Here is a 122398-nt window from a genome sequence, read left to right on the forward strand (position 1 = left end):
GTTAAGACAAACAAATTAGAAATCCAGGAACTCCATCTACTGGACACTAAAAGTAATGGTTACAAGGGAGAAAAATAAGTAATGTGTTAAAATCTGATGCCCAAACTGACTAAATAAAATAAATTACGGCAATATCAACATTTCCATAAGATATTTAAATTTATCATGGGAACTATAATACAATACATACAAATAAAATACACAACAGCAGGAAGCACAATAGTCTACAGCTGCCTGGTCATCAGATATTTGCTTTACATTATAGTAAGAAAAAGCCCTCAACATCCAGATTTCCCTTTCATTTCCGCTTAAATCAGGCCTTAAACATTACTACTACTTTTTCTCTTTTCCTTTCTTCATTTATCTTACTTTAAAAAAAAACGAGATTGAATCTGTAGAGGATGTTTATGTTTTGGCACGTTCTCGTGAACTTGCAGCACAATGAACAATGTGCTAAGATGAAATATGAATATGAATAAATGGCATTTAAAAAACATTATTTACTGAGGCTTTCCTTGGAAGTAAATGCATAACTTAATTTTACCATATTCTCTATATCTTTTTTATTTTTGTTGCATATTATTTAAAATGATCAGAATCAACATTTTATTTTTAGCTATTTTATTTTTTTATCAGAGTAAACCACTGCATATCTGATATATTTTAATACATTTTTCAAGTGTTGTTCTTTTACATCACTAAGTAGAAAGTGTAAAAGAAATAAATTACATCTAATCATGGGACTTACATAGGTGGGTCTCCTGTGTATTCCCCTCTTTGGATGAAAAAAAAAAAAAGAACCACAGTAAAGCACTTTAAAGTACCTTGTATCTGAACTCACCTTGCTGTAAATAAAATCTTATTCCACTGTCAGTAAATAGTGTGTCAGTTTAATCCTTCCCTTCATTAAAGATGCAATGTATGATGTTTACATTGCATAAAATATTAAACCAGGCTCACATTTTTATTAAAAGACAATATTCTATATGCCCTTTGCCTCATTTTATAATAAGCCCAAATTCAGCATGATTTATTTCCTGTCTTTGTAACTTTTTGTATATCTACTAGGATTGAGAATCTAGTTGTGTAGCTGCACAGTGTGAGTTTTTAATGACTGACCCCCTCAGTGGGACGGTGGGGTTTATGAGGATAAATGAAATCCTCCTGTACTGAAATGGAAGCTCACAGAGACAGAGAGACAAAGAGACAGAGACAAACTGGAACAAATTAAACTGAACCATGTGTAAGTGCAGCAAAGAGACAACGACTCCACTAATCCCCAGAATGAAATCACAAAGTGTCCACTGTGCTGATGTTAACTGATACTCATCAACTTACAGCCTTACCTGTTTGGATCAGGGAAGAAAGTCAGACGGTCTTCATCTCAAACTTGACCGAGAGTCTTGAAAAATGTCCATGAATTAATGTTTTTTTTTTTTTTTTTACGTCCTCCACTGCAGCCATGTGTCTCAGCGTTGGCTGCCTCTAAGAATGGATAATGCGTAATTTCTCCTCGTAAGCAGACACAAATGAGCTTTATCATCTGTTAGTGGCTTTGCATGTATCAGTGCAGGAGATTATTTGTCTCCAGGAGGTGGTGGAAGACTGAATGGAGCAGAAGAGCGGAGGAATATCGATGTGAAAGTGTGGTGAGACAGAAAAACAAACATGACTGGGAAAAAAAAACCCATCTCACTGAAAGTTTGAATTAAGCTGGGCATTAATCAACAAGTGTTTCAGGAAGCTCAACTGCAGTTAACTGAATTTTAAATCGATTTTTCAGATGATAATTTAGTTTCTTTGATTTGTTTCTTTGATTAGTGCAGACACACTGAACACTCCTTTAATAATTTTATATTAAAGTGATACTCTACACATACAGCATGCTACTTTGATGAAATGGAAGAAGCAAAATAACTGGATGACTCGAGTCACTGCAAAACAACAAGTGTGTTAAAAAAAATATATTTTCTAGGATCAGCAATAGATTAAATTGCATGTATAAATTAATCCATTGGCTGTATTGTTGAATGTATAAATGCTGGCTTTTCTAAAAAAGGCACCATAAGTAGTAAGTAAGTATATCTTATCTTTTCTTCTTTTAATTCAAGGAGCTTCACTTGCTTATTAAGTACATTATATTGTTGCAAATGTGGTTTGTATTTTTGATTTTTATTATGTTGGTTTTAATACAGCTGCAGAAGATGAGTAGAAAACAACATGTACACAGTTTGCTCGGGGTCTTTGTGTGGTGCAGGGAATCAGAGCCGCCCCCAAATCCCCCAAAAATCTGTGTTCACTATCACCTCTGCATAGATTTATTAAAAGATAATAATAATAAATCCATGCAGAGGTGATGAGTGTGTGCAGGAATTGACTTTTCCCTTTGTTTTTTATTCAGCTGACATTGGCAGATTTTGTTGCAGAGTTCACTGTTGACACACTTTGGCAATTTGTAACACAGAGCCGGAAATATTGGACCCCACAAAAATTACAATAGGATGTCGACATGATTACTTTTCAGAGGCAGCAAGTAATATTCAAAGTAAACCCAACAACAGGCTCCTGCTGAGGGAGAGGGTGATTGCCTTGCATGCAGTGGTCAGAAAAAAGATCTCCTTGTGAACAAATTATGCCTTATAAAATTAATTTTACAGCAATTAGTTCAAATAATAAGCATGCTTGTAATTCATTAGTCAGAATTGATGTGACAGCTGTTGTAATTTAAGTACAGTCTCTGCTGGGATGAATCTAACTGCAGCAGTACACAATGTTCTACACACCTTTGAGTACTTAAAAGAACCCTCTGTGGACACAGGTGACCTCAGAACAGAGAGTTTCCCATCTCTGGCCACAAGAGGGCGCTCTGACCTCTTGTATGGCTACTTTGTGCATATCTCTGAGCACGGGGTCACATGAGAAACACTGTGCTTCAACTCTGTCAGGTTGTTTCAGAGGTTATCTGTATGTCATTTCCGTCAGTACATTCAGAACCGTGAGCAGAAATCTGCAGACTCCACACAAACAGAGGGAAGCTGCTCGGTTCTCTGTTACTTCACATGTTTATTTGAGAGTTCTGCTCTGCATCAAGCTCAATTTACCTTCAGCTGTTTTTACCTGTTAATTTGTAAATGTCTTGTGTGACTAATGCCGTCAGTTGAGCCAGATGGGATGAGGCCAGCAGCTGGAGAGCAGGTTAGGGCTGAAACGACTTCCACATGCGATACTGTGCACTCTGAGAAAGAAAGGTGGTAACTGGAACCATAAAGGGTTCTTTGGCTTGTCCCCATGTTTGCCGGTAGAGCTTTTTTTTTTTTTCTAATTTTGAACCCTTCTGAGTATTTCAACCAAAAATGAATTTGTCCAGAATCTGAAAAGTCGATTGCAAGCTAGAACCAAAAAATAACAGGTTTTCTTTTAGAACCAAAGTGGGCATGTCATGTTCTACAGGTCATTGCTTATTGTGTAGCGCCTACAGGCTTAATGTGAGGTTCTAAAAGAGAACCCCTTTACAGTGTAATGGATCCACACAGGTCTGGGGGTTTTATTTAGAACGTTTCACCTTCAATGGTGCTAACAAGAACCCACGCAGGTGGCTCTAACTAGAACCTTTTTATATTCCAAGGGTTTTGTGAAGAACTCACTCAGAGTGAGTCTAGGAGACACCAAGAACCTTTTTATATTCCAAGGGTTTTATCTGGAACTAGAGGATTCTACTGAGAACCCTCACATATTCCAAGGGTTTTATCTAGAGCACAGTGGGGAGGTTCTTCCAAGAACCTCTATGTTCTATTGCACTCAGGGGGTTCTACTTCTACTAAGAACCTTTTTATTTTTCAAGTGTTTGTCTAGAACTCACCAAAGGGACTCTACTGAGATCCTTTTTATATTCCAGTGGTTTTATCTAGAACATACTCAGTGGGTTACACAGAGAACCTTTTTATATTGCAAGGGTTTGCGAGGGTACACCCAGGAGGTTCTACCAAGTTCCCCTTTACATCATGGTACAAAGTACCTTTGATGATAATATTCAAGGATTTCGATAATCCTTGAAGAGGTCTTTCTTTCAAGAAGGGTTCTTTGGATTAAAAGGGTTCACAAAGGACCCTTGAGAAACTCTTTCTTCAAAAAAGGGTTCTTCAGGAGCAAATGGTTTGGGGTAGAACTGCAGCCCTTCAGAAGGAACCCTTTTGGAACCCTTTTGGAACCCTTCTTTCTAAGAGTGTGTAGAGAGGAGACACCATTGAAGGAAGAGGTTTCACTCTGTCTACTCCACTGTGGAAGCCTGTCTTTGTTCCAGTAATGTGGTTGGAAGCACCACCCCTGGCAAGGAAACCCAAACATTTAAATGTACGGAACACGAGTACTGCAAAAACCTGCGGGTGAAAGATGCCAAACAAAGGCGTCTACGTGTGCTTTTGTTTGTGTGTGTGCTGTTTTTTTTTATTTTTTTTTTATCAAGGTTATCTGCAGTGACCCAAAACAAAAAAAGGTTGCGTGTTTTTAACTCAGCCAGTGTTTCTGCCGGTTGCTAAGGAAATGAGGCTACACCCTCACCTGAGACCTTGGTGCTCCAGGTGTGTTAAGTCCCTCAGTACTGCAGACAGAGGAGGACAAACACACTCTGCTGATAATAACATGCACACGGTTGGACAAAAAGCTCCACATTACACGTGTATCGGGAGATAAGATGACACAAAGATGATGTCTCAGTGCTGACATTTCATCTCTCTCAGCAGACTAAAAACACACTGGCTGAACTTGAGGGCAGGAAATGGTCTTTTGTGGTTTCTTCTGAGTGCTTCATGTTCAGACATGTTCCTGCTACATGTCCATGGAAGCACCTCCAGCACCCCACATAATAACCGCTTATTAGGTGTGACAGTAAAAACTTGATTTGTCTGTCATAAATGCAACAAAAGGATATATTAAAGAGTCGTGAGAGTCAAAAACAGTCTAATTTTGTAACCGAGTTATAAGCTGCTGATGTTTGTAAGTCACCATTTAGCTGTGGTTACTGCAAATATATGAAAGAATGAAAACAAATGTTGTTAATCATCACTCTCTCCTTGTACTTGGTTGGACACATGAATTCAGTTTAACAAAAAGGGACTTATGTTAATCTTTTTAGTTACACTGCCTATAAATTATCCACATTTCTGCATTCTTACATCTTAACTGAGGATCTTGTTTTTGATTGAACATAATATCTCATATTATTTCTTTGTATCTTTTTAAAATGTTTTTTTTAAAATTATTTGTGACCATTTTCAACTATGCATATGGTGAATGGTGAAATGTAACATTTATGCAGGTAATTGTACTTTACTTATAATAAGACCATTTTATGCCACTTTGAATTTGTCATCAACCACATTTCAGAGGAAATATTGCACTTTTTACTCACACCTATAGTTACAAGTTACTTTTCAGATTAAGAGTTAATATAAAAAACATAAAACACCAGTAAAGTAGCTGAAATTAGGTTGAGCTTGATCAGCTAAAATGGTTCAATATACTTACACACTAATGCATCTGTATTTACAATCTATTTTACCATTACAAATAATTAACAAATAAAGTCATAATTAACCGTACTTTTATTTTTGATACCTAAAGTACAACCTGCTCATAATACTGCTTTACTTTTCAAGTTTGTAAGTTTTAAGTGGCTCTATTGGCAGACTGTGGGAGAAATTAAATGCAATATCGATGCTTTCATTAGTGTAGAATCACCTGAAAATAACAATCGCTGTGTTTTTGGTATTTTAGAAAGGCATTTATAGCTACAGAGGGACAGGCCTCTATGTTGAACTGCCCTATTTCTAAAGTAGCTGAGAACATACAAACAAAGCAACTGGTATTATACTTAAGTACAGGATGAGAACACTCATTCCACCACTGAATATTGTTTTGTACATAACTAGACTCATTCTCCAATATATACTATTGTATTTACTGATATATTGTATATATAACAGTCACATCCCACCCTTCCTTATTATCACCACCCACGATGGATTTATTGTTCATTCTCTACATTTATTTATCTTCTGTCTGTATGTACTTTTTCTTATGTTTGCACTATCTGGTCAGTTGCCAAGCTCCAACCGTAAAATTTAATAATCCAGTCATGTAGTTAAAGTATATGACAGCTGTAAAATGGTCTAACCCTGCTGTTGAAGATGTAAAGATAAAAGCTGATATGTGATTCTGGAAATACCCAACAGCAGAAAACTTTTGCTGAGCTCTTAACTCTTCTAAGGGTCAAAATGATATGGGTTCTTTCTGTCAAAATAATAATTTTCTCTTCAAACCTGTTGTAATGAGTAGGCAATGTCAGAAATATATGTATATGGATGAAGAAGCCCCCTGTAGGAGGCGGAGTCTCAGTGGAGTCAGAAAAAGGATGTTTACAATATCTGGGGCTGAAGAATGTGGTGATGGATAAAATTGCATAAGCAGCAGTGTTTAGCCATATGTCTTCCTGAGGGTTATGCTAACAGTGATGCTAACATTCGCTCTGTGTTTATAGGAGTGGTCCCTCTTGTACTCTGTTGTCAGCACAAAATGGATTTTAAGGAAGTAGACGGCGGGAAGAGGGCGTGGCGGACTCACAGGTCTGCTTGTAGCTAACGACTTCACTGTTGAACACCAGGGCAGGCGTGTGCACACCCAGCTGCCTGCTTCTGCTGGCCGACTGGCTCATTGCACACCACTAGAGCAAGACTGTTCCTGGAAACCCATCCCCAGGGAGCAACGCATTCCATGAATATCCTGCTCGGTGCAGCTAAACGGCTGACCGTGTATATATCTCTATTCTGCTCCTCGTTAGCGCATGCTGGCGTAAGTCATTTTCAAGATTGACCTGGGGCCCACACAAGGGTTAACAGGGAATCCATATGCTGCAGTGGGGCTGTAAAACAGCAGCTCTGTTGACCTGCAGGAAGTTCCTCCAACCGCTGACTCCATTTCACAATATGTTAAACTGAAGTGAACAGTGGCTCCTTCCTTTGATCAGAGGAGTTTCATAAACCTCGATGTTTGTGGCTGCAGTGTCTGTGCTGTCAGGAGGGGAAGCACATAAGCCTTTTCCCAGGGAGCACTGAGGCAGATCTTTCTCACTGGAGGAAGAGGAGGAGGGGGGGCGTTGAGTCCTGTGCTCAGCTGCATAAACTTCCAGAATCAACTCATCGTCCAACGGCCAAACAACCAGATGTGGGATTCACACTCAAAAGCCTTATTTCCCCCCACACTTTGCCTGACCTTGTGCGGGACTTCCATGCATCGGATTAAAGAGAGATCTGAGTTGCCCTGCAGTAGCACTCTGGAGACGGGAACAGACAGCCAGACAGACAAAAATCAGAGAAACTGCTGATCCACACTTTTGCACCAGGAACCGAAGCCACATGATACAGTCGTTTTTGTGTCAGACCATGACCACAGTTTAATAGATGCAAATGAATGTCAGATTCAGATGTAAACAAGCAAAATCAATAGTCATTGCTGTGCTTGTGTGATTACCTCTGCAGCCAAAGAGCTGCTGTGAGCGGGATTACTGAACATTATGAGCCAAAAACAGTCAATATTTTCAGTGTTTTCTCTGAGCCACAGGCTGCTGTTAATGCACGCCTGCTCTGTATAATCCAGAGAGATGTTTCTATGACCGGGTCATACATAAAACACATTATTATCTGGCATAAGAATGCCATGAGCTGTGACTATTTTGCTCCAGTCTCAACTGACTGAAACATAAGGATCTATACATTTTTATGCTAAATAGTGTCACCAGCACACATGGATGTGGGTTATTGTGCCGAGTCAGTGTTAAAGTATATAGTACAATCAATCTTTTTATCCAAATTATTCATCTGCAAAAAATATTACATAAACTTTATCTGCAGTTAATAAAAGTCTTTGGATGTGTCCAAACCAAAAGCTCTTGATAACCATTCATTACACGACCACAAATGAATGTGGTTTAAGGCTGCAGTTGAACACTCATAAGAAGAATAATTAAAAGTCTAAAGCTCCATGAGTCATCATGTCATAAGAATTATAGCCCACAATACAAAGCATAGGATGAAATGAACATCACATTATTAGTTTAGTTCTTCGTAGAGTCTTATTAATGACTGGAATAAACATTTAAAGTGGCACAAGGTCAGAGGGGTAAAAACTCAGACTCAGCATTAGTTTTATATCCCACCTGTACTATTAAAGGTGCAGTGTGATTTTTGTATGCTAACCAGTTAGCCCCAGCTATTTGCCCTAAGAAGCAACTTCTGAATTCAAATTTCTTTCCTTTACAGAACTAAGTGAAAACAAAGTAAATGTGTTTGGTTGAAATATGTCCTTAATCCACTGTGTTAGATGTGAAAACATTTTCTCTGGTGCCCAGTGTCTGTCTCGCTCTTCTCCACTTATTGCCTCTTCTGCCCCTGCTCGCTGTCTTCATTGTCCCTAGAGTCAGAGTCCTGGTCAGAGCCACTGTAAATCACCTTGGTACAGTGTCATCAAGCTAGCTGAGGCTAGCTATGTTCACTACAAGGCTGTGGAGCTTTGTTCTGTTGCCAAAAAGAACACAAACACTACCCCAGTGCTTCAAGCTGCAGGTACGGCCAAACTCTAGTCAGCAAAGTGCCACATTGCTAACTATGAGCTAACAACAACAGTTAGCTACAGCTAAGTTATCATTATAAAGTAAATGTTGATTGGACAGTGTAATGACTATAGAACAGTGACACCATCCATGTTTAGATTGGTTTCCTATGAGCCTCGCTCTGACAATTCAATCCTGTCTGCCACGATACACGACATTTCTCAGCAAAATGATAATTAAATCACGAAATGAATGAACAAACTCATGCTTTTTCTCCTAATGTTTCCTTCTAACATTACTCATCCCTCCATCCTGATGCCAACCCCTACTGAAACAATAGCATTATTACAGAAGAATGCACAGAATTTCAATAGCTTTTGTCTGTTTGCAAAGTCAAAATAAAATTGTGACAATTTCAGTTTACTTCTTCAGTGAACATGCTTTTTTTTATGTTTTATTTTCAAAGTGGTGTTGATCATTTCTTCACGGAGCTCGGCTCTAAGGAAACAGAAAGCAATCCATTTGTCTTTGCGACGGCGGCACAAACAATAACACTACTTGGATGTGAAAGGGGTGAGTGGAAAAGTTCTGTTCCCACTTTAAGTGTTTGTCAAAAGAGGAAGTTTTAACTTTGAGTTTGTAGGGTCACTAAAAACATTTGGAACCATCCTCTTGAATTTGACCATTAGTCAAGATATCTCGCTCTAAACCGGAGTGTTGCACAGACTGACAATATCCCATCTCTCTAAGACATCAGCCACAGACACAACAAGGAAAGAAAACTTCCATCTTATTGACACAAAACTTTATGTTTTTTTTTGAAATACTAAGATAGAATTTTGCTTTTCAATCAATATGAGAAAAATGATCGGTTGTGTAAATGCCCCATGCTGAGATAAAGTGTTCAACAGCTGAAAATGGTCTCATTTATTTGGCGAATAATTACAATTAAATATTGACAAATCGAACACTCTGCAATGTTTACAGACCACTTTCATTGAAGACTTGTGTGAAGTGTGCAAATAAATAAACAGGCAATTTCAAAACCATTATCACCAAATATAATTATAATTGCTACACTTATTGTGTTAATGTGTCTGTGACAAAACAAAGCTTTATAAGCGTGACATGGAAAAGAAACAGCTCTTTATTAGAGGAAATTGCATTGTTTGTGGATCTGAGCAGGAGACAAAGAGTCAGTGAGGTTCTCATCTCCTCATTGATTGTCCGGGGCGTGTTACAGACCATAAAAGCCCAAGTTGACAAGCACCTGTCTAATCCTGCTGATCAAAGCAGCATTGTCATTATCTATGGGTTCTTGGCTGTGACTGTAATTACAACTGCCTTGGATGATCTGAAACACAGATGGCGGTGGGAGACTAAGCAAACGGCAGTAAGGTAATCGGTTGGGGCTGCAGGAGCAGACAAATCTTTAAAGACCTGAGCTGACTGAGGCTAAACACTCGAATCATTGGATCTATTCAGGACCAGACGTACTGTAGATTCTTCTTTCTAGACACGTACTGTCGAGGAAACATCTTCAGCTGAATTACAGTTATAGATACGAGTACTCTGATGGACCCGAAATGAAATTCAAGGATGTGAAATGCAGTTAATCAAATAAGGCCACTGAGTCATTGAATCACATGACGTCATGTCGTCTGGGTGTTCATTAACCTTTCCAACCTCGTTGGACTCAGCCGTCGTGTTGTGCATCCCGGCATCATTCACTCTTTGAAATAAAGGTCCTAACTAGAACCATAAAATGTTCCTCAGTTTGTCCCATAGGAGAGCCCTTGATGGTTCCTGGTTGAACCTTTTGTAAATCTTACACTTGGAACTCTTTTAGAGAGCCCAACATAAAGAACCACCTGTGGGTATCACCCAGAAACCCCTATAAACGGTGCTACAGAGAAACTTTCTATGTTGTAATGGTTCCATCCAGAACCCTTTCTGGGGATTCTATTCAGAATCTTTACATCTTTTTAGGGTGGTAACAAGAACCCACCCAGGCAGTTCTACCAAGAACCCTTTTATACTAGATTATATACAATTATTATAACCTTTTATATTCCATGGGTTTTATTCGGAACAGCCTCAGCGGTTCTACTTAGAAACATCAGAAGCAAATGGTTCTGGGTGGAACCCTCTTGGAACCCTTATTTCTACAAGTGTTTAAAAGTCAAGGAATTTTATCAGGATCCCAAAATTATTCTGGGTTTTAAAGGGAAAATTCACCACTTTTCATGTGTCTGTCCAATCAGTGTTGATGGTAAATTTAGTCATTTGAAGCAACAAATTCCTCAGTGCATAATATATTATATATGTATACATACCAAGAAAACTGAGTTCTCCTGCTCACAGAGCTGTGCTGTAGTGCCTGCATGTACCAGGGTGCATTGCAGGCAAGCTTCTAATCCCTGCACCCATGTTGTTATGTTCTCACCATCTCATCTATAGCTATTACTTTGTTGGTCAAAACATAGTGTTAGGTGACAAATGTACTCATATAGCACGCTCCCTGGCTGCCTGGGAGTGGAGACTAGAAGTCCAAGCTGAAATGGTTTGTAGTTCTTCCTGCATCCAGTGACATCCTGTTATGCAGGAAGAACGATATATTTTGCAGCAGGAGAACTCAGCTTTCTTGGTCAGTTTAGCATGCACTGAGGAATTTATTGCTTCAATTGGCTACATTTACCATCTGCACTGACTGGACATCCACATTAAAACTGCCGAAGTTTCCCTTTAAGCACAAGCACCAATCTGATAACTCCCATCTTAAGCTGCATGTACACGTGTCTCATCCAAGAGGTTTCATTTGAGCCTTTTGGTCTGTATGTTTCTGCTGAGGTTTTGTTGTCAAATCATTTCCCTTAAAGACAAACTGTTTCCTCACACTCGCAGGAAGTAGGGTTTGGCCGCGGTGAAGCTGACGTAATACAGAAACTCCCTGCAGCAATGCGTGTACCTTGATGATTCTGCGTGAAGAAACTAATACTTCATAACAGGGATCACAAAAGAGATTTATGATAGTCGCGCTAAATCAGCAGTTCCCTGTTTTGAAGTTTAAACTAGTAGGTTGCATGAAGCTGAGGACACAATCAGTTCTTTACTTCTTCAACCTCAGTTGAGTCTTGACCTTGGAAACATCATACGACAAAACAGTCAGAATCAAGGTCGGTTTACCTTCAACTTTAACACATGGTCTTTATCAGCAGATTGAGTTTGTTTTTTTGCCTGAGGTCAGAAATAAATTGTCAAGGTCAAATTTTAAGTCAGCATAGAAAAACATTACGCAGAGTTTCCACATTTTAAAGTGACAGTCTGGATTATTTTATGTGGAGTCGTATGAGGTTTATTACTTATAGTAGATGCCACAAGTTTGGAGAGGTAGGGAGGAGTACTCTTGTCAGAGTGGACAGGGTCGACAACAAAATGTTTTTAGCCCCCTAAAAAAATCAATGTTAATTTAATTGTACACTATATTGAGAGTATTTTTGCCGCTTTACTTTGCAGTCACAGTCTTTTCTGACAGCAAACTGACATTATTTAAGCCAAATATTGCCCTCTTTTGTTCAGACAGACTTCAATGGTGAAATCAGTCATTTTACCTTACAGAACATGAGAGTTGCTGATCTACTGCTGCCATTATCGGTTAGTTTGTTTACGTTGTTGTGTGAATCTAAAAGATCAAGGCAGCAATAGACCAGCAACCTCTGTGTTCTGTGAGGTAAAATAACTGATTCTTTCCCATGGAGTTTGGTTGGTTTGGAGAGAGTGATATTTGGTTTATATAATGACGGTTTGCTGTATTCTAAATATAGAGCACACTTAAACTAGCATTTACTTATTTAGGTGCACCCTTTTTAAGTGTTTCAGATTCATTTTGACGCTGATCCTGTCTCTCCAAACTGACAAATACACTGATAAATACACTGACTATTGATGATTACCTCATACAACCCCACTTTAAATAATCTGAACTATCCCTTTAATGGCAATCGAGGAAACTCATACCACTGATGAGAACCATGTGACAGTTGAAACGAAGTTCCAGAAAAAGCAAGTAGATGGATCTTGAGTTGCGAATGTTTATTTGAACTTTATTTTTTTCTTTACACAGAGCAACTCTACGTCTTCACACATGGACATAATTTCAGAGATTCCACAGGATGTTGTGTTTGGCAGCTGAAAACATGCATCATCCAAGGGTGAATGTTAAAACTGTTGTACTTGTGGATGCAGGTGTGGAGGAGCTCTGCAGTCACAGGAGTACGGAAAGGATGAAATAATAAAATGTCAGGTTGGTTAAACACTGGCACCGCCTGTGTGACTGGGTGAGAAACAGTGTCCAGGGATTCTGCAGGTTTCAACAAGTTACACTTAAGACTTCTTAAGACCGTTTAAAGACCATTATGAATTCAATTCAAGACTTATTTCACAAGCATCTGGCAACAAAAGAAGGAATATGAAGGAAAATCAGAGTCAAAGATTTACAAGGTTCAACTGAACATGACTACACAAAACTGTATGTATTCAGTGGTAATAGTCGTAGTAGTAATGGGCTCCATGTTGGTTGGTTTTTGTAGTTGTTACAGCAGGATCAATGCATTTTTTTTTATTTTTTTTTTTACAAAAATACAATTAAAAGTGTAACACTAACTTCATGATGCAAGTAAGGACCCCTGTAAACCCTGAGTGTGAGTCAGTTTCCTTTTCTTTTATTAGCATAGAAGTACCATAATAGAAATAAAGCCCAGTGTACTTTACAAAGAAATTACATGTGAAATAAAATAGTAATACTAGCAAAAGTAAGATTTAAAAAATATGATTGATAATAATACAATTTAAGTTTTTAAAATAAAGTTCATGGACTGAATAAAATCAAGGAAAATACACATTTAAAAGAAGTGGAGCAGTGCATAAGTGGAACGCAATTGCAAAACACAGTCCTAGGCCTTTATCAGCAAGGTCAATGTTGTCTTCTGATATCTCCAAGTAGTTTGTTCCAGTGGTTTGGGCTGTTCACCAACAAAGGCTGCATCCCTGATTTTCTTCCAACTATTTCTGGGAACCTCCAAGTAGCAGACAATCGCATTGTTGAAATCAAATAGGGACAGAGGAGTGCATAAATAAAGTTCACTACAGTGATATGTATAGATTTACAGTACAGTATTGACTTTGCACAAAAACCTCTTTTCCTCCAGTGTGTTTCTGGGGCTGTCGGAGCTGTTTTTACTGTTGCTGACCTACATACAACATTGCCATGTCAGCCCTCAGAATCAGCCTGCCCATAGATCCTCCAGACAGGAGACTCCCAGAGAACATAGCAACAGAAACTCTCCTCCCACCTCTCTCCCCTCCCTCCCTCCCTCTGGAGCTATGCAGGCCAGGCTCTGTAGCCTCACTTGGCTCCAGGACTGGGGGAAGGGACAGAGTTAACATATGGCTTATTGTGCATTGTAGGCTACGCTTTCAGCTCATCAACAACAAGGCTCTCCTCCTGGCTGGTGCAAAACTGCGTCGGACTGTCAGGCTGGAAAAACTGCACTGTAGTCATCTCATGCATGTTTTTGTATTCTGAATTAGAACCACTGACTCATATATTCTGTTTATGCACATAAATCGCCCTTCAGTTTGACACTAAACTCCCCAAATGTGCGTCGGCTGAGTTATTGTCATCAGTCTCAGCTCTCAGCACCTTAATAACAACGTGTGTAACACTTACAGGTGGTGATCACACTGGCTGTAACACCCGCAGACAGCTGCTAGAGAATGATGATGACTACCTGTTTTGTAACCATGTTTGCTTTGGATGAAAATGTGTTGCTGGCACACTTTGTGGCTCCGTTGCGTGTCTAGCAAAGCGGTCGGCCACAGTTTGGTGACGCAAGGGGAGCTATTAATATCTCAGGAACGGGATGTTCTCGCCTCGGCATCGGGGTCATTCGAGGATAAACAACTTGCGTCCCCTTGTAGACGTTCAGTTATGGCGAAAACGACGCACGCCGGGAAGTTTTAAAGGAGACACTGCAACTTCTCACATTTCATCTCGTATGCACCCCTCTGCACCGGGCGCATTCCCCGCTGCTGCTGCTGGCGCGGTCAGCCTGGTTCATGCCTCATGCATGCAGTCTGGAGCCTCGCCCACTGGTGAACCCTGTGACTTCAGAGCGCACTCTGGTCGCGAGGCGGTGAAAACAGCCATGTGATGTAACCGAGCCTCTGTGCAAATCGTATGTTTTGAAATTCAACCTCGACATTTTCCCTTTGAACTCTCTCCGCGCCGCATATACTTTAATAAGCAGTATATGTGATCCGCGCTGTCCAAATTACAGGCCGATTATAATGCCTCATAACTATGCGCAACTGCCAGCGAGTGTGTTAAAATCTAAAGAAAAATTAAAGCAAAAGATGTGGGAAGTGTCAGAATTTGCTTCTAACAGTAGGGGAATACACAAGTCTGACATAAAATAACTTTTCAAAGGTGGAGTGAGGACAACCCAGACGCATAAAGTCACATGTTTATTTATGTGAGCCATGCAGTGGTCTAATTGGTAGTCTGTCTTTAAGTACAGAGAGACGCATAGTAAAACGTTCTCCCTGCAGACCTATAAGACCAAGCGGTTGTTTCAGGATAACTGAGGTTGCTTTAGGTTCTGTATATCTTTGGAGAGTCCTTTTATTGTGCTTGAGTAGTTTTCAGAATTTCTTTTGTGGTGCAAAAAGCAAAGGAGGTCAGACTGTCTGTATAGATGGGTATACAATAGAATGAACATATACCACTTTATGCCAAAGGCTGTTTTAAGGAGCAGTAACTCAATCAACACTCAGTTATTTGGCAGCTGTAAATGATTTTTAATTGCTTCAATCATTTTACAAGCAGAAAAAATTAAGTACTTAAAAAATATTTATGTATTTCTAGACATGTACAGTAGGGGAGACCTGGGATGGTAGTAAAAAATTTTGTTTGGACATCAGTTACTCAGTTAATGTTTGCGTCAGAGCTCTTAAACTTTGTTATACAGCACCCATATGTGACCAGTACAAATAAAGCTCAGCTGGACATCAACTACACAATCACAGATCATATGAGCTCATGTCAAATACAAAGAACTGCATCATGACAACCTACCCCACGACTGGGGTGAGTTGTAACCTTAGCTGGGGATAGGTGCATCAGTGAGAGGTAATTAGGTTAGTTAGGATCTGCACTATCCAATTGATTAAAAAAAAAAATGCTACTTTCTTACCTGAAAATTAGTTTTTTGGTGATAAAATCCACAATGATGCTCACAGAGACATGCTGCTTCTCATATGAGCTCAAAAGGGGAATGCAAAATATTGATGTAGCTCTTCTCTGATTGGTCAAACTGACAGCATTACATCTAACCCAGTGTTACAAAACTCCCCAGTCTTCCCTATGCAGTGGATTTGAACTGATAATGAATGTGAGCATAAACCACTTTATTATGATACTAAATGCCAAAGACATGTTTTATGGATCCATAATAATTCACTGTTCCATCAACAAACAAGTCAACACAAAATTAATTGGCAACTATTACTTTCTCCATTGTGAGAGTTTGCTGCTTTTCTCTGTTTTATATTAATACTGATGAATATTGTTGAGTTTTGTTCTGTTTGTCACATAAAATAAACGATTTGATGACATTAGATTGTGCTCTGGGGAATGATAATGGGCATTTGTCGCTATTTTCTGACATTTTATTTATTGCACGATTAATCTAGAATAATAGTAAGAAGAATAAACAATTAGCCCAAATATTTTACACCAAGTTAAAGGGACAGTGTTGATTATGAGGCATGTATTATGCCAGTTGACACACCCACATTCTGGAGAGGAAGAGACGTGCACTAGCACAGAAGCTAAGTAATGTATTGCCGTGCACAAGGTCAGTAGCAAAATGTATGTTAGCAACTTGAAAAAGGCCCACTGAATGAAATCGACATCAGTTCAAGTCTACATTTACAATGGTAGATCAGCAACTCCTGTGTTCTGTAAGGTAAAATTAGTGATTTTGCCAGTGGAGTTTGGTTGGTTTCGAGAGGGTGATATTTGGATTATATAATGGAAGTTTCCCGTTGGAAACAAACAGTGAAAATACACATTAGTATTTCTATATTCTAGTATTTTTTCTTTTCATGGGCCTTTTTATGCGGCTAAAACATGTTTCATTGTGAGCCCATCCACAGCAGATCACTGGTCAGCTTCCACGCTGGCACTCCTCTCTGCTTCTCCAAACTTGAGCTGTGCCAATCAGCATCTACCGTAGCGAATACACTGAATAACCTCTTGTAACCCCAGTTCATAAAATCTGAATTATCTCTTAATATAGACTATGCCTGAGTGTATTTTCAGTGTATTGTTGCAGAGCTCTGTGCAGTAGACCCGAGCATGCTGTAGGTTTATTCCTCGTAGATGACCTGCCATTTAAGTGCTTCTATTGAATGGCCTTAGAAAAGAGATCCTCAGCTCTTTAGCATCAGCACAGCAAGTTAATGCAGCGCCTGCGGACTCACCACCCAGCTGAATGGTGTATTTCATAGTCAGGTCCCCTCACCAGTGCCTGCGAGGCACATCCCTCTTCAGCCACTGCACTGATCAATGCATTCTGAATGGGGCCACTACTGACCAGCAAATGGGTGCGAAAACAAAACTGTGTCCGCTTCACTTTGCTCTTTTGAGCTGTATTGTGTGCAGCGGACAAAGCCACCATGCTGTGATGTGAAGGAACAATGATGGCAGTACATAGTCGTGGCTCAGCGTCAGCCTGGGGTCAAGTCAGTGACGTCAGGTTCAGCTTGTCATTATGGACACAACTCTACATGCATGACAGTCGTCACGTTCACGTCATAGGAGAGAGTAGTTGTCTTGAAAAAGCTCTCTCAAATTATGCAACAGACCAAAATTCTCCATCAATGAGTGCTGAGCAGCACTCTGTTCTGTGGTGGTGTGCCTGGGAGGCAGCACCAAGGCGGGGGAGGCAGGCAGGATTAACATACTGGTGAGAAAGGCTGCCTCTGTTGTGTGGCACAACATGGAGAGCCTGGAGGCACAGGCAGAGGGAGGATGACGACCAAACTGAATTCCATCTTAAACAACACCTCCCACCCTTCTGTGACGTAGAGACCCCCCTTTCAACTTCCACCCACTTCCTGCAAGGTGCCTCGTGGAGCACCTTTGAGGGCAATTTACAATGCTCCTCCATCCTCCTTCAGTCTCAACTTACTTCTTGCTGAGGAACCTGCATGGCCCCCAAAACTGTCCTGGTCTGCATTTGTGGGTCAATATGCATGTTATCATAACTGCACATACTGTATTCATGCGGATCACTGCTGCCTCATTGACTTTTTTATTAAAGGCATAGTTTAGATTTAATGTGGGGTTATGTGAGGTATTGCAAAAGCTTTGTGTAAACAGCTTGTATGTTAATGTATGTGCATGCCTGTACAAGCTGTTCATGTGGAGGAGTCTTAAAGGGATAGTTTGGATTATGTGATGTAGGGTTGTATGAGGTACTTATATTGCTGTTATTTGTTAAAGCAAATATCGCCCTCTCCAAACCAACTAAACCCCACAGGAAAAATGACAAATTTTATCTTGCAGAAGTTGCTGGTGTATCACCACCACCATGTTATTGTGTGATTTGTGTGGTTAAAAGAACAGTTCAGATTCACCAAAGTTACACAATAACACAAACAAACAGATCAAAGCAGCAGTAGACAAGCAGCTCCAGTGTTCTGCAAGGTAAAATGGCGCTTATGGAGTTAGGAGAGAGCGATATTTGGCTTATATAAAGGTGGTTTACACTGGAAAAAAGGCTGTCTGACTGGACTGCAAAGTAAAGTGGTGGAAATATTCTAAATATAACACACATTTAAACTGATACACTATATTATACTGATTTTTGTGAACTTGGCATACATACTTTATTGCTACTGAAGGCAATACAAGATTTACTTATAGCTAATCAACAGTCCAGTGTGTAAGATTTCTGGGCATAATATAAAAAAATGGAACATAATATTTATAAAAATGTTTTCATTAGTGAATAATCAGAAATACAGTCACAGGTGATATGATCAGGACGCCGCCATGTTGCACCTCTGTGCACCACCATGTCTCTCTTGTAGCCCAAAGCGGACAGACCAAACACAGTGTCTATACATGGTCTTTCACATCGTCTCAGAGTTTCACAGCCACCGTATGTTCTCCTACACCAGGCCTGTTCAACTAGGGACCTTATCATATCACACACAAGCCAACCTGATTTGCAGGCAGGCTCTTGTGTGCCATATAAGTAACATATCTTTGAGCTACTCTGAGACATCTGAACCATAGACTGTTGATCTGAACCAGCAAGGCATTGGCTACATCTCTTTCAACCACTTATGTGCTGTGATTTGCTACAATCTCTGGACTGGTGGGCCACAGAGAAACACACATTAGCTAAACTTAGAATAAGTTCCACAATGTCTTGCTCAAAGCTAAAGAGACGTAAATTTGATTGTGTCAAACACCAGTTCCAGAGCGAATGGACTGACAAGTATTTATGTACTTTGCCAGCTGCAACAAGTAATAAACTGGTTTGTTTAGTGAGCAATGAGTTCTGTTCTGTGATGAAAGACAACAAAGTTAATAAGCAATAAAAGTCAAGTCATAGCTAGTTTCCTGCCAGTTTTCCCGAGACTTCTTAAGAATGGATCTTCTAACATTATACTGTAAGAACTGTTTGTAGCTATTCATTGAAAAAGTATTCTGTATGGCCCACAATCCCCCAGTAATTTTCCTTTTTAGCCCACTTGCAACTGAAGTTGAACAGTCCTGTCCTGTTGTACACACTTGAAAAAGCAGAGTGGCACAAGTTCTTTGCAATCTACAAATTCACCACCAAATCCCAGACACTGGTCCTTTACCGGAACATTTGGGGAAATTGGCATATGCTTATCCGCTGAGAGTTAGATCAGAAGCTCAGTGCCACTCTCATATTTGTGTGTTATATGTGCATACAACTAGGAGACAGTTAGGTTAGCTTAGCATAAATACTTGCAGCATTGGGAAACAGCTAGCCTAGCTTAGTCTTGCGATGCAGGATAATTGAGAATCCTGCTACCTGTGAAATTCTAAATGCAAAATAGCTGCTTGGATGGCAGGAAGAATGGCTGTTAACAAACCTACGCCCCTTACATTTATTAAGGACATGCCTTATTAGAAATGACACTCTCCCCGTCCTCCTCAGTGCCGACCTAGGGACCTTGGACTGGTTTGACAATGGAGTATTTAAAAAAAAAAACTCTTTCTTTCCACCCAGTTTTAGCAACGAAAGCTGTGAGAACGTCCACGGTCTACCAAACTACGCATTTAGAGACTGATTTGTGAGTCCTATTCAACCAACACCTCTAACGCTCACTAATTAACACATTATATTGTCTGTTTAATATTTGGAAACATGACAATTTGTGGTTTTATGGGAAGTTGTGTGCCAGACTATTTCTTGGCTGAGCGTGACTGGAAATCACAGAGACTGATTAAGATATATAATTTGTGAGCTTTAAGGTGGATTTTGTTGTTGCTGAACTGAGACACGCTACCTGTTTCTCATCTTTATGATAAACTAAGCTAACTGCCTGCTCGCTGTAGCCTTACATTTCCCATTCAGATAGTGTATTTCTCAAACTGTAAAACTTTTCTTTTTACTCCACTCAACATATCCCTGATAGACTCTACAAAATCAAAACCTGATCAGCAAATAGCATGTTTAGGATGGCAGGAATCACACTAAAATTAGAAAGACAGGTCCATAGCACCTTTTTTTTCTAAAAAAAGGAACACCTTGTCCTTTTTGGGCTAAAACCAAAAGTAAAACAAACAACTTTTATAACAAGATAAGCCTAATTTAAAAAACTCCTGGCTTGTTGAAACTGGATGATTTTTTAGAATGGTATGGAACAGGACATGTGATGTTATTTGTACACGTGTCAAGTCATTATTTGACTTTCACTTTGTTCAGTCTCATGTTTACACTCTGTGGGTACTGTTATGACACTAGAGTCTCTGTGATAAGGACCCAATAACATGGTAACAAGTATATCCTGCTAGACAGCTGCCGGGTCACACTTTGTTAAAATAATATGTAGTTTGGACTTGTTTACTCAGTGTAAGGTACACCTGACTGACTCATTCGACCTCCTGTGATTAGTGCATTCATTCCTGCTGTACCTGATCTGGTGTTCTTATCCGTCTTCAGTCAAAAGAACCAGCAACAACACCTGCAGCCTGAAACGCCAGCACGTGAATCACATTGTTTCAGTGAGGGTAGGAAGGTGGGCGTTCGCTGTTGACTTAGGCCTACATGAACATGTTTACTCTTTGTACAGTGTCTTCTGTCTGACTAATCCTCTGTTCTTTTTTACAGGTGAAACGGCAGCCTGTTTTTGTCATCATTAGTCATAGGGCCCAACTGTTGTCTCACTTAGGATGAGTAATATGCAGAATAACAACAAAGACGAGAGACAGCATAGTAGCTAATCATAAGTAACCACTCTGTAGCACTTTATATTCTGTACCAGCTCATACTACTAAAAAAACTGACATGTTTATGTTAATCAATAACAATAAATTCAATAACAGATAAGACACATGACATGTCTAGAAAGACAGGCTCCATACTAAAACACTGGTTAAGCGTTTTATTACTTCTTCTGTTCTGATAAGAGCTGTTTTATTTTCATTTCAGGGAAGTTTCAATGCTGTAATGCCCTTGCAACTTCAGCACTAGATTAACAGAAGCCCAGAAGGAAGTTCATAGCTAATAAATTAACTGGGTTTGTGAGTGAAGAAAGAAAGAACAACAACATAAGAATGCAATTTATTGTCATGCTAAAAACTATGATCATCAAATATCTGCAAAACTAAAATGCTGCTTTCAAACTTAGTTGTACTTCATCTTTATTACTAATTGGCAAATATTAGCATGCTACCACGCTAAAGTAAGATCATGAACATGGTAAACATTATAGCTGTTAAACATCAGCCTGTTACCATTCTTATTGTGAGCATGCTAGAATGCTGATATCAGCATTTAGCTCAAGGCAAGCTGTACTTAAGCACAAGTCTCACAAAACTGCTATCATGGCTGTGGTTGTGTGTGTGTGTGTTAAAATAAATGTTTTAGTTATAGCTCCTTGAATTAGTAGTTCCACATTTTTGGAGAAAGCCTACCATACACCATGCACTTTCTTGCTAAGAATAAGATGAAAGGTTTGATGCCACTCTCATGTCTGCATGGTAAATATGAACTGCAAGCCCAGTGACTGGAAACAATAACTCCCTGATTCAACTGCAAGTACATTTCACACTTGCATATCACACAACTTTAAATATCAGCTCTGTATCATGAGCGTAACTGCTACTACATTTATTTGTGCTTTCAGTCTATTTTTTCAACATGCACCCTTAAACATGAGGTTAATTCCCAATATGTAACCATTACTGTACATTTACTGCCACTAGACAACCTCAGTGGTAAACTTTGCTCTGATTACAATACCTGTTGGCTCTGAGTGCAACCACCGATACTTTCTCTGTCTTTTGCTCAGTCATACTCAATACACACAGACACACACATTGCTGTACATATGCTACAATCTTATGCATTGTGTTGATGTAAAAATAGATCTGGAATATTCACACATATTGAAGGAAAACTGCACAGAGAGTTTGGCTGCTCATTTGCTGTTGACACTTTGAAGATGGAACCTATATAGAGAGATGCTGCAATGTGGTGTGAATGCTGTTGTCATGTGACTGTAATGCTGATGTGATGTTTGTAACCATAGGATTAGCCTGGTTAATCCAAAGGTATATGAAATCTGCCTTGCAGAATCTCTAAAGATCACTAATTCACATCATATCTCACTTGACCAAATACCTGCAAAACTTATGAGATATTACTTTGTGTTTGGTGCCAATTTTCAAATGTTAGCATGCTAACATGCTAAACTAACATGATGAACATGGTAAATATTATTCTTGTTAAACATCAGCATGGTAGCATTTTAGCATAAGCAAAATGTTACCATTTTGTGAGCATGATATCATGGTTATGTTATTAATTGCCAGCAGGTTCCTGGCTGCTGTTCAGTTTGTGTGTGTGTGTGTGTGTGTGTGTGTGTGTGTGTGTGTGTGTGTGTGTGTGTGTTCGTGTGTGTGTGTGTGTGTGTACATGGTGTCTGTTTAATATGATGTCTGTGTTAATTGTTGGTTGTTGTTTTTGTTTTGTTTTTTATCTTTGTATGATTCAAACAAAGATTTTGTTTTGAATAAGAAAGGAAGTCTAGTCCTGGAAATATGTGTGGGCCTATTCTTCTGGTGACAGTATGAAAAACAATACACTGCTCTGCCTTTACAGTTAACAACAACTTGTTGTCTAACTTGATGTTTAATCCAAAATGTGGGGATCAAACTCGGGTCATAAGCCAGAGGTCTGCGGCTTCCACTGAACATCATCGCCTGCTGTGGAGAAGAGAAAACTGCCAAATCCACTTGTGGTGGCTCAGCTTTTATAGTTCTTTGTTGTTGTTTTTTTTAAAATCTGCCTTGAGAGCCTGGCCTTGACACGACAGCCCAGCCTGATTGTTACAGTGGTCAGGCTGTCCTGTGCTTAAAGAGGATCTCTCCCGTTACAAACAGAAGTGAAGAGGCCAATCAAATGGCTGTTCCTGCCTGAGAACTTTATGTAAGTGCCAGACAGTGTGCTGTTTGGACACAGCGCACTGGGGGTTGGTGCTGGGATTTGGGAACGTACAAAAGGTCTCTTGAATCATCACATTGCTGCAGCTACAGAGCGAGAGACGTTTCACTGTTTCCCTCTGAAATGATCACTTCTACAGCTGCTTATTACCTTTGGAGAGGTTCAGTTGTATAAGCTGCAGCTGATTTCCTCACTGTCTCTTTTGGCCTCCTCGTGCTTGACACCCAGTGGGAGTTGATAAACACTTGCAGTTTCTACACAGCTCTGGGAAATAACCCTGTGAAAGAGGAACCATGCCCTCTTGTCGTGCTCTTGACAGAAAAGATCGCCAGAGCACCACATGAAACACAAGAACACCACGTTTTTGTGGTGAAAGAATATGTAAAATAATACAGCCAGATGGCCTTCTGAATGCACGTCGCCTTGCTCACACTGAACACTGGGAACTTTCTAGTGTGGGGCTTTTGTGCACAGTGCTGAAAGTGTGCATTCATTCTCACAGGAGAGCATCAGCTGCCACAGGAAAGCAGGTCTTATTCTGTATCGGTGCAAGTGCAAGTTTATTCTTATTCTTAACAAAATTGCTAAAAAAGGATGTTAATTGGATAAAAAAGAGATGAAAGGCTGTAAAAATAATCACAGAGAACATTATGTACAAAGAAACATTTAGTTATGCTTCTATTTTCTGATAAATGCATCCAAAAATCTTATTTGAACTTAACAGTAGGGTTCATTTGGGTAAACAGGGTCAACAGGGGCATTGAAATGAGACCTTGCTATGGATCAATAGCATCAGCTGGTCTGTTTTCTGTCAGGACTTTGGAGCTGGTGACATGCTATTTTCCACTGTTCTTGAAATTTTGTCATTAAGAATTAATGAAAAGTTGACTTTTTATGGATTTGATCCCACGTGTCTGGAAACATGTTCATACCGACCAGTTGTAAAACCAGCACCATGAAATAAATAACTGCCTAATAATGAAATTGCACAGCTTTGACTCTTTCCTCTCCACAATGGTGTCACTTGTGTCTCCCTGGAGGATAAATTGAAGAAGACATTGCCTGTGGTGGCTGGCTGGATGTCAACTGGCAGAGACCACAGAGTTGCTCAGAGGGAAGGTTTGAGGTGAATTGTAAGTTTGCTGAAGCTACCACCTTCTAAAAAATCTACACACTCTTGGTGTTACATTGAGAATATTTCACTTGAAAATAGTTCACAATCATTAAGTGTATCCACTCCTGAAGGCCTTTTTGAGTCGACAAGGACACACTGCAAAAAGGATGAAAGATCTCAGTTTCTGTCCTTTTTTTTACACATTCAAAATAATTGTATATTTAAAAAAATAAATTGCAATACAGTAAAAGTAGAAGATTTAACAAACAAGCTAGAAAGGATATTTGAATAAGTGTATCAGTTATAACAACTGTCATTTCTACACCACTATCCCTTCTTTAACTAGAGTGTAATTAAAGCCTTTGACAGGCTGTGAAGAAGAATTATTTTGCCTCTGTGGAATCTCAGCAGGCTAAGCCAATGATTTGGCAGTTTGAAACGTTCGAGCTCTCTGCTGGTGCACAGTCTCATTGGCCAGAGCTCCCAGAGTGCGCTGCTCGCTCCAAGAAGGTGACACAATAATATTCCAAGTATCAGGGACATCCTGTTGATGATGAACTGCGACCCACTTTGCAGAATAGACAACTCACTCGCCTCAGACAAGTTATTTTGTGACTTGTCTGCTTTTTCTCTATCATTTCCTCATTTGTTATTGGATTATACGTAACTGGGGAAGTAAATATGGCACAAGGGCTTTTATTGAGATTCCCTTCATCACAGTGGTGGAGTCCGGCTGTCTGAGGGGTGAAAAGAATAAAAGGGCACCTGCATGCGGTGGTGCATCAGTGTGCATAAAGTGGTGATGCATTCAACTACTACATGCACCTTCTTCACCTCTGTAATAACAACACACTGAGAACTACTAAAGCTCCAGCAGACAACAATTTACTCTTCCTAAGTCCCGCCCCTTTCCACTCCATGCTCCAATGATAATTGAGCAAGCTTGGTACACAGCAGATCCTCAGTTAACTCCTTTCCTGTAGTTAGATATACTATGCGCTGGGCTATGTTAAAAAGAAAACCAAATTTTAAAGCTAGTTAGCATTTTGCAGATGTAACTTGCTAGCTAATTATTGGTGCAGATTAGCTAGCTAGTTAGTTTGCATCTGGCAAACATTAGCTTAACTTATGATGTGACTATATACTGTGTATATGTTGCTTTTACAGGTCCCCAAGCAACATCTTCAAAATGTTTTTCTTTCCAACATAGAAGAGCTGAGCACTTAGCATATCTAAGTACATGTAACAGGAAAGGAAGAAGTTAATTGGGGTTCTGTTTTGTACCAAGCTCAACTGTCATTGGAGCTCAGAGCAAAAAGGGGCAGGACTGAGGAAGGTCAATTGAACATCCTCTCTCTCTGCTGCATATAGCTCAGCTAAGTCCCTCCCACCAAACTCACAAGCTCGGAGGACTTGCAGAAAGAGTTGGGTGCCCCATGAAACCTAATGTGGTGTAGGGCTCACTCTTCACTGCGTCAGCCTCACCAAGAGTCTGGTCCCTCTCACTGTGAATCGTTTTCTTGTGGATGCTCCTCCAACACTTTGCAGCCCCAGGGCAGAACTCCCCAGGCTTCAAAGACACTGTGACGCCATTTAACAGTGGGATGAGAGGCTAGTACACCACACACACACACACACATACACACACAAAACTCTTCTATCCCACTCAGAAGTTATTCCCTACTGTTCATCATCATGCCTCTTACCACACATCAATACAAGCGCCGTGGCATTGAACAAAACGAGCCATGTGGCGCAGGGACGCATTCACACAAGTGTTTTGTACTTTGTACTATACGCCATGGTAGGGAAAGGAGTTACTGGAAATTCATGACAAGTTTTCTGCATGATTTTTTGCCACTGAATGTGGCTTTTATCATCTGAAGAGACGCTTGTGCATCACCATTTGTAGAACAGCCAATAGGAAATGACCCAGCTTTGGCCAAAGTCTCCCGTCACAGATGAGATTTTCTAAAGCCTGAAAACAGAGCCAAGAGGAGGTGCAGAAGTCTAGTTTTCTTTCAGACCACTTGAATTACAGTATTAAGTGACACTAAAAATGAACTGCCCAAAGCTTTAACTGTTTAACCATTTAGAGGTAGGGATGTGAATTACTAAGATTTTATCGACACCAGCAGGTCAGTCTTGAGTTTGATGTCAAGGTTTTGCAAGGGTCAACTTTCAGAAAAACATGGCGGTGCCAGTGAAATAACTGATAAGCTCAAAGGCAGGCAATTCAGATTTGGATTCGGTTCTCAATTGGAACTGGTTCTCGAGTCCCATCCCTACTTAGAGCTGGAATAATCTCCTAGCATGTAGCCTATGTGGCACTGCCTTGCATTTTCTCCAGTGGAAGAACTCAATACTCAATGTTCAATGTTAGACACGTACGGATACAGAGGGAGCTTTCTATTTGTACTCTGCCACCTCCAGTGTTGCCATGAGTGTTGTTGTCTTAAACTTTTGACTCTTCTTCTTCTTCGGGCTAACTTTTGACTCTGAGCGATGCCCTCTAGAGGATGTATTGATTAATATCTTTTCTAATGAAAGAAACACATGGAAGTATATGGGCAGCAACGTTACATCTTTTGAAATGAACGTCAACTATTTTTGTCTGTAAACGAGGCATAAATGAGCCATTAATCTGGACATCAACTGTATAAAGACAGTTGCTCTAATTGAGTAGCACCGATTTCCTATCAACTATATCCTTGCCCGTATTTTCTTAATTTTTAGCAAATGTTGGACTGAAACTATCAGTCGATTCATCAGTCAGTGGATGTCAGAAGAACTGGAGGTTTTGGACTGGTGGTGCTATGAAACAAGCAATTTGTAGACATTGATTTGGACTATGGGAAATAACATTTTTCTTTCAACATTTTTATGATGATTAATGAAAGGGCTGGACATTATGGTTCATAAATGCTATTAATATTTTAGACTTTTCCTTAATATACAATATATATCTTGACATACAAATAGTGCAAACATTTGATGATCTTATATTAGGGCTGGGCAATATGGACAAAATCACAATATTTCTGTCCCCTGTTGTTATTGCAACAATATTATAGGGATGACTATTGGTGCTTTCACAAAATGTTAAAACAATTAGATTTTTTGATAAATAATTATATAATAACAGCTAGAATGGTCTGGTCAATTCAGAAAATTACATCACTCTACCACAATGCACTGCAGCCTTTAAAGCAAGGACAAGACATCTGTGTCATATAAAGACATCCAAATATAAGACGATCAGGTCTCATATCATGATATTGATATAATATCGATATGTTGCCCAGGTGTAATAGCATCCAACACATTTTTAACAGATGTTACAACAGATCTAGGTGTACATGCATGCAGCCTCACACAGGATGCTGCAGCACCGTCCGCCCTCCACCCACCATATAAAATATCTGTGTTTTGATGCAAGTGTTCTTCCTAAAGGGTTCTGCAGTGCATAACTGTGTCACACGTGAGATCCATCATCTGAATGCATGGAGGCAACCTGAGGTGAAACTCGTGTTGTTCGGAGCATTTGGGGACACGCAGCACCCAATGAATGAGCGGCTGCGCTGACGATGCTTGCCGAGCGCTGCCGGTCGACACGCCCCCAGCATGGATACAACCAGCAGGAACAGGCGCTCAGGAGACACACTCACTATGCTGGAGAGTGTTTGTGGCCGCGATGGGAGTTAACACATCTAAGTTTGTTGTGGAGGTCCTGTTTCCAGCGTCGTTGCACTAAAACAAAGACATTGGGTTGCTTGTTTTTTCTCTGAGGGGGCTTGTCTGCGTTTTTTTTTTCTGTCCGAGGCGTTTCTCTCACAGGATGTTGATGATATTGGAAAGCCGGGTAAGATCATAAAGTCAGTTCTCTCTGATGAGAACGACCTCCTCTTCCTCACCACCACCACACAAAGGGAACCACGGAAGGAACAAGTACTTTTTTCTCTCTCACACACGCCATCATTTTATTTTTCTGAATGTCATTAAGAAGCAGAGGGGGCTGTTTCAAAGACAAAATGGATCACTTTGCAGCAGAGTGCCTTGTTTCAATGTCCAGTCGTGCAATTGTCCACGCTCCTAAAGGGAATAGGGAGATTAAACCAGAAATCCCGTCCTCCTCCAGGAACGGGGAGGAAATTAAAGAGCCTTTGGTGAAAGACAACTCCTCTCTTTTCGTGGTGGCGCGGATTCTGGCGGATTTTAACCAGCAGCAGACTCCCAACAATGTTGCCGAGCAGGCAAATAAAATAAAGGATGAGAGCAGCATGCCGAACCTCATAGATGATGGAAACTCTGCCACACCTACCACCATCTCCGATCCTGCGCTCAAACAAAGAGGCAAAAGATCGCGGGGTCGAACTGAGCAAGAATCACCTCAGAAAAAGCACAAATGCCACTATTCAGGTTGTGAAAAAGTTTATGGCAAATCATCCCACCTCAAAGCCCACCTAAGGACACACACAGGTCAGTTTCACTGGATGCAAATGTTTGTTGCTGCTGTATTGTAGTTCCCTTGCATTTATGAGAACGGATGGGATGATTAAAACTGAGAATACTGATAAGAAGTGTGGTTTCTCTTACATTCAAACCGATATTTGTACAGAGGAGTGTGATTCTGCTGTGTTTCATCGAGTCATATGTGTAAATATTCACGGATCCCCACCCTAAATGGAAGTAATCTGCATTTACAGTACAACAAAAGCCAGAACTGGCGCATAGTTGAATAATTGCATTGTTCCTGTAAGTTGTATCAACTTTGCGAAATGTCCTTTTAATTTCGGGGGAGGGAGGGAGTCGAAAATAGTGCCACTCCCACTCAAGCTTTGTCACCGCTTTCCTCTTGCATTGCACCCCCCCCCCCCCCCCCCCCCCTCCCCTGCATTGGACGGTGTGTACAAAGCGAAACTGCAGTGCAAACGCAGAAATTACACAGATCCGATTTCCAGCCTTCCTTCTTCTAATTAAAGCCAACTTTGGTTTGTTTCATGGCAACATCAGCATCATCACAGAGTATGCCAAGTGCATGCACAAAAAAGTTTCCGAGATCAACCCCCTGTACCCGTCACACTGCAGAATGGACGGCTCCAGATAAGCAGCAGCAGCAGTATGATAGGTTTGACTTTCCTGAAGGACCATACCTCCATATTTGCTCTTTGCATTCCGCAGGATAGTCTACTGCGAGAGGGAGGGGGGATAAAAAGATGTAGATCGACTCAAATTGGGGGGTTGATAAGAGCTGTGCAGTCGCCTGTCTGCCTAAAGCCCTTTGTTGTGATGTGCCACACCCCCGCTAGACAGACCGCCAGCTGATCTGGCCAGCAACAGACTCAGCTAGCTGAGCCTCGACTGAGCAGCAGCAGCAGCAGCAGCAGCCTCTCCGCCTCTCCTTCCCTCACTCTGCTGCACCCCCACCGCAGCACACAGCACAAACAAAATAAATCACATAAGAAACGCCTTGTGTGAACTTGACCCATATTTGAGTCATATGGAAATGTCATTCTGCAGAGATAATGTGCGAGAAAAAAATTGCAGTTCTGCTCATAAGTCAAAATATGTGGAATACCTTTGTGCCATTTCTGCACAAATCGCTCCTCGTTTGTCTCAATATAATAATCTGTGAGCCTTGCAGAGGTAAATTCCTGTATTGCTGCCTGCCTTTTCTCTGCCTTTGCATGAGGATACACTGACCCCCCCTGTCTGGCTTTGGGACTGGTGTCCTTATATCACCTCTGTTAGATGAATTTCATATGGATGCCTCTGGAGCTGCAAGGATTAGTCAGTTATTTGCTAGATGTCAACTCTTAAATTAATCCACAACTATTCTGACAGCTGATTGATCATTGAGTCATATAGAAGTTAAATTCCACAGAGATAATGGAAAAACTGCAACTCTGCCCAGAATTCAAAATATGTGGGCCACCTTAACATTTCAGCATAATTCCTCCCTCATTTGTCTCAATATTAAAATGTCATTCTTACAGGGATAAATTCCTGTATTGTTGCCTGTTAAGCTTGTCTTTTCCCTGCTGTTGCCTCTGTATGAGGATACAGTGACTACCCTGTCTGGCTTTGGGATTGGTTAATGTCCTCACATCACCCCCTTCAGATGAATTTCATATGGATGCCATATGTTGTATATCAAAGCACATACATAGCCTAAGTCTGTATGTACACATTATGAGACCATAGGCCTGTTATATGGTAATTTTCCTTTTTCATGTGCTGGTATAGTTGTATTTTATTCTGAGGCTGCAATTAAAGATCACATCTGTCAATCATTTTCTTGATTATTTGATTAGTTGTTTGGTCCGCAAAATGTCAGAAAACTGAAATCAGAGATTTTTTTTTTTCTGAAATAAATGACTCAAAATAATTATCAAAATATTTGGTGATTGATTTACTAACTAATGAAGTAATCAACTAATTGTTGCAGCTCTACAATTAAACAGATCTTTTCCATGCCTTTGCCTTTGTATGTTGATACATTCCCATGTCTGGCTTTGTGATGGTTTGTGCCCCTTTTCCCCTCCTTTAGATGAGTTTCATATGGATGCCATATGTTGTTCAACAAAGCATAAGTATAAATCTTTAAGTGCACACTGTAAGACATGAAAGGTTTGATATATGGTTATTTCCCCTGTAGGTGGTGGCTACTCCTGTACTGCTATTGTTGTAATTTATTTCTTGCATATATCAGCTGCAGCTGGGTGCTGACTGCAGTGATGTACAGTATAATCAGTGTGTGCCATACTACACATACTCAACATACTCCAGTATCATTATTTAAATGACTTCCTAAAGGGAACATCTTGTGCAGTTTTTATTTCTGACTATCAGCCCTGCCCTCATCTCTTTGCCTATTAAGCCTTTCCCTTCTTTTGGGATGCGCTCCCGTGTCTGGCTTTGTGATTGGTTTTTGTCCTGTAATTTTTGATAATGAGGACGGTTTCTGCTCATTTCATTGGTTAGTCACAGAACGTGAGTCATCTCAGTTCAGCTGCCTTGCCTCAGCCAAACTTGCAGCAGCGAGCAGTGAGCCAGGCTCCAGCCCTGTGTGTGCTTCCCCTCAGCCCCGACCATGTGTTTTTAGTGCAGTTTTATTGCTCCGTATTAGCCCTGCCCTTGTCTCTATGCCTATTGAGCGCTTCCTTTCGCCTGCCTTTCTGTTCAGCTGTGCTCCGGCGTCTGGCTTCACGATTGGTTTGTGTCCCATAAATTCTGAAAATAATGACTCTTCCTGCTTATTTGATTGGATAGTCCCAGAATGTGGGTCATCTAAGTTCAGGCGGGCTGCCTCAGCCAACCTTGCAGTGCTTTCACAGAGTCAGACTCTGGCAGTGTGCTTCCCCCTCAGCCCCTACTAGCAGAGTCAGGAGAGAATGGATTCCAGCCCAGCCATCAGTCCCGGCCAAACACCGCTTTCTAATTGAGGGGGGAAACACTGCTGTAGACACAAAGAGTCAGGGAGAAGGCATCCTTAGTTGACTTCTGTAACGCCCAAAGCCTCATCATCCCAGCTTTTGCAGTCCTTCTGTGTGTGTGTGTGTGTGTGTGTGTGTGTGTGTGTGTGTGTGTGATTTGTCAGTGTGAAAGGAGCTGAAACCTGAGCTACAATGTATTCCTTATGCAATGTCTAAAGCACATAAAAAAAAATCAATCCCATTACAAGCTCAAAATGAACTTCAGCCAGTCGTCATGTCTTACGAGAGGCAGTATAATTTTTAGTTTAAGTCACAGAAGAATTATCACAGTTAAGCAACTTTGAAAGGCAAAATTAAATCCAGTTTCAGCATATTGTAGTATATTGAAGCATTGTTAAATGTCAGTCACCCTAATTTACATATTATTGCAGCCATGAAAGTAGTTTGAACTCTTTTTTTGTCAAGGTTTTGATTAGTCTTTTGATGAGACTTTCACTGCTGATTTAGTACAATAGTGGTGAATAGAAGTTTCAGTTTTCAGTGTTTAAAGCATTAAAAATTAGAGCTGGGATGATATGTTGTTGGTAAGTGGTGCAATGCAAATTATTGTGACTTTTGTTTGCTTTTTTTAACATTAGGCCCAAATGTGAGTATATGGATCCATTTGTTAAGATAATACTACTGTGGACACAGTGCTAATTTCAGTTAGCGTGTTGATAGTAATTCCTGTATTATGTATTAGCATCAAGTTCCCAGACTATGTACTTGTTATGTATACATACAGAAAATTTAAACCAAAACATAAAACCTAACGCTACTAAAATGAGTTTCTATCTGGTTATGAAATCAATTTAATACTGATGCCTCTGTACATGAAGTTAACAAGATCATCCAGGAGACAATTGGTTATTTCAGTATAGTCATTCTTAATGCCCAGACAAAGTTACAGTGAGTATTATGTTAGCCAGTTAAAAAGAACCATGAGATTTTAATTTAGCTAATTTTATTTTGCATTATATTTTGTCATTAGTATGATTAAAGCGCTACCACTTTTGTCTCCAAAATCAACACAATATGAAACTTTCTTTCAGAAGTTTTTTCTTCCATCCCTATTGAAAATGTATCCTTTTGTGGAAAAAATATGTGTTTTTCAAGACACAATGTACTCAAGATTGTGCTATGAACAGTACACACTGGGAACTACATAGAAAAACTGTGCAGAGCAAGCTAGTGGATTATCCAGAGTAACTTGGAACCTTATTTTTTTTTTTTTACAGGTATTAAAAAGTTTTTGGTTCTGTTAGTGGAGACAGAATGGTTTCGTTTTAGGTTTCTTTTCAAACCACAATGATCTTCTCCGACACAGTGTTACGTGAACACCAGGATATTGCAGACACGAGAGTGCACGCTGAATTTAAATTGCTCATTATACTGCATTGAGTTTGATGGCGAGGAATCCACCGCAGTTAAGGGGTCTAAGGTTACCAGACAGCTTTTGTCTGATCTCCTGGGGTGGGAGGTGGGGCTTTTCTCTGGCACATACACTTGCAGTCAGAAAATGCAGTCATATAACTCAGTTTTAAATGGAAGTAATTGAAAGCTGTACAAATGATAGTGCTTCTGATTCTTCAAAGGACTTTCATCAGCACCAGCTGGTTTCTTTTCATGTTTTTTGGACTCTTTGTCTTAAGATGCATAACCAAACTCTAACAATGAATGCCCACTTTCCCAAGAGGTGTCTTATGGTCATGGAGTACATGGTGTTCTCTGTGAAGCCTCATTACTCTGCTCTGGTCGTGTCAATGCAGACTGCCATCTCCAAAGGAGAGATGGCCCCTGACAAGCTCATTACAAGTCATGTCTTCTTCAGAAAGAACAGCCTGGGCCTCCTGTGCCCCCCACAGCTGGGCCTCACAAAAGGCCATCTTGTCACTGTACAGGACCTATTCGAAAACGATTCAAACCACCGGGAGGAACAGGGTCAATGTTTCTCAAAGACAAAGAGCCTAATGACATATTTTACAGTTGGTTTGATGTTTTGTCCAGACCTCTTTTGTGTTCTGTTGGGGGTACCTCTAATACTGCGAGATGGCCGTAAATCCCTGTCCTAAAAATTAAGTGGCACCACCTGGCAGCACAGCTCCACTGCCATATAGACCCAGTTATTCATGCATGCTTTCTATTTTCAGCCGAATAACTGTGGTTAATGACACTTTTTTAAACGTGAAATTATCCCAAATTCCACTTGGAAAAAAGAAGCAGGAGTCTCTGATTATATATACAGCATCCCTGCCAGTGGGTTTATATTTGGCTGCACTGCTACACAGAGTGCACTGTGTTCCTGTGTGGCTGGTGGCAGTGATGAGGTAGCAGGGTGGAGATGGGGTTTTCCTGCTCTTGCTTGAGCCTGACCTTGGCACAGTAATGGGTAAAAAAAATCTACTGGGGCACAAGAGGTCAGTCTGTCTACCTGCCACACGGCAGGATTTCCAGCATCCCACCCAGTTGAGCTTTATTTCTCTTGACGTGTAATAAAACGATGACTCCTCAGTCAGGAGATGCTCAACAGTTTCCATTTGTCCCCATTCTGGTGACATTACACATGTTATGTTTTTAGCCATGCCAGGGCTGTGTTGGTTGGCCCACCACTACAGACTGAAATGTCTCAACGACTATGTGATGGATTGCCATGGATTTTTATACAGACATTCATGATTCCCAGATGATGAGTCCTAATGACGCTGGCTCTGACTGAGGTTGAAATTTATGGTTTTGAGTGACTGTCATAAAATTTGTTTCATGTTCCCTTCTGGATAAGTTGTAATAACTTTGGTAATCTCCTTACTTTTCATCTAGTGCCAACATCATAATGTGTCCAGTGCTTTGGTGTATGGCCAAACACCTTCAAAACTTATGTCATCAAGCTCCACTGTACATTTTAGTTTAGTCATAATTGGAAATATTGGTATGCTAACACACTAAATTAAGATGGTGAACATGGGAAATGTAGGGCCATTCTTACATTCCAAGGCTCTTATAATGAAAGGGTCCTGTGTTTCCCAGCTCTATATAGTAGATAACAGAGTGCTGCAGGAATGAGGCCTAAAGCCTGGAGATGAGTTAACATATAAGCACTTCCAGTTCCCTTGTCTTGAAGTTATTGTGTTTCTGAATGAGTTTTTGGTAAGAAATAAGATTTGTGGTTAATACAAGCTTAAGAGATGTTAATGTTTTGATCAGAACATAAAATGTGTCAGTAAATACCCCACTCATGAATTTTAAAGCTTTTACGTGTCTTATAAAAGGTGGTTGGTAACAAGTGGCTGATCAAGACTGCAGTGGTTTTTGTAGACATTAAACAGCATTACACCGAACATTGGTCACTTGGTTGTTTATAGCCTAACATTAGTGGCAAATGTATATACGCTTGAAGAATCATCACAGTGGTGTCTGTTAAGGTTATCTTGCTTAACGAAATGGTTAAATATTATAACCCTTTGTTCACCACAGAGCTTAATTCCAACACTAATCCTACACTCAATGGAAAAATCCCATTGTTTTTTTTGTGGAGATAACCAGGGTGATGCTAACTTCCAGGTCTTCCAGGTTGGTCTAAGAAAATATGTCCTCCCTGCAGCACGCTATTGTGAAGCTCAGTGTGGTGCACCAGTCATCGCCATCTTGGCAGTGCCTGACTTTTCCAACTCCAGGCTAAGTGAGTTATATACCCCTGAACAGTTGTCTTATCTACTAAAGACCAAAACATTTTTTGTTCCAGACTGTCAGTATGTTCATTTCTGCTATAAAGTAGGGTATTTTAATATGGGGATTGACTCGCTTTTGGAGCTGGTCTCAAGTGACCATTTGAGGAACTGTAGTTTTTGGCACCTCTGCGTTGGCTTAATTCTTCAGCAGTGGAGGTTGCCGCTTGGTCAAGTTTAGGGGTTAGCATAGAACATAGGATGCTGGGAACAAAGATGACCTCCCATCAGTATTACCAGCTAGACATCAGCATGTTTTTATAAGCATGTTATCATGCTGACATGAGCATTCAAAGCACCACTGAGCCTAAGTACAGGCTCACTGAGCTGCTAGCATGGCTGCAGACTCTTAGTCTTGTTAGAAATTTACTGATGCACAAATTCTAGTGTTTCTTCTGTTGTAAGATAAGACTTTTTTTTTTTAAGCAGCTCGTGAATGAAATCTGGTTCGCTGTGTTGCCGTGCAGTATGTGTCCTATGGAAACAAGGTATTAGTTAAATCTACTTGATCCTCAGGATGTAAATAAAACCAAAGAGGAGCCACCATCTTGCCTCTTCTAATCCTCTGCTACAGTGTTGCTGCTCAATGAAAGATATCTGAGGCGTGTGCCATGTTGTCCATATGCTCTCCTATATGTGCACATGTAAAGCTCTCAGCAGGATAGTTCCTCACTAATGTTGGAATCTAAAACTGATTTAACTGTGATTAAGCAGCCAAGCATGCATGGTGGACATTGAAAGGCCCCTGTCAGGCAGTTCCATGGCTGCTTTCAGTGGCCCACAGGGCTCATGTATTCTTCAGTTAGCTCTGGAGTACTTCTATAAAAGCTGCTCTGTCTATTCCCCCACCAGCCCCTCCCACCCTTCTCAGGCTTGCAAAGCGAAATAGGTGTTCGAGCGTGTTGTGTTGCAAGGCCGAGCCTGGGCCACGACTTGTGGTGTGGTGTTGATTACCAGTGGCAGGAAGAGAGGGATACAGACCTGTGGAACACTGTGGAAAAACCGCCAACCGCATCTCGCATGCAAGGGAGGGATCTGCAGTACAAAGACGGAGAATATACAGTGCAGCAGGGTGGGGGTGGGGTTAGATACCAGGATATTCACTGTCAATGCCCTCCATTGATGTAGGTCATTTATTCAGCTGCATCTGCAGCTAATCTGATTAACGTTTGAAGGGCTGTGACCTCTGCAGTAGAGAACACCCCTGTCAGCCCGCCCGGCACTCACAGGGTCCCATCTCAGAGTTAGAGTGTCTACTGTGTTGTTTTCATCTCGGTTTGAACAAGAGAGGATGGCTGAAAATTGCTGTGGAGCTAATGTCAGAGGGAGTGTTGTGTCTCTAGCCAGGCTGTTTATGTTCCCCACGGTATGTAAGGTGTGTCCCCTTTCTCTGCATGATAAATCAGACTGTGGCAGACCACGACACACGGGGGTGTGGCCCTCAGCACGAGATGAGAAGTACTCAGTGGAGTCTTGAGGGAAGGAGAGCATAAGGCCTACACACTATTATAAAAAAACATATATGTAACATATAAAACATATTGTGATTATTTTGACAGTTACTGTGATTGGGATGTAATGCACAATTAGTGACAATGATCATTTTTCAATCACAGTTTCCATTTTCATTAAACAATTTACTAAAATCATGATAATTTGTTGGGGCTTGTACCAAAAAAACATGTTTTCTAACATCTGGAGAAAAAGATCTGTAGGCCAGGACATCTCTGCAGCACCACAGTACTCCATTATAAAACTGTTTTCTAAGGGCTGGCTCTGACTCAAGATTTAAAAGTTAATATTCTGAAGATGTTGGAGTCAGAGTTCTGGTTGAAGCCCCTGTAAATCACCTAGATACTGTATTCCTGGGCATCACACCGGCTTGCGTCAGTCTCAGAGGCTGTGTCTCAGTCTAACAGGACCACTGACTGAGCTAACTAGCTAATGACAGCTACTGCACAGTTAGCAGCAGTGAGATAAGACTCTTCTAAGTGCAATTTAGTCGACTACTGGGGGTAGCCCCACTGTTTTGTCACATATTTTGCCTGTATTAGTTCAGCATCTGTGATTTGGATATTAAACTCGGCCTGCAGTTTTGATAATATTTAGCTTAATCGTGCAGCCCTAGAGGGCATAATCATTTTCTGTGAGGCATGAAAATATTTCTCTCCCACTCGCCATCAGAGTATCAGGTATAACATTGGACAGCTGGCACTATCTCCAGTCTGTAGTTTCTCTAATCGCGGTGTAGTGAGGCCTCACAGGATCTAGCTATGGTGAGGGACATCTGTCTCGTATGAGCTATAGTGTCAGTCTCCATCAGTGGAATGAGCTGTCATTGTACTGCGTGAGTGAGAGTCACGGATGATGGGGCATCCCTGCGCCCACCTGCTTCTAACAAACTGTAAACACCCACTAATGGCTGCAGCTGTTTGCATGTCCTTACTTAACTAGGGTTTAAGATAAGGAGGCTGCCTGCAACAATTCAAGGCTGTAGGCTGTTTTAGCATGCACTCAAGGCTGAAAGAGAGTGCCCACTCTAACTAATTGAGGCAAATGTGATGTGCTAGTCAGTGCACACAGGCCAGCCTTCCCTGCCTTTCCCTTAAAGAGTTAAGAGGCTGCGGTAATGTATGGCTAAGTGTGTGCAGGAATCAGACGGTCACACTCGACCCCGCTGCAAGTCTCCGGGTGAATGTCAATAGCCCTGTGCAGTGCAGACCAAGGGGAGTGAGTTACGGTTAGTACGTACAGCCTGTCTGATTGAAATGCATTACAGGAGTGCCTCTCCTGCTGGGAGCGAGGCTGCTGCTATTGTTCACAACCTGACAGCTATAGGCACACAAGGGGAGCTCGCCTATTCAACAGCAAGCAAGGTCCCTCTCAATAAAGACAAAAGATGATAATAGATCAAATGCCGCCTGTTTTCGGAGCTTTCTCCTGACAAGCTTGAGCCGATCCTCATCGTGAGCACCTGACCCACCCAAGGGTCCTTTATCGCCTTATTCTTGTTTGCAACAAACTCTGAATGGAGCCTCTGAGAAAACATGTTTTGAGTGAGTGATTTTCTCTCCCACTGAGTTAATTTTTCATAGACGAATAGCCACGTAAACAGTTGTTCTGATCTCAGATGTGTTTCAAATCAAGCAGTGCCTTTTTTTCCTTCTACAGACCACAGAACTTTGTAAGCCTTTGTTGTTATTTTTGCACAAGCGTAGCCTGCATATACTGCCTGCATATGCTGCCTGCATATACTGCCGTGTGAAAGATGAAAAGACAAGGCTGCAAACTCCTTAATGTATATGCATTGTTCTGCACACACATGTTAGCGTTTATGTCATGTGATGGTGCGTGTATGGAGGGAGTGGCTGCGTGGGTACAGTTGGGTTAACCCTGTCTGCTCCAGTGGTTTATGCTGATGAGGGACTCGACAGTCATTTTGGTATTACCCAGAATCCCACGAATGGTTGTCTGCTGGCAGAGTAGCTGGCTCCTGGTTGGTTACAGGTCATAGACTGTTGTAAACACGCAACCAAATTACAGGATTGTGCTGAGCCCTACCACTGGAGTTAGTGGTGCCCCTCTCATTTCATGTTGCCAAGCTGACTGTGCCACTAAGCCAGCGCTGAAGTGAGGTAGCTCCAACTCTAATGAGCTGTGATCTACAGTCTGACTCGGGCTTTACTTTCTCCTTTTGAGCTCTTTGTTTGCAAAAGTCCAAGCAGGTTTAGTGTAGAGCTGCAGCTATAGGCAATGGAATAATTAGTGGATGGAGCCACTGTGACTTCACCCATTGGTTTGAAGCCTCGGGTTTTGCATTATTGGGGTTACCATCTTGATTTTTTTTTTTACAACCACAACATGCACAGTATCAATAACAGAATGGAGCTGGTGGGTGATGCACAGTGACTTGGGTGATGTTTGGTTTTGTCTCATCTGTTCAGCAGGAAATAATCGCTGCCTACCCGGTCCCGATATTTCTTGTATTTCAGGTAAACAGTACACCAAATTATCTTTCTAAAAGCATTTTGTGTGACAGTTTGACATCTGAGTTTCGGGAGGCTCTGTTGGAAACCAGAAACACAATGGGGGCCACCTGGTTGTGACCTTTTTCAAACACTTTTACTATCATAAATGACAAAGAAAAGCAGCAATTCCCCACATTAAAGAAGCCAGAACCAGCAAATGTTTGACATTTTTGCTTAAAAAGTGACACAAAACAAGAAAGCGATTGTAAAGTAGTTGGAAACATTTTTTCTTTTGATCAGTTATTCCACTAAGGCCCCATTCAGACAGAATAAGGTATTTTGGCATTTAGCTGCAGAGTTCTGTGGTGTTGTGGGGAGTGTGGGGGTGTCTATTTGTGCTGAGAACATAACTGATGTGAAACTCAGAAAAAAACATCTTATTTCTCTGTTTCACCAGCTGTCTTACTACCATCACTCCCTCACCTCATTCAGTCTCTACACTGCATGACCACAGCTGCGCTCTCTCTCCCCCTCTCTTAAACAAATGGACACAAACCAACGAACGATTCTCGGTGTTGCTACACAAAAATAAATCAGGCAAGGACACAAGTGTGGAGTATCATCATGATCTCTGCATGGATAGCACTGGTTTTCAGTGATATTTCAGGCATGAAATCAGGTTGCTTTCCTCCAAAACATTCAACTACCATTTTCGCTGCAACATTTAACTTTTGTCTGAATGTGGACTAATTGTTGCAGCGCTAGTTCAGTGTGCACCTCATTTTTGTTATGAGCTTTGTAAAACATATTTCCTGTTCTGGTTCTCAGTGTGCAGGCAGGGCAGAGTTAACTTCAAGGTGATTTCTGATGTATCCACAGGAACTGTATTTTCTCCTCTCCTCAGCCTGCAGAGCTCTTTACTCTAAGCGCTCCCTCTCTTACAGCAGGCTCACGTGGAGGCTTCAGCTGCACACTGTGTGAATTTGGCCCATGCCTGAGGACACACCAGGAATGTTATCTGCTCTCGTTTGAAATGCTGGTAGCTGCTGTCGGAGCAGGTGACCGAGTTGAGTTCATGTGCTGCTGCTCACGTCAAAAAAGAGATTTGATCTGGCCTTTTGTAGACAATCTCTTACACCAGGGAGACAAACTCAGGCTCCATTTCCTTTAACCAGTTCTGCAGAAACCGAGGAGCCGAACATCTTTGATATGAATGAGAGAAGAGGAGCAGAGATGAGCTGTTTATTTACTGACCCAGTGGCCTCGGAGAGAACAGTTATATAACAACGGTACCTGTGACATAATCGCATCTCCTTGGAGGGGGGACACTAGCTTAGTAGAGGTACAGTTTGCGTGCATGATGTAACTCACTTAACGGGTAACTGGGTCACTGTGTTCGTTAGGGAAAAGCTTCCCTCATTACGTGCCCGCCCCCCCCACTCACCCTCTGCAACCGACACATTCTGAGAAAGACAAACCACTCCCTGGATGTGGACGCTGCCAGAGACGGGATAACCAATCGGCAGGGTCTGGCGTCACAATCGCAATGGTGCCCCACTGTGACAGCACTGGAGCTAGATGGGAATAAGAGCAGGGTAAGGAGAGTAGCTTGCAGCATTCTTCTTTCAACAGAGATGCTGAGTAATAGCTGCAGTATATTGAAGTATCTTGGAGAGTGACATCCTCCTGCCACACAGGATAATAGCCCCTATCATCATTTCCACTCAGGATCAGAGTTTATTCCCTAAACTCTTAGAAATAAAGGTGCTGACCAGAACCATAAAGGCTTCTTCAAATTGTCCCCATAAGAAAACTTTGGTTCCTAGTAGATCCATTTATAAAGGTTGGAACCCTACCTTTATGTAGAACTCAACATTCAAGGGTTTATATATATTTAAAGGCTTCACTAAGAACCTCCTATTAAGCCTTTTCCACCAACATGGAATCGGCACCGGTCCAGTTCCAGAACGTAATTTTTTAAGCGTTCTGAACATTTCCTCCAAAAGTGAACTGGTTCAGAACCTGAAAAGTTGCCAAGTGGAACCAAAAAATAGCTGGTTTTAGCATGTTCTACATATTCTTGTGCATTGTACAGCGCCCTCTGTTGATGACATTTCAATCAAAACTGATGGAGATGTGGGCTGGTTGCACCAGGGTTCCACAAATCTTGACTGGAACCAGTTCAAGAACCAGAGTTACGTTGGTTGAAAAGGGCCTAAAGAGAGGTTCGTAAAGGGGAACCATTCTATGCTGCAACGGTTCTACCGAGAACCATCTCTGAGGGTTCAATCCAAAATCTTTCTACCTTCTAAAGGTGCTAATGAAAACCTTCCCAGGGTGTTCTAGTGGGAACCCTTTTATATTAGGGTATTAAGAACCCTCGATCAAAGAGTTTTTTGAAGATTTCATCAATCTCTAAACAACTTGTTCTTCCAGAAAAAAGGTTCTTTGAATAAAAAGGGTTCTTAATGGAACTGAGTTTTAAAAAGAGTCCTTAATAGAATCTTTCTTTAAGAAAGGTTTCATCAGAAGTAAATGGTTCTGGGTAGAACCCGTTTAGAACCCTTATTTCTAAGAGTGTAAACCTCCTCATTGTTACCAGAAATTGCATTTTACTGCCTTCATGGAAATCCCAGTCCTCATGTTATGAAACACAACAATTAATTGGGGCATTGCATGTTTTTTATTTATGTAAGTGAATTTTTCAAGGCTGACATTAAAGCAGCAGGGCTTTTAAATGCATATTCATATCAGTGACCTAAATGCCAAAAGCAGTTTAAACAGAAGCTGAAAGTGGGCAGCACATCTATTTATTCTGCATTTTCTAAGAAGTCACGGAGCTCTAAATAATTTGACACGTCTCGGTGAGTTGCTGTTGGATACCTGATGCTGCCACTATGACTGCATTACTGTATCAGGGCAGTTAGGCTGGATATCTCAGCCTAGCTCTCTGGTGTCTGGTTAAATATTAATGTTGTTGGATCTGTTACGCTGGTTATTGAGCCTTAAGCAGCCCGCAGAGCTTAGCTCTACTTTTTAGCCAATAACTCATTTTGTGGTGCCAGGTGGCAGCACAGGCTGCTTCTCTTGCTAATAAGGTATGAAATCAGACTATCATGAGTCTCTTCATGAGATTAGAGCTTTAAAAGTTAAACTTCCTCCTTTTTTCCAGGGTGTAGCAAGGGTCAGCCTCCTAGTTTTTATGAATTGTGATTCTGCTCTCAACAAAAATACACCTCTTTTATTTCTGCTTTCGTTGATGCACACAAATGGTTTATTTCTCTCACAGTGTGTTCACAAATTTGTTAAAGATCTGTGTTAGTGAGCATTTCTCCTTTGCCAAGATAATCCATCCACCTGACAGGTGTTTCATATGAAGATTCTGATTAATTGCTGATTGTTGCACAGGTGTGCTTTGGACTGATCTCAATATAAAGTCACTCTAAATGTGCAGGAGGGCAAAGTCATGACCCATGATAACTGTGATAACTAGCACAGATTTGAACAAATTTCTGAACAGAGAGAATTAACCGTTTGTGTGAAAAGAAGAAGTCTTACTCATGAAAAATGGGAGCAAAAACAAAAGTGTTGCATTTATATTTTAGCTGAATATACTTTGTGCAGGGCAGGATTGTTTCTTTATGTGTTAACTATCAGCAAAGTGAGAACACAGTAGATATTTTGGCTGCATGTCGTGCTCCGTCTATGCAAATGTCTACACGTCAGTTACAGACTTTACATACAGTGTGCCTTGCGTGAGCCCGCAGGAGCTGTAGTGGGCAGGGCTGACTGATTTTGTCTGGAGCTGAGGTAAGGCGTCAGAGGCAGGAACACAGACCGGGCTGTCTAGACTTGCTCTGTCTGTCTGCATGTTTTGTAACCATGCAGTATATGGGAGGGGGTTGGGGAGTGAGTGAGACTAGTAGTGCGCCGAGTTCTTGTTTTTGAGACTCACTGGCATCAGGTAGCATATGAGTGTTTGATGCTGAACAGTACTGTTTCCATTGTGGCCCTGAGGGAAGCCACAGAACAAAGAAAGCACTTGGCAGGCCTGTTCTTATGTGCTCATTTGTCATGCCACCTATAAACATTCATGCATCTCCCTGTCTACTCCTTTTCATACCTCAAATCCCTGGCACAGGTTCGCACATGATGATTGATTATTATTATTCTCAGGAAAGAACCATAACATTAAGAGAAGTCGTCCTGCCCTTCGCTATAGCGCTGCAATGTCACGCTGGTAAAATTAGAAGCGGGATGTGGCTATTGTCAGGCAGAAACTCACTGAAATGGAACTAAATGGAATACAGTATTAGACATGTTGGGCAGTGGGCGCTGCATTCAAGCTCCGTGCGCACTGTTTCCACATCAGAATGGAAGGAAACCACAAGATATATAGTACCATCTGGCTTCGAGTAGATTTGTGTCAAAGCCCACTTTTATTGCCTGATGGAGGGGGGAAGGGTGTAATTTCCCATGTGCCGAGTCACAGATAGTTGCATGTTGGAAAATGGGCTGGGTAACCATTGTGAGTGTGATTAGCATCTGGAGCTTAGATAATTAAACTGTGTCTGCTCCTCCAGCACAGCGCCAATTTTTAGGTGATTTACCCCCAAGTCCCACAGCTCACTCTTTTTTTTGCCTCACATTTCTTAATATTTTAAGGATGTCTTGGGTGGTTTTGATATCCTTTCCTTCACAGACAATCAGACTGAGCAGTAGCCTTGTGATCATTATTCTTTGATGACTCAGAATGTGCAGAAAACAGCACGGTCTTGTTCAACAGGCCTGGTGTTCACTGTAAAATCCCTGCATGGCGTCTCTATGACTTGTTAACCTGTAAACACCTCACAGTGAGTCACGCCTCTCACATGGTGAGGAGGAGTTTGAGTTTGCTCATCGGAGTACAGGAATATGTATACATAACCCAGTTTAATTTGTGTTACGCTCACTATCAGTACTTCTAAACCTTCTGTATATAAGTGGTTGTAAATGGTCCAACAACCTTAAGCACTTAAGGGTGGATTTAGCATGTTTTGGTCCGTTTACTGCAAATCACACATACTTTACATTCCTGCCCCACTTTCTCTCAAGATTAGATTTTTAATTGCATTTTGATTGTGTTGTTTTGATCTTTCAGCAGCCATCAGCTCCCATTACGACAAAGTTCAACTAAACTTGCAGAGAGAATTAGAGTTAGTTTGAAGTAAATTGTTTTTATTGTTGTCAAAGCTAAACTGTTACTGCTAAACAGTAGCCTCCTCCCCCCCGGTTTTGGAAGGCCTTAAAAAATCAAGGTATATTTCAGTCAAGTATATATGTACTAATACGTGCAAAACATAATATTCATAATATTCTGCAAAAATATTGTGAATATTGTGGAAAATGTAAGTAATTAAATAAATGATGAAACTAAATTAAAGTGTTATTGTTCTTGTAAAATATGCAGGATTGTTTGTAAACACGCTATTCAATTGAGGGATCAATGAGAGCAAATGAGGGGATTGAGATATCAAACTTTTTTTTTTGTTCGTTTCACAGCGGCTACCTTTCAAAACACAAATAAACCTGCCCACACCTCTGCAAGGCTGGATTATGTGGAACAGCCGAAGTGATGCTCAGTCTGCTCTGCCTGTATGTCTGTCTGTGTGTATGCGTGTAAAACTCTTTCTGCAGCTCTCACAGACTGAGAGCAGAGGAATGAGATGGAACCGTTGGTTGCTATATTTTTATAGCATTCCAACCTCAAAATTGTGCACTGTATCAGCTGTGGGGCTTCACACCACTGCCAAATGATCAGAAATATCCCAATCACAGCAAAACATAAGAAAATACAGGCAGAGGGCATGTTGCTATCTTCTTGTGATCAAACACTGACATCTTTCCTTCCTCTCTGTGTGTTGCAGGAGAACGGCCTTTCCCATGTACCTGGCCCGACTGCAGTAAGAAGTTTGCCCGCTCCGACGAGCTGGCCCGCCACTACCGCACCCACACGGGGGAGAAGAAGTTCGGGTGCCCGCTATGTGACAAGCGCTTCATGCGCAGCGACCACCTGATGAAGCACGCCCGGCGCCACTCAGATTTCCAGCCCGGCATGCTGAAGAGGCCCCACGGCGGAGGCAGCAGCAGCACCACACGTCCCAGCTCCCTCAGCGACTACAGTCGCTCGGACGCCTCCAGCCCCACCCTCAGCCCCGCCCTCAGCCCAGCCAACTCGCCTTAAACTGAAACCCTGTCGCACTTTCTGCCTCTGACCTGGGAGGCGTGTGTTTTTGTTATAACACTTGTGTTGCACAGTTGTCAGCAGCCCCCCACCCTTTGCTATTCCTGCGCTTGCTGTGGTGTACCATACTGTACATAACTGCTTATTGTAGTGCAATTACTTGTGTGATCCTAAAAGAAGGTAATGCCTTTTCCAGATGGCAATATTTACATTCTGTACCATATGTCTGTATTTTTTTAGCTTCTGATCATGGCTAGTTGTCCAATGTATGTTTGCAGTCAGCTAAACAAGGTTTAGAAGAAGAAAAAAAACAGATGCCCTGACAAGTCTTATCAAAATGGCTTTTTTTTTTTTTTTTTTTTTCAGTTTTTCTTTGTTTTGTTTTTTGGACGGGTGAGGAGAGGGGGTACACACACACACACACACACCTCAGGATTGAAGACAGTTGCTATTTCTGTAATACCACAGTACTTAACAGTACTCACATTGACTGCACAATATACTCATCACTTTACTCTGAAAATTCAACAGGGGTTGAATTTTATGCCCTGCTCAGGGATGGCCTTGTTAGCTTGAAAGAATGAAAATGGTGTGAAGAGAAACATACAGTACATATATAGCAGCCTTACACTCAACACAATTTGCACTCTTTATTTTTTTGTTGGTTTTTCACGTTCGAGGAAACTCACCCTGTGCTCATACAGTCAATCAACTCATGTTGTGTTCCCCCCATCGTGCTCTGGGGGTTCATATGTAATGTAAATGATGTGTGTTACGAAAAAAAACCCTCCTCAGTAAAGAGAATACATCTTTCCTCCACTGCAATGTTAAAAGGACAGTTCACCCCAAAATCCAAAATACATATTTTTCCTCTGGCCTGTAGCACTGTTTATCTAACGACATTTTTTGATGCAAGCTGCAGAGTTTTGGCGACATCAGCCATAGAGATGTCCGCCTTCTCTCCAACATAATGGAATTAAATGGCACTTGGCTTGTGGTGCTCAAAGCACCAAAGATACAATTGTAAAACTCAACAGCAATGTCTCTTTCCAGAAATCATGACCCAGATAGTCAAGATAATCTGCGGGCCTTGTTGTGAGCAGTGTCATTTAGGAACTATTTACATTCTGGTAGTAAGAAAGTACTTCCAGAAGAGTCTACTGCAGGAAGAAAGTAGTTCCAGTAGATTCTAGTGTGGAAAGAAAGCTGTATCTCCAGGAAACTGCTCCCAACAAGATCTGTTATATTGAGTAACTGGGTCATGATTTCTGGAAAGAGGCAAGCAATGACACCAAACCTATCGAGATGGATAAATAGCACTACAGGCCAGAGGGGAAAAATGTTTGATTTGGGGATGAATTGTCCCTTTAATATTCAGTTGCCATCACACTGGGATAAATATATATTTCATTAAACAGCAGTATGCAACATACTGTATACTGGGTAAATCTGCATTGTGGGAGGATAGGGATTATACTGGGTTGACAGTTTTTATAAATACACTCTGTTAAAGAAACTTTAGACCCTTTAAATAGAGACAGTTAAGTTTCAAAGCAGCTGTTCATGCTTCTTCTTAAAAAAGAAATCGCTGTATCATCAGCAAAACGGACACAAAGGGACTTTAGTTGAAACAATGTTTATCCCTCGTTCAAGCACATAGGAAAAAGTACCAAAGACAAGAGTGAATGAAAGCTTTCTATTCAGTCTTGTAAGCCGCCCTTCATTGAGGCCTGGGGCTGCTGTTTGGCAGAATCGCAGGTAGAGCCAGACAGCCTGCTCACTTCCCTCCTCCTCCTGGCTTTTGCCTTTTTGTGGCCTCCCAGGAGGAAACAGCTGCATCCCACAAGAAGCTATTCACAGCCCGCAGGAGGAGTGCTAACATGCCGTTCCTGGGGAGTCCTCCCTCACCCATCTGGCTCTACCTGTCCTGTCAGAGAGCAGTGAGGCGAAGCTCTCCCAAATTGTGTAAGGTTGGAATTCAAATGTAGGCCAGAGAGTGCCGGGCAGAACTCGAGCTGGAACAAAGCAGCTATCTGCACAAGGCAGGCAAGAAAGGGTAGGGCCTGATAAAAGAGGAGAGGTTTATCATGAGCTGACCAGCACAGAGGAGGAGACACCCAGTCTCACCCATCTCCTCCTTCCCCCAACTCCCTTCCTCCTTCCAACTGTAGAAACTGTGAGCGGATAAATGGCTGTAATTAGTGGTCTGATCCGACCTGTACGACAAGAGAAGCATGTGAACAACAGTACTACCTAGACGATGCTAGCAGTGTGGGTGGGATTGTACCCAACTCCATCCTAAGCACAGGGAGAAATCCTCTACTATTGCTGCTGGAGAGTCAAATTACACAACGCCAAGGAAAAACTGTTGCTCCAGATTCACGCCAGAGCGCCTAAAAACAGCTGCTTTCAAACTTCTCTCTCGGCAAACAAGGGGGGCTTTTAAACTGTTGTAAAAACATTTGAACCAAAACGAACATATCAGCAAAGTGCAGTGCTCGCCAGCCTCACGTCGTCCTGCCTGTGAAGCTCAGATGTCCCGTGAGAAAGCTGACTTGTGTTTCTAGACAGACATGCCTCAATAAGTCAGGCAAAAGGCACAGTAAACCTTCCATGGAAACGGGCACCACTATCAAAACTGCTGCAGCCCCGCCAGTCTGTGTTATGCCTACATTTTCTTTTAATGCTTCAGCCGGAAATAGTTTCATCCATGTATTTGGTCCTGTCAGACCCCTCCAGACTGTTGCCATCATGAATCGCGTGTGCTATAGCTTCGTCCTGCCCGCCCTGCAGTCCCGTGCTTCACACTATATGCATGTTAACAACTTTGCCTTGGAACCGTCAAGGGTTTTTTGAGGCGGTCTGGCAGGTGTAAGTTCATGAATGGCAGGCCTTGTCCCGTGTTCTCCACAGCAGCCATCTCTCTTTTAAGAATCAGCTCTGTCACATCCTCCAGAAAGAAAACATCCCTTATTTAGATCGAATGCAGTAGTTTCCTCAAAACACCACATGTTGAAAAAAATAAAACCCTCTGTAAAATGTTAAAATAGTTTCCAGGCTGCAAGATGACACTTTGAATGCCACTGATCAGCAGCTCTTAGTGAAAGAAGCACTGAGAGGGTTTTATGTTTACACTTTTAGAAATAAGGGTTCCAAAATTGTTCTTTCTAAAGGAATGGGGTTCTACTCCATTTGGTTCTGAAGAACCCTTTTTTGAAGAAAGGGTTCATCGTGGGCTCTTTGTGAGACTAAGGGTTACATTAAGAACGCATTTTACCCAAAGAACTCTCTCTGGAAGAAAGACTTGTCCAAAGATTGTTTAAAACCTCCCATAAAGCTCTTTTCCACCAAAGTAGCTCTGGTTCTTGAATTGGTTCCATTCGAGATCCTTGGAACCTTGGTGCTAACTAGTGAACCAGCCCTCATTTCCACCAGTGGAACCATCGTAATCGAGGATGTCATCAACAGAGGGTGCTGCACAATGAACCAAAAGAAGCTGTAGAACATGACACACCCACTTTTGTTCCCAGGGGAACCAACTTTTGAGGCTCTGAACCAATTTGCTTTTCATGGAGACAGTTCAAAATTAGGTTCCTGAACCGGACCGGGGCCGGTTCCATATTGGTGGAAAAGGCTTAATAGGGGGTTTTGGGTGAAACCTGTCATAGATCGTTCTAGGTACAACCCTTTACGTTGAGTCCCAAGTAGAACTGAAAGGATTCCAGCTGGAACATTTACAAATGGTTCTACCAAGAACCAAAAAGGATTCTCCTATGGGGACTAGTTGAAGAACCCTTTATGGTTCTATTTGGCGCCTTTATTTCTAAGAGTGTAACATTTCTGAACAAGAATTCTTCAAGTCGCTGTTGAGCAGCTTTTTATAGTTTCTATCCATGACTTTTTTTTTTTGTTGTTAATAGTCGATTTTTGACTTGGTTTGTAGTGAAACTTTCTCTTGCAAAAAAATATTTTTCTCAGTAGCTCACCCTCAAGCAGGTTTCATGAATCACTTCTTAATCCATAATCTGCACATTTACCTCAGGGTCGACATCCGCAAAGCAGATATGGGACAGTTTGTGGATTTCTTTTTTTTTTTTTTTGTTGTTGTAACATCAGTTGCTGCACAGAAATGTCTGCCAGCCTCCACCACGCCCCGCCCCTGGTGTTCCTGGGTGCTTAGTGCTCACTGCTGGTCAGTGTCCGACCACACTGGAAACACAGGAATGCCTCTGTACGGGCCCAGCTCCCACCTATAATGTCTTCGTAACATCCTGCAGTCCAGCCTTAGCAAGCAAGCACTGGGCACTGTGGAGCCGTTTTCAGTGAAACGCCCCTTTAAACACCTTTTGACCTTGGGCTTACAGTAGGCGACAGGGAGCTCCTACCATCTAACCCAGTCTATCCATCCATCCAGACTGCACTGGTGACATATAGGCCTCCACAGGCAGAGTATCTCATAACTTTTTATTCTCACTGTACCAAATCTACTTGAATAATTCAACACAAAAGGCCATTGAACACAGTTTTTGTACATTGTCCATTTTTACTGTACTTGCTTTTGTTGTCAAATAATTATTAACCTCTCTGGAGAAAGGTGTACAGTATGTTTTTTGTTATTTTTGTCATTTCTTTTCTAGATTTTCCATTGTCTTCAGGTCATTTCAGCAACCCTTTCGAATTTATCGCAGCATTAAAGGTTGACTGTTTTTGTCGGGCTGTTTAAAGGCACCATACTTTGTTTAACAAAAGCATAATTTGAGCCCCATTAATGGGTTTCACCCCTTTAATCAGAAACAGTTGATGTCAGGATGCAGGTTATTCCAGTTAACCTGTCATTCAAAAATTCCTCTAAGTCAGAAACTGAAAGGATTGTTTGTGTTGACGATAAAAGGAAACTTCCTGACCTCTATGTACGACAATTTCAGATGGAGTGACTAATTTTCTTTATTATTTTATTTAGATTCTTTTGAACGTTTTCCATAAAAATAGAGACCACAACATTGTGAGTTAGCAATGTAGTCATAATTTTTATTATTATTATTGCTTTTTTTTTTGCCTCATATGAAATGTTTAAGCTTGTATATTTTTCAAAAATCATACCTCTTGAAATACTTTTGTTGTACCTTCATATCTTTTCAAAACATCCATCATGTAGCTTATGTTTGCTCGATGAGTAGCACAAAAAATTGGTGGTTTTATTTGCCCCTACTTGAATGAAGAAGGAAAGAAAGAGACTTTTCTGTAAAAAAAACAAAAAAACAAAACACTGGGCTACATTTTATATAATCATCCCATGTTGTCAGGGTCCTGCACATCATTTAAGATTTAAAAAGTAAACTTGCCAGGAAATAATGAAACCTTATTTTTATTATTTTATGACTCAAAAATATTTCCCTTCCCCACTGAGCTATTTGTCTTAGTTTAAACATTTTCTATGTGAGGGATGATGTCAGCTGTAAATTACTATGAAACTCCATGTCAGCATTTTTTAATCCAACTTTACGATTGTAATCCCAGTAAGATTACAGTTTTCAACATCTGTTGGAGAAAAAGGACTTTAAACAATGACAAAATGAAAATGCAAGGTTTCTACAAGATGCTAACAGTGTACCAGTTAATATCTTTTTCTGCTAATTGTAAAAAAAAAGTGAATTGATTGTTGCCTAGTGTGTAAAGAACTAACAATTATTTAAAAAGTTCATATTAATTACATGAATATATCACTGATCAGACCAGACAGTCTCAACTGAAATCACATGACTGATCTCAACATACAAGCATGATCGATGCAATTGTGTGCCAAAACTATAATGGTAACTTCATAAAGATGATACAAATGTTGTGGGTAAAAAAAAAAGAAAAACCTAGCTACTATCAGACATTTAACAAACTTGTACAGTTTTATAAAGTGTGACATGTTTTTATGTAATGTACAGTAATATTTCTTTTCTGCTTTATGTAAACATTTTGATTGTGTAGTTTTGTTTTCATTTGGTTCTTGTTATTTAATTATTTTCTTCTTCTTTTGTTTTTTTTTGCTGTACAAATACTCAAGCAATGTATAATGGCTTATTACAGGTATTTTTGACATAAAACAATCTTAATGATAACGAACGCCCAACCATTCCAAAGGATTGAGAATTGCATTTGCTATAAATGTGCTGCTTACATCGACCCCGATGCGTTTTGTAGGTTATGAATAGAAGTCTGTCTTTGACTGTGAGGTTTTACACGTTGTGAGTTGTGCACAAGGTACGTTTCTCATTGTCAACATTTCCCAGGTTTAATCGCTCCTTTCTCCTCTTCAGGCTCTTTGTGTAGGCTTGGCCAATTCGAATGAACAACATACATGCAATATTTTAAAGTATTATGACATATAATATTTAAAAGTTAAGGACACACAGAGCATGTCTTCCCTCATGACAAAGGCCTGAGGCTTTTATGTTTGAGAGGCGGCCGTGATTGGAGAGAGTGGTTCTTGAGCGATGAGAAGTTACAAGTTGTTACCAAAGGCTTTGAAGGGAAAGATGAATGTTGCAGTAATTTTGAACCCAGCCCAGTTTGAGTTCAACTTTATATGCTGTAAGTGTTGATCAATGGATGTTGTGCTTAATATGTACAGAAGCGTATTGCAATCACTTAAGACAAAAATTTAGCTGTTTTTCTGAATTAACGACATGAAATATAAAATTATCAGATTACTTCAGAACGTAACACATAAAACATCATCTACTTAATTGAAACAAAAACAGGGCAGATTTTTTAACATGAAAAATGATCTCATTAATTCAGGAAAAACAGCAAAAAAAAAATCTAAAAAAATCAGAGGAGTAGAGCCATTTTTTTAAATGAAAAAATTCTCATTAAATGAGAAAAACATGTTTTTTGCATGAAAAATTATCAAATTAATTTTAAAAAACAGAGCTTATTTTTAACATGAAAAATTGTCTTTGGTTCAGAAAAACTGTGCATTTGTTTTTCCTCTTGTGAATGCAATACTCTTCCGTAAATATGGACCTTTTTCTACATCTCAAATCAGCAACCTTGCTATTTTTTTATCACTTGAATGAACAAAACCCATTTAATCACAGGAGCAAACACATTGTGAATGAGTAAAAAGACAAGTGAGTGAGTAGGAACATGCAGCATGGCAGACCATCTCTGTCTGTACCCTTCGCTGACCATGTGGTCTTGCTTTACTGCCTGAGTCGAGACTGTGCGGCGTTTGCTCTTTACTGTAAAAATGCACGCTGACAACAAGTGTTTTGCTCAAGCCTCCTTAAAGGATCTGTCTGTTTCAGGTTGAAGCAGCACGCACACAGTGCTGTGAATGACCTCCCTCTGATAACAAAGAGAGCCTCTCACCAGCCTTTTGGTTCTGTTTCCTCTACCTGTTTGTCCTCGATGTACCTCCTCAGTGTAACGTTGCTCTCTTGATACCTCTGTGCGTTTCTCCTCTGCCCATCACCATCAGTTGCCTGTTGTAGTGACTCCATGGTGCTGTTTCCCCTCTCAGCACCAGTATAATCTAATCTGTAAATAACTCTTGACTCAGCTATGGCCAGTACATTCTCCAATGACCTCACTCTAACTTCAGGTGTCATTTTATTTTTTGTCTCTCAGCAAACCAAAATCACTACATACAAAGTATTACAGTTGTACAGTTCCTCGGATTCTACATACAGTTAATGTGCTGGTCTTAGCTGCTCTGCTGTACCTTTTTATGGCATTATTTTTTACATGTTAGACAATATATTGTGACCATGTCCTATGCAAATATGAAAAATAACAGATTGTTGAATAATGTATGTTGTCATAACTTGTATGCATGAAATAGTGAAGTTTACATTTGGAAATAAATTCATAAAATAAGCAGCTACAATTTGTTTTGTGCTCATTTCCTTTTCCGCTAAAGTGACACTTTGTGTATAAGAAGAGTCCTTGAGGGCAAATTAAACAGGAATTTCCCCCAAAACAATGCAAACAAAGTAATCGTCACCCACAACCCAAGTTGTTTCAGAGTGTATGACCTTGTTCTGTAGCTTACACTGATTTAAATGAACATTTACAAATGTCCAAGAATCAAGATAGAAGAATGATAACTTCTCATTGAATTCTCAGCTAGAAAGTGAATCCCAAAATGTCTAACTAGCACTTTAAATGAGGAAGTGACTCAGTGATGTCAGTTACATTAGCTACCACAAGCTAAAGGTAAAAAAACATGAAGTATATAGGCAAAACCTCTGAGTGTATGTAACTGAACAAGGGTGTGTGCTTGGGCAACAGATTAAACTTTTAATATTAAAGATTCATTGCGTTAGATTTAGGGGGATTTATTTGCAGAAATAATCTTCCTAAATATGCTTTCATTAGATTATAATCACCTGAAAATTAGTATATTTGTGTTTTTGTTACCTAAGAATGAGCTGTTTATATGTGAAGAGGACAGTTCTTCTACAGAGTCCATCATGTTGAACCGTCGTGTTAGTAGCCCATAACAGATAAACCAAACACTGGCTATAGATTCAGCCATTCACATTTCACGGAGTTGGTTGCAACGTGCAAGCTTACTGCTACACGCCACTAATTCCTACACACTGGTCCTTTAATGTTATATTTACCATACAGATACCATGCAGGCTGTGAGAGTGGTATCAAGCTTCTCATCTAACTGTTGGCAAGAAAGTCACGCCCAAAATGTCAAACTAGTCCTTTAAGTCAGGGAGCTGACTCTGACTAACCTTAGCCTCCATAAGCTAAAGGTCATACCAAGTGAAGCAGCAGAGCCAAAATCCTGAGTGTATAGATAGAACTTTTTATTTTTAAAGGTCCAGTGAGTAAGATTTAAAGGGATTTATTATATAGTTTGTTCTCATTTGTGTGTAATCACCTGGTAATAAGAACTGTAAGTCCATGTTGCACCATGTTGCACCACCATGTTTCTACAGTAGACCGGAACAGACAAACCAAACCAGCCACCGTAGTTTCTCCTACACGTTTGGAAGGAGAGAATGAGATGAGATGTTTGCAATATGCAAGCTCACTGCTAGACACCAGCTAAAACTACTTTACAAACTGATCTTTTAACTTTGTCGTATCGAGCTTTCATCTAAGTCTCAACAAGAGAGTGAGCTCAAAATGTCCTTTAAATCAGGGAAGTGACTTTGTGACGTCAGCTAACATTAGCTAACATTAGCCACCATAAGACAAAGGTCACACCAAAGCAAAGCTGTGTGTTTTGAATTGAACATGGAATTCTAAAAGGAACAATGTGTTTTGATAGTTTCATAGATTTCATAGTTTCTCTTTCATGTCAGATTTATGTGGGCCTTCCTCTGAGGAAGTTCCTCATTTATAATTGTAAAAAAATTGAAACATGAAAGCAAAATTACAGCAGAGAAGTGCAGGAAGGGGAAGAGTGCATATTTCTCTGTTACACTGCTTTTTCTCACAAGCCCGACATGTGCTTCAGTATTATTCTTGCAACAGGAAGTACACCTTGTTCCCCCACTTCAGCCATGCAAATATTTACAGTAACTGCTGGGGTATCAACAATGGGTGGGGCAACAAATGGTGGGGACTCCTTCCTTCCTTATTGTATTTCAGGCCAAATAGACTGATAAATTCTGTGAAGTTTCCTGTATAAACCCAGTGCACTTGCAGCCTCAGAGGAATGGATGATTCACTACAAGCTGCAGCCTCCCCCTGTGCAAAGTGTACTTTTAACTCCAAAAAGCAGAGTTTCTCACTCCATCTGCATTTGCCGCTCTGCAAAATCACTGCCAACATGCTTTTATCCCTCTCTTAAGCCGAGTGCGCCCACCAACACCAGCAGAGATCACAGGCGTGGCCTTTCCTGCTCACAATGAGTCATGCGATGTGTAGTGAGACAGGAAGGAAGAGAAAGAGCGACCAAGGCATTAAAATTGTTGATGAGGAGCCTGGTGTTCTCCCGCCTCAATCTGTACACCTCCTGTCTCTGGGCAGGTTGGAGCTACCAGCACACCACGCTACACAAACCGACAAGCTGCCACCCCTGGCACCACCACACAACTTGGTGTGCCATCACAGCCGGCATGTTCCCAGAGCTTGTTTTTCATATTTGTGTGGCAACATGAGGGACTTCTGCATAGTTAGTTTTGATGTGTTTATATTTACCGTCAATTTTTTGATTGTCTTAAGCTCTGAATGTTGGCAGGTTGCTGTTGTCATGCAAAAATTGAGCTCCTAAACATAAAAAATCTGCATCTTTCTTCTGATCATGCAACAGTAGAGCCTCATCAAGTCCCTCTGCAGACCACTGACTGAGCTAATTCACACATATCTTGCCATATTACAAGAAATATCTCGGGTTTTGCTGCTTGTGTGGGTGAGACACATATTCTCTCTGGCTTGCATGTCTTACAGTCACGTGTTCATTCTCAAGATGACACATTTTCCCCTCTGTAGTGAGTTATATTGCTGCAGATGCGGACGAAGTACAAAGTTATATGAGCAGTGAGAGCACATCGCTGCTGGTATCACCCCGCAGACAGGATGTGGGGGTGGAGGAGGTGGTTTCAGTTTGACTGATTTATCTCTTCAGTCACACCTTTTCTTTGGATTATCAGCTCCTGAGCGCCCAGTCTCCAGGTGAATTCTGTACGCAGAATAAACCCAGGTATTTTTTTGGCCAGAGCCTCAGCAGTGAGTTATTTTGAATGCATTGTCTGATGGAAAGTACAGTACAGAGTGTGAGAGAGATGGAAGATGAGGATGAGGCGGTGGGTGGTGGGTGGGTGGTGTTACCCAGCGCTGATTGGTGCACCCACCCGACACTCTTAGAGATACAGGTTCCAAAAAGGTTCTTCCTGAAACGTTCTACCATTTGTTTGTGAAGAACCTTTTTTTGAAGAAAGTTTCTTTGTCAGACTAAGGGATCCATTAAGAACCCTTCTGATCCAAAGAAACCTTTTTGGAAGAAATGGTTCCTCAAAGCATGTTGAAATTGTCTTTCGTCATAGGTTGTTTTCATCATAATATAGAACGGAACTCTGTAGAAGCTTTGAGTGTGTTCTAGATAAAAACCCATGGAATATAAAAAGGTTCTTTCATATATAGGTAGAAGCCTCTAGATAGAACTCTCTGAAAGGGTTCCAAGTGAAACCTTTACAAAAGGTTCTACCAAGAGCTAAACAGGGTTATCCTATGGGGACAAGCTGAAGAACCCTTATGGTTCTGCTTATTATCTTTATTTCTAGGAGTGTAGACACACTCAAAGTGTAGAGCGTGGGAGGCTCGGTGGGCTGGAAAGGGTCTCTGCTCCACTGAGGTGTGTGGGCATCGCTGACTTTAAGACTCGGTGGAATTAATCCACAGAAAAAGAGGGGGAGATGTGGTCAGCAGCAGCAGCAGCAGTCGTACTAATCACAGAGAGGGCTGTGTGTGTGTGTGTGTGTGTGTGTGTGTACGTCCCTCTTCCTCCATGCCAAGCCCCAGAAGGCAGGCTGAAGGGCCATGTGATGCCACCCACTCTCGAGTGCAGTGCATGGCAGGGCTGGCGCTAGATCCTGCAGAGCGGGTGGGATGAGCTCAGATATTGGAGGCTGGCACTGGCTGAGAACAAGGCTTAGCTATGGGAGGTGGGGGGGAGTTTGGCATTACCACTCACTGCAGCAGAGGCATCAAAGCCAGCAACCTGCTTAAAACACAACAGCACTGTAAATACTGTCAGGTAGAGTGGCTTACAATCTAACAGATGACGAGAATAGAGCAAAGATGATCTAAATATTCAATATATATTCATGGATATGCATAATTGTCCCATGTTTTAATTTCAGCGCCTTAATGAGACAACTGCTTACCATGAAAATCAATATTTATGAACTATTGTGTTGCATTTAGGCCTCTAATGGGTGCTAATTATGTGAGAGGAAGGAGACAGATGCATCTGAATGAGAAATAAAAAGCAGTTTTAGAAATTCTGTATCCTGGTGTTTTTTTGTATGAGGCTCGGCTTGAAATGAGTTGAGTGAATTTGACAACATGGAGGCTGTGCTGTGCTGTTTGAGAGGATGAGAGGCCTGCCAAACAACTGCTGTATGCCTGATAGAGCTCTTTGTTGCTTTGAAAAGCAAAGGGAGGTCCCTCATGCAAATTCAAAGGAAATTCTGAGAAAAGGGGATCCAAGAAAGAAGACAGACAATGCACTCTGTCTTATTCAGCACTTGTTATGGAAGACGCAGGACACAAGAGAGCGGGATACATTGCTCTGGAGAAAGGGGGCCCTCATGGGCCATTGTGTGACTAACATTAGACATCACGTGGAGATGTAATTCATCCTCAAAACTTAACAAGTCATTCCATATTATGAACAGCCGCAGTCCACAACCGTGACCTGAGGCGTGAGGCAACAGTTGGAGAACATACCCACCTCGCTGTCTCTCCAGCAGCACAGTCACGAGACTATACACTCAGTCAGAAGTATGCAATTCATCCCACACATAACAGGCTGCTGCCCACTAAGCAACCTTCTCCTCACTCTCACTCCACCAACTCAGTCAGCTGCTACTGTACAGATTCTTGAAAAAGCAAATGCTAATTTTACCTCAAACTCATAGACTAATTGCCGTGGAAGATTTTAAAAAAGCTCCAAGGATTGTAATCTTGTAAAGCTCATGGGTTCAAGTGTATTTGAGAGTTCTGACATTAAGGGTTTGATTTGTTACTCTGTTTACACTGTTCACTGTGACAGGCCTTTGTTTCTCTCCTCGCTTTAAAAAATCTGTGGGAGCATTAGAGTTTAACAAGACCATAAAGTCGACAGCTATGCTATTTGCTCTGTGAGGCTGTACTTCGACACAGTATCGCTTTCAGCTCGATGCTGACATTAGAATGCTAACATGCTAAAAAGTTGCTAAAAAGCATCTATGTTCCCAGGGCCCATTGCTCCCATGGACCAAATTCGCAAAGTCTTATGTTCCTAGTGTCTTCTGTTCCCAGGGTCCTATGCTTCTTGGGTCATATGTTCCCAGCATCATATCTTCCCAAGGCCCTGTGTCCCAGGGTTCTATGTTCCAAGGCCCTGTGTTCCCAGCATCCTGTGTTTCTTGGGTCATATGTTTCCAAGGCCTGTCATATGTTCTCAGGGTCTTACGTTTTACAAATGCGTAATTGTAATCTTGTAGACCTCGTGAGGTCTAGTGTATTTGAGAGTTCTGACAGTCAGAATTGGATTTATTACTCTGTTTACACTATTAACTGAGAAAGACCATTTTTTCTCTCCTCACATTTAATAATCTGTGGATGCATTTTAGTTTGACAATCCACAGTCATTCTAGCAGCTCTGTGAGGCCGTACTTTCGCACGCCGTTGCTTCGAGCTCAATGCTAGCATCAGCGTGTTGACATGCTAAAATGTTTATCCTGTTCATCATCTTGGGAGCTTATCTGTTATGGTGACCAGACATCCCAGTTTGTCCAGGATTGTCCCAGTATGCTAATGGTTCGCTGTGATGCCAGAAGACAGTCTATCCTTTCTAAAGAGATCCAGGAGGCTTTCTTGGTTGGTGTGCTTGGTACTGAAATTGAAAATTAAAAACTGAAATTATCCCCAGTCATTTCTGTGGTACACTTAAGGGCCTCGGTTTGGGGGTTTAAAAATATAACTAGCATATATCTGTGTTCCCAGGGTCCTATGTTCTGTGCTTATGTATAACTACTCAGTCGGGGGGAGTCACTGAGATAACTTTAACTATCCTAACCCTAACCTATGGAGCTGGGCATCCTGGGAACATAGAACCTTGGGAACATAGGGTCCTGGGACAGCACATACAACTGTGGTACATATGGTCCTGAGAACATAGGAATGACCCAATCGTGTGAAGTTAGCGTGCTAGCTTGCTAACATTTGAGAATCAGCACTAAATAAGTGCAGCTGAGGCACATGGGAATGTTTTGCAGTTGGTTGGTTATAAACCAAGGCACTGGACAAATTTCCCTCGAAGAAAAGTTAAAGGGAACACCAAAGTTGCAATTCATCCTGTGGGGGAAATGACTGTCTGTATCAAATTTTATGGAAATCCATTCGATTGTTGTTGGGACGTTTCACTCAGAACCACAAATGTGAACCTCATGTCCGGAGGAAAAGTCAGAGGACCACCACTCTGGTGAATCATGAATGTTAGTACAAAATTTTGTGCCAACCATCTGGTACATATTGAGATATAGGAGAATATTAGGGACTGGCAAAAGGGAAAAAAGAGGGATTTTTTTTTTTTAATTTTGCATTTAAATATTTTGAAAAGTTGACATGTTAAGAATAAAGTCAAACTGTTGAGAGTAAAGTCAAACTTTCAGTATAAGAAAGAGATGAGGAAGATTTTGTATTAATTTTGCATGTCATTTCAACTTTGTTCCAAAAGTAATGTGTTTCAGTAATATATTACTTTTAGCTGTAATGGTGTAATATAATATATGCGTTTCCTCTGTAATTCTGATAATATTACTATCAAGGGCACCAACCTAACTTTAGAAGAGGGAAGCAAAATAAACACAAGTTAAAAATAAAACACAGCTGGTGTCAAATAAATGTAATGTCAGCCGCCTCCCTAATGGTTAAAACTATAAACCAGCACAAAAATATAAAACAGCAAAAAACCCAGTCCAGAGTGGGCCAGATGGGAAATGTAGGCTGTGGCCATGATATTTTAACCGATTAAAAACCAGAGCAGAGAGCCACAGAGAAAAACACTCTTCTCCACCACAATGTAGATAAATATATTTATTTAGTGCTTTTTTAAATTAGGTATCAACCTCACATTTACGTGTGTATTGTTGAAAAAAATAGACTGGAAGCATAAATAGGAGGAAGAATATCTGAAACATGTTTTTACAGAAGGTGTTGCCATGTAGCGGCATCTGTGGATTTATCACTATGAAACAGCATTACTCTTTTCCACTTTATAACACCTAGTCGTACATCTGCTGTTATTTTAATGAAAGTAATGCCAAAGAATTAAGTGTTAAATCTCAACATTTCAACTTTATTCTCAAAATGCAAAATTCTTCCTCTAATTTTCTTCCCCTTTTTCAAGGGATTAATTATCTTAGAGAGATTTTACCATCAGATGCGTGAAATCTTGACCAGCTGGTAGCACTAGATGAAAAGTTGGTCACCAAACTCATTCATTCTCTGGGGAACATAAATGACTGTCCGTACAAAAATTCCACAATATTACAGTAAATGCTTGAGGTCTGGACTAATGGTGGACCAACCGACTGAGAAACAACACTGAGGACTTTCTGTATTTTCTAAATCATGACTGTGTTTTGAAACCACATATGATAATTGGACTGGAAGCCTTTGGTAACAGCTTGTGAACCCTTCTTACTCCGTTTTTCTCACAAGCTGCTCTTCTATGCATTTGAAGATGACATTAAGCTGTAATTAAATTCATCTTTACATATCTACAGTCGCCTCTCTTTGAGTCATTTTTATATAATGTTTGATACAGTTTGTCTTGTGACTTATGCTCACATGCAGCACGCCCTCGTCAGATTTAACCATCACAGGGACGGCAGTACACTTCACATGAAAGGCACTTGCAGATTTTCTGCTGCTTTTTGAAAGCCTGTTTCGCTGCGTGGCTCCAATCCTCCTGCCAGTGTAGGAGTGTCTCTGGAGGACGAAGGCAGAGTTACAGCTCTCAGTCTGGAATGCTGCCCTACTTGGCAGTTCACTCCCAAGAATCTCAACTCTGTAACCTCAGAATGATTTTGGTGGAAATTTTCCCCTCATTCTGTTTGGTTTGACTCATTCAAGAAGCCAACACAAGATTAATTACCTTTTTTCCAACGCTGAATCGTATAAATAACCATCGAAAGGGTCTTATTCTAAAAATTCAGATAGCCTCTTAAAGGGGCAGTGCACTGATTTTACACATGATGATCAGTTAAGTCATCATATGGAGAACGATACGGTTAAATGTATGTCTTCTGAGGTTCAGCACAAGCTTTTTCAAGTCTTAGGGTGGGTTCAGACCTAAAGCTCTGATTCCTGAATTGAACCAACATGACATTTTATTTGAATTCTACAGCTGGTCCGGTCTGAGTTCACAAATAGAAAACTGAAGCCGTCCAGAAACTGTAAACAAAGGTCATGAGGTGGGAAATGCTCAATTATTGATCATACAGTCTGCGAGTAAAAAGACTCCAAATAGCATCGGTAGTCAGGTTCATGTTGGTGTTGATTTGGAGCACATATCATCAGACTTTAGAGGACCACACATATGAACATCTCATAAGACAGCAGGTATTATGTGTTCTTATACACCTTCTCTAGTAACTGAGAAATTTCACCAATGAAATCACAAATGCAACAGGATGCTTCCTGTGATTTGTTCAAATGGTGTTCACACCAGAAATTAACCACTCCAGAGTTCATTTAACGGCGGTCTGCGACCACCCCTTTGAGGCAGACCAGAGAGGAACTGTTTGGACCGCACTAAAGTTCAAATCTAGCGTTCATCTCAGCCTGAACACACCGCACCATGGGGCTAAACACTCCAAGGCTGGTGTGTACCCACCCTGCCGCATTAACCCAGATGAAGTCATAGTGATGTTATCTCAGCTTCAGCTTGGAGACTTAATTTTTTTGTTTGTATTAAAAACAAGGTTTGGTGTTTAAGAGACCAGGAAGAAGGACTACTGAGTTGCATTATGGGAATTCTAGGATCCAGCCTTTTTTGCCCATATTTGCAACAAAGATTTGGATATCTGGGTCTCTTCTGCATCAATTTTGACTGTCCTGTTTTTCAGATTTGTCTCTTACATGTTTCCCTACATTATGAAAGTGCAATATCAAAATGCTCAAGTAACAGCGCACCCAAAATCAAAATTACATATATTTTTTTTATATTACCTGTAGTGCTATTTATCCATCTAGATTGTTTTGGTCTGAGTTGCTGAGTTTAGGAGATATCAGCTGCAGAGATGATTGCACTCTCTTAAACATAACAGAACCAAAAAATGCATTTGAAAAACTCAACAGCAATGTGTTTTTCAAGAAATCATGGCCCTGTTACCTGGTGACAATCCACAGACTCTATTGTGTGTAGTTTCATGTGGGAACTATTTTCTTTCTACTGAACTACACCCACTAACTATAACACAACGTGCTGGCCAACTCAGTGGTGCTACAATCCACTACAGCTCAGGTGGAGAATGCCATTATCCCACACTGTCACGAACACAAGCCTCTCATCCACGAGTAGATGCACGCTTCCTTCTGCGCAGTGATACGACTGGCAGATGGAGTTCGGCTGAGAGTAGTTCTTAGATGAAACACTCACAACAAGGTCAGTGGATTACTTTGAGTCACTGGGTGGAAAATGATTAAAAATATTTGTTTTGGGGTGAAGTGCCCTTTAAAGATGCTGCTAAACTCTGGATCAGTGACACTTTCTTGGAAAAAGTGGGACAGTTCAAATAATTGTTTTCAGTGTTTGTTGTGTAAAACCCCATAACCATATTAACCATATTCAGTCTTCAATAGTTCAGGTACACCAATACTGTAAAACCAACCTGTTATGATTTGCTATTAGGCCTCACTAGAAAACAGAAAAGAAGTTGAGAGAAAATACATGTGTTATGTTGTAGTGCATGAGGATCAAGAGAAATCTCTTTTGTTTTTTTTAATAAAATATTTTAAAACTGTCAGAACATAATATTGATCAATAATTGATTGATAATCTCTATTTCTCATGATGACCTTGAAGAAAAACAAAAATGACGCAGACACACCATGTTTGTAACAATAAACTATTTTTTTTTTCATATTTACATCTGTACCTAATGTGCAAATTAATAATTTAAAGTAGTGTAAAACTCTTAAAGGAATATAAAATCATATCTTACAGTCCTAACATGGTGAGAGTCCATGAACTGGTCACATAGAAACAAGGAGGAGCAACACTGCAGTGTGTACAGGAGGGAGACAGAAGCGAACCCGGGGAGCAGTGGACATCCTTGGCCAGGACACACTTAGTTAAGGACAGCATGGTACATTATCCAAGCATCACCAGAACAAACAGCAACACAAACACTGCGTCTTTACAGTAGTCATGTCGAATGAGCAAAAAGCACTTGGAGGCCCGGGGTTTCACAAACCCCACTGATTGGTTAAAGCACTGATGATCACAAAGGCTTGAGGTGCTCTTAGCAGCAGGTGCTTCTTTTAACGGCCTCTAGATATGGAAGAAGAAGAACAGACAATCTCACACTGGACCGGTGACACATCTATACTGCAGGTCACCACATAGTGCTAGTAGCATGATTGCACATTGTGTTGTGTGTGTGTGTGTGTGTGTGTGTAAGGGGGGAACAGACACGTAATCACACTTCAGACAAATACGCATCGGCCTGCTCTCGCTACCCACAATTCTTCTCATCTAACACACTGACCGAACAGAGTAGCTAACAGGCGACTCGGAGAAACACACCATAAACACTGCATATTTGAGAAGCAATTCGTCCTATGCACATTGTTTGGTGTTTGCCACAAAAAATAAAATATTTAAAAATTTGAATTTTCTTTAAAGAAGCCATTTTGGCAGTGCTTGTTGGAGGTCGACTACGGGCAGAAGTGTGAAATGGTATCTTACACAGTATTTTGAGTCCAATTCTGACACAGCAAACTTTTGCACCGTGGTGAGAACGAAAGTACACTTAACAAATGAGATAGTTTTACATTTCATCCTAATCCAACGTTACAATCTATAATGCTTACACATTTTAATTCCTGTAGTTTAAGTTGGTTTACAAAAGCACACCGCGACAATCCTTTACAATTTACAAGACACAGTTAACCTACAGTAACTATATTATTGGTGCATAGACAAAACTGGGAGAGGGTGTAGCAAAAATCACCAATTTATTGCTTTAAAGTCTAATATTAATCTCCCATTCAATTTCTTTTGATTGCAAAACAACTATAAATTTTCCACAGAGATTTTTGAAGAACCAAGCAGAGGTATTGCATTCAAACTGATTAAAAGAGCTAAAATGTTCCCTCCTGATGAGATGCAAATCTTTTGTACTTTTTGAAAAATAAAGAACTTTTCCCTCACATACAGAAAGTTACATCACAGAGAGATGACTTTTACTCTAAAACAAGTAAAAGACTAAGTTCAATGAGACAGAAAATAAACAAAATAGCACAATTTCTGGCCAAAGCTGCTCACTGTTTCAAGTTCTGCTTCCCCCATCATAAAGTAAGAATCTTTACTAACAAGGGAAGGGTGACAGGAATACAAGAGCATTCTTCAACAAAATAGGAAAATGTTTGCCACCATGTTATTCTAGATGCAGAGTGCAGATGGTGTAGTTCCCTCAAGTCTCCCGCGGCCTTGCTGACAAGTGGCTGAAGTGGCTGTGATGGCTATGCAGGCCTCTGCACTTTGCTCTCCCTCTCCCTGCGCTTCAGCTCCTCTCTGTAGCAGTAGGAGCAGTAGTTGTCTGTCTCTGGCCTGCCGTAGAAGGAGCAGTTCTCCCTCTTGCAGCGGCGCTGCTGAAAGCAGTACAAAGGGCTTCCAGAGCTCCGCCCTTTGGTTTTGTCTTGGTTGAGCCAGGTGTGAGACGAGTTGTCCTCATCAGCAAACTCCAGGCAGTCCTGAATGTCTCCCGCATCGAATCCATTGGTGTAGGTGTGGGACTTGTGTTCGCCTGGCATGTTGTAGGACAGCGTCTCTATGGTGTTAACAGTGCGGACCCCTGACAGGCGAGCAGGGCTGTAACTCTGGGACGAGAGCGTGCGGTTCTGCTGGGGGTAGGTGGCGCATGTCTTTAGGGTGCCCACCACAGGCTTATAGGGGTCGTCCTGGAAGATGGAGGATTGCATGTTGACATCTTGTAAGTGGATCACGCTGTGCCTCTGGATGGGCGGTGTATGGCTGTAGTGGGCGGACACAGGAACGGGCCCAGGTCTCTTAGCACCAATACTGGGGGAGGAGTAAGGCGCAGGGGCTGGGGCAGGATGGGAGACGTGGTGGGAGGTTGTTGGCGGGGTGAGAGGAGGGACTGGGACAGAAACAAGAGGGGCTATGGGAGTGGGACTGTTCCTGCCCTGCATCTTGAGACCCAGTGGGGGCTGTGAGTTGTGGTTGTAGGTGTGGGTGTGGTGGGGCAGGACGGGAGAGCAGCTCTCCGGAGGCGAGCTGTCCGACCTCTCCCTCTGGAAGACACTCTCATGCTCAGGCTTCTTCACGGCCGCCTCGTTGGTGGTGACGGCGGGCGGGGGCTTCTTCTCAGCCTCCTTCCTCTTCTGCTCCTGCTCCTGGCTGAAGCGCTCCTGGGCGTTGGTCAGGTAGTAGCTGATCATCTCCTCGTGGAACTGGTGTCGATGGCTGGTGAGCAGGAGGCCCGCAAAGATGAACTTGCGCTCCCCCTGCATGGCAGCCCGCAGGATGTTGAGGCTGAGCTTGACATCAGTGCTGTATTTCCAGTTTTCCAGGGTCTTGTCCCCTGAGACTCTCCCTGCACTGTCCTGTCTCTCAGTGGGGGAGGAGCTGGAGGGTCTGTCCCTGTCCGTAGGGGAGGGACTCGTTGCCTTCTCAGAAGAGGTGGAGCTGGCTGACTGGCCCGACTCCTCCTTGCTCCCCTTGTTTGCTTTAGACTCCTTCTTCTTTGTCTTTTCCCCTCCGTTCTCCCCGTTACGACCTGAGCCAGAGTTTGATTTGTTCATTTTGCCGTGCACGAGGCCCCCCAGACCTCCCATGTTTTTCTTCAACTTGATTCCCAAGGTTTTGCTGAAGCTACCTAGTTTGTTGGCTACAGAATCAGCCCGGCTCTTGTCTTTGTCCTTGCGCTGCTTGTCTTTGTCCTTCTCCTTGCTGGGCTTGCCGCTGTTGACGTTGGAGTTGCTGCCGACAGACTCGCGGTCAGAGTCCATGGACTCAGCTAGAGACTGGACATCCTCACCTGCAGAGGCTGTGGGAGACTCTGGCTGAGCCAAGGGAGCCTGCGCCGAGACACACAAACACACACAGCGATGAGGAAAACAGACTAATGGTGTCTCAGGGACATGACATTAAAGGGATAATTAAAAATCTGGTTTATAAGTGGAGAGCTTTAAAAGATTTACAATGTATTCCAGACAAATTCACTGAAAAACACTTAAAATGAGTTTGGCTGATGATTCATAATCAGTACAAAAACATCAATGCCTGAGACTAATTGCACTCTGACAGTAAATAAAACTGATTGATCGGATGGGTGGTTTCAATAACATCTGGAACGGAGGAGCTAAATCAACCGTGGCAAACAAGACACATATGTGAGGAAAAGTTACCCTTGTTTCAGATGGAATTCGGATCCATGTTACATTCATGTAGTTGTGCAGCAGGTTGAGTTTGGCCTCCAGAGACAAGATGAGACTGTGGGAGAGCATGTAGCCACAATTAATGACAAGCACAGCTGACACGTGACAAACATGTTTACTAAAGCTTAATGGGGTATACATCATATTTATAGTTCCGAGTATGACACTTTTAAGAACTTACTGAATTTGGAAAAACATGTCTGCAATGCATTAAGAGTGATAAAAAGAGGTGGTATTATTAAGTGGCTTGAGGATATTATTCCCTGTATATCTGCACTGTTATTACTTCAGATTGTCAAAGGGAGAGTTCAGATTATTTGAAGTGGTGTTATATGAGGTACTTATTGACAGTCGGTGTATTAGCAAGACTAGATGGTTTGGAGAAGCAGAGGGACACCAGCGCTGAAGCTAAACAATGAACTGCTGTGGACAGGGTCAGCAACAAAACACATTTTATCAACTTAAAAAAGGCCCACATAAAAAAGTCTGTATCAGTTTAAGTGTACACTATATTTAGAATACTTTCACAGCTTTACTTTGGTGTCAAAAAGCCTTTTATGATGGGAAACCAGTGTTATATAAGCCAAATACAGCTCTCTCCAAACTCACCAAACTCCATAGGTGAAATAAGTAATTTTATCTCACAGAACACAGGAGTCGCTCGTCTACTGCTGCCTCAATCCGTTAGTTTGTTTGTGTTATTGTGTGACTTTGGTGAATCCAAGCTATCCTTTTAAAAAAATGAAGTCACACAATAAACAAACTGATCGAGGCAGCGGTAGACCTGCAACACTTGTTTTCTATGACTTAAAATTACTTATTTCGCCTATGGAGTTTGGTGGGTCTAGAGAGAGTGACATTTGGCTTATATAATGGTGGTTTCCTGTTGGAAAAGAAAAATATTCTGAATGTAGCGTACACTTAAACTGATATTGATTTTTTTTAGGTGCCCTTTTATAAATGGTTGAAATATATTTTTCTGCAGACCATGTCCAGAGCAGCACATTACTCAACTGGGTGCTGGTACTCCACTCCGCTTCTCTGAACTGGGGACTTTTCGACCACCACTTACTGCAGCTAACACACTGACCATCGATAAGTGACTCATACATACACACAAATCCACATCAAAAAAATCTGAACTATCCCTTTAAAGGATAAGCTAACCCCCTGACTGGCAGGAATGTGAAACAGAAACCCTTACACAAACTCTGTGCTAAACTCAGAGAGGGTGTTGCTGCTTTAGTGAGGCCATTCCTGGGAAACCCTATGGATGACTGACGTGACTCACAATTTGTTCTCTCTCTGCTCACTCTTTGAAGTGACCTGAGCCCAGAGCACATAATCAGGCTTAAATCCCCCACATGCAGCCTTGTGGGTAGACTAACAGAACTGCCTTAACCTGCAGTTTTTTACTCTCTCACCCTTCGTGGGACTGCTGCTTTCGTAGTCAGCGCCCGTGTGTGCTTTGTTGATAAGCATCAACACCCCGTGATATACTATACAGGACTTACTTGGCTAGCTTGGTATTATCATTGTCGTCCCTCCCCCACTCCCAGTCCCTGCCAGGGTCCACGGCAAAATGGAGGGCCAGCAGCTTGTGCTCCGAGTCAGTCAGAGGGATAACAGCTGGAAGAGATGAGATTATGAGAAGGTTAGTTTGCTCCGGCTTCACCACCGGACACAGGGTTGCACGCCACCCGTTCCCTCACAAGGCCGTCGTGGTGTCAAGAGCTAAAGTGACACCATAATGACACACTAGAATAATGCCACGTTAATTATCCCAGATGCCTGTCAGCGAGGGGTAAAGTATACTGTGGCTGTATTTTATCTGCCATCCATCTCTTAGGCGGAGATGTGACCGTGACCAGTGAGTGTCACTCATACTGACTCATCCAGACAGACTAGGGCCTCAGTAACTGTGGCTCTTAAAAGATTTAAAGGGATGGTTTAGATTATTTGACGTATTTTGATGTATGATTTTGCCCGCGAGCGGTTGATTTGTAGAGTGATATTTGACTTATATAGGTAAGTAAGAGGCTAAAATACATGTTGTTGCTGACCTTGTCCACAGCAGCAAAATGCTTAACTTTTGTGCTGGTACTCTTTGCTTCTCCACAGTGTGGGGGTGCCGGCCGCCATCTACTGTAGGTAATACACTAATAATCGATACATACCTCATACAACTCCAGTTCAAATTATACAAACTATACTGGATCACTTCTCTTATGAAGTCAATATCCTGGTTCTCTGTAACTGCTGTACCAGCCCATCTAGACTAGCGTTACCAGCCTTGTATGTCTTTTCCATAAGGAAGGAAAAAGCTGTTCTGGAGCTTTAAATGATATCATATGATATAATCAAAAGCTCCAAACCAGTTGCTAAATGGACCGTGTGGTGAGACTGTTTTCTTAAAGCGGCTACAAGGAACTTTCATATTGTGTTGATTTTGGAGGCTCCTGTGGACAAAAGATCTAGTGTTTCCACCACCGTAACCACAAAATATAACGTCAAAAATAAAATTATCTAAAGAAAATCTCCTCCTGCTTCTCTTTAACTGGCTAACATAACTTTGCCTAAGAAAAAGTAAACATAGGCTCTTCCGGTCTGCATGCCGTAAAGCATTTCATCTGGTTTCTATGAAAATCCAACCCAGTGTGAGGCATTAATAAATAGCCAATATTCTCGCTGACGTCTCGTTTGCTGATGTAGGTCATATAGAGGCATCAGTATTGAATTGAGACCATTTCGTAACAAGTTAAAAACTGTATCATGTAGTATGTTTTGTTAAGTTCAAGAATGAACTTTCAATTCCAACTCTTGAACCAACATGGATGAGATGTCCTTCTTCAAATCTGAAATATGAACATCTTGAATGGACCTTTTTCACAACAGCATTTTGATGTGAGACAGTAGAAAAAACAAAGGTTTTATCAATGATACTAATTAGGGTTCTGTTACAGTCAGGTCAGACACAGTCAGGATGCTGTTATTGTGCATTTTGTTCGACTCCAAAGGCTCTGCTATGAAAAAGGTCTATTATATGACATCTGGGCAAACTCTTATCTGCTGAGGAAGCTCATGTGACACAACTGAAAGCTGAAGGATGGACATGAAACAGCCTTTTTGATTTTGACAAGTACCGTTTTCATCTCAAATTGGGTTATCTCTCCATGATCATCTTTTCTTTCAGGAATTTTAACACTTCACTCACCAGAGATATTCCTAATATCTGGGAACGAAGCAACATCACTACAGAAAAGTCAGATGGAGCAAGAAAAACAAGCATTTAGATCAGGTTTTTGAAGTCTGAGACAGAGGGCCTCCCCTTAGACAAAGCTTGGGAAAAGGCATCTCCTCAGCCCCTTTGTTTACTTGATTAGTTTCGCTGAGTTCCTGGATGTCTATGGGATCGTGATTATGTTATCTGATCCCAGATGAGACACTCGACAATTGAGCTTTACATAACTTCAGGCTACATCAAATACATGAAAAAGGTCTGCCCTGAAGAATATATGAGTTTCTGACTGTGGGAAAAGTACAATTCCCAAATAGTGTTTTCCTTTTGATAACTAATGTAATGTTTTTTTTCATTTCCACTCACTGAGCCTGCCCTGAAACGGTTTGGAGGCCATCTGGGAGGCCCACCTCCCACTTTGAAAACCTCTGATTTACAGTATATGACATAACAGGTTGTAAATAAGTCAACAGTTTAGCCAGGCTGGCAAAGCAACAGGAAATCAGAGACTGTTGTGCCCACATCTTACAGAGACCTCCCTGATCAAGCTATTGGACTTGACAGGCAGACTAGTTCCAAGCCGAGAAGACACAACACGCAAGACTACAGCAGGACGAGTGGAGGAACTCTGTCTTTACATGATGCTATATGTACAAACACAGTCAAAGTTGTTGGACAATGTTTTTCAGATGGTGAACTTTTTATAGGAAGGTGTCGACCATATTATCATCACCATCTTGTTCTTGTTCTACATGTACAGTAAATAAATTGTCATTTTATTTTTTTATTTTTATATATTTTATCCTATTGTATTCTGACTTTATTTAATTATTTGTATATATGTTGTATGTGTGTGTAGCATGAAGGGACTATAACCCTCATTTCGTGGTGCAACCCTGTGTTGTATAATGATAATAAATTACTTTGGTACTTTGAGATTATCTAAACCACTTTATTTGGAGGTAAATCTAAAGTGAGCACACTTTAAATGTTGTAGTAATCCCTTGACGCACAAGAAAACTGTGTATACACAACTGTGGGAAGCATAGTAGGTCAAAGCTGAAGCTGGAAGTCGGTTTGTAAACTGTGCCGCATGTTTACAACTGACAGTTTGGATCATATTTTTTTACTGTTTGTCTCTGTTTTCTCCACCAAGAAAGTTTGGTTAACCTGGGGGTCTGTTTAAACCATATCTGCTTGTGTTTTCTTAGTAGTCTGACTTTGCTTTAGCGATGCCCCAGAGCTCTGCAACTTCTTTGGCGAGGTGTAACCGGTGTTATCAAAAGGAATGATAGCCGAACGGAGCCAAGTTGTGATAAACAGGAGCCACCTTTCTGCTCATACTAGAGGAGGTGGTAGTCTGAACTTGGCGTGATGGGATTTACATTGATTGAGTGGCTCTACAGTTGATTTGGGCCGTACACGATGATTTGGTTTAGGAATAGAGTGCAATCAGACGTAGCAGTACAGAATACGAGCAGGAGTGCTGAAATAATTTCATTCATGGCCTGCTGATATGATCAGCTACTCACGAGCAGGAAGAGCTTTTCAACATTAATCACTGGACACCGAACATAAAACAGACACCCACCCGGGCTTCCTCTTGTGGGAGGCGTGCTTACAGTATGCGCACAGTGCGGGCGCGTACGTGTTGCAGTCAGTGTGAGTGAGTGCATGGCTGCCTTTCAAAACGAGAGTGTGAGCAGGACCAGCTAGACCCCACTGGCCCACATGACAGCTCTCCTCAGGCTACCTAGTGTGGGGGCTGTTGTCCACATTGACAGCAGAGAGAGGCAGGCTGTTCAGGCCGAGGACATTCCAGCCTTCACTGTCAGCCCCAGATGGAAGATACAGTCTCCTCCCTGCCTCATCAATTCTTCCACTGCCAATAGGCTGTTCAGCTCTGCAGGCTTCTTAGAGACAGACACCAGCAGCCACGGCCCCTCCTGCGTCCCTGATGAAACTACAGGTCAAATCCGAACTCTTTCCCTCCTCCTGCATCTCTTCTTTTTTTGTGTGGGTGCAAAGTACAACATTAAGCACGTTAAGTGTCTAAATACTTTTGGTACGTGCTTTATGATGACGCCTTGAGTTCTTGAAACAGAATTAGTGCAGCCACACCCACGCTACACTCTTGGAAATAAGGGTTCCAAAAGGGTTCTTCCTGAGGAGCTGAGGTTCTACTATGAATCATTTGCTTCTGGAGAACTTTTCTTTTGAAGAAAGGGTTTGTTAAGGGTTCTTTGTGGACCTTGGAAATTCATTAAGAATGGTTCTAATGCATAGAACTCCTTTTGTTCTTCAAGGATTGTTGAAAGCACGGGTTTTACAAAATGATAACTGTGACATAGGTTGTTAAAATTATGGATGACCACAATATACAGTCAGTTCTTCATAGAACCCTTGGAAGACAAGAGGGTTATAGGTGAAACTCTTATAAAATATATTTTAGATCCCCTGGGCTGGGTTCTACATGCAACCCCAGTAATGTAAAAAGGTTCTTGGTAGAACCCCATGGGTGGGTTTAAGATGCAAGGGTTCTTGGTAGAACTCCATGGGTGGGTTCTACATGTAACCCTTGCAATAGAAAAGGTCTTGTGGGAGAAACCCCAGAGTTGGTTCTACACACAACCTTTTGAATCTAAAGCTCCACTGGTGGGTTCTACATGCAACCCTTGGAACATAAGAGTTCTTGCTAGAACCATATAGGTGGGTTCTCCATGCTACCCTTGGAATATAAAAGGGTTCTTGGTCAAATTTTCTGGATGGGTTCTTGATGAAACTTTTGGAACATAAAACGCTTCTTGGTAGAGCCTCACGGATGATTTCTAGATGCAATCCTTGAAATATAAAAGGGTTCTTGTTAGCAAATGAAACGGTTTAGAGAGGGTGGAACCATTACACCACAGTGTTCTCTGTAGAACCTCACATAGATGGTTCTGGGTGGAGACTTTCACACATGGGTATAACACTTTATGCTCTCTCTCAGTAGAAAAAGGGTTCAAAGTGGAATCTTAATTCAACCAGGAACTACAAAGAGTTCTCCTCCGGGGACAAGCTGAAGAACCCTATATGGTTCTAGTTAGCATCTTTATTTGTAAGGGTGTAACACATTTTACACATGCTAAGATGATCACCTATATATCACTTTATTTATATCTGACACCATCAGTTGCCAAGCAAACTAATTCCATCAGCCGAGTAAATATATCACTAATGGCACTGCTGTCAATCCAGGCTTGTCCAGAAATCTGTCTTAAAATGTCAAGGTTGCGTCATACCTGCAAATTACAAAGCATTTTACACCTTCTACCTGAAAATAAGGTATGACTAATGCCTGTAACCACAGAGACGAACAGTAATGAGAGCAGTGGCATGGCAGCACTGAACACTGGCAGGAAAAAAGAGGTTTTTCTTAAAGAAAGATCTTTCCTAGAACACTGCTGCCCAGAAAAATTCAGTCATAATCACAAACACACACACACACACACACACACACACACAGACAGACAGACAGAGGACAGTGAACCAGCTCCCACTCAGTTCCCACTCGGGTCATGCAGCAGGCAGCGGAGGTTTGTGAGGTGGCGTCCTGGCTCCTACGATGCAGCTGTCCTCCTTTCTCTCCATTCCAAAGTGCTGTGAGAGTGTGTGTGTGTGTGTGTGTGTGTGTGTGTGTGTGTGTGTGCGCTGTTGTTCCCGCTTGGGTCCGGTCCAGATTCAGAGATTCAACACTGCCAATTGAGCTCTGGGGGACTAAAGTGTGCTGTAATGTATTTACTATCCCTGTTGGCAGCCTTGTTTTGTTGTCCTTGAATGACCGATTCCCATAGCTTATGCACGGATGACATCATAGCGCTCTGTGGTATGCGAGCTGTGTACTCAGCAACATCGCTACTAGCCTGCTTTGCCTCGCTCAGTTTGCATCTTCGATTCGTGGGGGATACAGACAGGGGGAAATGGGGAAGGAAACTTGGGTGTAACCTGTGTGGATACAGCTGTTGGACATGAGGTGGATAACCTCTTTTTATTCACACAATTTTAATAGACACAAATATCTTTGCTGTTTTTTTTTCAGTTGATCACGTCAAGTTCATCATGTGTCATGATGAGAGCAGAAAGGGAGGATTCTCTCTCCTCTTTGACTCCCTTCGGAGGACAAAGTCACCCGATACAAGCTTTGATTCACAGCAGGAACACTGAGCCAATGTTTCCTCTGTTTTGCGATTCAAGAACAATTTGTACTGTCTGGAAAAAGCACAAATTTGAATTCCTGACTTTGGTCACTCTGCACAGCTGCAGACTTAAAGGGCCCAATTCACCAGAGTAAACAGCAGTCATGCATATAAACAAGCCTGAGCTTTTTTGCCACGGACTTTAACAGTGGAACCGTGGCGGCAATTACAAGAGCATCACATTTGAAGTAAACCACAACAAATAGCGTTTTAATTCCCATCGCCATATTGATTTAATTACGCTGACTGCATGGGGCGTAATACACTGGGTGCCTTTAATAGATAGAGAAGTGAAACCTTGCCAAAGCTGGACGGTTCCACTGCACTGTTCTGTAGGTGGTCTATGTGTAAAAGGTGTAAAAGTACTTCATTCAAATGGGCGTTCGAGGGGCGATGACAGGATGCCAAAGAAAACCTGGAAATGTTTTGGTATCGGAACCAGAGCTTGAAATAGCTCCAGAGTTTTTCTAGACCGCCAGTTCCCCTCATACGTCGTTTAACCACAGGAGCACAAACAAACTGATAAAAGACACGGCCAGCGGCATCTACTGAGAAGTCAGTCATTATCACACAGCAGGTGAGCAGCAGTGGGCTGACAGAAAACAAACCAATGTGCACAGGAATCCACGTTCACCTTACTCAGAAAAAACACTTGACTGCCTGCTCCACCAGCGACCACAAAAAAAACAAAATGGAAAATTAAAAAAAAAGGTTACAATAACCATGATAATTAAATGGTAACTTGATAGTTAATTAAACTTCAGTTAAAAGGATGTGTGTGAAGGGGTGTGTATTAATGAATGTTTATGATGGTAAATTATGTCACTGTTAATGCAAAATTGACATTTAATGACATCCTAATGACAAGTCAAAATGGCACCACTTTACTTCTAGTGTCAGTGTCAAAACCAACCGCATATGATATATTTAGGGTTATGGGTTATGGGTTATGTCGTCTTGGTTAATGTCAAGTTGTCATAACAAAGACATATCTGTCTTAGTTACTGTCAGGTTGTCATAACAAAGACATGTTTGTCTTAGATAATGTCAAGTTGTCATAACAAAGACATCTCAAACAATGTCAGCTTTGCATCAAAGTCACATAGTTGACCAGATGATGTTTAACATACATAAAGACTCCTTCATGTTTCTGACAGGTGTCATGACATGGTTATGACAGTATAATGACAGTCTTATGCACACTCGTTCAAAAAAGGTGCTGGTGACAATAGTTATTTTATAAATGCTAAAATGCTAATTTCTTTTAAAGATATTTTTGTGGCTTTTCATGCCTTTATATCATAGCTAGTGGTTAATAATTAGTGTGTAAACCATCTTTAAACATTATTTCAATGCTATTATAAAGCTGTCTACTCAGACGATGCATATTTTTAAGAAGCCCTGCAGATGCAAAAATGATGCTAGAGGGGTACCTACAGCGTCATTTTCCACCGACCAAGACATGATATTTGCAGAGCTGGGAGTGAGAACGTGTTATGTGTCTATAAACATTATTTGCTACCCTGCCTGGTAGCCTAATTAGCTTATGTATACTTTATAAAGCATATATAACCATTATTTGCATGATTGTTGACAGTAAAATAACTATTATCTTAAGTTTAATTAACAATCAACTGACCATTTATTAGTAATGATGGTCATAAAGTATTACAGAAAGTTTTGAATCTTAGCAATAACCTCTGACTTCAGTCACCCCTCCCTTGTTTTTCTTTTTTTTTCCACTATTCACCATCAATACAGCCCCAGCAGCCATGCATGCAGGCCATAAAAGGGGGCAGTAGCGTGATGTGTCAGTGTGATTTAGAATCAGGTTACTGGGAGGGGACTTTGCTATAATCTTCCACACAGAGGGCTGAAGAAAGAGCCAGTATTCTAACTCAGACTCTGGCACCTGAACACACACAGAGGCCAACGTCCTCTCGGATGCTCCTCGCCGTGCAGGGGGAAACTGAAAGCAACCCCTCCACCTGAGACGTCCACACATTGGCCTGACTGTCAGGAGAGAGGGTTGGTTTGTCTGGGCCCCGCCAGCCCGGGACCCTGCCCATATGTGGTGATGTGGTCAGGGGCTTAGGGGCTGGCTGGGGCGACTCTGCCCTAATTGGCGGTGGAACATTATGCCTGTCTGTCTGTCTGTCTGACCTTCTGCCTATCTGTCTGGCATATGTCCAAAGACGATAAGACAATGCAAACACCCATTTCTAAGAACATCAAACAAAAACATAAAACTACACTTCTTACATACGCAGAAATGCAGAAAACCATGGCTGGAGGAGCACAGATTTGTATCATTCCTGTTTAATATGCTTCATCACATGACATACAAACGCACCAGGCTTAGCGTACAAGTGTTTTCATAACATCCTGGAGAGAGACTGCAGACAAAACGCACTCTGATCCTATCACAGGACACAGTGTACCAGAATGAAAAAGTACAGTCATGCAGTGGTGTTGTGATCGAGCTACAGCAGGTTCTTTGGACATATGCACCATCTGGTGGACAAAAAGAGAAACCCCTCTGCCACAGTGAAAGAAATTAAAGTAGGAGCGCTGTGGAGTGGGCCGCTTTGATGTTCTGCTGCTGGCATTAAAGGGAATGACTTCAGGGAAGGGATGGATGGCAGGTTAGTAATCATGTCTGTCTGCTGGTCTGCAGTGGTCGTACCCAGACTTAATAACTAGGTTGGCGTTTACAGGCCTCAGAATAGGACCTTACATACTCAGCACAAGCACAAGAGAAGGAGGAAGACAGAGAGAGGAAGAAAGAAGCGGTTTGCGTAAGTGTATCTGTATTTGAGGGTGAGAAAAAGAGACGGAGCTGGCCGGCTGCCCACGCAAATGACAAGTGAGTTCCACCCACTGAGTCAGATACAGAAGAGTGCTGTGACTACTAAGACTGGTTGTCAAGGAGATCCTCTCTATTTGTCAATTAAAGGAACTCCATGTGAGGATTACTCTGACCTCGAGAATAAGCAATGCATCCGGAGTGGGAACACTGGCATCTGAACGGGCAAAACAAGACAAAAACAAGAGTCACTCCACAAAACGGAAAATCAGCACCCTCTCACCACAACATAACACAATCAATATGCTCCACACAGCACCATGATGCACGCTCTTAGAAATAAAGGCGCTAACTAGAACCATAAAGGGTCCTTCTGCTTCTCCCCACATGAGAACTTCAACTTTATAACGATCCCAGAGGGCAACTGTTTCGCAGGCCAAAAGCAACACAGCGACAGACGGCACAAACGACAAAATAAAAGTTAAAAGGACTATCATCAATACATCACAGTGAAGAGTACAGTACAAACATTAAAGAGACAAATGTTAAAATACATACACATCACACTGAGTTGTGGACTAGAATAAATAACAGTTTCTATCTATTCAACGAGTTAATGGCTACCAGGATGAATGGATGTCTGTTTTAATCCTCTGTACCTTAAACAGGGTTCCTACACCGTTTCCAAAATCAAATTTTTACTCACAGCCAACTTTAGTGTAACGTTAGACTAATTGGAAATTCAGTACTGCTGCATACTCTTTACGTGGCTTTAACATGAAAGTAATGAAATTACATTTTAAAGCAGTTCCAAGCACTTTTCAAACCTTGAAAACACAACATTACACTACATGCACCCTCTGCATGTAGTGGGTGATCAGCATCTGGAAGTATGGCATGAGGTTTTTCCCACAGCGCCTGTCTTTTAGTAGTTCAGGCAGACCAGCCTGTCTGATTTCTATCACTGCTGCACTGCCTCACGATCCGGCTCAGAGCATTTTCACTTTCCACACTTAGGTTTTTCTGAATCTGCACCTGCTCGTTGCTGCATGCTCAGCGCCCCAGTAGAGCTAACATAACTCATTTCAGCTAACTGTCTTCCTGTCTCTTCACCCGACTTCATACATGTTCGGATTAAGTCAGTAACATTAAGTGACACTATGCTCACTGGAACAGATATTTCTGTGTTGAGTTACAAGCATTTTAGCAGTGTATGTTTTGTGTGGCAGTAATGATGCAACAAGGTGGCTGAATGCTAACTTTAGTTGTTTTCTCACGGTGGCTAATGCTGGTTTAGCCTGAACTATGGCCTGATGTCCCTCTAGATTTTCACTTTTCAGCTGTTGATCAATCAGGAAACAGTGATTTTTCAGATCCCTAAGTTTACATGACCTGAAGCCTGGAACACAGCAGAACAACATTTGAGCTGTTCAAGACAGGTTGCTAGAAAGTTCTCCCTTAATGTTCTCTGTATGTTAAAAGGAGAATTCTTCTGACAATGATCTAACCTTGTGCTGACGTTTTCAGAGTGTTCTGGGAATGTTAGTTGAATATTTGAATAAAAAGGTTATTTGAATGTTCCCCCTCAACATTCCTTGTTACAGTAGTAAGTTTTACTGATGGAATGTACTGGTTATATTCCCTAAACGTTCTGGTGAAGCAATGTTCTGGTAAGGGAATGTTCCGGGAATGTTAGGGGACCATTACGTGTTAGTTGGGAAGGAGCCTGATGTCCACTTTCCTTCCATGTTGGCCCCTCCCTGGTTCCCGCTGCCAACCGGCCTGTTTTAATAATGGATCACAGGTAATTAGACGGCTGTCTCATACATTATTCACCTCGAGCAGGACAGGCAGACCACTCGGTCTCACTCTCGCAGTCTACCCACTTAAAGTTAAAAGCACAGGCTGCCTAACTATTACCTGACTTAACTAGTGCACATTACAGCAGGTGAAACTTTTTTTTAATTTAAGAACAGGGTGTCAAGAAAAGGTTCATATCCCATGTCTCAATATGGAGATGCCAACAGCTTTTTAGTGTTGATGCTTACCTTGCTCTCGCTGCTGGTCTCTCTGCTCCATTGACACCAGCGCAGAGAAGTGAGCCTGATCGTAGGCCAGGACCAGAGGGGAGCAGTGACAGCGGCTCGGAGGCACCTCCAGAGGCAGATAGAGCCCTCCGAATGGGATGGGAGCGAACGCTGGAATTCAGTTAGAACATCATTATCTATCAGTCCAGTCAGTCCATTGCTTATCCTGCTGTAATCTAGAGGAAGATGGAGGCAAGATGAAGAGTCTACCTTCTCCTCCTGAGTCTCTGAGCATTGTGTCAGCCACCACTACTATTGGCCTGCGTAACACGTGGGCCAGCACAAATACATGGAACTCCTCCAGACTCTCATACACCGGATCCTCAGAGTTATCCACCCTGCGAAAACAATGAAAAGACATGTAACAGTGGGATCATGGGATACTTCAGCAATTTCCTGAACTGGTACTGACCAAAAAAAAGCAACCAAAATTGTAAATGTTCCTGCTAAACATGTGCCGGCATAATCTAAGTTGATCCACTTCCACATCTTGCCCTCTGGCATCTTTAACACACAACGTGCAAAGATCCATCTGTGGATGGGAACAGACCTTTTTCATAAAGTCATTTTGACATGACATTGTAGGATAAACTTTGGTCTTACCCATGAGAGTAATTGAGGTTCTGTTCCATTCAGTTCAAACAGCGTCACAGAGCTGCTATTGTGCATGTTGGCTCATTGGAAAAGCTCTGCTACACCAAATGAAACCGAATCTTAATTAATTTCATTGGTTAACATCTGTGTTCTGCAATTTTTATATCAATATGGCTGCTGTTAAAAAGGTTTATTGATGAAATTTTGTTGACACAATATCATTATCAACTCTGCTCATTGACCACCACGGGTTTTCAGCATCAGTGTAACTTTTTGATCATCTCTCTAAGTCTGAACACAATGTAGACACAGAGTAGAAAAAATTGCATGCCTGGGACTCAGATGTGCAAAAGAGAGAGAATATTTGTACAACATTCATTTTCTTTTAGAATTTTGTAATAAAAAAAAAATCCACTAAGCCTGCCTGCGTTGCCCTAATGTTATTAGAAGATAAGATATTTATATTCATATATATACATATATATATTTATTGTGATTATTTTGACAGATATTGCTACAATTAGGGGGAATGATCATTTTTGTATCACACTGGAAAAAACAAAACAATTGAAATCATGATGATTTGTTGGGGTCTGAACCAGACACACTGGAGAATAAAATTTGTAGGCCAGGGCATCTCTGAAGCACTGGTGTTCTTCATTATAATGGTTTTGTCACATTTTTCTTTTAAATAAGCTGCAGTCTCTGACTGTGCTGTGCAGCACTTGTTTGAGCACAAGTGTAGGTATAGATCATCATCGAAAATGGATGAAATGAGAGAATGTTTGTACAGCATTCATTTTACTTTAGGTTAAAAAATATCTGTAAAGCCTACCTGTGTGGTGTTAATGTAATTATTACAGAATATTTACCCTTGTTAACGGACGTGCTGCTCATTTCGAAAACGGTGGAACTTGTGTCAAATACATGACATTGGCAACTTACGCCCATATTGTGTAAAAAAGATGTTTCAACATATTGCTGGTGTTTCCACCCTTATTTGAAATTATCATGTTACAGACATTAAAATGCGTGATACGTTATGCTTCGGACCGTCTTCAGCAGTGTAGATCCAGGAGTTACATGTCATTGTTTTGCAATGCACAACTGTTAGAAAAACAGGCTGGCATTGATAATAGGAACTGATAAACTCAGAGGCGTACAATTCTGATGAATAAAAGAAAAGAAGAAGAACAGTCTGGCAAGTTGAGAAAATGACTTTACTTTACTGTAATGCAGCCTTTAAAACCAGGGAAAAAAAGCACTTATGCCAAAATCTACGATGATATCTAGTCTCATATCATCTTATTGATATAATATAGATATATTTCCTGGTTCTCAACTGGAACCGGTACTTGACTCCCATCCCTGTGTTTATACATGTGTTTCAATGAAAGCGAGCTGCAGAGAGAGCAAGGAAGGGAGGTTGAGACGGAGAGAAAAAGCAGAGGCAGAGCTCTCAGGCATGCAACCACCAGGGAACCAGAGGATGTGCAACAATTAAGTTGTCAGCCACACAAACAGCCACGCTGCCAAATTCACTCTAATAAAGAGCCTCTTAATATGTGAATCCCACTCATCCTATTTAGGGGCTCATCTCACACTAGGACCATCAAACATCCCTAACCTGATTACTGTATTACAGTCAAACTCAATGAGAGGTTAAAACCACCAGACTAAATGAGCAAATTATGCTCTTTAACGGGATATTTTCAGTGATAGAGGGCTTCACCCTGGACGAGTCAACGTTGGGGAAACATGGTGAATTAATTCAAAAAGACAATGCAGAAACACAGATAAGCAGGCAAACACAACCTGCTTAAATGATGATATATAATTCAATCTACAGCAGACGGCTTAATGAGTCTCTCTGTTCATTATAGTTGTTTTTTTTCTCCACCGGAACAGCTGCTATACCTAGTGTGTACCTGAGAAAGTATGTTTATATCAGTGAAAATGGAAACAACAGACAAACCACAAGGTTTCTTTCAGCGCGTAGGAGGAGGAAACCAGAGTTAGTTTCCAACCTGCCTCTGCAGCCTGAGATAAACCCACTCTCGCAGTTGTTTATGCAACAGAGGGGTGCTCAGATCACATCACCTGCTGCAGCTGAAAGCAAACTCTCAGCTGAAGGGAGGCTGCAGAGATGATTAATACTGATGGCAGCCAGTAGATGGCACAGTCTCACATGAGAGCTTCAACAGCGTTAGTAAATCAAGGAAGCAATCTGAAAGAGCAACAGTCAGAGTGGGAACAATGAGTTTCCCTGACAAATCTATCTTAGTGAGAAGGTCACTTTTGTTTTAATTGTGGGCCTCCTGCTGTGTTTCAATGCAAGAGGCATTAAAACACACAGCAGGAGAGCTGTAATGTGTGATGTGGGACGGGAGCCGCACGACTCGCCGCTGCCGCTGCTGCTGCTCTGTTCTCACCATCTTTACACCAAGATTACAGAGCAAACGGTGCTGGATACTGGTTAAAGGAAAAGTAAAATCTGCTGTGTCTTGGGAGGCTCAGAGTGCGAATGCTTGCAGGTTTTTTTGGGGAGGGGGGGGATAAATGAGAGTCGATCAGCTTACCCTCCGCTGGTGTTGCCGTTTTTGCTGAGGTGAGTGCGAGGCTCACTGGAGGCCAACTTCAGCAGCTCGTTCCACTCTCTCTCCCACTCCTCCTCAGTGTACACCAGCCCCGACTGCACACACACACACACACACACAAATGAAAATTCTGATAAGCACGTGCTGATGCCCACCCACGCAATCCTATTATTATTCATTTTTGCTATTTCCATCTGCATGTACAAGGTTATCTCCTGAAGCTTTATGCATCTACGCGTGTGGGTGTTCTTTGTCACTGTTTTTCTGCCATTAATGGATATTTTGATAAAAGACAGGAAATATGTCACAAAGACAATGGATCAGTGAATTAAAATCACACTAGAGAAGAACCTAAGTAATGCTTACCTTGTCTCAAATGTGATGATCGACAATTAATTGCTGTTTTACTTTCATCCTGACCTAATTTTATTTTATATCACAACATACTTTCAAACTGATGTCTTGCATTTGTTTTAAAGGGATAGTTCAAATTATTTGATATGTGGTTGTATGAGGTATTCATCAATAGTCAGTGTCTTACCTACAGTAGATGGCACTTGGCATATCCCTACCCTGCTGTGGACAGGGTCAGCAACAAAAGGCATATTAGCCAAAAATCTACATCAGTTTAAGTGTACACTATATTTAGAATGTTTTTACTGCTTTATTTTGCTGTCAGACAACCTATTCTGATGGGAAACCGCCGTTACATAAACCAAATATCGCTCTCTCCAAACAATCTAAACTCCCATGTCCAGTCATTTTACCTTGCCGAACAGAGGAATTACTTGTCGACCAGTGCCTCAATCCATCTGTTTGTATGTTTGTGTTATTGTGTGACTCTTGTGTCTTGTGACTCTTAAAATCATAGTTCAGATTCACCGAAGTCACACAATAACACAAACAAACTAACAGATTGAAGCAGCAGTTGATGGAGTTTGGTTGGTTTGGAGAGAGAGCGATATTTGGCTTATATAACGGCAGTTTCTCTTTCGTCAGAAAAGGCTATACACCACTTTCACGCTAATACACTTAAACTGATACTTTTTTGTGTGTTTTAGGTGGAACAGCGCTCTCCTTCTCTGAACTGGGGGCGTGTCGACTGCCATTTATTGTAGCTTATGCTGTACACTGACTATGGATGAGTGCTTCATATCACCCCACATCAAATAATGTGAACTATTCTTTTAATACTACTCTAACTGCATAGAACCAAATCAAATAAAGGGGGGTTGGGGGCTGCTTGACTTCTTGTGCTGTCATTGTTATTTTAAATGAAGAACGTACCGTTCTTTTTTGAGCGATATGCATGCTAAAAAAAAGCAGTGCTTTTTTCTCTCCTATTTCATAGTTTGAATTTCTCTTTAACGTGCATTGTCGAAAAATGTTAAATATAGAACAACAATAATCACCAGTAAATAAGTCATTACAAAGGAAGACAGGAAATATGGGTTATTAGGGAAAGGTGGACGAGATGCAATAAAGGTCCCTGGCCAGACTCAAATCAGGACACAGCGTTTACATGTGATGCGTCTTAGATCACTGGGCCACCAGGACGCCTCAGGCATTTATTAAAACATGAGCATCTGGACTACTTCTTTGCCTGAGCTATCTTTGGTGACACCATTTTTCTAATAGATTGGCAAATACTTTAATCCATGAACATCAAGAGGAGGGACAGGAGGTGGAGGGGATTTGACAGTATTAGCACCACTGCTACTAATGCACACTTGGTATCATAGAAAGACTGGAATCCTCGCAGCAAAAATCCACATGTGAGACCGAGCGGGGAAGCTAAAATGAGCGCTTATTAACCGCGGTTAGGAGCAGCTCATCCCTGTGCTTATTAACGTGTCTTCAGTGAAAGAGGATGTGATGTATTTAGGATGGACACTCTCACAACCTCCTTGTTCTGTTGGGTCTGCTGCCACCTCCACCTCCTCTTCAGAGCATCTCTCTCCGCTCCGCTCTTCATCATGGTGTACAGGGATTTCCTCAGCATCAGGTCTCTGTCATGGAAGCCCCACATCCCTGATGAACACAGACACACAACACCTTTACTGCGAGCTAAGACTGAGGACCAAGGTTATCATAGTTAACTAAAACTAAACTGAAAACCTGGACTGTAACTACAGATTATTTTCATTGTTGATTAATCTGTTGATAATATTCTCTATTAATCGATTAGTTGTTTGGTCTATGAAAAGTCATAAAATGGTGAAAAATATTGTTTAGTGTTTCTAAAATCCCAAGATGACCTTCTAAAATGTCTTGTTTTGTCCACAACCCAAAGAGTTTACCGTCATAGAGGACAGAAGAATATGGCTGGAAATATTCACATTCAGGAAGCTGGAATCAGAGAACTTTGAGTTTTTTTCTGTCTTTAAAAAATGACAAAAATCTATTAATCTATTATCAAAATTTTTGCTCATTAATTTAATAACTGATTAATAATTTAAGTTCTACTTAAAACTGAAACTAGATTTGAAAAAACATCTTAAATGAAATAACAAAACAAAAAAACAGAAACCATAAATATACAAGAAATATCTTTAGAATATAACATAATATTTTAAAATTTGTCAACACAACAAGCATGAGGAGGCATTGGTGCATATCTTAATTGGGAGTATTGTGTGTATTGTAATACATGTTCTGAACTTCTTAAATCTTCTCCCTGATGATAATATAATAATGAAAAAAAAACAAAAAAAACTAAAACTAATACTGAAACTAACAAAAACAAAACATTTTAAACAATAAAAACTCAACTGAAATGAGCAAACCCACTCTGGAAACTGACTGAAACTAAACTGAATTGAAATCAAAAACTTCAAACAAATAAAAAATAAAAAATATAATAGCTCTGTTGAGGACATAAAAACAGAAACACAGCCACTGATGACTAAAACATGTTGAATTTCTCAACTGCACCTATGAAATCATTCTGCGATGACCTCAGCTCTTTAACTTCATGTCTAAAAATGTCTTTCATCACTCATCAGAGGGCTCTAGTTGTCTAACTGTCAGTGTAGATTACATTAGCTCTGGTGCCTATAACCCCGACGGCTCCTCTGCTGCTCCAGCAGTCCTCACACTGGGGAGTCAACAGTCTCCTTCAGCAGGGACCTGAATACGCCGCTATCCCCCCCGAACCCTGCAGCTGACAGTTTCCTACAATGTATAGGTCAGTTATCTCCCTCCCTTCCTTCCTTCCTTCCTTCCTTTGCACTCTCACTCCTCCTTTTACACTCCCTCCTCTGGATACAGCAGCTGCGGCACAGCACCAACGCTGTTATTAGACAGCTGTGACACTGACTCGCACAGCTGTTCCACACCGAGAAATCCTGATGGATGTTATGGTCGTGCTGTATGTTAAATATGAGCGGCTCACCTAAAGACGCGGCGTGCAGGAGGCAGTTCCCGTCCCCTGTGGTGGCCAGAGGAAGCAGCTTCTTGCAGCTCGTGCACATGGTGGACCACCAGTTCAGACGACCTGCACGCACGAACGATATCATCAAACACTCAAACACATTCACTTATAATCTGTTCTCAATTCAGTGTTCTCTAAGTTTACACACGCACAAAAAAGATTCACAAGTCAAATTTATTTGTATAGTCCAACATACAGCTCACAGAATCAGCAACATCTTGTAAATTATTTCTTAAAACCCATTTTTATAGACTTGCTTTAATGTGGTGCCTTTTTGTTGCTTCAGTTGTTTTATTTTTCATTGCTTTTTATTGCTTTTGCTCTCTTTTATTGTTTTTATTTATATTTATTTATAATGTCTTCTATATACCATTTACACTGATTTATATTTTATTTATTTTGACATTCTTGCATTTCAGCATCGTTCTGTGTCTTCTTCTTTTAATTTTTTATCTGAACTTTACCTAGGCCTTACTGTTTGATTGTTTATCATTTATTTATGTAGAAAGTTTAAAGGCTCAGGAGCAGCGCACATTATTAAACATTTCTGTAAATGCACTAGTTTAGCCATCATGGCTAATTTTAAACTGTGGTCCCTGAGCAGGTGTGATGACAGCTACAAAAACACATAAAATACATTAAAAGAGGAACAGAGACACCGTACATATACAGCAGCAGAGCACGTAAGAACACATAAAGTGTTCCTATGAAGTGCAGAACACACAACATAAGGTGCTTAAAACATCAGGACAACAGAACATAAAACAAAACATGCCTCAGGACACTTGAGTAAGAGTATGAGTACAGAGTATGGTCACACACTAGATCATCTTTAACCATGATTTTAAATTGATCATAAATGAATGTTGTCTTCTGACCTTCTTTGCCTGTCAAAGCACTTTGTAAACTTGACTTCTACAAGATGCCATATGGGAAAAGTTATTACAGGGTGTTTACATACTGTATAACAGCAAGTTAGATGAGACTTTTTAAGAATTTTTAACGCCACTGTCTAATTAAACTGAAGGCCAATTTTGCAATAAAACTAAACATCAAATGTAGAAATATAGGCATACTCTTTTGAGTAAATTAATATTTTGTCAGTTCAGAATTAAGTGGGACAGAATCATAATAACTGGCTGAGTTAAAGAGCATTTGTCCAAATAAATTTATTGCCAAAAACCTGAGAGACTGAAACAAATTCAATTCTTGCACTTGGAGTGAATTTTAGACCATTTTAGACCACCATTACAGCATTAAAATTATTATAAAATGTCTCACTGTGCATTGTGGCCCCACAGCAACATTTATTAATTTATTATTAATTATAATGACTTAATAGTATGCTAACTTTGTGCAGTAACTCCCCCATGTACTTGTGCAATAATAATTCACCTGCACAATACTATTATATATACATGGGTATCAACACTGCATTTTTAAACTTTGTAAACTTTGATTTATACTCTTATTTATAATATTCCTGCCTTTTAGCACTTAATATTTCTTGACTCATTTAAATTGACATATATATACATATATACATACACACACACACATATAAATATATAAATATTTTGCCCCAACCATCAATTTTAAAAAAAGCCTTTTAGGGAGGCTGTTGTTTATTCCACACATGGCTGGGGATCTCAGAAAAGCCATAGATTGGGAAAAGGGCAATCAAAATAAATGAAGAGAAAACCGTCCATTTATCATGAACAGAAACACAACATCTTAAGGTTTATAGCAGGTCTAACTTAGATTTAACAAGACCAATAAAATAACTCTAAATAGATAAGTCTCAGGACGTAGCACATTATTTCTAATTATTTATTACATTGTTAATAGCTCCAGTGGGGGATGGATAAGTAAACAGGCAGCTCAGATAATGTGTGTGGGAGATGTGGTCAGAGTGGGCAGCTCAACCAGTAACTGCCCATTGAGAACAATTAGCCAACAAGCATAATTAGCCTCAATAGCAGTGATTAGCACAGGCTATATGCATGCACACGCCTTCAAACACCCAGCAGTCTCTGAACATCTTCTTCCTCCTCGGCCTGACTCGTACAGTATCTCCAGTTTCTGCTCCATCACCGCCCTGCCTGCCTGCGTCCCTGAGGGAGAGACGGCTGCTTCACAGCCCTGGGCACGGCACACCGCTCTACTGCAGGCAGCCTCGCTGCTCCCAGCCTGGGGTTATCTGACTGCATCATTTATTTAACAACAGTAAACACAGAGGAGGCTCTGAATGATTTACCCCTCGCTGTAGATGGGCTCAAAATGCAGATGTTTCTTGCATTCCTCCATTTTTTCACGTTTGTTCATTTTCTAGAAAACATGGATGACTGTTACATCCCAGTGTGTTTTACTGTGTTATATCCAAGAATGATCCATATGCCGATAGCGATTCAGCCGCCCATAGTGATGCTAATACAGCTGGTTGTTGTACTTTATTTTACCTTTTACTGCAGCAGTTATTTCCAAAAATGTATTTCCAAAAGAAACTGGCTTTGCAATGTATTTTTAGGAAACTTTAGGAAAGATTAGGACCGCAACTAACAATTATTTTCATCGCAGATAAATCTCTCAATTCTTTCCCTGATTAATCAGTTGGTTGTTTGGTCTATAAAATATCATAACATGGTAAAAAAAATGTGAATCAGTGTTTCACAAAGCCCAAGGTGACGTCCTCAAATATCTTGCTTTGCCCACAACCCAAAGACATTCAGATTACTGTCACAGAGGACAAAAGAAACCAGAAACATGAAGGTCAATATATTTAAGTGGTTTCATGGATGACCGTTCTCAGATTCACAGCAGAGTGAGGTGAGGGAAGCTTTACGATCTGTGCAGTCTCTGTGTGGGAAAATCTGCAGGAAGATTTGAAACTTCACTAACTAGTTTTCTCTCCGTTAGTTCAAAGCTTCAGCTGGGAGATGAATCCTCTGGGATCCGGGATGCTTTGAATTAGTTGTTGTCGTCTTGCTTCCAGATGATGCTGCTTCTCTGATCTGCTCTGTCTTACTCTCAAAAGTCTCACCCTCCACATCTCTGTCTACATTACTAGCATTTCTCATCGCTGCTGTTGCTTTGTGCAGCAGTGTAATCCAAATAAAGAATACAGTGAAATGCATAAGATTCTGTTACATATCTCATCAGTAGTAGGAGACGTACTATAGTAGGATGTGTTATATTATATCCTGTAATACTCACCGGCCTGCTCCAGAGCCATCATGGTGGACTGCTCTATCAGGTCTCTCTCTATGAAGCTCCTGAAGTCCTCACTGTACACGCTGAGGTCCGGCAGCTGGAATGTGTAGATGGGCATCTCAAGAGGGAACTGCTCGCTGGTACACTCACTGGCCACCTGCAGCCGCGCCAGGGAGACGATAGCAGAGCTGGCGTGGGAGATCCCGCGGGACAGACGCTTCTCTAAAGGACAGAAGAAGAGAGGACGAGTGTAAAGAAAGGGAAAACTGTCGAGGTGATAAAATGGTGATCGAGGTGGCTCTTGTACCTTGTGCATTGTCCTCCTGCTTCTGTGCACACGGCCTGTCGATCTTGCTGACATGGGTGGGCGTGTCACGTGTCTCTGGCTGCTTGTAGTAGCGGCCCTCGTTGAAGACCTGTGGCAGGTTGGCAGTGTGGACCTGCCTGAGCTCCTCGTAATCATTTAGAGCAGCACTGAGGTCCCAGTTTTTACCTGCGGGACACAAACAAAGGACTGGTTGATTTCCCATTAACACTGAGTATGAATATCAAGACCAATTGTGTCAGATTTTTCACTTGAACATATCCAGAATTACGTTCCCACGTGTCAAAAAAGTTGTTTTTCTGGCGCAACAGGACACTGTTCACTTCAGTTTATAGTAAACAGGGTTATCTCATGGGGAGTAACTGATAACATGCTACCAATAGCAGAAAATGATGAGGACAGTGGTGCTAAAATGCTAAATATCTGCTCAGTATGCTGCAGAGAAGTCAGATTTCCAACAAGTTCTTGATAAAAACAATCAATGCAGGTGGCATTTAAAATAAATACTGATAAATGTGTTTGTTCAAAATTTAAAAAGATACAGTATATAATAATTACAAGAGGAGAAGAAAAACTAAAAAGTAAAACTAAAGTTTAGTATAGTATTCGACACCCATCTTTTAAACAAATATCATGATTCAGTCATAATACATGCAAGTATAAATTAATCCTATCATTAACAGATTAAGAGCAAACGTGATATGATAGTTTTCATAAGACAAGTAAGATAAAAGAGAGAATAGACATAAGCTAAGACAACAAAAAGAAAGAAAAAACAAACAATATTCATAGTAAACCTCTATGACAAAAGAAAATTATGGTTGGGCGCAGCTTATATAGACAGTCTATATGGAAAAAGATCACTTGGTTAGAGGAAGTGATTTCACGGTTCTTTTAAACTGCTGTGGAGACAAATTCACAAACTGTGAAGGCAAAAAAATTCCATATGTTGGACCCGCAGAATTATGATATATTAAACTGAGACTGTAAAGTACAGGGATGAGAGGATCCATGGAGGCAAGAGCTACATGTAGAAAAAGTAAGAAATTGATAATTGTATGCAAATATGTCATTAAAAAGGGGGAAAGGATTCTTCATAAGGAACTATAATTAAAAAACAACCTGGACATGGTTCACTTGATAAACACTGGGGACACATAACTGAAGAAAGAGGCTGAAACGAGTGTCTTCGATGTCTACAACTTATTCTGAAAACGATAGGGGCTAGAATTCCCAGATGTTTACTTATTTTTTTAAATAATACACCCCGACTATAATGGTACACAGCCCACGTGGAGCAATGCCACACAGCTTTTGTCAGAATAAAACAGGCTGCATCATAAGGAGAATAACTGGAGGCGGGGGTTGGGTGGTGCCACAAGACTAAAGATCGTGATGGGAGACAGATCCTTTAACAGAGTGACAGCAATATCCTGATGTGCAGTAGGGACACACACACATACAAACATGCACACACAGTTGTCTCCTCTGGGTACTGTCTTTCTAACAGAGATCCCTTCCAGGGTTAAGCGAGACGAGTCGTGCCTCAGCCTTATTATAACTCAGCGTGCCTTCTCATGATGCCACGCGAGTCTTTATAAAACTCACATCAACGCCTACAACTGTGAACATTCAGAGGGCACCTGCCTGCATGTAATCTGAGCATGTTTGTGAGACAGCGTCCATTAATGGACTGCCTGTGTAAGAGACCTGCAGGAAGTTGTTGTCTCTCCTCCTGACTTCCAGACATGACAATTCTCAGCAGTCTGAACATGAAACCTGGCTCTGCTAATTGCCGTCTCTCATGCCAATCAATGCAAAACTGATTCTACTTTATGGATCTCGACAGCTTGAGATGAACAAATCCAGGAATACAACTTAAGGCCCAGCAGTGTAACCACTCAGCACATAATGCATGGTCTTTAAATGCTACTTCTACATTAGCCCACTATTACCGTGGCATTGTTGCAGCTCCTTCATTTGTAATGGCTGTCGTCAGCAAAAGGAACACTGATAAATTCATCTGCAGTATGAACATGCATTATCCTCATCTATTAGAAACACAGCAGCTTCACCGAACTCCTTTTTTGTATCCCTTCTCTCAAATATCATGTAACTGGATGGCACTTGGCTCGTGAGCCCAAAAAGTACATTTTAAAAACTCAATAGCAATGTCTCTTTCCAGAAATCATGACCCAGTTACTTAAGATGAACCACAGGCCTTGCTGTGAGCAGTTTCATGTAGGAACTATTTTCTCTCTGTCACCTGCCAACCACATCACCATGCAGAAGTGTGAAGTGTGCATCTACTCATGCAAGAGAGGCTTGCGGTCATGACAGTGCTGGAAGCAAACATTATTGGCATCCTCCGTGGCTGAGCTGTAACTTCTTGTTGAGTAGATGCACGCTTGCCTTTGAATGGTGATACAGTTAGCGGGTGTAGCTGGGTAGACAATACTAATTGCAAATTGGTGGAAATGAGCTTCAAATTTCCATAAACAAAATCAAAAACAGGATCAGTGATTGTCCAAGTATGTGTTTACATGTCAACCCAATGGCAATCAGTATTAAATTCAGACTGTTTCATAAGCAGTTAAAAACACCTTGTAGAGTGTTTATATAGAAGTGTTTCATAGCAGATGCTTTTCTGTGACTGCAGCAACATGCTGGCACAGAAGAGACTCACTGCCTAACAAACCCTCTGGTCTACGACACAATATTAAGGTTCAGGTTACCCACAAGAACAGCTTCACAAAGGGGAGGCTGGTGGCTTTTTGCAGGTAAGAACTTGATCTAACAGTGGCATAGATGTCAATGCTGAAAAAGATTTTTAAATTAAAAATCAAATCGATTCATGACCTTAAAATTGAAACTTAGTTCTTACATGCTCACAACAAGGTCTGTGGATTATCTTGAGTAACCGGGTCATGAGACATTGCTGTTGAATTTTTTGAAAGTATTTTTTTGGGTGCCATTTGAGATAAGAGTGTTTGTTTATTCACACATGAAGAAATTTCTAAAAAATACAGTACAGCCTATAATTATTATACAGGCTGTACTGTACTATCCAGGGGCTTGCAAAGTGGCATCTCCAAACAGCGTATAACAGGTAATAATTACAGCAATGTACTATATACAATTTATGTATCTATCAATTTAATGAAGCAGTAACACCTTAGACACAGTTTAGCATAGTATTTAACAACAATGCATTCCATAAACACCCATCTTTAAAAACAAAAACAGTGATTCTTTCATAGTAATGAGGCTCACAGACATGCATAATACATGCAAGTGTGCACCAACACTGTCATTAATAGACTGCAGGCATACACTCATGTGAAATCTCCAAAACTCAGTAACTCACACCACAACAAAATAAATGGATAAATAAGCATTCAAGGTAAGAGGAAAAGTGTGTATTTTTGGTTTTGGGGTGAACTGTCCTTTTAAAGGTCTTTAAACTGAACCAGTTGTATGGGAGGAAAATTAAAAATCCACACCCAAGAGCTCATCCTCAATAAATTTGACCACAAAGGTCAAAACACATTAGTGAGTACACAAACCAGCCTCTAGGGGGAAGCACCACATGTGTCACTGTCACATTTCCTTATCTGCCTCTCCCTCTGCCTGCTCCTCACACCATCCTGACTCAGACCGGAGGGTCACAGAGCGAGCGGCTGATTGATGCTGAGGCCTGGAAAGCTCAGCTAACACCAGCGAGAAGGCAGCAGGCATAATACTGAAATAGGACATCCATGCCCACGTCTGTCGTTGTCTGAGTGCAGTGTCTTGTTTGGTGCCTGTTAGTGTCACAAGTATGCCCCTGTGGATTTGTACTGAAGTAGAATCAGAAGAAAAAAAAAATGAGTGAGGGGGAGGGAGAGACAGACACCCAACACTTTAATTCTTTTATCAGACGAGACACCAGCTGCATAATATACACGCAGAGACAAAAAGATTTTCAGGACACACTCTACAAGGATTTTATCCCCTAATGGAAGTCTGATTAATGTGGAGCATGCTTTTATTCCTGTAAAGTAGACAGAACTGCATCTGTATTTAGAGTAAGCATTTCTTTGCTGCAGTTTGACCCGATACAGGAATGCAATGCGACAGTGAAACTTGGAAAAAAACTGGAAACAAAAACACAAACATCACTTTTACGAGCTCTCGCCATCGCTGCCAATTCAAATGACCATCAACCAGCTTTCTGTTGCCGTGTGCACTTTTGCTCTCCTGTTTTTGTTTTGTTTTGTTTTCTTCCAAGCAGCACTGTATGTAAGCTATACAAGTGCCAGTAGCACTCTGCTCCTCAATGAGTTCCAATGAATGGGCACAAAGCTCTCCCAGGGGAGTGCACTCGTAAAACCGTCACACTGGCCTTTAAATCAGCGAGCTGGCTCACTGTTGCAAGCCCCACTCCTCTCCTCCCCTCCTTTGTTTCCTTTCGTCCTCCTTTCCTCCTCATTTCCTCTCCTCCTCTGTTCTTTCCACTCCTCTGCTCGCTTGAGTGCGACCGTGGCACATCAGAGAGCAGCTGATCAAAAACAGAAATCCCCGAATATTGAGTCTTCTAATATAATAGTAGGTGTGGACGGTATAAACAGTATAGAAAGTACACCAGTGTGAATTTGACCTACAGTAATGAATTCTGGCCAGACTGTACTGACCGGTAGAAACCTCACTTTGCTTGACAAAAAAAAAAATTGTCCCAAAGGATTCAATGTCATCAGCTAGTGCCAGATAATTGTCTGGAAAGTTGGGGGTTTATTACATCAAAACTCAATCAGAATAAACTTTCAATTTGAGCAATCAAAAGCAAGAGTAGGGCTGCAATTCTCGCTGTATTTTTTTTTTTCTCTCCAGCCATGCAGCTGCATTTTTCCCTGCTGGAGTTGGAGATGTATCCAGCTCTTGATTGACCCTCGCTGTCCACTGTCGCTATGATTATCTCACACCTAGCCCGGTGTTTCCGTGCTAAACAGCACTTCACACAACTCTGCTGTGAAGCATGTAGGAGGACGCCGAAGTAAAGCTGCATGAACAGGGACTCTTTATTTCTCTTCTGTGACAGGATTCGCGGTTAAAATGTTTAAAAATTTAAAATCAACTCAAATCGGGACATCCATCCTGCTTTACAGTTAAACTAGCTCAGTGTGTTTGTGTGTAACAGCACTGATGGATGAGAGACAGCACACAGTGAAGATTAAAATATTGCTTCCTTTACTTGAGAAGCTGCCCCGACACAGAGAGCAGGGCAGGGGCTGCAGTGTGATAATAAGCTACATCAAAACATTAAAAGCACCAATAACAGTGGAGCCCTGCCCGATTTTTTTTTGTGGTGTGGTAAACTAAGCTAAGTGGTTAGACTAGATACAGACAGCTTTGGTTTAGCCTGTGCACAGACCAGTGCACCTTCCTCTATATCACAAGTCAAACCTAAGCCCTCATTTTTTGTGCGCCTTGAGAGCTTGCAAAAGAATATGAAAGAGATTTTGTTACTCCAGGCATTCTGGACAGATTTACAATAAGGCAAACAAACTAACAGATCAAAGGTAATTTTGGATTTGAAACCTTGCTTGCAGGCTACACAAACTGAAACAACCCTTATTGTTATTTTGACTTTATTACTTATACACAGGGTGCAGAATAAACTTTTTTGTCCTCCAACCAAATGGCTAGGTAATGTTCACTTTACATAACAGTTTAACACTTTTTCAGAATGTCTGCTTGCCATTATTTTTCTTAAATTTCTGCTTTCAAAGCAAGTTAATAAATATTAAGTTACCAAGCTTTTTGTCTGACACCCTGGCTTTATATGGATAAAGTAGAGCAATTAGCAGAAAACGATAAACTGCAAGTCATCATGAAATGTTCTTAAAATACCTCTGTATTATGTGAAATATATCCTTGTAACACGATTCAGAGTACAGTTATAGCTTCCATGCAGATGCCATACAGAAGTATTTATATTGAAATAAAGAAGTTCAAATTATACTGTGATATAAATTTAAGGCCATATCATAGAAACCTCTATAATAGTTTGGCCTCTAATCTCGAAAGTGCAGGACAGTTTAATCTCTTACCTTCCAGCAGGTCTCTTGCCAGACCCGGTTCTGCCCCTGTGGACCGAACAAAGTCTGACAGGACCGCGTCCATGTCCAGAGTCATGTGATCATGTGTGTGCGCTGCCCAAGGTGCAGCGGAGGCCTTGGTGGACGCCAGCCTTCACGTTCTCATCTGGGAACAGCAATGAGAAACACAGCAAGGCCTTAAACACACCGTTTTACAGTGAATCCATTTAAAAACCCATCACTCACGAACCCCTGTGAGAAAACAGTAACCGAATGGCCCCCTCTCTCTTATTTTAATCCCAGCCAGTAGTCTCAGCCCACTTGTACTGATGTGTAATGCTTCATAGAGCTGATGGTTCATAGTACTGTGAATAGCGCTCCACTCCCAGTGCTCCTCCCAGCTCTTGCGAACAGTCATAACATAATATCCAGCAGCACAGATGTAATATCAACAACACAGCCAGAGGTCGTATCCAGGACACACCTGCCTATCTCCAAAGCCTTTGGCCCACTGCCCATGATCATAACAACGCTTCCTGCCACCGAATGTCAACCAGGGGTTTCTGGGTATGATCCAGTATCTTAAAGGGATAGCTTGGGTTTTTGGAAGTGGTGCTGTATGAGGTGCTTATCCATATAGTCAGTGTAGTAGCTACAGTAGATGCCGGTCAGCACACTCCCAGTTTGGAGAGGCAGAGAGGGACAGCAGCATGGACACTCAGCAATAACCTGCTGTGTGCAGGGTCAGCAACAAAATGTATTTTAACCAATTAAAAAAATGTCAACTTAAAAAAAACATTATTTGTTTAAGTGCATGTTATAGTTAGAATATTTTCACAGCTTTACTTTGCTGTCAGAGAGCCTTTTCTGACAAGACACAGCTGTTATAAAAGGCGAATAACTCCTTTTTAATACCACATGTTTAAAAACAACACTAGTATCAAATCAAGTTTAAAAATTTAGCAGTGTGACAACTTTACTCCAAACAAACCAAACTCCAGAGGCTAAAACCAGTAATTTCACCTCAGAACACAGTAGTTGCTGTGTTGCTGCCGCCTTGATCTGGTAGTTTGTTTGGCTTCCTTGTGTGGCTCTGATGAATTCAAACTATCCTTTTAAAAACACTGAAGTCACACAATTACAAAAACAATTTAACACATCAAGGCAGCAACTCCCATGTTTTGCCACGTAAAACAACTGATTTTGCCAATGGAGTTTAGTTGGCTTGGAGAGAGCGATGTTTGGTTTAAATTACAGCAGTTTCCCATCGGAAAAGGTTGTTTGACAGCAATGTACTCCTGTGAAAATATTTTAAATATGATGTACTTTTAAACTGATACAGAACTTTTTAGGTGGATGTTTTTAAGTGGCTAAAATACATTTTGTTGCCGACCTCGTCCATGCTGGTGCTCCTCTCTGGGTAATACACAACCCTACATCAAATAAACTGAACTATCCCTTTAAACTACATCACTACGCAGAGCTGGGCAGAAGGACGCCGGGTGACAGTTTGTGGACTCATTGTGATGTTATTTCATATGATATTAGCTGGAGAACATGACTATATAGCACGTGGGCTCTAATTATCAACAAATATCGCCTTGTTGGGTCATAAACAACACTTCTAAGAAGCATGCGCGTTCACTCCCTCAGCCCATGGAATGAATGAGTCCTGCATAGCTTTCATTCCACTTCAGGATGTGTGGGAGAGAGAAGAACAGAGCTCAGAGCATTGTCAGTGAAGAAACACACACCCACAGGTTTGCAGCTCCGACACCGGGCCCTCTGTGTGCGGACCGGTGGTTTGACGGCTGCTCAGGTCTGCCGCAGCTTTGACCCGGAGAGGAGCGAGAGTGCATTGCTGGAGACTTTCAGACACTCCGCCCACGCCTCTGAGCTCCAAGTCCCAGCGCGCCACATGACACGACTGTCCATCAGGTTTTAGCTCAGTGTTGTGAACCAGCAGACACTAAACAGAGCTGACGCAAAGCAAATGCTGTTGTTTCCTGCTTCTGAGGCTGAGGAATATTAGTGGATTACTCTGACAGCAGGATGAACAGGACATCGTGGCATATTTTTCACCAACCGTGACAAAACAATCTCCGAAAAAATGTCCTCTCAGTAGGTATTATCGTCACATGAAAATTAGAGGCACACAAAAAAGGCGGCGGAGCACTGCTTGATTGTTGGCATCAGAGAGAAAAATATCTTTGCTCAAGACCCAGCAACTTTAGTCTTTATCATATGCATTATTAATGAGTCAAAGCTGCACTTAAGCTGTAGTTTAGCTGACCTAGTTACTGTCAGCCATTTGCATTGTGTTGCATTGTTGAGAGAATCTGAGCGCATGTAAACTACAGGAAACACAGGGTGGTCAACCAGAGCAGTTACAACCAAAGTTTGTCATGAGATTATGGTTGATGCATATCATGATCAAAGGTAACTTAAAATGTATCTCTGGATGAGACTGTCTTCACTGTAATGCCGCTTCTTTCTTAATGTTTTTAATAAAGGCATGCTGGTCGACATTTATTTTACAGTTCACTAATAAGACGTGCCTTTATGTTAAATTAGACCCCATATTAGACCCTTTATTGGCCTTTATTAGAGGGCAATCAGGGACACATTATAACTCATAGGCAAAAAAAATATAACTTAACCTCTATAGTTTTGGCCTTTACTTGGCACATCTGCTTCACATATTGGCCCTTAGGCATGAATGTTTTCTTACTTTTCCCTTTTACTTGCTCTTAAACAAAGTAGTAGGAGGACAATATGAAAATCCCATCACCAAACTCTCTCTGGAAGGCCAGTGATAGCGGTGAGTACCTGCAGATGAGGTGGATCAGATTGTTCTGATTCTGATGTAAGTTGAGGCTCCAGAGCAACACACAAGTTTTAAAGAATCTGTCTTGGTAATCTAATCATTTTTAAGTGTAAACGTTTAAAATTATTTAATGAATAAATAGCTGAATAATATTTTCATCTGCGTTTTCATGAAGTAAATTACTTTTTCTTCATCATTATTAATATTTCACAGCACAAAGCGCGAGCAGACTTTTATGTGTACTGGCTCACAGGCAGTCTGGAGCACTCTTAAATTTTGTTCTTACCTAAGAACAAATGGGGAGTACGAAACCATTGATGAATGCCACAAAAGCTCTTAAACTGTTCACACACACAATTTAATTGTGCAAATGATTGGTGAAGTGGGAAAGTAACAGATATGTGACTCTACTTAATTTTACAGTACAATTGTGTTGTAATGTGTCCCTAATCACCCTGTAATAACATCTAAAAAGGTCTAATCAAGGGTATATTACGGTCTACTAAAGAACATATTATTTCTAGTTTTTGTCAAATTTGATACAAAGTACAGTTTTTTACGTCGTATTAGTGTACTGTAAAATAAAGTGTGACCAGCAAGCTTGCTTATTTTAATTGTAGGATACCTCTTACATTTAATTCAGAATGGCTTGAAAGTAAGTCTGTAAGTCTCACACGCTCTGAGGACCAAACAGATGACATACGTGCACATAATTACACTCTCTAGGCTCGGACACTTAACGCAGTACAGAATAATAGGCTGCCAATCAAGAGAGAATCACAATATTGCTTTGCAGGGCAAAAAGCCTTGAGTGTAGTGGTGTGAAGCAAGACGCAGAAATAGCTGAATATTATAAGTCATGACCTCATCTTTTCCCTTAAGAACAGTGTTATTCAGATCACTTTCCCTGTGGGAGGTAATTATGACTCAGAAACACCCTAATGCATGTTTTTCTGTCTGACGTAAAACCATGTGGGCCAGAGGAACCTAAGACTGCGCAGCTTCCTGTTAATCATAATGACAATTTGCATATTTGTCACACACACATAATGGATCAGGCTTCTGCAAAATAAGGCGGCATTATAATGAAAGCACAGTGAACTAGAAAAATATATAAAAGGATAAAAGATGTCTGAATTTTTCTTATTTTCAACAGATCCCACGAAAAGACCAGAACCAACAACGTGTTACATCTCAGTTTCATTTCAAAGAGGCAAAGTAATCTCCTAAAACAACTGGGCTATATAATCTTCTGCAAAACTTCCTCAAACGGGAGTAAATATTACATTTGTAGGGGACTATTATCAGTCATGGATGAATGCATATTTGGTGTTCTACTGAGGAACAGTGGTGGAATGTAATCAAGTACATTTACTCAAGTACTGTACTTAAAAGACCATTATGTAGGATTTTGTGACATCTAGCAGTGGGACTGCAGATTGCAAACACCTCATCTCACTCTATCCTTCCAGGCTTCCAAGTGGCAACGAAAGACCCGACGTAGAGCCACTGTTATAGAAACATGGCAGTGCAACATGGCGGCCTCCCTGGAAGAGGACCTCCACCCTCTGTAGAAATAAACAACTCATTCTAAGGTATCAAAATCACAACAATTCTTATTTTCAGGTGATTATACACTAATGAATTTATCATATATTTAATTTATGCCATATTCTGCCAATAAGACCCTGTAAATCTTACACACTGGACCTTTAGGCATGAGTATTTCCATTTTATGCTACTTTATACTTTTACTTTACTACATTTCAGAGGGGAAACTTGTATGCTTTACTACAAAACATTTATTTGACATCTATAACTACTAGTTACTTTGATGATTAAGTTTTACTTGCAAAACATGATCAGCTTATAAAATATGACACCTTGTGACAAATTACACTACACAGCTGTATATAATGAAATTCAAATTACCAGCTTGACTACAGTAAAATGCTATTTCCATATTCATGCATTTGTATAAAATACTGCATTTAGCAGTATAACAATAACAGTGATTTGTCTGCATAACAAATACTTCTACTTTTGATACTTTCATTTTCTCATAATACTCATAAAACAGCAAATTTGTCGCTCACACACATCTGGGCACACACACCTGTGTGAATATATTGCCATTTCAGTACAGTACCTGTTCCACCACAATGAACAAATCCAGTTTGTCAGTGTCGCTCATTCATGTGTCTTTCAGAAAATGTGGACAACAATGTAGGTCTTTGGCACAGATTTAAAAATCAGTATTTATCTGCACAAGCAATACTTGATAATAGGATCAATTCATTCCTGGTTTTGGTCTTTTCATTGGTTTTGGCAATAAGGAATATCTGCAGCTTTATCGTTTAAATGTCATTTTGATTCATCAACCTTCTTCCAGTTGTTATCTCACATACGTTCTGTATTTTTGCTGAGGGTTGTTGAGAAGCCATCTGATGACCACGGGACTGTCAGGACCAGACGCAGCTCTAGTCCATGATGGCTTCAGAGGCAGCAGAGGAGAGGAAGACACCGGGGATGCAAAGAACCCTGAAACACACACACACACACAAATGTTGAAAGCTATCATTCTGAAACACAAAGTTATGGCCCTTAGTTCCGATTGACTGACTTCAATTTGAAGCTGCTGTAAAACACCCAGCCGACACACACCTGCGACTGCATCAGTGTTAATATGCAAATCCAAAATTACCCCCCCGAGCCATTACTTTCATCATGTGTCATTTAGAAACCACGGTGTCTGCTGACTGTTCATCAAAGTTCCTGAGAGTACGGTCAACATTTATTTATTGATTGAAAATCAAAGACTAATTTTTGTCATTTTCCATCCTTTTTGCTAAAATGCGTTTTAAGAAATTACATCACTTAATGTCACGCTTGAGTACCTAACAGCAGAGGGTTTTAATCTGTGCTGTGATGTCTGTCTGTCAGCTGTTGTAGGAGCCTTATAAAGCAGTTTTATCTCTCATAAACATTTACTTAAAACAACAAAGTGCATGAAGTTTAGGTAGAAGCAGCACTTAATAGCAGACCCCACCTTCTGGAGGTCCTTTTGACTGTAATCGCATTTTCAGGTTCTCGCACTAAGATGCAGGTGTGTATGTGACCCCACCACACAGTAAAGAAAGTGCAGAGCTGGCCTCACGATCTCCGCTTTTACGTAACGAAACACAAACATGCTGATGCAGCCGGTAAACGCAGAGGAGAAAGTTGATCCTGCATGACACAGCAGGCAGAGATGCGATTATGTGGCATGTGGAAGCAGACACACATGCAAACGGTGAGAGAGGAGTGCGAGAGCAGCCACACACAGAGCAACAGTGGAAACTCAGAGTATATTCTGCTGCCATTGTTCCCGGTGGATCACACCATCCGACGTCTCCCTGCACCCTCTCAGCAAGAACACTGGCAAGTGCTGAAGAGTTAGCGTCAAAGACCTCTTAAGTGCGACTGAAATATCCTTCAGTGTCATGCATAATTCACTTCAACAGTAAAAAAAAAAAGGTTCATATACTGTATGTGTCCTCTGTTTATTTGCACAATCTATCACAGCAACTTCAACCAGAACAGCACATTGTGTTATCTTTAAAATCAGAGAAATTCCTCACTTAAAATGACAACAACTCATATAAATTGAGGTGTAAATAAAAAAAAAAAACAGTGGCTGATTTTTAAGTTACTGAATTATTCTGAGTTTGAACCACAAAGTCACAGACACACAAACTTTTACCGCTTCAACCACTGCTGCTAGACAAACACATAGTACAAAAATAATCCCCTTAAGCAGAAGTTACTTGACTAATAACGGCCTCACATAAAAGTGTGAATACTTGTGTTGAAAAATAATAAAGTTCTGAAATGGAAAACTTGGGTGAAAGTCAGTATGAAAGGTCAATGCATCAACATGACTAACATTCAGAAGGACATTTAGAAGACAGTTTATTGGCCCAGTAGGAAATCTGCATTGAGCATGACATTGTCTGGAGTATAAAATCATAGCAAAACAGCAGTAAAAAAAACACAACAAATAGGCCTACATTCATCCATCATTGCACGTGCCTATCCACAACACAAAAAGTGTGCACATAGTATGACAGTGATCCTCAACAATGAGAAAGACAGCCTCAGATTACATTTCACCGTGAGTATGCACCACCGACAACTTCAGTTTAGTTTTACTAAAGTACTGTATCCGAACAGAATTTTTCTCAAAGATCTTCTTGTTTTAAAGTTGAAATTACATTTTTTGGCAGACGCTCTCCAGGGATTTTGGAGGTCAGTGCATTTCTGAAGGACACATCATCACCTGGGCTCGAGGAGCTGGGGATCAGACCGCCAACCTTACAGTGAATGGGAGCTACAGCGTCCCCTCGTATGAACTCAAATTCTCCTCAGTGTGTTAAAATAACTAGACTGTAGGCTTCTGTCTGGGTTAGCGTGGTAAAGTTTGATTTGTATTACCATTTTAAATATTAACTGTCATTAAAGCTGTGTGAAAAATTCACGGTAAATAATGTCCAACATGAACCAATGAAAACACTGACATCACAGAGGACATGATGACGTTGAGAGGTGAAATAATTTCAGTGTATAATTTTTAACATTCTGTAAATTAAACAATATTGATAACGGAACTATTTTGTTCACTGTAACCATGAGAGGAAATTTTTATACCATTTTAATCTCTACTTCTCTGTAATTCCTTGGAGAGTAACGAAACTCATTTAAACAAGTAATGTACTAATTCTTGTACTTTGTACTTTCTAGTAATTTCTATTTCAGGGTACTTTATACTTTCACATTACTACATTTCAGAAGGGAAACCTGTATTTTTTTTACTTCTTACACTACATTTATATAACAGCTGTAGTTATGTTATGTGTTAATGTGATCTGCTTTCAAAATATGTAAAAGTGTTATAGACTGAACTAATAATTATCCAGGAAAATAATTAAATAACACGTCACAAACATGAGCTACTTAAAGTAGATTTTATCAATAATAGAGGTACATAAATTTACATGAATGGAGTTTTTAATGCAAAAACAAGTAGGGGTGTCAAAAGTTCAAGATTAAATGGATTAAAATAAATTGAAATGAGCTTTCAGTTTCAAAATCTAAACAAGAATCTGTGATTCTGTCTGTATTTTTTACTCTTCACTGTCGCTTATTTGAGGCATCTGGCATAGAAACAACACTTCAGTGATGACACGGCGTAGCTTATTGGCTGTTATATCACACTTAATACCATATAATGATATATCTATCACAGCACAGAGCCAACAATTTGTTAATCTTTAAAAATCAATATCTTATAGTCTAACAATGGTGTAGTTATCAGTGCTTATATATGTGTGTGTATATATATGTTTAAATATTTAATCAAATTGTGACCTTAAAATTAAAAGTGAAATTGATCGTGGAGATCATGACGTCCAAAGAACAAATATTTTTTATACCGTTTATACAACTCTAACTTATGTAAATAGTCTGAATACTTCTTCCATCGCCGAATTCTTTCATTTCCAAAGAAACTGAGAGTAATTAAATTACAGAAATCTACCTGTGAATGCAGAATAACAGACTTCAGAGTCGATCAAAAAGCACTTGACAATGCTGCTCAATTATAATATTGAAAGTACACCCACAGAACATCTCCAGACCTGGTGATTAGTCAGAGTGTGAATGCTGGTATATTTGGGTCACAGATGAACAGACAGCCTGCATCTTTGATCTTGTGGTTTCAATACAAACATTTAAGTTTGAGACCACGGGGGGAAACGTGTGGCCTCGTAACCGGCTAATGATTCATTTTCACTCCGATGTTCTTACTCTCTGACAGTTGCAGACATATTACTAACAGAACAGAGCCAAGTTTGTCTAGTCTCCTTACTGTACTCACACACACACACACACACACACTGCATTGTTTACCTCCTATGGTCCACTGATCCGCAAGCACTCTGCCCGCAGTCCCTTTTTACAAGGGCCTGTTTGTAGACAGTAAAAAACAGAGACCCAGGACTTGTTTCTTAATCATCTACAGTGGGGACGGTCCACTGAACTCTCCTCCAGTATCACTATACACTCAACAGACACTGCAGATATAAAGTGTGACATCTAAGACTCTCAAATTACTTGTAAAATCAATTTCCGCTTCTGTTAGATGCAGCTGTTCGCATCAGATATGATATAAATGAAACACCTACTTAATATGTGCAAGCTTTAATACGTTTTTTTCACAAATAACAACCATAATTTGGACTCGAGCAAAAACATTGTGCGGAATTGACTATTAAATGAGGCACCTGGGGAGCCGTCACAGCCGCCCCGCTGAGAGCCGCCGATGTTTTGTAATTTAAAGACCAAAAGAGAAGCCGCTTTTTGTGTCTTGCTTACATTCAAAAACTAAATCAATCATTATTAACTGTCAATCAAGATTTATAAGTACACTTTACACCACAAAACAATAAACATACCTGCTTGTATTCTTCAGCTGAGACGGAATGAAGAACCTCATGTAAACTTGTGAAACAATTATAAACCTGTACAAACACAGCTCTATTTAGCTTTACCTCAAAAGTAATTAAATGCAAAACCACCCCACAATATTCATCCTTACACTGTAGAACAGCTCCCCACCCACTACTTCCTTTTTTTTATGTTTAACACTATCTGAAGCTTCACTACTTTAAACCACCAGTCAACCAGTTGGCTGATTATAAAGTGTGAAATGACGACAATGACAACTTTCAGCCTTTACCCTGTGAATATTTCAAAATGCAGCACTGAAGATCACAAGAAAAAAAAAGATGCATGAGCATTTTCCCCTCGCCAGAAGCTTATTTGTCATTTAATGCAGCTTTTATTTTCCGTAAAGGTCCATTTTTCCAAGACGTACATGTATACGTACATGTAGCCATTTCACAGAAATAGGATGAGTTATAGCTGAGATAATTGTCTCCATAGTGAGCGCTGATCGCCCACATGTCAGGCAGATACACAGCAGGTGGGAGGTGAACATACTGTACAAACACTTATACTCTACTCTTTGTACTGCATCTCCTCTGTAACTGGAAAATGGTCAGGCATCAAATCCTATACAGGCACGCCAAGGTTAACAGCAGTGTATACATTTGCAGTTATGCTTTTAAATAAGCTTTTAAGAGGCACTTTCTATTTTGAAGTAGACTTTTTGTTATTTTGCACATGTGAGTTTATGTCCACTTGAGCTGAAAATACTGATACTGTTAAGGAAAAATCCATCCTTTAAACACTGTTAGATAGCATTAATTTACGTTCAATGCATTTCAAGAGTCTTATTTTTTGATTCTGTTTGAACTATGCCATGAATTACACATATGATGTTTGTTACACATATGATATGATGATATGAATTTAAAGCATATTGTACAAATCTTTGTGGTAGGCTTGTCGTAGTTTACTGTGAACCTTATGTCTCGTTTCACACAATATATGACGTCAGTCTAGTTTTATCTGGTGACACCTGGTCCTTTTATCAGCCGTGAAGAGAAGGAATGAGTAAGACCCGCTGTTGTGTGACGACATCCTGGTATAAAAACACTAACGGGGCTAACGTTAGCTTTTGGAGTGAGAAAATCACAACTTTACTTACGTGACTTCTAGGTGTGCAGTCTTAGTAATTGCGTATCATCACAGTCTTATTATATTTCAACATTATATTTTGCTGTGCAGACAGGAAGCATAATAACAAAAAAACAAAACTCATAATATTATGCAATTTATACAAATAAATACATTTTCCTGATTCAGGCAATTATCAATGAAGACATTAGTATCTCTGTTATGTCTCTCTATTTGTATGGTTTAATCTAGAAATAAGCTGATAAATTTAAGTAAATTTAGAATGAAGTCCTACAAAATATTTAAACTGTGGAGATCACTTTGCATTAAGTCACACTGTCTAGGTCAGTTAGACACGGAAAAAAGGTGCAGTAATGCAAGATCATCAATCATCAATCAGCTGATTTGTGTTTTAAGGATCAGTGAGTAGGATTTAGTGACATCTAGCGGGGAAACTTGTGCAAAAAGTGAGAGGCGCTCTACAGCTAGTGTCTGGTTTTTCTGTTCTGTTACTGTAGAACCATGGTGGTGTAACGCAGCAGCCTCCATGGGATATAAAGGTGTCTTATTCTGCCAGTAAATCCCTGTACATTTTACGTGCTGGACCTTTAAATGTTGGGGTGTTAATATTCTCTTTCAGTGTTGAGTCTCTTTCATTATACCGCCCAATATTGAGAACCAGCTGCTGTTGCACTTTTTCATTTAAATTACAAATTAATAAAACAAATTTCCCTGTTGGGGTGAACAAAGTCCTCTCACTAAATTCTAAAATGTAATGAGACTTCTTTCAAGTTCTGAACTTTCACATTTTCTGTAGCATTACTGGAAGAAATCCTTGTAAATAATCACAGAGGACAAAAGCCTGGTCCAGTAAATAACCCTGGTACATGTAGTTCCCAGAAAACTGAAACGTTAAAAACATTTGCTTAAAAATACCTTCAAGTTTACATAAACTTATTAGACTAGACTAGATTATTTGATTAATGCAAAACTGGTTGACAGAAAACTGATCTCCAACAATTTTTACATCCTGAAGTCAATAAAACACTCGCTGGTTCCAGCACCTTGAGTGTGAGATTTTTCTGTTATCGTCTTTCTCTTATGTAATTAGATATTAAATATCTTTGGGTTTTGGACTAATATTGACAAAACAAGCTATTTGTACACATCACCACTGGCATGAGGAGCTGCAATTTTTTGAAGTTTGAAATTACCAGAAAATATTTATGATTACTTAAAAAAAAACAGCTTATCAGAACTAATGAACCAAAGCCACAGGATTTAAATTATGTGTGTTTCCTCATTTATCTGATCTACTTTAGTGCAGGTGTTACACCGTATTTGGTGACCTGTGACATCAACACCTGAAAGTAAGGTATATCTTGACTTGGATCATCACTGATATGATAAGTCTTGTGTGTTTATCAGAGTTGTGATTAAAGGTTTGTTTGGGACGCAGAATATTTGCAGACTGCAGATATTTCAGCAGTAAGAAGTATTAAATATTTAAAGCAGTGGAAAACAGAAATCCAATCATTAAATTTCTATTCTACTTTATTATTTACTATTGACATTCTGTTGTGTACATGTATTTTTTTTGTTTATCATGTTTGATCCAAAATGCCATGCCAATAAAGCAAGTTAAATTGAAACTGAAAGTAAATGCACACATGCCACATAATCTGTATTAAAGGCCTCATGCTGATTTTTTTCAGATGTAGCTATAAATAAAAATGACAAGAGAATGTGGCTGAGAAAAAACAAACTATAATACTAAACAACATTTATGAATGAGACAGTTTAACTGAGTGACTGATTTAATGCATTCAGCTCCCTCCACAGCCTCCCAGTATAGCAGGTGGCACCAGTCCAGAGAGTCAAAACTACCTTTGAAACCTAAAACCTGAGCCCGATTTACAAAATAGTGGCTGGAGACCTGTCCGGCAAGGGTAGGACACGACATGCGGGTTTGTTGGTTACACACAAATTAAGTTACTCAAACCTCAGAGAGCCTGATCCCTCCTCTGCTGGACAGAGTATTCTGAATTCTCCTCCAAGGCAGGCGGAGAATAAAATCTTACATTCTGGCTCGGACAAACAGCTCGGTCGGCCGGGCCAACTGCGGCTTCATCAGCAGCGTGAGAGCTGAGCCGCAGTTAGCAGGGCCAAGCACCGACAGGCTCAAACTGCTGCGTTCGACACTGCTAGATAACCACCCTGTGATCCCCATCTCTGGAGTGCATGAGCGCATGTGTGTGTGTGTGTGTGTGAAAAAACACTAACCATTGCATGTTTGCTACTCAGTGTGCCCTCGGTGTGTTTACCCATCTCAAAGCCAACAAAGCAAGTGCTTCCACAAAGGGCTGCCAAAACACAGAAGACAGCTAATGGCATTCATTCTTATCCAGTACTTTTTCACATGCCTGTGCGCAGCAAAATGTCAAGCCACGGTTATGGTCAGAGAAAAAAAAGCGCCTGTTGTTCCCAAAACAATGGCTATTTGCTTTTTAAATATACTATAAGATGGAAACAATAAAACCAGGCAACAGTTTCAAAACATGTTGTTGCAGCTATATTGATGTTATTCAATAAATAAAGGGAGAAACAGAAGAAACACAGCTGCTGTTACATTAGACTTGGGGTAATTGTATATTGGATAAACAAATGAGCACAATTCCAGGAAAACAGATCATTTCCACCTTGCATCGGTACTGAATAATCAACACAATCCATTAGCGTGCTCCATAACACAGCACACTTAAGTGGCATGGAAAATTCATGTAATGGGATATTATAATGTCTCACCAAACTACAAACTAAGCACTTGCACTGTTTCAAAGTCCTTGCTTGAGAGCACAAGATTCAATCAGTGAATTTCAATGCAGAGTGGAAGCAGCACTTGCTATTCAACCTTCATATCAGTCAGTCAGCCTCAATCTCTGGCCCTCCTCCTCCTCCTCCTCCTGCAGCCACAATGGCAAGCTTGTACTTGTAGTGATTGTATGTGCCTCACCAGTACTCAGAAAACATGTACATGTGTGTCTACGTCCAGGCGACATTATAGCCGACCTGTGGAATGTGTGACGCGTTTCAATCAGCGGCCGGGATGACATATTCAAGCGAGTGCTCTTCACCCGGGTGCCGGCTCATCAACTTGAGCCATTTTGATTTTTGAGAGCACCATCTATGTCTGTCTTTCTCTGCAGCCACTACCTGGGCATGAGCTGAGCCCCTCCTCATCCCTCCACTGTGGGACTCCCTCTGCCTTCAGGTAATGGGGCTGCGACTAACGATTAATTTCGTTCTCAATTAAGCTGCTGGTTCTTTTAATGATTAATCATTTAGTCAATAAAATGTAAAAAAAAAAAAAAAAATAGAAAAATGTGCATCACAAAGTCCCAGTGACATGCCTCTGTTCCTTTTCTGATGAAAACAACCGTACTAATTGGACTTTTTTTTTGGACTAAAAATTGAATCATCAATTTAATCATCATTTAATCATCATAATCAACAGGATTTGAGCTAATAGAAGCTCAAATCCTGTGGACAGTCAGGTGAACAATCATACTATGTCTTTGTCTTTGTCTTCAGCATCGCTACACAGAAAAAAAAATAAAGAAATAGGGGGTGGTGAGTGTCTTCTTCCATCAAAGTGAAAGAACAACTCTGCCCAGTGGTCATCTGTCACTTTTTAAGATGCTAATTTGCTGTTTTAGCAGTCTGTCCACTGTGGCACTCTGGTAAACTAATTAAATTGCCAACATTAATATGCATATGAATGACACTAGACTTCTCAGGTTGGTGCTGGCACTTAAGAGTCTAGACACTGTTTTTTTTTTTCAGGAAAATATTGTAAATTAAACCCTTAAGTTAGCTAATGTTAGCAAAATGCTAACTAACTGACTAGCTAACGACTGATTAAGACACTACCTCACAACGATTGGTGTCAGTTGCTTTTTTTTTGTCCAACCAACAGTCCAACACCGAAAGACCCTTCACGCATCGTAAATGACAAAGAAAAGCAGCAGATCCTTACATTTAGGAAGCTGGAACCAGCAAATGTTTGACCTTTTTCCTTGAAAAACTGAATTAATGATTAATCAATTGGCAGCTTATTTTCTTTCAATTGACCAATCAATTGATTGACATCATCACAGCTCCACCTTCAGGACCCACAGATGGCATTTATTAGCTGTGACCTCAGAGCACCCTGTCACCCCTGAGAAACCAACAGCTGAGTGAGCTCCTACTTCAGGATGCAAGAAGATGGAGACATGAACCGAGAGAAAGCCAAAAAGGTAGATGGACCGACTCTGTTACATGTCAGTCAAACGCTAACCACTCCTTGATACAAGGCAGAAAGAGAGTGTATTACTTCTAAGTCTTGACCTCCAGACAGAGTCTGTAATCAAGCCATGCAAACACCCATACAAATACTTTTTCTTTCGCTTTCTTAATCCCCTAAACTTAAAAAAAAAGCCAGACTTCTGTGCAGCAGCCCCTCACATGCTGCGAGAAAGATGCTGCTGAAAGCAATAATGTCACTTTGCATCTCATTGCTGCGCTGCACACTGCCAGCACAGCATATGCACGGACTGGAGAGTTGTTGTCAATTTGCACAAAATGCATCATCGCATTAATATTTGAGGTAAATGTCAATTAATGCTGCAGTGGACAGCATGAGCACTGTACTGTGTGTATACCTGAGGGACGCCAGTACCAGTTCCTAGAAAAGCTTTCAGGTTTTGTAAGAAATTTAAGAAGCTCAAGCTATGAATTTCTCATCAAACTTCAAACATTTTTCTGCTTCATCTGTGGTTTGGATTATTTAGAGACACCAAATGACAGGTTGATCATCATATCTTTTAAAAGCAACACTACAAGCAATAAATCTATTAGGGCTGCACAATTAGGCTAATTGAAATTTTTACAGAAATCACAATATGGCAAGTGCAATAAGTGCAATATCCAACTCACAGAAGCTCCAATTTTTTGTTAATGGAAAATTGACCGAACAGCATTTTAATGAATGCAGTGATGCCCTAGCCTAGAAATCTTGCTCTGATGCAAAAATTATCATTCCCACTAACCGTGAATCATATTGTAACCACAATATCTGTCAAAATAACCACAATATGACTTTTTTTTTTACCATATTGTGGTGCCATGAAAGCCCCTTCAACAAAACAACTGATAATTCTTGTTTCTGACCTTAAAATCAAGTCAAATCTTCAGTTCTAACAGAGCTCAGCTGTGTGTGTGTGTGTGTGTGTGTGTGTGTGTGTGTGTGTGTGTGTGTGTGTGTGTGTGTGTGTAGCGTGCATCCAAACAAAGAGCTGGTTGCTGAGGGGCACAGAACAAGATCATAACCCCTTAAAATGTCAGTCCCTGCAGCCCTCCCACCACAGCGGCCAATACCTCTTTTTTCCCCCCACTTGGCCGTTTTCGACAGAGCGCCACAAGCAGACAGCTGTGACTGGAAATCAAAGCCTTACCAAAGCAGAAGGTTCCTGAATTTCTGTGGATTTTAAGAAGATGCCAAAGAAAGGAAAAAAAAAAACATGCCGTAGATATAAATGACACACTTAGCAGCCAGTGTCAGATGTATTAACAACACGGTGATGAGCATGGGAGCGGAGACGGTACATATACACAGATGAGACATAAAGAAGTTTGTGCTAACTGAATACTTATCTACTGATCCCATGTGAGATAAACAGACCAGCTAGCTGCAGCCAGCTGGTGTTTGTGCTGAGGGAGGGTGTCCTTCTCTCAAGTGTTGAACACACACACACACAATCTTCCGCTTGCCTCCACTCTCCTCGCGAGCTTAAAGACCTACATGTAACTCAACTCTTGAAGATATCTGTGAATATGACAGTAGACTGATCTGTAACTTTTGTCATCACCTGCAGATCAATGATACTTGGCGGGATGCTGTTATTGTACATATTAGGTTTGTCACAAATATTGATAGCCTATATACTGATTCTGCATATTTGACATATTTCAATACTCATTTTCTGCAGTATCGATACATCGATTACCAGCTGCGCTTTCGTGCTCTTGCTGTTATCTTAACACACGATATTAACTATAACTACTAACTCCTTTTAAAGGCCTGATCTAAAGAGAAACACAAATGTATGTTGTGTCTCTTGTTGTCATGTCATTGCTCTGTTCAAGTCAAATTTTATTTCTATAGCCCAATGTCACCATTCATGATTTGCCTCAGGGGGCTGTGCATTCTTTATAGTGTGTGACACCTCCTGTCCCTTAGTAGAATAAAGAAAAAACGCCTTGAAAAAGCCTTATAACAGGGGTGGGGTGGTTTGGGGGGGAGAGAGTTATATTTAGCTTGTAATAAATATCCAAAATTTAAGCCCTCAATGTTGTGTCAACCTCTTCCTGTGGTATTAAAAATGGTGCCCAACATCGATATTTATCTAGGTATTGTATCAAGGTTAGAAATTCTAGTGTATTGTGACAACAGTAGTACATCTACAGTATATTTTTACATCTAAGCCCAGTGGATGTATACAGTAGGTTATAATGATGACTGCTCTGAATCCACAGTTTCTATTTCTGAAATAAAACACACAGAGAGCCACATACAGCTAAGCTAGGCAGCTATACAGTACTTCATGTTCTCATGTCAACCTGATTATTTCAGATTGGTACCATGGAAAAAAAAAGAAAACAGCATTTACTGCAAAACAGTGCACAATGTCATGTAGATCATGTTACAGTTGTAGCTTTTTTGTAAAGAAGCTTCTGAGATATAATGAAATTATTTTTTTTTGTATTCAGCTGAAACTCTGCTTCATAAACCAGCTATGATATCCTGCACTGACCCCAAAAAATAAAGAATTTCTTCTCCACAGAAACAGTAGAAGAGATTGTTTTGACACTTGTTATATCTCAGACTCTACAGTTCACAATACCTGTATTGTACCACTATTGGATTGACTGTGAGCGTGGGTGTGCACACAGTTGTGCATGTACACTCAAGTAGGTGGAGAGGGCAATCTCACAGAACCTCATTCTTAATTTAGTATCTGAAGAAAAATAGATTAAAACCCATCAACCCATAGGTTTCTGTGTAAAAAAAGAAAAAGGGATCTTTCACCATTTGTTCTAGTTACCAATTAGGCGGCTACCACAACCACTGAGTGGGTACAGCTCTTCCTTCAATGAGCAACTGATTTTGCAGTGTCCTTTGGCAAGGTGCCTACATACTGAAACAAAGGGGTAAAGATGAGTGGTAAGGACTAGAGCTGCAACCAACTGGGAATTAATTGAGTGATCTATCAAAAGAAAATTAATTGCCAACTATTTTGATAACTGATTTATCGTTTTAGTAATTTTTCAAGCAAAAATGTCAAACTTTTGCTGGTTCCAGCTTCTTAACAGTGAGGATTAATGAAACAATATGAAGTCATCACGTTGGGCTCTGGCAAATTGTGATAACCGTTTTTCACAATTTTCTGACATTCTAATCTTCTGACCTTGAAAATAATCAGCAAATAATCAACAATAACACCAGAGATGTAGGCTTGTGGTCTGTCTCCTCCGTTTTTTCCTCACATACTCGGGAGACATGCAAGTTTACAAAACTCATTGACCTGTTTTATGCAGGCTGTTGGCCTTATGACACCGACACTGGATTTAAGGCACGCACAGTTGCACAGTCATGCATGCAGATGAAAAGTTACACACCTTTTCTTGCCAAGTTTGAGTTGCACCATTTGGTTACAACAGTAATGCCTGAATCTGATGAAAATACTCATAACCACAATGTTTTTGATGGAAAATATTATTGTGGTCATAAGTATCAAAGACTCTCAATGCATACAATTAATTGTACCCATGTAGAGGTAATACATATTTGTGCTGAGGCTCACACTAGCTACCAGGAAATAAAATCTACTCAGAGAGCCTGAAATTGAAACTATGATCTGAGCACTGTGCCACAACATTAACATAGTCAGAAGAGAACAGAATGCACCGCTTACTCTTGTTGAAGGAAGCTACAAATTAACCTGAATTCAACCACAGGGCCTGAGTGCTTCCGGCACTTTACTACTGTGGTCAGTTTAGCTGAATGATTAGCTATCCAAATGGAGCCAACTTTGTCTGACACCCAAACTGTGCATGTCAATGATACTTGACCGAAGCAAAAGTCAACAGTTAATGGAAGCTGCAAACGAAGTGAGGATACTCTGAATCTGATGCATGTGCTATTTTACTCTCATCACCCAGGACCAGGGTGGACCAAAAGCAGCAAAATACATCAGTTATCTTTGTGAGGGGTTAAATGATCGAAGCCTGCTCCACAAAGATCTTTGATACAAACTTTTACGCTGGCCTCTTGAATGAGAAAAAAAACAACTTAGACTTAGTAACTTTGTCTGAAGCGAGTTCTCCAAGCTGCCGTCCTGTACACCCACAAAGAGGGCATTCAGTGGGTGTGGGTGCACTGCGGAGGAAAGATGTGTCATATTCAGACCAGTATCTGACATTTATTATGTTGTAGTGACTGATGATGCAAAAAATTATGTTTCCTTTTTATAGTTCAAAGGATTTTCACTAGAAAATGAGTTTTAGAACCAGAAAAGATTCGTTTAAGTGATTTAACATGTACACATATTTTAGTACCTTAAGATTTCAGCTCTGGTTGATTTAGTGATGCCCATGGTTACTAGTTGTGTCAGCAGCAAGTATGGCTTAGCACTACAGGTCCCAGAATTCAGCTTGAGCTGGAATGGCAGACTCCGCCATAAACACTAAAGACTACTATACAGATATGTCAATACATGGAAAGAAAAACAAATCTGGTCATACAATGTGAAAATATAATATGCCACTTCTGCGATTATTGATCATTTTATCATTTCAGATGTGCGAACTGCTTTTTGTTTATTTACTAGGCATTTGTTCCAGTCCTTGATGAAACATTAATCCATTGTTTAGTTCTGGAGCAAACACAAAGTAGATTACATGATGGATTTAACTAACAGGTTCAAGTTAAAGCTCTTATAGCTGTGCAGATTTAAAAGTTTCCAGATTTTCATGAAATCAACCCCCATTTTTGATGTTATTAATGGTCGCAAGTTTTTCCATTCCTTGAATTTACATTCTGTCATTACTACGGCTGTGTATTGTTAGGATTTTATATAAAACACAAGTTTTCCATAATGAAAATTATCAATCCTCCTGTTGATACTGCACACCGTAATTTGGTGCGAGAAATAAAGACATGAAATGAAACGATGTGACAAGATTCAACAGTTATTTTATTAGGCCATTACTTTTAGCAGGTATAACAAGTTAAATTGTTTCAGGAATTATTGCATGTAGCTGCATTTTCATTAAATTGAACAGTTAGCCCATTTTTTTTTTAACGTTTTGTCACCTGTTTATGTTACAGCACATAAATACTCATAACAGCACTGTTTGTCCAAGAGCTTCACAATACTTCAGTTAGGAACTGGTTCTGGTTTAGTACCAGTTCTAGATACCCATCCCTAGTAATTACATCTCTGTATAGTAGTTTTCATTTTCAGTGGTGGCGCCTGCTGTTCCAGCTGTCGTTCAGGGAACGTCCCAGAAGTCTGGGGCCTGTAGCATTGAACCGTACCTCCTGTTATGACTAGAAACCATACTTGTTGTTAAGTCAAACAGAATGAAATCTTAAGTTAATATACTACTAAAATGTTATCTAGGGACCTTTTTTAGCACCGTGTCATATTATCCAGCACCCATAGGGACTTCGATCTGCCTGGTTACCTGAGAAGGTGTGGTATTTAATGTGATACACTGATCTATGTTACTTTACCTTGCTCCTGATGTTACTATTGTGAAAACACCTTTTAAAAGATTATACGTATCCTGTTAACTGTCTGTCAGCCTTTTTGCTGTGCTCTGTTTGTCTTCAGTTTGAATTTGTATTTTCTTTATATTGTTTTGTGTGTCCTTTTAATATATTTTGTTATTGTAAAATTGAAAACTGTCAAATGAATTAATAAAAATAAACATATTAAAATGTTAATGACCACAGCAGTTGGCACAGCATGGCACAAATGTGCATTATATTATCAAAAACATCATGTATAGATTATAATATATTCACTGATTATATAGAGAGATTTATAGATTATATATATAGAATATTAATTCTGATTTATTTCAAGCATTTATTTACTTTTAGAACAAATAATCAGTAAATCCAAGAAATTTCCAATAACCTCATCTACATGTCAAGTGATGTCATCTCACCCCACAAGTTAAAGTATGTAGGTGGGGGGGTGGCCAATAAGCCTGAAAGTGCGTGGGAGAGGCATAAAAAAGCAGTGGGAGGAAAGTAGCTGCAGGGTGAACAATCAAAGTAGACCACCAAATATTAATGTACAGTACACTGTATGTGTAACTGCATGACTGTGAACAGATGGTGACGTCAAAATAATTTCCCCGCAAACCTTCAAAAGATAAATACAGTGTAAAGAAATATGGGCAACTGTACTTTTTGACCCTCTTGAGTCATCACAGATCTCTTCTTCTTCATCTCGCCAGAAAGGAGACTACGAAGATAAATATGTCTATAGCTGAGAATGGGCACATTTACTCCCCAACGTGTTTCGTTAAACATCTGATGAGATGTGCTATATCTTACGGAGTAAAGATGAAAGAAAGGGCAGTGACAGTGACAGACAGCAGAGCATTTGTTTCTCTACTAAGAAAATGAATGACGTAAAAACAACCTGAACAACAGCGCTGCTGCTCGTCTTTTCTTAGCATAGTGTCTAACCCGCATTTCCCTTTTAATATTGCCTTCGGTGGAAATAAACTGTGAGACAAAATGGAGATACACTGAGTTTCAAACAAATGCAGCTGGGTTTCGCAGAGAAAAAGAGGCCTGACCTCTTTTTCTGAATGAATGAAAATGACCTACGCTGTGGGCCTGCATGAATCTAAATTGAGTCACCAAGGGTATCCTGTGCAACAGTGTTCTGTTTGATTTAGAAACTGCTCCCTTGCTGATTCGTGGCAGGACAGGGGAAGGCTGTGCCCATCGGGCCTTGTGGGGAAAATGTTACAATGGCAGACCTCTCCAGCAGCAGCCGGCCTGCTCCCAGACTCAGCACCAGACTCGTGGAGCAACACAAATGCAATTAGATGCAGGACACGCAGACACACATGTGTACACACACCCGCATACACAAGCTATGGCTGTCACAGAGGATATCTTCTTGACACGACGTAACATTCAACTCCTGTTGCTGCCTGTGTCACATTCGGATAAAGACTGAGAAAAAGCTAAAAACACAACTGTGGTCACTTTGTCTGACTGAGGGTGCCACTCTCAGCCTTGATCATAACACCTTCTCACTGGTGACGAAGGTTTAATCACAAACAATGTGTGCAACCGTAAAAATGCAAGACACCAAGCTTTGGTTGTCATCACAATGTTCCACAGAAACGTCATCTATTGCAAACTTTGTGTCCACAATGAAACATCGCAATGGACGACTATATTGTTGTTGGGTCTAAAAGGGTTCGTCCCTGCACCACATGTCCGCAACTTAGTTGTGTTTAATAAAAAAATAAAATAATAAACACAGCATGGAGATGTAGGGCAATGAACAGCGGAAACAGCTTCTTTTTATTTTCTCTCCTACCTGTCAAGAACATAACTTAACAACTCTGAGGGGACACATTATCTCAGATAAATCAAACTTTTAAATCTCCATGTTACAATGGTAGAGGGCTCAGTGGTCGATCGCTGTCAGCCATTGCGATGTATGATGGCGACATCCATCGGCCTAACCCAAGAACATCCAATTCGGGTTTGGTGTTTTCAGGGGCAGTATAACATAGTAAATGTCCGCCTTGCTATTATATTTAAATAATAAAAAAAAACACATAGACAGTAAGTGTCAATGGAGCTCTGTGGTGCAGCAGAGCATTATCTGGCTAAAACAGCATAATATTTGGTTAAACGTATCAAAAAGCTTTTAATTTACTAACACAGCAATGCACTTCAGCACACTGGCTGCAGCAACAGTAGAAGAACAATGTAAACAACATGGATGTAGAGCATGAAAAGAATAAAGTTACAGTTTAATAAAAGATACAGTTGATTATCATTACCAATGGACACAGCACTAAACCCTTTCAGAATAAATGCATGATAACAGTTTATCAGTAAGAAAAACAATATTAATTGCCAAATTAAACATTTACTTTTTCCCAGGTCTGCTCTGTGGTGGTGCAGAGCGTTATCTTGTTAAAGCAGCTTATCTGCAGTAATATCAGTAAGCAGTAATATCTGCTTATATTTAAGTTAAATGAATGAAACAGCATTTAATTTAGTGACCTGTGTGTTAAACAGGTCCATTTGGTTTCAGAATCTGGATTAAATAACTTGATTCTCAAGTGTCAGACAAAAAAAAGAGCAAGATCAAACACCAAGAGGTTTATTCTTACTTTTACGAATCAAACAGCAGCCATTAAGATTGAATTCTGAAGCCGTATTCAATATCCTTGGGAAAGTCCCCAAATTCTCTCTTGAAATAAAAAATGTGTTAATTAAGGCAAAGTGGTCCATGTCTGTGGAAGTGTTTGCTTGACTGACAGGTGTCTCATCCTATCACTGTCAGCCATAATGGTCGCTACTTCCTTGCCCTAAACCAGCCCTGTCTATGTTCCCTCACTGTTGCTCAAATCGGGGTTTTCTGGCTCCAGTAATATCAACAGGCTAAGCGCAGACATCCAAACATCCTTTCTGAAACCTAAAGGTCTACAGCTCCCTTCAGACTACAGTTACAAGCCATGTAGGATCCCTTAGATACTTCCAGCGATTCAGACGTTAAAAGCAGACAAATGTAAAAAAAAAACAGCTCTGACCTTGCAAATGCTGTCAAATCTAGCTTCACTGTAAAAAACACTTCATAAATCATGGTTAAATGGTTTTTGCAGTCAACTTATTACAACACTTCTGTGGTTTGAAGCCTTTTCCACAGCATGAAAGGGAATACTGCTGTAAGGATTTATTACAGCTTTATGGCACAAGGCTTACGACTTCATATGACTGTGATTTGGAGGTACATTTCATATTGCCACATTTTCACAGACACATTTGAGAGCGGGTTCGCTCACTGGGAGACACATTTCCCCTCAAGTGTATCCGACATGAAGGCCAGTGCACAGTGCAGTGACTCTGGGAAGGTGACCAGTGCCCCCTTCACCACCCCCCTCCTCCCATATGTTGATGTGAGAGAGGAGCCCCTCTGCCTGCCTGCCTCCGTGGCCTCTAGCTGACCTCCCACTGTCTGCAGACAGAACACTTAACATTGCTTCCCCACCTGTAGAGATGTCTGAAGAACAGGGCCCACTTCAAAGCCGTGCAGTGATTGGGCCATGATTACCATGGGCACTTGACTCATTTCATCTCCACCGAAGGACTAAACTTTGGGGGAATCAGGCATGGAGACATGGGATTCTTTTGTAAAGAAATGGGCTATTTAAGCCCCCTTTGTAGGTGCTTTTCTGCATCCAAGAGATGATTTATTTTAATGATTAAACTGTGGAAAAACACATCATTGCTGCTTGGATCTCTGGTGCAAAATATGTATTAATATAAACTTGGCATGGCATTTTAATAATGCAACCAGTGTCTTTTTAAATTTTGCAATAATAGCTTCAGATGATAACCTGCTGCTGAGGGTTTTGAAGCAGGTAGTGGGCATTTGGCACAGATGTTTGCAAAGGAATGTCATTTTGTATCAGGCGAGAAGCAGTTTGATAAAGCAGCGCTGCCACGGTGACATGAAAGCCCAACTGGGTTCAACAACAACCGTCATCTCTGCTCTGCTTTTCTGTAGCTAAATGCCAGTGACAGGAACAGAATTCACTGTGGTAACTGATCAGGTGCCAAGAGCCCTCTCCCCGGTGCCCTGCTGCACTGAAGCCCTCTGTGGAGCTGGCATGGCCTGGCTTGGCCTGGCAGCCTACGGGCCCTGCTTTGTATCTCTGCCCCGTCTACTCAAGCTGTCTCCAAATCAGACGCGACTACTGTCAACTGCCCGTCTCGCAAGCCCCAAGACAAGCATGAAGACAGGTGGCTGAACGAGTTGTGAAGGTAAGAGAGCGAACAAGTTGATTTGATGTAAATCACCATCCTCCAAATGACCAGGCAGAGACGGTGGAGTTTATTTGACGACCCAGCTCAAATATAATCTGATATTAATGATAGATTAAGGGTTTTATCCTGCAGGTCTTTGTCAGGGGACATGAATATGGCTTTAAAAATACCATAGCAGTGAATTAGTGGCCTCACCATCTTTACAGGCAGGCGTAGAACCAGGCCAACAATAAAAGAAACGTATGTGGGCACAAGAATTAAAGCAGGCAGAGGTACATGCAGTTAAGACAGCTGAAAGTGAAACTGCTGTGATTTATTACATAAAACATATAGCTGTTATATTTCAGATGCCATCTGGCCCAAAATACACTGTGATGATTAATATTCTATGTCTGTTAAAAAAAAAAAAAAAAAAGAATAGCCTCAGTTGGCTAACAGGCTATTTGTCTGTACCATCACAAATACACTCATCTGTCTCAGATATACATTACATTCCTACTGTATGTTCCTACATCACAATGGTCTGTGACTAAGCATACAGATTCATCCATGTTTACAGCATTTAACTCTGAGACTCCTAACCGCTCACGTCTGGTCCCAAACCATCGATGAGACGTGTGGCCTCGATGCATTTCGCCTCCGACCTAAAATAAAAAGGTATCCTCACAGAGCCTGAAGTTGAATGCATCGAGGCACGTACTCGCATAAAGGCAGGTGCACCTGTCTGCAGTGGCAGCCCATTGTGTTCACTATCAAATGAGCCATGAATCGGCCTGTCGCGCTGTGTGTGTGTGTGTCTGTGTGTGGGGGAAATAAAAAAAAAAAAACACACACACAACATGTCTGTCTCTTACCGTGCTGTTTTCAGTCATTACTCCCCATCCTCAGGTTTTCGGTCCAGACCTCTGACGAACCGCTAATTCCTATCAGGCTGCTGTCTGTCTCACTCTCTCCCTCTCCCTCTCGCTCAGCCCCATGTCATATTTCTCCGCTGCAGCAGAACAAAGCCACGCCCCCTCCGACAGACGCCGCCGCCTGACGTCAGCCGCTCGAGACGTCCGGCTCACGCCCGCGGAGGGTTCACACATGCGGCGAGGAGCCGCGAGAGGCCGCTGTGCCTTCACAGAAACAAATCTCTTCAACTTCATCTTATGAGGCATATATGGCGTCAGTATATAAAAATTTCAGTATTAATATATTATAAAGAAAACAAATGCTTGTCTTTTCTGTGCATTTGAGTTTTAAATAATAGATTGATAATAATAACCCCATTAAGCTTAATCAAACATAATTTGTTTGTGTTTCCTTCTTTCTTTTGAGATAAAGTATGAGTTTTTTGGCCTAAAAATAATAATCTGTGAACCAGCACGGGTCTAATTCCTGTTAATGCCTTTCAGCTGAAGTAGCTACCCTATAACTTTAAAGGGACAGTTTACCTCAAATTCAAAATTCCATAATTTTTTTTATCCATCTAGATGGTTTTAGTGTGAGTTGCCAAGTTTTTTGAGATATCAGCCATCGAGGTGTCTACTTTCTTGATTGCGTTCAGAAGGGAACCCATGATCTGCAAAACTTTCACAAGATTTGGATGCATTTCTTCACTGTGCAACTTGCACAAATTAACTGTTTTATATTATATAAGTCAAAGAGCCAAATTTAAATACTTTGAAAAATTCAATATCTCTTTCCAGAAACCAGGACCTAGTTACTCAAGATAATCCACAGACCTTATTTGGAGTATTTTCATATGAACTACTGTCTTTCTAGCAAACTACACCCAGTAAAGATAAGTAAAGTTAAGATGCACACTGCAGCTCCACTTCCTGCCTAAAACATCATACCTTTTTTTATAGCATCAAATAAGTGATTAAAACTAAAACCTGAACACATGAACATAGCCTACATCAGTGTGATAAATAACTACCATTTTGATTTTTCAAATTTGCACTGCTATACTGCAGCCAGACACCAGGG

At 40.7% G+C, this 122398-nt stretch overlaps 2 protein-coding genes across 2 annotated transcripts; one reads left to right on the forward strand and one right to left on the reverse strand.

Moving 5' to 3' along the window:
* The first annotated feature begins 28121 nt into the window (after positions 1 to 28121).
* Positions 28122 to 52488, forward strand: klf13 (Kruppel like factor 13). Its single transcript, XM_084733548.1, has 2 exons — positions 28122 to 28972; positions 45565 to 52488. The coding sequence occupies exons 1-2, from the start codon at positions 28486 to 28488 to the stop codon at positions 45879 to 45881; spliced, it is 804 nt and encodes a 267-aa protein (XP_084589674.1). The 5' UTR covers positions 28122 to 28485; the 3' UTR covers positions 45882 to 52488.
* Positions 52489 to 63665: 11177 nt separating this feature from the next.
* On the reverse strand, positions 63666 to 121443 carry otud7a (OTU deubiquitinase 7A). Its single transcript, XM_084734584.1, has 13 exons — positions 121279 to 121443; positions 101073 to 101205; positions 95850 to 96003; positions 89743 to 89928; positions 89439 to 89657; positions 86187 to 86288; positions 84696 to 84823; positions 82775 to 82887; positions 79812 to 79939; positions 79563 to 79712; positions 68750 to 68864; positions 67206 to 67290; positions 63666 to 66875 (listed from the first exon to the last, which is right to left on the reverse strand). Exons 3-13 carry the CDS (start codon positions 95932 to 95934, stop codon positions 65298 to 65300), a joined length of 2889 nt encoding a protein of 962 aa, XP_084590710.1. The 5' UTR covers positions 95935 to 96003; positions 101073 to 101205; positions 121279 to 121443; the 3' UTR covers positions 63666 to 65297.
* Positions 121444 to 122398: the final 955 nt, after the last annotated feature.

The sequence above is a fragment of the Lutjanus erythropterus genome, chromosome 13 (genome assembly GCF_056507025.1).
Source record: "Lutjanus erythropterus isolate fLutEry1 chromosome 13, fLutEry1.hap2, whole genome shotgun sequence".
In the NCBI taxonomy this organism is placed as follows: domain Eukaryota; kingdom Metazoa; phylum Chordata; class Actinopteri; order Lutjaniformes; family Lutjanidae; genus Lutjanus; species Lutjanus erythropterus.

Coding starts and splice junctions, on each gene's coding strand:
- klf13 (XM_084733548.1), top strand. CDS start 28,486: ATGTCATTAAGAAGCAGAGGGGGCTGTTTCAAAGACAAAATGGATCAC. Junction 28,973..45,564: donor CCACCTAAGGACACACACAG/GTCAGTTTCACT, acceptor TGTGTGTTGCAG/GAGAACGGCCTTTCCCATGT.
- otud7a (XM_084734584.1), bottom strand. CDS start 95,934: ATGACTCTGGACATGGACGCGGTCCTGTCAGACTTTGTTCGGTCCACA. Junction 89,658..89,742: donor GCAGGAGGACAATGCACAAG/GTACAAGAGCCA, acceptor TCTGTCCTTTAG/AGAAGCGTCTGTCCCGCGGG. Junction 79,713..79,811: donor CAGAGACTCAGGAGGAGAAG/GTAGACTCTTCA, acceptor ACTGAATTCCAG/CGTTCGCTCCCATCCCATTC.